Source organism: Papilio machaon, chromosome 6, assembly GCF_912999745.1.
Source record: "Papilio machaon chromosome 6, ilPapMach1.1, whole genome shotgun sequence".
In the NCBI taxonomy this organism is placed as follows: domain Eukaryota; kingdom Metazoa; phylum Arthropoda; class Insecta; order Lepidoptera; family Papilionidae; genus Papilio; species Papilio machaon.
Genome location: NC_059991.1, coordinates 9,573,271 through 9,702,500, shown reverse-complemented (window position 1 = coordinate 9,702,500; position 129,230 = coordinate 9,573,271). Strand labels below are relative to the sequence as shown.

Genomic DNA, 129,230 nt, shown 5'->3' with positions numbered 1-129,230 from the left:
TTTGATGTTATTAATTAAAAAAAAAAAAAGGGAAAGGTATAACATTGGCAACATTGGCAAATAGTTACATAAAGGAATGAGACATCTTTTACTATAAAAATATTTTATTCGTTTAATACAATAACATGTCCTTTTGGACTGCATACAGTCTGCATACATATGATGCATGCATTTTACGTCAACTTGAACTTTCATTGCTACAAATTGCTGTTGGCGATAAAAGGTAGGCCGGCATCCTTGTACAGCTTGTTCCAAAATCGAACGCGACGGCTCTCGGTATCGGCGTCGGTGTCGGTGTCGGTGTCGGTGTCGGTGTCGGTGTCGGTGTCGGTGTCGGTGTCGGCGACTTTGTCGGTGTTGGCGATCACGTACGGACCGCGCGCGAAGTCCGCGCTCAGCGCCGGCCATCTTTTGAGCGGCGAACCGTCCGGTGTGGGCTCACTGCAATAATTACGACATCTAAACATTTTGCATATTTTAGCAAGTAAGCAGCTTGTTGTATCGTTGCGGCATCTACAGTTGCAATAAATACAGTATTTTTCACAAATATTGTCGGCTAGGAACATCGCACTGGTATCTGCGGAGTACACAATGTTATGTATAGAGGACGTAAAGGGACGCGAGGAGGGCACTGCGCACTCCGCCTTGCTCAAGGTCAGCTGTCAAGATATTTGAAAGTAAAGATATATATATATATATACTGTGTTCAGTCTCGAAAGCGCGTTACAATTTACAAACCTGCCTCGAACAAATCTTTGTCACATAGGGTATACGCCATAAGGTTATTTAACATCACAATATGATTATTAGGAGCAGAGCATGTGGAAACGTCTTACCCGAGGAACAGACACCTAATCTTTTTATTACTTCTACTATTTCTATAAGGATATACCGTTATTAAATCTGTGGGTAATAATTTTAAAACAAAACCTCGAGATAGAAAAGATCGAAATGTATGAACCTTCCGTTTTGTAGTCATCTGCCCGTGGAATTACCGATGACATATTTCTTTACATTTACAACTTACCCAGTTTTAGCAAAATCTGTCCATAATTTAGTGATGGTGTAGACCAAAGAACGCGACTCGTTGTCCTCCTCGTAGCTGGTTTCGTTAGCCGCATTGCTGAACAAATAGAAGATGTCGTCGGCGTGGCAAGCGCCGCGCACGGCCGAGAGCCCCAGCAGCCGTTTCATGACGTTTAAGTGCGTGTCACATTCGAAGCGGTACATATAGACGGGGGAACGCGCGGCCGCCAGCCGGCTCAGTCGGTGGCAGTTGTACACGAAGTGCACGTCGGAGAGGATGGCCGCCAGAGTCTCTACGTCGTCCGCTCCCAAGTCGCGCTCGCCCGAATAAAACTTTTTAACTCGATTCCCGAGCGCCGTCGACGTGTTCGCGGGGACTCTCCGAGCTACTTCTCTGGGAAGGAAATAAGATGGATTTTCATTAAGAATATCAATCTTTTTAGCTTGATATTGAACGGATACGAGACCCTCGACCGAGTTGTAGCCCGCTATCAGAGGCACCTTATTGAAGTCGCCCGATAACAGCGAGTCCAGAGGATCTGTCGTCAGGAACGCTTCGGTATCGTGGAACCGTTTCTCAATAACCGGTGCGAAGTGAATCGGCAGGCCGCGGTGCCTCTCGTCGTCTGTCATCGTTTTGATTGTCATTTTGACGAGTTTCTCGACAGGTACATGTTGTAAAAAATCGAGTAGGGCGCTCGAGTCGGCGCCGTTGTGGCCCAGCAACTTGGCCGCCCTCATGGCCCTCTCCTTTCCATCGGTGCCTCTCGCCCAGTCGGCTATGCAGACCCCACTCTGCGCTATCGCCCTGTGGAACAGGCCGGCGGACATGGGCGACAGCATGTGGTACGTCACCGACGCCGCTCCGGCGCTCTCGCCGAACAACGTGATGTTGTCGGGGTCGCCGCCGAAACGATCGATGTTGTCCCGCACCCAGCGTAGCGCGGCGACCTGGTCCTTCATGCCCGCATTGCCCGGGACCTCGGCGCTGTCCAGACACAAGAAGCCGAGCATCTCCAGCCTGTAGTTTATGGTGACGAGGACGACGTCATGCTGCAACAGGAACTGCGGTCCGTACATGTCCGCATCGCCCGACCCTGACATGAATCCACCGCCGTGAATAAACACCATAACGGGCAGTTTGGAATCTTGTAGAAGAGACTTCGTATATACATTGAGAAACAGACAGTCCTCGCTACCCTGTAGGCGCTGGCCGGTGAACATGTCTACCTGTGGGCAGGGCGCTCCGTGCTGGGAGGCGTCGCGCACCCCGTGCCACGGCTCCACCGGCGCCGGGGCCTGCAACAACAAAGCCCTGTCATCGCACATATCATAATTTGATAGATCGTCTTCATTACAAATCTTCACTAATATAATGTACGTGCTTCATTAATAAGCTATACGATATTAATCCAGGTTTTCAACTAATGAGCATTGGAACATGAGCTTCGAGCTTCCATATGTTCCAAAAAAAAAAATAGATCTAGGGCATGCTAAAGCGAGGGCGAAAGTCAGGGCCGCTCTAGTAATCCAGAAAATCAGAGCTGGCTCAGTGGTGAAATTTCGAAGTTATTGAGTTAATTTATTGAATTTAATCGATAGTGTTCGTATGTTTTGTCTTCTTTTCTTCTTCGCGTATTCTCCTCTGTTTGCTACATATTGAGTTACCGTGAACCTGCAACATGGGTCGTTATCGAATTCGTAGAACTGAAAAAACATTAGTAAGTGGTAAGTAGCATTGCTCGAGTCGTTCACATTTCACCAACCTTGAAACGGAGTTTGCCGAGTGGTGGACGCGCGTACGGAATGCCTTTGAAGCTATAGTAGTGCGCGTCGCCGCCGCCGACGTCGCCGTCGCGCGCGTGAAGCGGGCACACCGCACCGCGCAGCGCACCCTGCCGCACCCAAACCGTCGGACCCTAGTCCACAGCACATAATTACTTTTATATAAGGTCAATATTCGGCTAAACAAATGTATTAGTCGTATGTCCTACCATCAAACTCTACTCTGGTGACATTATCTTTAAATCTTAATAATAAGAGTCGCTTCTCTTTACCTCTGTTTGACTCTAATGTTCTGGGTCCAAATACGTTACGTATTCCGGGTGGTTTGTTTATATACTTCATTGTAATTAAACTTTTAAATACAATTATTTAACAAACAGCGTATTTCTGAATCCCTTAAAACGTAGGACCTACATAAAAATGATGTACAAAAGAATTGTAGATCTCAAAAAGTTCTGTAAAAAAAGTCAACGTAGCGTATCGCTGTTTTACAGTTTTGTCACAATAATCACTTTTTCGGTTTAAATGTTAATGCTTATCAAAATAAAAGTTTTCTTTATCAGGAAATATGTAGATTAAAATTGTCTTCGACAGTATATAATTCTGACAAATAATTTAGAAAATATCACGATCATAAATAATAAGCGCTACCGAAAAATCAGGTCGCAGTCCAGCGCGCCCAGCGCCCGTGTTTACAAGGTTTTTTATGGGACGGGACGTCCCCAGGAATGGTACTAATGATATGAAAGAAAAGCGATCAGATCCTTGACCAACCGGGCGTAGCCGGGGCGAGTGGCTAGTTAAATTATAAACGATGGCATGCCCCAATTTAACCACAACTTGGACTACTCACTAAAAACATTAAATTAGTTGATTTGATTAACATTGAAACAGTACAATAAAGACAAGAATCAATTTATTCACATACATAACTCCTATGTTTGCATACGTTTTACATCGCACAAAAAATGCTGATGTTATTTTAAAGATTGACAATGCACGTGTCAGTTATGTCTATCTTATTAAGAAAAACATCATAAGAATTATAATGCAGATGGAAAGACCGTAAGTAAGCCTCTATTCGCAAGAGCGCTTTCTTAACGCGTTCAAATAAAACAAATTCATTTCCATGTATCTGTTCATACGGCAGCGCTTTTAAAACGCGACCCGTTTTTGTTGCACAATGTTGCATTTTAGTGGGCTAAGAAACCAACAGTCACCAACAGTGATTATGAAGACAAAGATTTTCGCTCATGAGCCACCAAAGACGAATATTAAAGCGGCGTTTAAAAAACGCCCGTGCGAATGCGCTCTAAAAGTATGTAGTTTTTTTTTTATCCTTCACTATCAATATACCACATTTTATAGTAAGTGGATTGGTAAAGTAATTGCCATATAATGATGATGCCTGCAAATTTCTGACCATTTCCAAGCTAAACCATGTGACATGAGGTGGGGCACAGTTCATGCATCACAATATCTGTAATTGCTGTACACTACTTGTATCAAATCAAAGTTTCTTCCATTTTCCAAAAAATCAAGTGTATCAAATTGTGAAACTTAATTACCAATTAAAAACCAATTAACTTTAATTATAAATATGTCAATGAAATATAAAGTATCATGGATCTTTAAATTATTAAATTGTTTTGCTTTTTTAAAGACTAATTGAGATACACCACTAAATTCATGTTTGCTGTAAATTGTGCACTGGCCTGCTTGCTAGGGCTGTTGTTGTTGTGCCTGCACAAAGAGCGGCTTGTCCCTTGCACTTGCAAGTTACACTTTCCCCCTATCAACTAATGTTGCTATCAATGTGGGTTACCTATTCGGTATCCCTGCCTGTTGATTTAAAAAAAACTATTGTTGTTTCATTTACTGACTTCATTTCAAGACTTACAAAGACATTGAAGCCATTACCACTTTAAAGTGGAAAACGACCACCAAACAATGCTAAACCAAATACTGCACTACCAAATGAGTTAGTTGACAATACTCGAAAAGTCCTCCTTTATAGGCCTGGGTTTCAAAAAAAATTCTCCTCTGGCAAGGATGATGATTCGACTTGTCAAAAATACAACCAGTACTTTGGTCCTCGAGTGTCCGGTGCATGATTTAGTTTTTTATTGTTTCTTTTAATTTTCTTTGTATTGCCGATGTGCATTGTTTTGTTCATTTGTTCGGCCACACATAGTAAGTTTTTTCTTTTACCTAATTATGTTTTTTCATTGTTTATCATTGTGTTTGATTACGGGGGGAGCATGTTGCCAAGACATTTCACTTCTCTTGTACATACTTATTTCTTATAATTACATTTTTATATTTGGAATTTAGTGGAAATTTTTATGTTTCTATTGAAAAAAAAATTATATATCCTTCTTTGAAACTTGCTAGACTGTTTTGTTCAATTCTTTTGTAATTTAGATATCTTCAGTTTCTTTTTTTGAATAGCTCTTCTTATTGTAACACAAATATTTTTTATAAAATTAAATTAAAATCTAGTAGTATTCAAAATAATGGAGTACCCACAACCAGTGACCATAAATGTGTAATTTAGTATATCAAATAAAAATGCTAAATTTATACAAACATTATTTTACTCTAAAACTTTAAGATTGTAGCACACAGCGCATACATATAGAACATAAAGAATGTATATTGAGACAACAACTATATTTTTGAGTACATACTTATATATACTCAAAGTATAATATATTAAGCACCTAATTCTACATTTAGAAGTACATAGATATAAGAGGTTGTTAAGGGAAAAGTAGACGACAATATTAGTTAAAATGCTTGAAATTTTAAACAATTATATGATTTACATTCTATTTACAAAATTAATGTTTTCTTACCATAGTTTTAGAACTTTGTTTTAATATAAAAAACTTGAATGCTCCTATTGCCTTAGAAGCCAACTTTGACTTTGAACTAAGTATAACCATTGTTTTGTTATACCATAATTTCTATTTACTAAGCGCACTCGAGCCGAGCTCATCTTCGAGATTCCCTTAGCTCATTTTATTAATTATTACTATTCTAACTTTCGTCAACTTATTCTATAACTCGTCTCAACATAAAATAAATTGATAAGTGATAAGTATAAGGACATAGTACATACAGCAGTAGCCATGTGTATATAATATCAGCTCTGAACTGTGAACTGGTTCAAATATCAAAGGCTCAGCTGACATCGTAGGGATGCTAAAAAAATAATCGATTATTTCGATTTTTATGGAACGAATTTTTTTTTACAAAAGTAGATTTATTAAAAATCGATTTTATAATTTAATCGTTTCACGCCCTGCGACACATAATAAGTTAAACAAGTTCATTAAAAATAAACGAGTCGTTTAAATATGTTTTTATATTCTAATCCTTATGCCTTCTAATATTAAATTAAATGAGAAAACAACTCTGTCTTTCTCACTTTCACGCTAAAACTACTGGACCTGTTTAAGATTTGGTACAAAAATTGTCCAGAGCCTGAGAAAGGACAGATCTTGAAACTTATTTTTAGGCTGTTAATTTGAGAGAAATAAATGTGACATTCAAAATTTGTAAAAGTTTTAACCTCAAGGGAGCTAAATAACCATAGGGAATAGGAGATGAAACTTTGTATGGGAATACATAAGGTTTATGCGAATGTTTTGTGAGTTTATTATGTTTCGATGTAATTTTTATAATTTAAATTAAAATAATTAGACTAAATAATTAAAACGCCACCCGAAGACAGTATTTCACGCGGACGAAGTCACAAGCACAGCTAGTTTATGATATTTGTGATTATAAGTATTTAATTTTTTAGTGTTTAAATAAATTTTTAAAAATGATTTGTTTCATATTTTTGTTTTTAAGACCATAACTTTGTCGTTTTGTTTTAATACATTTATTTAATTTCATTTTATATAATGTTTTAGGGCAATTAGTGCTTAGGAAAAATCTATTGTATTTCCTTGATTTCCCTGAAATTTTAAAGATTTATGGAAAAATCGATTATTTTTTCTTTAAAAATCGACTTTTGACTAATTGATTCGATTTTTATCATATAATGTAAAAATTGATTTTCAAATAATCGATTTTTCCACTCAATGTTAACATCCCTATCACATAGTCTTGAACCGTTGAGCTGCAGTTCAACAACAAATTCGCAGCTCACAGCTCATCGCAATCAATATACTATGACAATGTGAGTCGACTAGTAGTTTGCAACTCAAAACGCAAGTAATAAAACTCTTTACAGGTGCAAATTGAACTAAGCTTGATTGAACCGGTTCACTGATGTGGGCTGTGAGCTGTGACTTGCAGGTCAAATTTTAGTTAAGTACATGTCTAGTAGAGATGTAATGGGTGAGTTATAAAAAAGATATATATCTTTTAAAAAGAGATAATTATATATTTAGCTCACTTCATTTGAGAGTATATGTTTATATCTTTAGGAAAAAAGTTTTTTTTTTTCATTACAAATAAAGTTCTTTTCCCTATATACGATACGGAGAGGTAAGCGAGCGACTTGTAACTTTTCGCTCAGTGCCCACTCGCTAAGAGAGCGACAGGTAGAGCATATTCAACGAATGTTCTACAATTGAGGCAAAGGAAAAGGAAAGTGAAAAATACAAAACATTATTTTGTTCTGCTTAGTTTATCAAAAATTTTATGCTAATAATTTATCAAAAGCACAAATACCATGTCTATAATGTGTTTTCTTAGACCTTTAAATTTCAAAAGATATCTCTGTTCTGAAATCCTAATTGCTATTTACCTACTTGTTTCGTTTTGTTCAAAACTTCTAGTGAGCTACTAATATAAAAGAGTGATATATCACCAAGATGAAGAGATATATGTCACTATTTTCTTCAAAGTGACACATTTTTCCTGTTTCTTATGTCATGTTAGAGGTTAAGGGGTAATAACGGTAGTTTTTGACAAGTATTAGTCAAAAATCGCAAAAATTTCCTAAAAAGTTCCGAAATTCTTTCATATGAAACACAGAAAAAATAAACGTTTGGCAACTGATTTGAAACATTGAACATAAACGGGCCGCCTGTAGAAATGTAATAGCTTATGTTTAATTGATGCGCCCACGCAAGTTGATACAGCTTTAGAATTATTCCAGGAAACACAAGAAAAACTTTTATATTTTTATATGTAACTTCATAAATTTATATCTACGAATTTTTTATGTGACTAATTATTCACATGAGAAATATAATTTGTTTTTTATTTGTATTTTAAAAGAAAGAACTTCGGAAGAAGTTAAGATTTTTTTTGTCTACTGGTAACCCTTAACAATCGTTCGCGGTGGAAGTAACAGTATCGGGTTAATTTTGTATAAAGGTTATGTTGTACTTAATGGACGGTAGTTATAATGTCGGACCGTATGGGCATAATGAACAACTATGAACTATCGACCATCGTTCTTGTTATAAAATTAATTGAACAAATAAGTACTATAATTTAGGTGTTTTATTACTTTTTAATTTATATCGTTATTTGGCTATGTAGCTATGTATCGCACAGTTAACTAAAAAAACATTAAATGAATTTATTTTTGTGTGTTAAAACAAAAATTAATTAATTAAAAAAAAATAGTAATTTATGGTTTAATGTTTTATTTCTTTATGTAGTTTTCAAGAATAAAGTGGAAGTAACAATTTTATTTATGATGTAAGTAAAAAAATCAGGAAATTTTCGATTGCTAGTTCTATGAGAAAAAACATTGGAAAGTCGAAAAGATTCATAACAGATTTTACTCAACCCATCTCTAGTGAATAGACAAATGAATTTTAATCAAATCATCCTTAAATAGACACACACAGAGAACCGGAGACGCAAATCGCTGCCATCGTATTGTGCAAGCGAGTGATACTTACAGTAATTTATTCGAGAGTGTGCGATACAGCTACATACATTTTCTGTCTCTTAGCGCGTGCACGTTTTTGGGCCTCATTTGCCTCACAACTTGACCTTGAACCATTGCAATTATTAAATGGATAGGAAAAAAGCCGTAGTATTTTGTGTCTATTTGATTTTTGTCATTTTGGCTTTGATAGTTGCGGTTGTTAGCGGTGCGGTGGTGAGGATTTCAACTAATAAATACAGATAGAATTAACTGGCAAGAATATCAACAGGTACGTTCAAATCGGAACTAAGAAAACCTGTAATTTCCAAACAATCTCCTATCCATGTATACCGATCAGTGCATTGAATTTACTTAACTCTTACGCAATATTTACTTACCCGTCAATTCGAATAAGGCAAACATGTCAAATTTGACATATTATGTTTGTTACAACACTATGGATTTAGGTAGCTTTTTTGATTATTTTGGGGTAATATCCATATGTGTGATGATGATGATGTAATCCCGGCCGATATCGGCCACAGCGACTGTCTTCAACTCCGGTTTTGACGTTGGTATGCTCGCATGCGGCTTATATAGCCAATTTTGCTTGCAAAAATCCTCGCACATTCCTCGGACATGAGAGCACACCGATATACATATATGTGTATACTTATTACATAATAATATGTTCCTATTTGCACGTACCTGTTGATATTTCTGACAGTTAATTCTATCTGTATTAGAAGCTGCTTGGAGCGAGAGCCCGAGAGTCCGAGGCCCCGAGAGCTGCAAGCCACAAGCACTAAGGAGTGCTTGTGGCTTGCAGCTCTCGGCTCCTTAGTGCTTGTGGCTTGTTTTCCATTTAGAAATCACTAGGTACTCAGCAACCGCGCCCATTATAACTAATCAAAAATAATAATAACAGTAACTACAATAAACATTGCTCTGTAATACTATGTGCAAAACAGACAAATTCTCATATAGGTAAATGATAGGTGTCAGTGCCTGGTTCTACTCGTATCTACCAGAGAGCTGACTGAAAAGAATAACATAACAAAAGAATACTGCGTGTGATCTCACAACAAAAAAAAACTTTATTAGTGTTATAGTACTACGTAGGAAGTTGAGTACCTGTAACTTGAGAAAGGTCAGTTTGATGACGAACACTTGGATCAAAATCTTTGTGGCAGACAAAGATCTCAATACCTATCGATTAAGCTTTGTTGTTAGAAATGTTAAAAAGTTCGCGTTACCACTGAAATTGGCCCAAGTATGCAAAATATTGCATTTACACACAATATATTTTTTATTTATCAAATTACATGAGACGGATCGATAATGTGATGTGGTGCTTGCCGAAGCTTGCTAGTTGAGATGCGGTCATTGCGGTTGCCGAGAGCGGTCAGCATCACCACAATGACTACAGTCCTTTAAATAATGCGATGAGAGTTTGTTTGGACAATAAACTATTGGTACGATAATATATCATTTTCCTCAATAAAATAGAGGTATTAAATATAATCACAAACTACACTCTCCGATGAGAACAATTGCGAGCGGCGCAGTACCGCACTGGCCCGCGCCGTGTCGCGTCTGCACCGCGTCTGGTTCGCGCTCGCCGCTAACTGCACTCTACTTTAAAATATTTTTAGTGGCAAGCTTAACTTCATATTTCTATGTTCCAATTTGATGTAAGTCAAACGAGCTAATAAACGATAAAACGTTTATAGTAAGAGTAATGTAGAGGGCGCCGGCGGCGGCGGCGGCGGCGGCCCGCGGGCGATACTGTTGCAACAACGAACCAATAGAAACGTCCGCTTTCGACTACCTGCCACCTTATCTGGGCACCCACTTCACGCACATTCAAAGCAAACAAGGATTAGCCAGATTATCAATTTTATTGCGGCCAGGAGTCATTTTTTAAGGCCATTATTCGCGATATCTGCACTGTACAGGACAATTGTGCAAATAATGCAATGTTTTTTGGTTTTTATGTTTGTTTACAACATTTGGTTGAGTGTGTGCTAGCACGTGCGCCACCACAGCGTAAGTTCGCTGCGGGGCCGCTGGGGCGCAGCGTAGGCCCGCTACGCCGCGCGCTGTCTACGAACAGCTACGTACGTCGTACGACTTTTAGACAACGCATCGTAAAAAATATGTGTTTGTGTTATTCCAGTTATAAATGTGTATCGTGAGATACTTCAATGTCATAATCCTACTAATATTAAAAATATGAAAGTTTAGATGGATGGGTGTTTGTTTGAAGGAATCTCCGGAACTGCTGAACGGATCTTGATGAAATTTAGCACACATGTAGAACATATTAAGTTTTTTTTTAATGCCAGGCGTACGGGGTCAAGGGAAAAAGCTAGCTAAATATAAACCGAGTCTTTGGATGCAAAATTGTGACGGGTGCATTTGCGGCGAGGTGCAGGAGCTGAGAGTCTACTAAGATCAGTGATCACAGTAAGCTAACACCAAATAGAAGCGTGGATTTGGCTTGGCTATCCGGCTGACGAGCTGATAGATAACTGACAGTCTGACGAGAAAATGCAGATGTCTTCGGCGAATTGTGCTAACTCTCTACCGCGTAATTGTCATTGGTGTTTAACTAGAGAGGAATGTCTAACGAGTACACGTGTCTAACCCTTGTGGCACATGGCAATGGATGCACTTGGGAACTCATTCCCTTGATGCGGTAACGAAGGTTCAGTGTCAAGCTCAACTTCCGAGGTAGCTTTACAAAAGTAGAGAATATCTCGGAACATCGGATGCGACAATGCGCCTCGTCCGCGACTCCGCGTCGACTGCGACCCGCTCTCTGCCCTCCGTCCAATAAATGAAACATTATTGCGAAAATATCACTGCATCGATATCAGGCCGCCGCCGCCTGCCTGTCGCTTACATTTTCTCACGGTTTCATTAGTTTCATATTTCATTAAATGAGAACCGCGCCACCGCGCCACCGCGCCGCGCCGACGAGCAAACACGGCACGCTGTTGATTAACATTATCAGACACAACGCAGTAATTATTTTGTTTTATTGTTATGTTTACGATATTGTATTGATAATGTTACATTATCGAGGCATCCAATAATCCGCGATGTAGACTCGCAGTCTGCGGCCGCGAGCCCTGAGGTTGGCTGCAGCGCCCGCGCCGTGTTCCGAGTTCGAGTACCTCGCCTCGCGAAGTTGCCAAACTGTAAGTAATGATTAAGTCCATTAAATATTTATATTCGATTATCTGAAAATGTATCCAAATATGGTCATTGTTATCAAATGTAAAAATAAAAAACGATGCAAAAAGGTTTTGTAATTTTTTAACGATTACCCTTTCAAAGTGGTGCTCTTTAAAGCCCCATCGTGCTTTGTGTGAGCATGTATGAACATTCAGTTCTCTGCAACGTTTAGCTACGTCATTGTTTACAACCCTTCCGCCGCCCTCTGCTGCAGAGCTTTTACCATGACAAAGCACCCCCGGCCGCCGCGCCCCGCGTCCCGCGATGCTCCGCGCCCCGCAACGCGGATTACTTCGCTACTTTAGCCATAAATGTTTAAATGTTTAAAGGATTAGCGTCATGTTTACAACTTGTTTCTGCACACACAACTCCTGCTTATGCAAACATTTTTGAGTTCGTTCTTGTTTGTAGGATTTATACTTAATATTAAAAAAATCAAAGTTGATGTTAGCTGCGAGTGAAAATCTTCGCAGGACAGGTGGACTCCGGGCGACCCCTTTTTTTCGGGGGGGGGGGGGGAATTTTTAAAAGATACCCTGTTTTCTGGGGGAAAGACAACATTATGTGAGAGAGAGTAAGAGACTTGACTCACAAAAACGCCCTCGGTGGCCATCCTCAAGGTCAACTGATGAGAGTCCCAGGATCTCCAAAGGAACACCGGGACTCTCTGCACAAGGCTTCTGCACGACCAAGGAGAGAGTGTCCCCTTTCGTGCCCTCACATAACTACGGTAAATGAGGACCACACCTTGTTGCCGTCTTCCCGATTGTCTAGGCGTCCCCTGCCGGCGAGTATTTAGTTTTATTAGAACGTTCCTCGTTAGAAAACATTTCTTAGAGAATAAATCCTGGAACCTGCAGTGCATTTATGTCTGGATCTAATTCTTTATGTTAGTTTCGATGTTCAAATTCATTTGAGATGTGTTATAGGTAGGTGTTCATTTGCCCTGTAGGACACCTTGTGTTTGCTTACCTCGAGAACATAGATGTCGAGCATGGTGGGACGCTTTAGCACTGTTGATATCGTATTTGGTTTATCATGCATGCGTGCAGTTTTCCAACACCTCAATCAGATGGTAAAAGATCATTTGCCGGTGTCAAATTTGTAAACCAGTTCTTCTATTAGCCGGCTCGTTAAATAAACTTGGTGGATAAGCCTCGGCCTCAGCCTCACAGTTAAACAAGCAAACAATGAGCCGCGCAGGCGGGTGCGCGGTGGAGAGGGGCGGGGGTGGGGGGAGCGTGCCCCTCGCGCCTGTACTTAGTGATGCTCTTGATTTCTCGATAAATCTCTTTCAATACACACTTGGTGTTCTCGTTCACGTAGTCTCAAGTCAGTGATGATATTTTTTATTTGTGTCATAATAAAGTAGAAGCGGCCGGAGTCAGGCGCTGAGATATACATCATGTATACCTGAGGCGCATTATTGAAGTATTAAATTAAAAACAGTCAGCCACCATTGTTTATTTTTTCATTTCTTTTATTTAAAAAACATAGGCTAATTTGACATTTTTATTTCAACTTAATATAGTGAAACGATCAAAATTATTATTAACTACAAGTAGTACGTCGTCGTGTCGCTCGCGAGCCCGTCTGTGCAAAATTATGAAAACCTTATTAGGAGCTTGTGTGTTCTTCCAGAATATATTCGACATCTAAGCCAATTTCAGCAAGGTCCATTTAGCCGTTCTATATATACGAAATTATAAACACCCATCCATACAACCAAACATTCGCTTTTATAATATTAGTAAGATATATAAATATGTCGGCGTATCCGCCAAAGTCAAATGACTGGTTGACTTTTTCAGCCAAGCGAAGCGTCACTGTCGATGGTTGTGAGGGCGGCCATTGAACAGTGTTGTTCGAGACGGCGCCCGCGCACCACGCTTGCGACGAATCGCTTAGCATCTAATTAACAATTAAAATCTAGCGCTTAACTAAGTTGATCTCGCATTGGTTAGACACTACAGTGTTCATTCCACTGTGTATTTTTGGTTACCTAACCCTTATTATACAACTGCGATTGCAACAAGGACTCATGATCTGTTCACGCCCACCTGCCGACATACCCGCTTTTATACTCGCACAATATGATTTCTGATGAAGGCCCTCCTGCCCCTTCATCAGAAGTGGGATAGGCCTTTCAGCCCACTATCTGCTTTCCAAATTACTTCATAAGAGGGTGAAAAAGAAAAAACGGCGGTTAATCAAATCTCTTGCGTTTTTAATTAAAATTTGCTCGGGATGCGTAACCGGTTTAGATCGCGTAGCAGGTCGGAAGGTACTCAACCTCTGCGAACAAACGAGTCTCGCATGAGGAGGCGTTGTACCGGTCGTAATAGGGATACGTCTACGTCTAGTGATAGTGATAGTGAACGATCTTCGGTGCATAGTCGAAAACATTATCCGAGATTAGGTAGTGATAGAACGCGAGGTCGTGATCGTGCTCGTAACCGTTCTTCGCAGCGCCGCCGTCGTGTAGTTTCGTTCTTAGCCAACTATACTAAACCTAATTTAATGTTAAACCTGATAATCGTAAACCATTCATGACAATTAAGAATGAACCGCAAAGTTCTAGTTCAGATAAGAGATGTTTTGGTTGTGGTAAGACGAAAATTGTCGTCCGAGTCAGAGCCATTTATGTTGGATGACTTGTTCTGGATGCCTTCCAGATTGTGGTAAGACGATTATTGTCGTCCGAGTTAGAGCCCTTTAAGTTGGTCGACTTGTTCTGGATGCCTTGCAGATTGTGGTAAGACGATTATTGTCGTCCGAGTTAGAGCCCTTTAAGTTGGTCGACTTGTTCTGGATGCCTTGCAGATTGTGGTAAGACGAATATTGTCGTCCGAGTCAGAGCCCTTTATGTTGGCTGACTTGTTCTGGATGCCTTGCAGATTGTGGTAAGACGATTATTGTCGTCCGAGTTAGAGCCCTTTAAGTTGGTCGACTTGTTCTGGATGCCTTGCAGATTGTGGTAAGACGAATATTGTCGTCCGAGTCAGAGCCCTTTATGTTGGCTGACTTGTTCTGGATGCCTTGCAGATTGTGTTAAGACGAATATTGTCGTCCGGGTCACATCCACCAAAGGATTGACCTGTCCAATAGTACCGATTGGGAACAGTTAACCTACATGCTGTTTAGTGACAAGGCGGTGTCATCTGACTTAATTGTTACGAGACGCTCGCCTTAAGTCTTAAGTATCATATGAGGATTGTAATGAGTAGTCCGTCAGGATGCCGAACGGAATAGGTACAACTGCAGTTCATTGTTTCAGAGAATCGCCCGAGGACGGTCGAATGTCAGTCCGGCCGTGTCGGCGTATCCGCCAAAGTCAAATGACTGGTTGACTTTTTCAGCCAAGCGAAGCGTCACTGTCGATGGTTGTGAGGGCGGCCATTGAACAGTGTTGTTCGAGACGGCGCCCGCGCACCACGCTTGCGACGAATCGCTTAGCATCTAATTAACAATTAAAATCTAGCGCTTAACTAAGTTGATCTCGCATTGGTTAGACACTACAGTGTTCATTCCACTGTGTATTTTTGGTTACCTAACTTTTATTAAACAACTGCGATTGCAACAAGGACTCGTGATCTGTTCACGCCCACCTGCCGACATACCCGCTTTTATACTCGCACAATATGATTTCTGATGAAGGCCCTCCTGCCCCTTCAAATACATAAATAGTAAAAGAAATACAATTAGTAAGAAGTAAGATTATTTTTTTTACTTTGCAATTGCGAGAATTGCAACTGAGCGTAGCTCGTAGCAGGATATTGAATGTGTATATCGATAACTACATTCGTAAGAGAGTGTCTGCTCCGACAACCCTTTGCCCGCTGGCGCTGAGCCGCAATTTAATGCATTCATGGGCCCTCGAGCGTGGCGACTGCAGAGTAACTAAACGACCCCTTTCTACATTCGCTTTTTATTTATTATTTTAAACGGTATAGTTGTAACTTTGAATAGGACCGGGCGGCGTAAGGGGGCCGGCGCGGGGCCGACATCTCCGCACATTGACGCGACACCTGTTAATAAAAACGATTGTAGTTATGTTGTTTAATGGCAAACAAGGAATTTTAATGAACCTTACGTCATATAATGACACTCGCCATTAACCATTTAATTATGTTATTTAATTAATTGTTTATCGCTTGCAAAGTTATGTTTATTTCGAACATTTACTATAATACGCTTGGTGAGAGATAGTGTTTTCATTTTTGTGTTTGAAGAACCGCATCTTGAGATTTATCAAGTAAATGGTGGTAAATGTTTGAAATAAACGTAACTTTTCGGACTTTTACTAATAACCAATACACGTTCTACACATTTGATACGTCATCAAAATTCAGTACCTACTAGTTATTACCAAGTTATGTGAAAGTAACAATTTACTTGCCTATAACATTACTTATTTTTTTTTTATCATATGACTCTAAGGTAAGGCCCTTCCGCACAAGCAACAACAACAGCACAAGGCACCGCAAATCTTCGAAACCCCACGATTTAAGTTTCAAAGCGACTTACGCAATACAACGTTATAGAGGTTCGCACAAAGCGCGCGTCGCTGATATTTCTACTTGTCCGGTGACATGTTGATCCAAACACAGTTGCGCGCAACCTATCTATCTATTTGTCAAGATCGTCGTGAGAAGAGTCGCTGCAATTTTGAAAATGGTGAAGCAAATATATACAGCTGACACATGGCAATGTATCTGAAGTCTTTGGTCGTATTGAATGTGGGCAGCGGCCACTTCGCCATTTTAGCGATATCAAGTGACCGCTTGCTCGTTTGCCAGCTTCTGCTGTAAGATATAATAAAAATCTTTGTTTTCTACGTCTATTTTCTGTCGAAAGTAGGATTGATTTTATTACCAAAATGTTATCGAGAGAAAAAACGATATATTGGCGAGGCGAATCATAAAAAATCCGTCACGTACGCGGCGGCACGGCGGCGTGTCTGATTCAATATTTGTGTTATTTATTACTTGTCGATATCGACAAAGGGTTAAGCATTAACGTCGAATGTTATACATTTTACGCAACATTAAGCCGGCGGGGAGAGGGCGGGCAGCGGGGTAAGAGAGCCGCACGTCTCGCTCTTAGGCTAAGAGCACCTAATGTAAACAAACTAGCTAGCTCCCGCTACTTCAGGAAGAATTTTCAAAATCCCGAAATAGGTTACCCTTTTATTTGTTTTAAAAGGCTTCTTAGTCAATTTTGAAGTAGTCTTGCTAAAGGAAAAACATCTTACCATACAAATTTTCAATTACAAATGAATTTTGTAACATTTGGCTACGACATAATACGACATAGTAATTCATTGAAACCAACGAGATTTCCATTGTATGTATTGTACGTAATAAAACATATTATAGGCGAGGTGTCCGAAGAAGGTGGTTACAACGGCGTACCATAGATTCCTTGGTCGAAAATATGACGATTCAACCCAACGTTTTACCTAATCACCACATATGTATACAAAGTTGCGTAGTTTGATCGGCAGGGTAAAAAATGTAGGTACCAAGAAGGTACTCACTCATTGCACGGAACGTACAAGCGGCTCTCCAACCGCCCGCGCCTTTCAGACACTCTCCGACGGTGCCGGCTCTATAGGTCGACTCGTAATGATGTGCCGGGTACCTGGAGTCGCTTGTCTCTTTAGATTATCGAAGAAGGCGACAAACCAGTTAGCAGGTCGCGAAGTACCTCATAGGCAGGCATTAGACGTAGGCATAGGCATTAGGCATCTGCAACAAGGGACCGTGTAAGAGGTGTGACGTTGTGGGCGTGTCGGCGCGCAGGCCGCCCCCTGAAGGCGCGCTACCGGCGGGCGCGGGTACCAGGCGTGGGCGCGGACGCGGCAGTGCGCAGCCGGCAGCCACACGACCCGCCACACGCTACGCCGCACCGGGACGCGGCCCGAGCGGAGCTGCACACAGCTTTATTATCTAGTACTACGGAGAGTGCGCCGCGAGCTCGGTCGAAACATTAAAGTGATGCCTGACAAAGTGAGTTTACTACATACATTACAATTGTATCTTATTTTAGTGAAAGGTTTACTCGCTGTGGGTACTGTTAAAAGTTTAAAAATATTCATCAAATGTACTTGCGATATTTATATTTAAATTAAAAGTATACAATTACCCATATAATATAATAAGTTGTATGTGACGTTTTAGTTAAAATGAAGACCGAGTGCAAGAAGTTAACCATGAGCGCCACTACTCACGCTACCACTACCACTAGTTTTCACGTAGTAAAGTTAATTCGTCAGTTGGCGCCGCACATTATGATTTCAACATTCTTTCTCAAATAATGTTCATTTTGTTTTGTTGTTAACGATCCTTAATATGTTTTACTGAAACTTTCTGCACGTTTAATTATATATATATATTGACAGCGCAACTTTAATTTTTAAACATCATTAAACTAAACCCCAGTTTTTTATTCCTTTGAAACAAGAAAAAATAGTTGTGGAAATACACAATTTTTTTTAATATTTTTATAAATGAAAGACACACATTAACAAATTGAAAGAAGTTTTTACTGTTTTTAACAGCCACGCTTTTACGAAAAATAAGATTTCAAAGTTTCCTTACTCTTCCTCTTTCTTAATTTTATTTTTGTTCTACTTTAAAACAAACTGAATATTCATATAAATAACCGAGTCCCGAGGACGGCTGAGATGACGTCATTTGATTTAACTGAGAAACGTAGCATATAGTAATACCTACATAGACGTAGCAGTGCGGCCGCGGGGCAAGGCGCGGAGCACAAGTCAGGGCGGGGGCGAGCAGATCTCAGCGCCCCTCGCGGTCTTTTATAGCGGTATGAATGTACAAATGTCGCAGGCCACGTAAAACAATAAGGGCAATAATGTAAAAATCATTTTTTTATTAAATCGCTAAGGCGCTTAATATCCGATAACGCGGCGTTAACTCATTTCTCAAGCGTTAAAGCCTTACTTATGCCATGGCGAGGTGTGGTCGGGGCGACCTTAGAAGAGCAAGGAAATATTTGAGTCCGTTATCAAAAGTGTTCGATAACTCCTACGCTAGAACAGCGTTGCAAGACAAATTATTAATTTAGTCATCCACTGAACTCAATAATAAAACACATCGTGTTCCCCCTTTGACAAACATATGTCGCTCGACCGGAAATCACGGACCGGAAACGGAATGTGATAAAGTTCAATTGACTCGGTGTAACCTGCCGCCGTGCACGTGAGCGTGCCGCGACTGCCCCCGCAATAAGGGCGCCCTTGTTGGCTGAAACCCCCATTAACTACAAGCAAATGAGATATTTAAAATAAATTGTATGCTACATTACAGTTAAATGTTGGCTTCAACTTTCTAGCGTCTTTTACAATTAATCTTTAAAGTACTAGCAAAGACGCAATTTGGACGAACTTTATTTTAAATTCAACAGATTTATACTTTCTATCAGATTGACAAGTATTACTTAGTTACACATATGTTGCAGGTGAGCAGAATGTGCGGCACCGTGCTCGACGAGTACTGCGAGCTGAGCGAGAGTGCGTGCAGCTGCGACTCCGGCTTGGAGCACTCGCCCGCTTTTCACCCCGCGCCACGCATCGATCTCACGCCGCATAAACAGACTAACGCGAGGCGGAGGCTCTTCGACGACGAATTCGGTTACATTTTCCAGGATCCAACAGAACCCATAAAGAGCTTCGGGGACGAGCTCCTCCCAGGTGTCGACACGTCGACTCCCGTCAAGTCGAAAGAGAAAAAACCTAAGGATCGAAACGAACCAAAAAGAAAATATGCAAATGGAAAAAATAGAGTAACGAGATGCAAGAGCCCTTCGCAAATAATGCGAATCAAAAGGAACCGACGTATGAAGGCGAACGACCGCGAGCGCAACAGAATGCACATGCTGAACGAGGCGCTGGATCGGCTGCGCGCTGCACTGCCTGCCTTCCCCGAGGACACCAAACTAACCAAGATAGAGACGCTGCGGTTCGCGCACAACTATATACTCGCCCTCGGCCGCACGCTGCAGGCGCTAGACGGCGGGCCCACCGACCCCGGCCCGGCCCACGTGGAGATGCACAACCGCTCCGCGCCGCCCGATAAAATACATAAAGATGCTTTTAGAGAAATATTTTTTTTAGCCAACAAGAGCGAGGACTACACCGCGGACGGCGACTACAGAAGTTTCCAGGGATTCAGTAAACCTTTCCCTGATGGATCAAATTTTTTACGTACATCGGAAGGCGTACTGATCAACGTGGGTAATGTGACGGTTTCGGTGAATAACGCGGGCGGCAACTGCATCGCCTCCGCAACAGGCAGCGGCTTCTTCTCCGCGCCCGGCGACTCTGCCTGCGGCCACCACGACGACAGCGGATACAACTTCTCTGCACTTAACGAGTCTAATGAATATTTCAATCAGAAACACTACCAAATATTTAAAACGGCGTTTGAGAATGCCGCTAGTAATTCAAATGTAACAAACCTAGAGGCGGACCGTGGCGAAGCCTGGTGGCCGGCGCCGGCGTCAAGTGCACCTCGCCTCGCCAACACTCACACGCACCACGACTGTTACTACAACGAACAGGGTTTTTATGGAAATTATTACAGGAATAATATGATAAACGCTCAAATTTGATGAAATGTCCAAATAGGTTGTGAAATGATCTAGTCACTATGTATTTGTATAAACTATTTTAAGATGTTTACAATTTTAGAATGTATTAAGTACAAAACTTGACAATAAAATAAAACGAAGAGATCGTTACGATTACCAAAGTCTATCTCTAGTCATAAATATTGTGAAACAATTTAAAAATATATTTTTTACTCCGAAACATGACCAGTTTTATTAATTTCGCTACAAAACAATATTATTCCCCACATCCACGTAGCTTTACAAAATTGATAAGAATGTACATATTTATTAATTCGCGACACTCTCACAACTCTCTACATTACCATTTATTTGCACAGAAAATACTACCCATATAAATATGTACGTACATAGCGATAAGTTTTGAGAATCATACGCATCGCATCATTGGGCGCAGCATAGCGCAACTGGTAACGTTTTTCATTCAAATTAACTTATTCAGCTTCCGACATCAATTAAGGCAGTGGCGGAGCGCTCGCACTTGATTTAGCGCCGAGGAATAACAAAAGCAGAGCCATGAATATAAATCAAATTGGAACAAAGCCCGCTAAAGAGCGAAAAGTTGTAAATGCTCGAGCGCACCCCTGCCCCTGGCTGCGCACACGCTTTGTCCCCGAGGCCGGCCCATGCAACTGGCACCGGCCGGGCCGCGACAGGGCGATTGCGACCTTAAAGCAATAGATGAGGGTCGTATGTCGCGGAGCAGAGGGGCGCAGCGCGCGGCAGCCGGCGCGTCGCATTTAATGTTTACTTTGGAAATTCGTTATGGCCTATTTTGTTTGGTGCGTCCGCGGCCGATTCCGACTCTATGATTCTCGTGTTATATTCAATTCTATTGTGTATATTCAATTTTAATCTCCGTAGTTAACCGTTGCGAGTCGAATGACACGGCCCTGAGTTTCTTCATAAATATTTAAATTGATGGTTGGTTTTAGTGTAGAAAGCAATCAATGAAGACATGGAATAGTCGTTCAGAAGGAACAACGCAATCAGCTGGATCTCATCCTTCTTCATACCACATCGGGCGAGACCAGACTTTAGTCCGGAGTGCGAGGTTCCCGCAGTTTCTCGACTCTTTTTTACTCTTACTTTTTACTAATTAGTTCCAATGCGAGTTAATTTAAAAAAGGCACAACATTATAAAATATCGATGAAACATGATAACTATTGCATACAATAATTAGGAGGCACATGACAAATTCAGTCAAAAATCTGATTTTTACAATATTTTGACAAAAAATGAGATAGTTTAGTTCCTACCTAAATAATTACCTAGTAAGATAGAGGCGAGCGCCGCCGCCGGCCGCAGCTAGTTGCTGCACGTCACCCGCCGCCCTCGCCTCTGATAAAATCAATTCTTATTCCGCTAATACCCAAACATGAATTGCCGGCACCGCAAATTAGTCCAACAGCTGACGGGCTGTGTGTTTGCACTAATAGCGTACGCCACTATATCGCTTATTTCATTGCCACCAGGGCATAGTTTCTCGTGCGCTCCACCGTGGCTTCGGGCTACCTGACTTACGAATACACATCGTCATCTGAATCCCCCAGCGCTCGCAGAATCCGCGGGAAAAGGGATCATTATAATGGCTCTCGTTGCACTGGTCGTAAAGGGATGAATTCGGTGCCAAAATTGGGTATTTGGCGGTGTGCAAATATTGTCTATAAATAATTTATGACGGGGATGAGGTCTGCAAACATTCAGCTGCGAGGGAGGCCAGAAATTAGACAAAGAAATGACCGAAAAACTTCTACTGTACAATAAATAGTGACTGACATAGAACGGGGAGCGAGCTGCGGCGCTCGCCAATCGAAGCCACAAATATTGTCTACATGAACAGTAAGAAGTAGTGCACAGTACTGATGTAAAGGTTGTGTGATGATCGAGTTTAAAGTTGAATATAGAACGGTTATTGCTGTATGTGCGGAGCGAGTATTGTGGTGCGCGGTTTAGTAACAATTCCAACAACGAGCGCCCCACAGACACAGCCTCTTCACAGTGATTGATACCGACTGTACCTTTATGTATTTGTTTGTGCAGACAACAGCCCAGTCGAGAGCACATCTGTAGTTTTAATTTTTATGACTAATAAAAACACTTGTTTTTTTAGAAGGGGCGAGTGCGGGACTCGCGTGCGAATGTGTGCACTCGAAACTCGTAGTTGGCTGACATCCAGCTGGTCTGCTTCTGTTCGGCAAGCAAAGTAACATTGTCAGCCAGGCGCATGTTAAATAATTACCTACTTATATAGGTTTATATTAAACGGTATTTAGTATCATGAGTGTCGGCTCGTGTCGGCTCGTGTTGGCGCGTGTCGGCTCGTGTTGGCGCGTGTCGGCGCGTGTCGACGGGCGGGGCTCGCGGTGGCGGCTAGCCCTCAATAAATTAAATAATTAATAAAAAAATTAAATCAACACTTAATGGTGGGATAATATCAGTACCATCACTATACTGCAGCTTTGTCACTTCGTTGAAACATTTACAATATTTATATGCAACAGACGGAGGAGACCGTGTATTTTACTTGATTAAAGCGATATCTTAAAATCTTAGCTTCTATAACAAGCTATAAAAATAAAATGGAGTGTCTGTGTGTAATATCGAAAAAAAATATATCTAGAGATTCATGAACATGATGTACTTTATTTATAACGAAAAACCAGTTTTAAAAATGTCTGTCTGTCCGTCTGCTTGTCCGCAAGTTCGCTTTTGTTCCTGATACAATCTCCGAAACGCGTGGTGGGTTTAAACGGGACTCTTCCTCTGCTACTATAAAAGTGTAAACTGACTGACTGTTCAGTATATATCGAATACTAGATGGCGCTAATCGATATTGCAATGTATTTATATTAATTAAAAACGTTAAAGCACAATTATATTAAAAAGAAATGTATTTAATAAGATAGATAAATGTTAAATAATAAATATTTAGATTGCAATAAATATATAGATGAATAGTCAATCCCGTACTGGCCACCGAGAATGCCGTAGACAAATATAAATAAAAATGTGAACACCGTCAGTTGAAAAAGTGCAAGATGTGAAGCAACAATGTAACAACGTTTTATAGTGATAATGCAATTTTGTGAACGATTATAAATAGTTCATTTGTCAACCACAAAATAAAGAAGAATTTAACAATGATACTAGTTTACATTTAAACATGGTCCAAACGAGCCGGGTTCGGTGAGAGCACTTTTTATTAAATAGTATCATCAGATGAGAAGCATCGTATAATCGGAAGAGTGTCATAACAAATTGCATTTAATAAAACGTCTTGGCTAATCAACCCGACATAATGAAAGAAGTGTCAGGCGCATAGAAACAAATCGCTGCGCCATAATATCAACGGGGTCTCAGCGATCGCGATCGCGAGGCACATCATCGGGGTCTAGAAGGAGGCGAGGGAAGCGGAGGAGTACGGCGACGCACGCCGCGCTGCGTGACGTCATCAAGCGTTCGCGCCGTTTTGTGTCAGAGAATTGTAAACGAATTTGAAAAACGTTAGTGATATAATTTTAGGATAACACATGAAAGTTGATCATCAGTTTTATTTTTTTTGAACTTTAAGATTTCATTGAGTACAGTGTTTTAGTTTGTATTGTTTTGTTTATTGTATAATATATTATTCATAATGTCTTTACCTGCGTTGATAAGAATACAATTAAGCTATAAAGCTAGTATAGAAAAGGCATTTGATAAGTTTAAAAGGTCGCCACAAGAACGTCTATGTAAAGAGTCATTTTTGCTTTGTATGTTAGATTTAATAAATGAAAAATGGCAGACATTTAATGACACACACAAAAAAATAGTAATAGATTTTTCTGATCAATATTTAGAGACCGAATACAATAAAGAAAATATTTTTGACAATGTACAGGACTTATATATTGACTTAAAATCGGATATACGCGAAGCATTATCTCAGGTAAAGAATTCTCATAGTGAAGGGCGTTCACAGTATCGTATAACTCCAAAGGTAGAAGGTAATGTAAAGCTACCAAAGATAAGCATCCCTACGTTTTCAGGGTCCTATGCAGAATGGACCACATTTAGAGAATTATTTGTATCATTGATTCATAAAAATACTTCAATGGACGACGTACAAAAGATGCACTATTTAAAGAGTTATCTTTCGGGAGAAGCAGAACAACTTCTTAGACATGTACCCATAACATCGGATAATTATCAAGAGTCGTGGTTCAAATTAAACAAGAGGTATAACAATAAGAAATATTTAGCAAATAGTCTATTGAAGCGTTTTATGAATCAACCTAGTATAGTTAAGGAGTCGAGCAGAGCAATTCGAAACATGTTGGATGTTACCAATGATACTTTACATGGTTTGGAAAATTTAGAAGTAAATGTCGGTTCATGGGATGCAATAATTATTTATGTAATTACCTCTAAGTTAGATTCGGAATCTAGAAAGGGTTGGGAGTTAAAGATAAGTGCCTCAGATGAACTGCCAACATTAAATGACTTGTGCGAGTTTTTAGAAACACGATCCCGGTCACTTGAGTTTATGGATTTGAAGTTAAAACATGAACATAGCATTTCAAACAAAACGACTAAAGTGTTACATTCTTTAGCTAATAGCTCCAGTGTTGGAAGCAACTCTAATTGTCCATACTGTAAGAACGTTCACAAATTGCCAAATTGTAAAACTTTTTCTTCACTAGATTCCCATTCGCGATATAAGTTTGTACAACATAACAGGCTATGTTTTAATTGCTTAGGTCATAGCCATACTGCCCGTAGATGTCGGTGTACTGTTAGGTGTCGTATCTGCAACCATAAACATCACTCTCTGCTACACCCAAAGGATGACAACAAGTCAGTATCGACAGTGAGTTCTAAGCATAAATCAGTTGCAGCACATTTTTCGAGGCAAACGACAGATGTTAAACAAATTTTGCTGCCAACTGCGCTTGTCGAAGCTGAGGCAAGAAATGGAAAGGGCTACAAGCTCAGAGCATTACTCGATCAGGGTTCAGAGGCATCGTTTATTACTGAATCAACAGTACAATCGCTTGGTCTTAAGAAAGAACGCAATAGTTGCAATGTTTCGGGAGTAGGTAGTGGCAAAGAGGCTTGTGAATATTTAGTTAATTTAAAATTGAAACCACATTGTAATCCCAATGTCCAGATCCAAGTTCGTGCACATGTTTTAGATAGTATTACTAACACTATTCCATCAGAGAAGGTATCGAAGATGGATTGGCTGGAGCATGCTAACATCACCTTTGCCGATCCACAATATAATATTCCGAATAAAATAGATGTTTTGCTTGGTGCAGAGGTTTATGCTCATATTATCAAAGACGGTTTGATCAAAGGTCCCATAGGCACTCCAGCTGCTCAATGTACTGCTTTAGGATGGGTCATATCAGGTTCCATTTGTAAATAAACCGTCTTAGTTTGATTTATGTATGTTGTAAACGTGTTGTACTTCTATGTTTATTTATAAGAACATAATATTTTTAGTTATTTTGAAATGTATACAGTCCACAAAAATTAACAACGAAAACTATTGCTAAGATATCTTTGTATTTTTGAACAAACCCATTTGTATCATGGTGGGCGGATTCATGTCTTATAGTGAAGAACTTTCAATGAAGTTCTTGGTGGGCGGTATGTTCAGTATATATCGAATACTAGATGGCGCTAATCGATATTGCAATGTATTTATATTAATTAAAAACGTTAAAGCACAATTATATTAAAAAGAAATGTATTTAATAAGATAGATAAATGTTAAATAATAAATATTTAGATTGCAATAAATATATAGATGAATAGTCAATCCCGTACTGGCCACCGAGAATGCCGTAGACAAATATAAATAAAAATGTGAACACCGTCAGTTGAAAAAGTGCAAGATGTGAAGCAACAATGTAACAACGTTTTATAGTGATAATGCAATTTTGTGAACGATTATAAATAGTTCATTTGTCAACCACAAAATAAAGAAGAATTTAACAATGATACTAGTTTACATTTAAACACTGACTGACTGCCTGACATGTCAACGCATAGCTGCTGAGCTTGGGGACTTTTGCGTATTCATTTTTATAGTAAAATTATTTTTGCTACCATACAAAATTCATCTCCTAAAAGTCTAAATTGGAGGTTGAAAGTTTAGTATGGAGTAATGTTATACCTTCAACATACCTAATTATACTTGAAAATTGACTCGAACACTTTTCAATATAAACAACGCTTCTATTTTCTTTTTAAATATATCCTGTAAAGGTCTAAAGAGGGGGTGAGAGTTATTAAAAAAAACTTGAGAGGTGTCAAGGGACACCCGGATGGAATGAAGTTCCTTTCAAATTATTAGTGAAGGAACCAATGTTTATTCTATGCATAAAAAACTTAAGTCTTCACAAGAAGTACATTTTATTTCTATGAATTTTCGTTATATATTGTCACGTCGTTGCCATGGTGATATAGCAAAAAGTGTCGTGACAACTTTTCGTAAGAATTTTTTCCGTCTAGCCCCCTTTCACAACGCGCGATAAGGAACTTCGTTCCAATATATATCACAGCTTAGTTACGAAACCTTTTTGGAGGTGCGGTGGGATCATCAAAACCCTTCCTCAGTTCAGTTCAGGAAAATAGTTTTTGACTCAATAAATCCACTCGAGTGTAAAAATGTTGTACGCTTCTCTGTTAACCCATGATAAAGGCTACCCTACTGCCGGATTCGTCACTAAACTCCAATAACAACCAGTGTCGTGTGTGCGTGTATTGATGAACATTTCAATATAAATATGATTATACATTTAAAGTGCCTCTTGTGAACGTCGCACGCTATATCACAAGTACGGCTCTACCAACACTTCAACGCGCTTAATCTTTGTGCGAAAATAAACTGTGTCAACGATCCCCGTCTCGCTCGTATTACAACAACGACAGATTGCCTCGAGGTGGCCGGCTGAGAACCCTTTCGAGTGAGCACCTTCGCCAGCCTCGCCATGCATAGCTGCAGAAAAGGAACATAAAATTATGCAAGTATTTATTTATATTTTACTAGCGACCCGCCCCGGCTTCGCACGGGTGCAATGCAAAATATACCTACTACAGAATAAATGCACAATTTATTTAAGGTACTTAAATGGATAAGGATTAATGCTGTATTGTTTAAAATCACTTCGTAAAAGAATAAAAATGGTTATGCTGGGTTATCCCTAAGAGATAGACATATACCATCGCGGACTTTTTTGTTGAACTTTTTAAGGTGAACAATACTGTAGTACATTATTTTGGTCTATCTCGTAGGGTTCAGCCAGCGTTTGCAATATAAGCGCAAAAAAACGTGCTTATTTACGACATCACATTAGAAAACTTTAAATTTATCAGTGTTTCTCTACTATATTATGCATTTATTATACATACAAACCTTCCTTAAGAATCACTCTATCTATTAAAAAAAACCGCGTCAAAATCCGTTGCGTAGTTTTAAAGATCTAAGCATACATACGGACATACAGCGAAAGCGACTTTGTTTTATACTATGTATGAAGTTGGCAAGCGGGCAAACGACGTCAGACGAAATGCGTAATAACTTCCACTTGACGCCTGTCTTCTGTGTGGTCGTGGTCACATGGCACGTCAGCACCGGGCGAGCCGACACATTCGTGCAATAATTGTAATAATAGTATGATGTGCATAATCAGAAATTCATTTGTGCCGTGATAAGTCACTTTTCCAACAAGGTGTTTTCCCTGTTCCTGTCCGAGCCTCTGTCTCTGTCCTGCAGATATAATTGTTTTTGAATGAAATCAACAAAACGCAGAAGCGAGTCGCCAAACTTTATACTTTAACATTATCTTATAATTAGAAATTAAGTGTGACGTCACCTAAACGTATATAATATTATAATCCCCGGATATTTCTAATTCAAGTATAACAAGCGTTAAATAACCTGCCCCGCCGCCCCGCCGCCCCGCCGCGCCGCCGCCCCGCGCCAATACTCGATTTCACGGCTTTCGATACACTGAATTGCCTCATTGTTGATAACACGGACAGTTTCGAAGTAATATTTGTTAATCGTTAGCGCGGGACTGTGGTAGTGGCGGTACAAGAGCTCAGTGGGCCTAGCACGAATATTTGTTACAATCACCTTCGTATCTTCATCGTCAATAACGTTAAAATTAGTATGAGATATTTTGTGTACTTTACGTCCGAAAGGGAGCGCTGCACAAATTTTAATACAAACAAACATTGTCGATGACGATATGAAGACGATTGTCATAAACATTCGTGATAGGCTCACTGTTTGATGTGGCCAAGTTGTCTTCCGCGAGGATCTCAAATGAGACGAATATCAATGTTTTTATCTACACTTAAATTTTAATTTCGTTAAAAGCCATCTTGCCAGGGACGGACCGACTTGGACCCCTTAGGGTAAAAACCACCATGCCTATTGTAGAAGGCATCTCTTAACATTTTCAACAGCCGTTCATCTCAATCAGAAAGCTCTTGAAAAGATGAAAGATATCGACATGCGTATTAACTAGTGTTAGACAATACTTTTACCGCTTTGTTTATATCTCTCCCGCAAATAGACAAATTAAGACAAATATTTTTATCAGGGAATAACTTTATTATGCAAACGTAACTAACGAGCTTTTATTTCTTTAACAGCTAGTTGCTAGTTGTACAAGTTGCAGCACAATGAGTTTTGTTGTGAGTGCAGTGCGCCCCCCGCGCCCCCCGCGCCCCCCGCGCCCCCCGCGCCCCCCGCGCCCCCCGCGCAGCGCACAGGGCCGGCGGCGGCGGCGCGGCGCTCGACGTTATCGCGGGTCGCGGCGCGGCGCCCTCTGCCGGCCATCTGGCGACGCGGCGCGCACAATGCGGTGCATTCATGCAGACAAACATTTTTTACCCAAAAAATGAATTTTGGCTCAAAAACATCGTTTATCTGAAAAAATGTATTGTACGATACAAGAGAAGGGAGAGGGGTGTCAGCAAACATTTATTACACTTATTTACTTATTTATTTACTTATTTATTTATTTACATGGCAGACTTACAGCTAGAAAACAACAGTATTATAAACAAGATAGTTAACATACAGCTAATTACAAGTCCACACTTATAGCATTGGCTTAGTTAATTTGTCAGTCAGCACAGGAAATATAAAAGTAAGTAATTAAATTTACTGCTCAAGTTATTTGAAAAAAGCTCGGCTAAGGCAACTCCTCGCTGAGGACACACTAGTTGCAAATGGGTCTATATCATGCTTCTTGCACAGTATGTTGAAACTGGAGCTCGCACGCACCACACACGTATTCTGCCTGTAGTTGGTTGACGCATACGGTACGCTTATGATGGGATTGTATCGACGGGATTTGCTAGGTACGCTAAAGTTGATTTTGGATAGTAATTCCGGACAGTCAATATAATTTTTTAATATTTTGTGGACGAACATAAAATCGGCAGTCTCACGACGGTTGATAAGCGGCAATAAATGAAATTTTTTACAAAGTGAGATGTAGTCTTTAGAGTGATAAGGAATTCTTTGGTGAAAGCAAAGGAACTTAATGAATCGTTTCTGAATATTTTCTAACCTGTCGATATATTTATGGTATCGGGGATTCCAAATTTGCGACGCATACTCTAGATGGCTTCTGACGTAGGTACAGTAGAGTATTTTAAGAGTCTTAGCTTCAGTGAAACATTTAGCGAGTCGCATGATAAACCCGAGCGACTTGGAGGCTTTTTTGGCAATAGTATCAACATGCATATTGAAGAGCAAATTGCTGTCATGATGAACGCCTAAATCCCGGGTATTTGTGCATTTAGGCAGGTTTTGACCACCCAGCGTATAGGAAGTATTAAATATCATACGTTTTCGAGTATAGGTAATTACCGAGCACTTCAAAGGGTTAAGATCGAGTTTATTAGTGACGCAATAATTTTCTACTCGACAGAGATCGGCCTGAAGTGCTTTCATGTCATCAAACGATGATATTGTGGTAAATATTTTCATGTCATCGGCAAAACACAATAGGTTTGAAGACTCAAGGCAGGAAGCAATGTCGTTTACATAGATCACAAATAATAAGGGCCCGAGCAAGGAGCCTTGGGGAACACCGCTAGGCACAGTAATCCAACTAGAAATGTAGTTATTTAGTACGACAGCCTGAGATCTATTGTCAATGTACGATGAAAACCACCGAAGTAGGTCACCCCTTATACCTATATTACAGAGCTTATGTAATAGGATGTCATAATTTATACGATCAAATGCCTTGCTGTAGTCGGTATAAACTACATCTACCTGGTCGCCTCTGTCCATAGCTTCGCTAAGGAAATCGTTGAACAGTGTGAGGTTTGTGACTGTTGATCGCCCTCGTAAGAAACCATGCTGAAATGGAGTAAAAGACGAAGCTACGGCCGAATATAATTGCTCATGAACAATTTTTTCAAAGACTTTGGCGATGACGCAAAGCTTTGAGATAGGTCTATAATTACTTATTTCATTTTTAGGACCTTTTTTATGTATAGGCGTGATGTACGCAGATTTCCAGATACTAGGAAATACGCACATTTGAAGGGACTTTTGGAAAAGAAGTGAAATAGGCAAAGATATAGTCGAGGAACAATTTACAAGAAGTTTGGGTGAAATGTTATCTGGCCCAGCTCCTTTCGATAGATCTAAGTTACGAAGAATGTTTTTCACTTTGTCAACTTTAACTTCCACACTACATATATCAGATTGCGGCGATGTTGACTGGGAAAATGAGGGCAAGTTTGAATTATCATTTTGTTTTGCATACACATATTAATATACTTTATTAAATTCCTGCTCAAACTCTCCCATATTAAATTCATTAAAATAATGTCTGTTTTAACGCCTTGGCAATTATTTGTTACTTTTCTCCATGTAGTATTTAATTCGGTGATTAAATTCAATGTTTACTTTTGATCCGGTTTTCTTTCTTTTCTCAGTCGAGCAATTGGAGATGCACAAACAAATTCGAGAGGATTACGTTCTGTTTTGTAATATTGAGTTATTTATTAAATAAATTATAATATTTCGTATCTTTGACTTATATCTCATATCTGTGGTGGGACCTGCTAAGCACGCGCATTCCACTCTGACACATACAAACAGACAATAAGGTTGCTATTCTTGTGTGTTATGCTCATTTTGTGAGTTATGCTAAATTTTGAATCAGTATGGTGTTCATGAAGATATTTCAATTTTACATATCAGTTGATATACTCATGTGTAGATGTCATCTAAACCTCACTGGCTCATGTGTACTTTTTTTGACGGGCGGCAGCTCTTTGCCTAGTCCGTCATTCTATAGCCAAAGTCTCGAGTAATTCTGAAGTATGAGATGTGATGTATGAGATTAAGCCCATCTGCAAGACGCCGTTAAAGATTTTGTAGGTCAAGTTTTTGGGACTCTTTTTAATAATAAATATATTATTTTTTATTAAATAGGTAGGAAATTTTATATTATCGACTTCAAGATTTTTAATTTTTCATTACTCTACACTAATGGAGTGGGGGGTGAGTAGTGCAGGGGGTTCAGGTTGGCGGGGCAGTAGTGTCATGAATATAAAAGGCACAACGCGAGAGCCGAGCGCGAGGGGCCGCCGCGGCTATCTGATCCGGATTACGTCGCAAAAAGCGCTCATTATTCCGCCTCTGTTGCATAAAATGGGATTTTTTATTAGTGCCACACCTCGCGCCGGTAATCCCGACATTCATACAAATACCTGTGGCAGCGGTCGAATTGCCCTTCGACAGTCGATATCGATAAGTGCACGATCTGCACGCAGCCGGCGCGGCGAGCTCGTTCGCCTTCACAGAGAATTGCAACTGCACCGCCTTCTCCTTGACACTTCTCATACAAGTAATGGACGAAGATATGAAATAAAGACTATTACCGAGATAAATAAATCTACACTACTTTTTATGTTTGATTTATTTCCAGATTTAAAGCAAGCTATGAAATTAGCGACTTCTTATTTGCTTAAATTGCAACTCTTAAGCTTAATTAGACTAAGTTTAACTCGTATCAACAAATTATAGTTTCAAATCATTCTGCCGAGGGAGGGGCGGAGGGGCGGAGGGGCGGAGGGGCGGAGGGGCGGAGGGGCGGAGGGGCGGAGGGGCGGAGGGGCGGAGGGGCGGAAGGGTGACCCCGCGCTATCGCGCGATGTTATCGGCCAGTATTAGTGGTAATAGTGTCGATACCATCTCCCGGCGCTCTCCGGCGCAGTCCAGCTGCCGCGAGATCTCCCAGGGACAGTTATTTGTCATAATTGTCAAAATCCCTTTATTATTTGATATTAAGTGTAATCTTTGTTCAATCAAAAACACCGACTGACACTTCGTGGAATCGGGGAAAAATAAGAAAATCGGTTCAGCCGTTTCGGACACAAGAGTTCACAATGGAATAGAAATATACACACAAACCCATATAATAAAGTAATTGTAAATAAAAATCAATAACCCGACTTACTGTATCCATATGACACTCAGGAGTAGAATGGAATGACACCTCACTCGTCAAAATTGGTTCAGGTGATCACAACTGAACATGAAATAAAAGAGAGCTGCGCAGAACTAATGGATTGGACGAAAGGGCCTAGAGAAAAGAATGCAAGAAGGAAAAGCAAAAATTGCTGTCACTACACACACTATATATTTGAGGGTAGTTCCGTGAGGTATAAAAAGTCCATAGAGGGTATTGTTTTAGTCAGAATGTTAGGATAGGTGAACACTGATGACCCTGTAAGCAACAAACTAGACATGTAGCTCGCATGTCTGACGGTGTCCTAAGACACTTCTTTCATCTTAATTACATAGAAACATACATTAACTCAAAACAAAATCATCGAAATCAAAATCAGCCACAAAATATTTAAGATCGTTTTATATATATATGTCTGTCTTTCTATTTATTTTCTATGTAATGGAATCCGGCGACGCGTCGTGTCTGTTGCCCTGTTTTGTGCCAAATCAAATAGAATGTGAATTAGTATAGTATATAATTATCTAAGAGCGCTGCACTGCCCTCGCTGAAGAGATTACGATCCAAACATCACTTTCTCGGAGACATTCTTGTTTTAAAACAATTTTAATTAACTTGCTCGTATTCAAATCTAGTACATATTTGAAATTAGACCCACTTTTTCGTTAATGGATTTTGGCCCGCCGCCGGTGAAGAATAAAGAAACATATATCATAATATATAGATGTGTTTCTTATAATCCCTAGATTCTTGTGATAATATGATTTAATGATTTCTAAGGAGACTGTTTGATGTATTTTTTTGAACGTAAGATATTATTATAAACTGTATACTTACTAAGTTAACAAGTTAATTCCAGTAATGGAACAGGTATAGTTTCAGCCGGGCCCTTCTACGGATGAGTATTAATTCTTCTAAAGATATGTGAGTGTTATCCGTTGTTGACCTTGTTGTGGACAAAGCTGGAACTTTTAATTACCCTTATATGTAAATATATGGAAATTTTATACGAATAAAAATCTATCAAAAATCATCATCGGGCATTAAAATAAATATCAGATAATCATGACTTCAGTTTAAAGAGAAGAATAAACAGAAACATGCAAATCTGTAAGGCGAGGAGGGTGGACGCGGTGCGGCGCGGCGCGGGCGCAATCGATCGTCGCCGAGGGCTGCGCGCCACCCCTCGTTAACGGCTCACCCGCTCGCTCGTTCGACAGACATTCGCCACCCTTACAGTTTCGACGTTTAAATATTTTGCGGATTGACCGCGTCCAATGCAAAGCTATCAAGTGGATCGACCTATCGGCGAGCTACCTGCCCCTACACTAATAATTAATAACTCTGCGAAAATGAAGCGAGTAACATGTTATCAAGTGGAGCGGACATTTTCGCCACACAATAACACATTTGTATGAAGCCGGGCACGGAATTATTGCAACACAAAATGAAACATAACATGCCACGCAATGCAAATAATCCAACACGATCACGGACGGTATTACAATTATGTTATTTTGTGTTAGTTTCACTACGTGCCTATGTGATTTTCGCCATTTTGGCGCTGACGGTAGTGATTGCTGAAGGTCAGTAACATCAACAGGCGCATTTAAATTGGAACAAAGCAAATGTTGTCATGTCCAGGCAACGAGCTATCGATTTATAGAGATCAGAGCATAAAACCTTTTTGTTTGTTAGTTGCGGCGGGCGAATGGGACTGGCTAGCGCGCGAGAGACATTCAAACGCGGAACAGGCGCCGCGACGCAATCGGCCAACTGAAGGCCGCAGATGCGCAGTTTTTTTCTAAATTTCAGTCCGCACCAAATTTTTGTAGCTTTGTATCAATTTACAATTATTTTTTAACATCTTTTTAAAACAGATTTGGATAAATTTTTAGTGTTCAAAATGGTGAGTACATTTCTGTATTGAATTTTACAAAGATTTATATTCTAACATTACGGTAATCTCACATAAGCCGCGCAGCAGTCGCGCCGCAGCCGCGCCGCAGCCGCGCCGCAGCCGCGCCGCAACCGCATCTCGCTATAGTTTAGCTCAATGATTATGTATTCAATTTTTTTTATTAGATTTTTGTCTCAGTTGCAGTATACACGAGTTACACAGTTGTACTTTTATAAGTTATTCGTAGTTGTTGATTGATGCTTTTAAATTATAATGAAAAGTGGAAGGAAACCTGTACATATATTTGAAAGTATTATGATTGTCGGACGTTCCTATTTGTCGGAATGTTTTAAACTCGTAAGGCCCGGTTAGGAAATGAGCTTTGCGGCGATGGCTAGCCCGACCGCGCGGATGGGCAGCTCCTGTCTCTTTATCGAAACTCACGTGAGGTAATCGATTAAAAGCAAACAAAACTTTCTTCTTTATTACAATAGTAGATTACACTAAGTAATAAGTTTTTATTGTGAAGATATATATTTATATTGTGATTAGAAATTTTAGTTAGTCATAAGCAGTGCGCTTATAATGAAGGTTTAAGGGGGGTGTGTCAATGAGGCAGCTCGAGGCAATGTTTGTTGTGGTGCTGGTGTTACAGAGGGAGTGCATCTCGGTGCACGTGGGGCAGGCGGGGGTGCAAATGGGCGTGGCGTGCTGGCAGCTGTACTGCCTGGAGCACGGCATCCGGCCCGACGGCACACTGCCCGCGGCCGAGGCGGACGCCGGTACCGACTCCTGCTTCAATACCTTCTTCTCGGAGGCGGACCGCGGCAAGATGGTGCCGCGGGTCGTGATGGTCGACCTCGAGGCCACGGTCATAGGTATAGTTGTAATGGCTTCACCTTCTGAGCCCACTGCTGTCAATATTATCTATTTATTTATTTATTAATGAGACCCGTCGAAGACAATTGTCTGTTATCGAATATTTAGCTGGGAATTTGGCATGTGATACCTCCATTTGTGGTAGGAACGATGGCCAACTGAGTTGAGGTATAATGTCCCTGTCATCGGTTTATTGTTATGAAATTTGGATAGTACCCTACTGCGGGGTGCTGGTGTTCTACGTCCAAGAAGATTTTTAGCCCAAAATATTTACATATACTAAAATATTTTTTTATGATTATCATAATTATTATTATACATTTTTAATTATTATACAAGCCGGGCCGAGCAGTAAATGTGACGTGGGTCGCGTGTTCGGGGTGCTCCCCGGGTGGTAAACAATGGCAACGTGCGTGTGTTTGTTGCAGACGAGGTGCGCACGGGCGAGTACCGGCAACTGTACCACCCCGAGCAGCTTATCACGGGCAAGGAAGATGCGGCTAACAACTACGCGCGCGGCCACTACTCCACCGGCCGCGACATCCTTGAGCCCGTCATGGAGCGCGTGCGCAAGCTCGCCGACCAGTGCACCGGCCTGCAGGTTAACTCTTCTCCCATAAGCCCTTCAGAAATATCTCTATCCTTCAATTGGCAAGGGTCGGACCCAAAATTAAGTAAAGTGGGTAAAAACCTTCCCGGAAATATTACATTTATAAAAAATGTATAAAGAGAAAACAAATTAGGTCGTATTAGTTTGAAATAAACCTATTTCGCGAACATTATGTAATTGCGTTGCCTTAAAACAAACTAAACTCTAAAAAATTGTCTGTCTCCGCAAATCTGCGTTTGTTCCGGGTTATCTCCGAAACGACTGGACTAATTTTGATGGGATTTTTACTAAAAGGTAAGTGGTCCATGCAGAAATATTATTGGTTACTTTCTTCTGCGTTGAAGTCTCCGGCGGCTGCTAGTCGGAAAATAAATTAAAGAACAGTCCGATGTCGGTTGCCACTTAGTTGAAAAGTAGCCAGCTCCTGGCGGGCACTGACGAGGTAGTCCAGACCAGTCTCTGCATTGAAGGATTTCGTTCATTGCATCTTTTATTGACAAAAACTATCGATCAATAAATTAAAGTGTAAAAGGATAAGTAGCCGTTCCGTAAAAGAAGAGTGATTAACTCGCAATTGTTTACAAGTAGAACAAATATTTATTTGTTATAAAATAGTTATGTAAAAGTGTGTCGTCAGGGCTTCTTCGTGTTCCATTCGTTCGGCGGTGGCACGGGCTCGGGCTTCACGTCACTGCTCATGGAGAAGCTGTCGGACGAGTTTGGGAAGAAGAGCAAGCTGGAGTTCGCAATCTACCCCGCGCCGCAGGTATAGCAACACGCTACACACCATTCAAGATACACGTTACAATATTTATTGCCGAACGGTAAATGGTTGATCGGTTACGAGTAGAGGAAGTAATCGGAGGTGAGAAGTGAAAGGTGAGAGGTGTGCAGGTGTCGACGGCGGTGGTGGAGCCGTACAACGCGGTGCTGACGACGCACGCGACGGTGGCGCACTCGGACTGTGCCTTCATGGTGGACAACGAGGCCATCTACGATATCTGCCGGCGGCGCCTCTCCATCGAGCGCCCCTCCTACGCCAATCTTAACAGGCTCATATCTCAGGTGCATTTCATTACATTTGAAATACATACATATACATGTATATCGCAGCAAGTATGAGTGGCAATGATAGTAATATGTCCTGGACAGTCGACCTTCATATTGTATTAAAAGTGGTAGAGCCCGTAGTATGACGCTGCATACAATACGCCTAGGGCCTACATACTCCCATGTAAGAAAGGAAAGTATCCTTTTGCTGTACATTCCATTAAGAGGCAGGCAACCTTGATTCTTGAAGATATCTAAGGGCAGCGGTAATTACTTTAGCGATTTCAGGTAGCCATAGGTCGAACCTTATACCATAAAAAAATTATAAATACACTAAAGTGAGGCGGTGCAAAAGAACGACGAGCGTGTATCTGCATTGTTTTCGTAGCGCAGACGCAAGTGCGGTTCGCTCGTTTCGCGATGCGTTCGTTATTCACACGTAGATGTGTTTATGACGAGCGGCTGTTGGTAGGTGGTGTCATCGATCACGGCGTCACTGCGTTTCGACGGCGCCCTGAACGTGGACCTGACAGAGTTCCAGACCAACCTAGTGCCGTACCCCCGGATCCACTTCCCGTTGGCCGCATACGCGCCCGTGGTGTCCGCGGACAAGGCTTATCACGAGGGCATGTCAGTGTCGGAGATCACGTCTGAGCTGTTCGAGCCCCAGAACCAGATGGTGAAGTGCGACCCGCGCGAGGGCAAGTACATGGCGTGCTGCTTGCTGTACCGCGGCGATGTCGTTCCCAAGGACGTGAACGCCGCCATCGCCAGCATGAAAGGGCGCGCCGGCATCCGCTTCGTCGACTGGTGCCCCACCGGATTTAAGGTTTTTAATTTGTCTAATAAATCTAGCTCAGATCATTTATTTGATTTCTCTTAACAGTCTGCAACGCATTCAGTTAAAGATTTTGTGCCATAAGTACATTATTCCTCGTTAATTACGAGAACAGTGAAGTAGCACGTGTGGTGGAGAGTCGCAGCGAGTGCAAGGCGGTGTGCCTCTATATTGCAGGTGGGTATCAACTACCAGCCGCCGTCGGTGGTGTGCGGCGGCGATCTGGCGCAGGTGAAGCGCGCCGCCTCCATGTTGAGCAACACGACCGCCATAGCCGAGGCCTGGGGCAAGCTCGACCACAAGTTCGACCTGATGTACGCCAAGCGCGCCTTCGTGCACTGGTACGTCTCGCTCCACCTCATTTGTTGATTGATACTCGCACCACCCACACTCCGCAAGACTACGACAACCACACAATAAATTCTAAATATTACATTATTATCATTTATTATCAGTATTGGCTATTGTTGAAGTTACCTTTTTCTCGTGTCATAAAGAGAAAGAAGAACGATAGCGACGCCTTAATTCTACGGTTGTTTAGATAGTTGTATAATTATCTCTGTTCAAAATAATTTTGTTAGTTCCATTGCTTGCCAGTTCGTCTGCTAATGATATAAAGAAATGAATATTGTATATCAACTTCAAATGTTTGCGCAGGTATGTAGGCGAAGGTATGGAGGAAGGGGAGTTCTCAGAGGCTCGCGAAGATTTGGCGGCGTTGGAGCGCGACTATGACGAGGTCGCCGTCGAGAGCTCCGAGCTGGAGACCGGTGACGACGAGTTGTGACGTGCCGCGTCCGACGACCGCCGCCCGTGCATACTGCGCATCCCACTCTGCACGCGCACCGTACCCAATACCCAGCACCCGTATGCATCTCGCACCTCGCACCCCGCACCCTGCACCCTGCACCCTGCACCCCACACGCGCCCCGCACCCCGCGTCCCGCACCGACGTCTATCTAGCCACTGGTCTTGGGAAACTTGCTCGCTCGCAACGTTGTCCAGTCTAGTTTTTGCAATTTTTCTGTGGACACAAGTTGCTGACACATCGCGCTGTTTGTGTATGTAATGAATTATACTGTGGGAATTCTAGCCCCCAATAATTTAGCTGAAATTATTGTTATTAAAATCGCTCCAGTCGCCGTGCATCCAAAATAAAGATCGGGAACTTTGAATACACAAATAAGTGTGTAAGAAGTGTCGCGGCGAGGGCGACGGTGTCGGTGCGGCGTGGCGCCGCGCGGCTACGAGGAGCGTCGCCGCCCTGGCGGACGCCAGAAAACCGCGGCCGCATTTTGTTAATGTTAAGTATGGCAGAACTACGGGAAATTTATTAAAGGTTCGAAAATGTCCGCCGAAGGTAACGACTCTCCCCGTGCCGCCGCTGCATCATGATGACGCGCTGTCGCCGCACTGTTGCGCTGTTGCCACTCTTCTGACGCCTTGTTCTGACTTCTGTTCCACTGTGTCTTATTCAATAGTCGCAGCGGGTTCGGAGTTAAATTGAAGAGCGTTTAATGTTGTTTGTAAATTGTCGGTGCCCCCTCGCCCCCCGCGCGGGGGCGTCTGTAACGTAAGAGTAATTGTCTTGTGCCGTTTAGTTTTACGTCTGGTGATGTTAAAGTTGTACGTTTTATAAAATATATTTATTTTGTTTTAATTCAGACTAGTTTTACTTTTTCTTGTGAAATAGTCAGCGTATTTACTAAGCGATTAAATGTAGCAGGCGGAAGTGATATAAACAGGCTTGTCGAGAATATTAACTAATGATTACAGTGGATAATAAGCGGCGTTGTGCAATGTCAAGGTATATCATGATCAGCGATATACAAGTTGTCAATGGAAACTACGCTTCATCTAAGTTACGCAACTTCGGCGCTCGGACGCTTCAAATAAGATTTAAAACTGCTTAAGGTTGTATTATGTATTAAGATATATGTACTAGCTGTTGCACACGATCTGCGCTCAAATAAGCAACCTGTGTAACTGTAATTTACCGCGAAGTTTAATATGAAAGAAAATTTCGCGGGTGGGGCCTTTGGCACTTTGAAATTAAAATGATTTAAGATATTGCCGTACTTCACAGATCATTACTTTTATACTTTCTTAGGTCTATTTGCGGTGGATTAATTAATAAAAACAACATTCTTTATTATTTCCTTTTTATTTCGAAATGCTTGTTATAATAGGTATGGTCCATAACTTTCAATTCGTCATTAACATTGTTATTTCTTATTTAGCCACACAAAATCTGATTTATATTACTGTAAATTAGAATGTTTATTGTTGTCTACAAAAAAATCTTAATTTTACAGTTTGAGAAATCCCTTTTTAAGTATGAAACACAAACATTTCTAATTTCTTAGAAATATTTTTTAATGATAAAGGTAGTACAGCCGCTTTATCAGAAAAATATTATTTTGCCTTTATGTATGCGTTACTGGCATGATCACTTCTTGAAATCATGTCATTTCGGCATGTCTCACGTCTTAACAATTCTTTCAAGACATTATTTTTAGGACTCAGCCACACACATATATTTCTTTGTCCATTATCTATTGCGTCTTCTTCAACAACAATAATAAAATCTTCCCTTAACGGAATATTTTTTTCTTTGGCAATATAGGAATTAGACGAAGACCCTTCTTTAAAAATATATTGAAAGTTTTGCAAAACATTCATTATGATCAGCTTCAATTTCATTTCATCATTCAATATGGACAATTGAAATTTTCTTATTGTAGTGTACTTACGTGTCTTTGGAGGACACATTAATGCACAACGCCTTGGCATCGTAAAAAATCTTGTTGAATGTTGCACAAAAAATTGAAAATGCTAGCGTTTATATCACAAATATAAAAAAACGTCTTTTCACAATAAACACTTCCACACAGTATACAAAAAGTTACTGACGAAAAGCGCAGAAGTCAGAAAATAAGGAAAACATACAGAAGAACACAAGATACACAGAAAATCTTAAATTTTCAAAAATAACCGACATGACATGAGATTTAGAGGAATAAATGTTCAAATATTTCATCGGTGTATATCGAGAGATGGCGATATTATATTCGCGTTGAACCAAATGTATGTAAATGTTCTTGGCCTGGTCAAGGTCAACAACTGACTAAGCTTTAAAATCAAGATTTATAACTTTAGTACATTTTTGCTCACCTCACAATGACTTATTAATATGGGTATAATCGCAAAAAAATGCTCTTTCATTTGGTCATACGAGTATATACATTTGCTTAATTTTAAAAATATTTTTTTTTCATACATTTATATCAAGTGTCATATTTGAATAGTGTCCTGTAAAGTAATGAAATTGCATTTATCATATTCTGACCTATGGCCTTTTCTTGTTGCTCGTATCGTGATCGTGGAAGTTTATGTTTATGTTTAATGCACAATAACCCCGAGTTTTAATATCTTGTCCATAATTTTTGTTAGTTTGTAGAACCAGAAAAAAAATATGTTTTCGCATTAAATGAGTTTAAAGTTTAATTAATTGTCACAAGACGCAGAATGAACCGCGTCGTTTTGAAAAGCCGCATTAGTAATTAATCAATTATTGTAATTTCAAATGCGCGAAAATAGTCTGTTTGCGCCGAGCGGACGGCTATAACAAGGCGCGCAGTCCGGGTGCGGCATTCGTCGCCGACATGTGGCCGCTGTTAGCAGTGTTCGCCGCGGCGCTCGCGCTCGCCCTCGCCGTCGGCTTCTACCAGAAGAAGACGAACGCGGTGTGCAGCTCGCGACGCCGGCTAGACGGTCGCACGGCGCTCGTGACGGGGGGCACGGCCGGCATGGGGCTGCGCATCGCTCGAGACCTGGCGGCTCGAGGCGCGCGCGTTATCATCGCGTGCCCGTACCCGCGCGAGGGCGCCGCCGCGGAGCGCGCGCTGCGCGAGCGCACCGGCAGCAAGGTTGTCGTCTACAAGCATCTTGACCTCGGCTCGCTGCAATCTGTGCGCAAGTTCGCTGCCGACGTGTTGGAGTCTGAGGAGAGGCTCGATCTCTTAATAAACAACGCCGGCGTCGGCATCGTCGGCGACTTTCTGACGAAGGACGGCCTGAACTTCATCATGCAAGTGAATTACTTCGGCCATTTTCTGCTCACGCTGCTCCTGATGCCGCTCCTGCGGCGCAGCGGGTGCGCCGCGGACCCGAGCCGCGTCGTCAATACGACCTCCGTGCTGCGCCACATCGGACGCATCGATCTGGACAAAATAAACGCGACCGGCTACTGGTTCAAAGTCCAGATCTACGGCAACAGCAAGCTGGCGTTAGTGGTGTGGGCGCGCGAACTGAGCGCGCGGCTGCGCGGCGTAGGTGCGCCCGTCGTCGTCAACTCGGTGGACCCCGGCGCGGTGGGCACCGCTATCTTTGACTGCATCGGATCCGTGAAGGGCATGTTTGTGACCCTTCTGTTCCGGAGCCTATTTAAAACGCCCTGGCAAGGCGCGCAGACGGCGCTCCACGCATCGCTGGACGAGCGTGCGGGCGAGGTGAGCGGAGAGGTGTTCAAGAACTGCCGGGCGGTGGGCGGCGGCGGGGCGTGCGGGCCCGAGACGGCGCGCCGGCTGTGGCAGTGCTCGGCGCAGCTCGTGCGGCTGGATGACAACGAGCTTGCGCGCTGCCTCGCGGACATGTGACGTCGCCGAGACGCCCGCGTCGTCGTCCACGCCCTCTATTGTAGCGACAAAATACTTGAATATCGCATACATTCTATATCATCATCATTAAGGATTGTTCACCGAATCATTTGTTTAAATAATTCATTAAATAAATACAATATATTTGAAATCTCGACTACGATTCTACTCCGTTTAATTTAGATATTTGAAGGTATGTACATACATTAGTTCGTATAGAGCCGAAAGTTGGTAGGCATGTTCGGAACACGATTCCATATAAACTCGAAAAGACCAAACCAAGAAAACCATCAATGCCGTATTTGGAAAAAATATTCGATATATAGAATAACAGTCAAAGGTCACAAGTGTTGTCGTAGGAAAACTCGTTGGAAAATGTCGTTAATTAAAGTAGCGGTAGTCCATTGTTCGACACTAAACATAATCCCCTTCATACGTAACGCGACGTAAATCTTCGAAACTAAAATGCAAGGACCGGCCGATAATCAAGTTAAGGCAATATTATGATCCATCTCCATCTCTAAGTGTATTGTGTGCAATTTTATAGCACCTCGACTAAATAAATAGCCGTCGCCCGAATGTGACTGATGTCGCCGCTCGTCTTACATGTTTTATTGTTTGATTTATTTTGTTAAATTTCAAATCTGTATTTGTTGCATTTAAAGTTTTATTTTTTATATTTATTGTTATAAAATAACAACGAACGTACGACGTACGAAGTTTAGCTGAATAACAAAGTTTTATTTTTTATATTTATTGTTATAAAATAACAACGAACGTACGACGTACGAAGTTTAGCTGAATAACAAATTAAGATTTAAGATAGTTGTGTATAAATAATAATAAATAATGTTTAAATAAATCAAATGTTGCAATTTATCGACATATTTTTTGTAGTAAATACTTTCGGTTTTGCGTCTTGCCCTCAGAATAGGTACAGTTTTAGGTTGACTTTCAAATGGTCATGTTTTTTTAATTTTATCGCACGTTGATATTAGACAATAGCAGAAATCATGATAACTGAAACATAATTGCGTAGACTTCCGAAATGCGATTTTGACAAATAAATAATAAACTTAATAAATAATACCGGATACAGTTTTGGTAAAACATAAGTAGGTACTCTTTTTAGCCGCGACTTCAAAAAGAAGGAGGTTATCAATTCGACTGTTTTTTTTTATGTGTGTTACTGCGAATCTCCGCCCCTGGTGGTCCGATTTTGATAAAAATTATTTTAATCGAAAGGAAGTGCTTGCAGATGGGTTTTTTTTTTTTTTTAATAACTAGAAGACTAGTACATTTTGAATATAGCTTCAAAATTTGTTGCGAAAATTAGGGACAATTTAGCTTTCAGCGCTTACGTAGGCTAAACTATAGGAACATAAAAATGATGTATGGACGAATTGTAGCTCTTTAAATGTGCTAAATAAAAGTCCGCGATAGCATATATCTATCTTTTATAGTTTTCTCACAATAACCATTTTTTTACAACAATGTTATTTTCCATAACATCAATCACCGGCGGTCAAAGGTTTAAAACATGATTTAACTAATAACGTCTAACTGATGTTTTTGTAATGTTACAGTGAATGTTTACTTCATTTAATTATCATTCAGGAAGTAATGTTCATTTAATTTAAATTATTTCTAATGAATATTGATTTAAAATAGCAATGTTTTCTTCAATGTTAGGTAAATTTGACCGAGTCAAATTCCACGTTCGTCAGTTCCCGTAATTTCCTTAAAATGCTATCCAAACTCGTTGTTTCACTACTTAACCAATTTAATGTTAATTATTCTGAAGGTTAACAAACATTTGTATATTCGCCAATTCCCAACAATGTAGACAAATTCTATAAGGAACTAATTCATTCAGAAAGTGAGTCGCGAAGTTGCGGGCGCTAATGCAATACGACTACGACTGCCAGTGAATTTTATGATATACATAATAGACAACAGTGGGGGCCTAGCACTAATATAGGGTTTTTCTTTGTTTTTCTATTGGGGCCACACCAACAAAATGACAGTTTTGACATTTAGTTTTTTGACCTATTCGTAGTAGATGCTTTGGCAGCGTGGTCGTGCTGGACATTTGCCAGATATCATTTTTCAATAAAAATTTGAATCATCTTCATCTAAACTCTTTGTTTTATTTTGTTTTAGAAAACAAAGGGTTAAAATATACAGTACTAGCTGTGCCCGCGACTTCGTCCGCGTAAAGTACTGTTTTCGGGTAGCATTTTTTAAGGCTTATTATTTTACTTAACATAGAGAGAGGTGTACCAGGACTGCGCCAAATGTAGGTGCTTGATCTCTGTCGACCCCTCTGGGTTACGGTCGTGAATTTAGTTGTTGTTGTTGAGGTATGTTACTTAAACTTATAAAAATTACAACAAAACATATCAAAATTAAAAAATATTCACCAAAACCTCACATATTCCCAAACAAATTTTCATCCCCTATTGTTATTTAGCACCCTTACGGGTAAAATTTCTACAAAAAGTGAATTTCATATTTATTTCTATCAAATTGGCAGCCTTAGAAAGAAGTTTCAAGCTTCTAACTGTTAAAATGACGATACTTCCATACAAATTACCACCCGTGGGGATGGTTTCAACCCCTTCCAACCCTTTTTTCGCGTTAAAATGTAGCCTATGTCCTTCCTCGGGGTCTAGACTATCTGTGTACCAAATTTCATTTAAATCGGTTCAGTAGTTTTGGCGTGAAAGCGAGACAGACAGAGTTACTTTCGCATTTATAATATTAGTAAGGATTGACGATCGAGTTGGCGATTGTAGCTTTCATGGCGAAGACAATTATATCTAAGGACTTACTAGCCAAAGTTAAAAGTTGCGTGCATTTTATTTATTGTAGCAAGTTGTTGTTAAGTTGCATTTAAATTATTGAATAAATAAAATCGTACTTTAGGTTCGTTTTTTCCACTACTTTTGACGTAACTTTGACAGTTTTTTGTTTAATAAGTGGCCAATGGCTTTATTTTAAGTAAGTCATGTATGCTGCTTAAATAAATTAAAAAAAATACTCTATTTAATTCGATTAAAGTTTTTTGAACCAAACATATTATTTATTTTAATTTTTATTGCGAAATGTTATCTTAACTCTCCGCAACTTTTAAATGTCTTCGCAACTTTTAACTTTGGCTAGTAAGTCCTTAGATATAATTGTGTTCGCCATAAAAGCTACAATCGCCAACTCGACCGTCAATAATGTTGTATATTTTAGCCCTTTGTGCCCCTGTCAGGTGTAGAATACAACAAAAATCTTATACTAATTTGAACATAATTAACGTTGAAGATATGAAGGCGATTGTCATAAATATAAGTGCTAGGGCCACAGATTGTGTAGTAGTGTTGTGCCGGCTTGGCACGCGCCGTTGAGCATTACCTCGTTCTATCGTAACATCGTATTCGTAACAAGTTTGAGCGTTTCTTTCGTCATTATAAAGTCAATTTACTTACTACTTACTAATTACTATACTACTTACTAATTTAATGCTGTAATTCTAAATTAGTTTAAAAAAAATGAAAACCGGTTTCAAAACAAAATATTCTCAAACAAAATGCACTAGAAAGTTACAAAATAATATCATGAATACTCTCGAAAGACAGAACACTCTCTTCTTGCTTGTATTATGTTTATTTTTTGTACAATTATTGTTATGTTGGAGAGGGTGACAAGTAATTATATCGTAAAAGAAAATATTTCTTACACATCATGTATTTGCGTTACTGATAATGAAAAACCATTTTTAAAATTTTTGTGTCTGTCTGTAGGTATACGTATGTCTGTCTGTCAGTACTGATTTAAACTTATTATTAAGATGTGAACAGGTACCGGTGTTGACTGCGGAGGCAGGTATACGTTCAGCAGCCTTGGGATGTTGCATGAAGTCGACTTTCACTACCGACACAAACACCACTACGAAAACATATTGCTGTCTCTCCTTGTTGGGAAGAGAAAGAGAGATGACAATACGTCTTGTGTGTGTGGCTGTGCAATGCGGTTTGTATTCATACACAGCCATCATATTCCTACATAAGAAAAATATAAAATAAGCGAGTTCTAAATGTCGATTGTATTTATTTGTTTATTTTTTAATTCAATTTTAGGATATAAAAGTTCAAGTTCGAGTTACGAATGTAAAATGCAACAATGTAATACTTGTATATAATTTTTATCCAAATAAATTCCATTTTTACACTTAACACTGTAATAAATAAATTCGTTCAAAATAATTAAATATTAAACTCTTACTTTTGTCATATATTTTTGTATTTTCGCCAGAAGTAAAGTCTTCCAAAGTAGTCATTTTTTTGACACACTGTATGTAGACGTATAATAATCATATATAATGTAAATATTAAAAAATATGGTATTGCAGTACTTAATTTTCATTTTGTAAAGTTTAAATGCAGTTATGTCATATCATTAATTACTTTGCTTTTCAGTACATTTAGATATTGAAGACAAATGAAAAATGAATGGTAACACAAGTAAATAATATTATTGCTGTAATATAGAAATATAAGAATCTAGTGAGTATAAGAAATACATCGGTATATGTTACTGTTCACAGATGGACACAAATTCCTAACAAAACACATTGTAGAACCAAATAAATAGAGCGAGTCAAATAAATCTTTACTTTTACATGATTTACAAAAAGAGATGTATAAAATATAATGTACTATATACAGTTGTACTTAGACTTTCCAGACAAACACTTATGGTATGTCACAATTATTGTGGTTACCACTATTGCCGCAGACATAACTTTAAATAAGTTAAATTTAAATTTAAGTATAAAATATGTTTATGAGTACAAGATAGTAATTATCTGGCTCGGAGCGGCGCCGGACAAAAGCATTCATTCTTTCTCTTAGTACAAAGTGAAACTGTCTCTTAAATTAGCTTAAAGGTATCCCTTATCAAAGCGTAACAATATTATTTTCGGGCTGTGGAGTTCCGCAAACCTCGGGGCCGATGAGAGTGCCGCCATGAACATGGTTGGTTGTCAGTTTATACGGAAAAAATACCAAGGCATAGATAATGACACTTAAGGCAAGATATGACAAGATGGTTTACGACAAAGGCGAAACCGAATCGGAGACAGAGGTCCGGCTGGCCCCCAGTGGGTTACGGCGTTGTATTCGCGGCCGTGGCGGGCGCGGGCGTCAACGACAGCCGGCGGATGTTGGGCGTGTCGTACTCCTCCATGGAGATGTTGCGCGACATGCGCCGCTCTACGCCGGGCGGGGGCAGCGAGGTCAGCAGGCCCTGGCCCTGGCAGAACAGCAACAGCGACACCGCCACCTTAGCCGGCTGGAACCACCACCAAACAACAAACAGTTATTGAGAAACAAACACAGGCTTGAGCCAGCACGATCGTGGATATACGCTAATAAAAGCACGCCACAAAAACAAAAATAGGAAAAAAAATAGACTGGCGAGGATTACATATTTTTAATTATGTTCTCTTTTTTTTAAGGACGGCAAAGAAAAAGGTTCACCGAATGGTAATTTCCTTTTTATAATTTTATTCTCTCCTTGTTGTCGATTACACCTCTCCTTCTTTTGATTTCTATTATATATAGAAAGGGGTCGAAAGGGAAAAATTACAATTAGTCCACAGGTTCGCGTGTCTTCTGTGTGGTCGTAGTATTGCACCTCTAATCATGCACCCGTCTGCTGCTGTTGCTGACTCTACCACTGACAAAATTGTTTCAATCCATTTTATTTTACTCCAACTATAAAAAGATCGATAGTAGTATTTTTTTTTTGTTTAAAATGTAGTTTTTTTTATATTATAAGGTGACACACGAGAAGGGGGCCACCTGAATCCGAAATAGCTATGCGACCGCTGTGTAATTGCAAATGTGTACCCTCCCTATACAATTGGCGAAGGAGGGTACGCACAGAAAAAGAATATTTCCCCTTCCTATGCATCCCTTCCTCCGTCAAATCGATCCCCTTCCCATCTTTACCCTATCCCTACCCTGCGCGCCGTACGCGGCGGACGCGGAGGAGAAGCAGGAGAGAGGGGAAGAGACTCACGGCCTCGGTGAGCACGTCGCCCGCATTGTCCACCTTGAGAATGGTGACCTTCTCCTTGTCGAGGTCGCGGTACATCTTCTCGACGACGGAGGCGTAGGGGCTGCGCGTGCCTGTTACCAGAAGCAAGTCGGGCCGGCAGCCACGTAGCACCAGGTCCTTGCGGCTGCAACACAGGACAACACTGTTACACAAAACGCGCTACAAGGGCCGCTACGGGTGGGAAGGCGCTGGGCGCAGGATGCGAAACTCACTTGATGAAGGCGCGAACATACTGCTTGAGATTGTGCGGGTTGAGATTGCCGCGAAGCCGCGACCGGTACTCGGACAATGTGCGCTCGCGCTCCCCTTCACCGGGGATTTGCTGCGACAATAAAACAATAACATTGGACGCGATATTTTTCTTTGCTTTTTTGACAATCAAGGAAAAAAGCTGCTAGTACTTAATTAGAACTAAGAAAGGTCTACTTCTAGAAGAAGCCACAACGCAAAGTAGGAGGTAACTTTAGCGAATAAAGTCGATTATGGTCTATCGAGGCAAGGTGGTCGGCGCGAGTGCGGGCCTTGCCTAGATGGGTAACAGCAGTTGATGGCCGCAACAGCCGCGAACGGCGCTGACTGATTGACGACACATGATACGAATGACTGCGTGCGCTAACTTATAATTAGATACTCTTACGTATAATAAGTGTTAAGGTAAAGGATATTATTAGCAAAGTACACTACTAATTAAAAACATACAACGAGTCAACATTCAACGATCTGAACTTTATGAAAATTTGCTTCAATATTGATAGATCACGCCTGCACAGACCAGAGACCAAAAGAAACTCATCTTAAATATGCAGCAAGTAACTCAACAATAAATGTATTTCATTGTTTATTGTCAAAGCAGTAGAAATAAGCAATTATACCGGGTGTCGTAATATAACTTCTCCGGAGCGCAGCAATTAAGCCGCCATCATCGTGAAGGTTAGTTGCAAGGAAGCAAAAAAAAAGCACTCGTTATGCACGAGGTTGATTGTGAAAACAAAAAATAAATAACTTGAGATAAAAACCGGTCTGTCACTGTTCGTATGCACTCTACCGATTTGGTTTATTTAGCTTTATTTCTACCCAAAGGTTGTCTGGCAGAGATCGCTGCTTAGCGATAAGACCGCCTTTTGTGAAAATCCTGTTGTACTTTCTTTTTTTTGTAACTCCATAATAGTGCACAATAAAGTATATTTGTATAAATAACAATACGTAACTAGTTAAAATTATTAATCTAAAATTATTCGTATAGAGCTGAAAAATTTTAATTGGAGAGCTCGAAACATCATTATATGGGAACCCAGAAAAGTCCCCATCGATTCCGTATTTGGAAAAAATATTCAAGGTCTAAGGTCCCAAAATTGGGTTTATCGTGTTTTCGGCGATATGGTAATTTTTAATTCGCATAAAAATGGCTCTACATCACTTGTACATCGTAATCTGAATCTAAATCGGAGGTATTTAACGACAGGTAGGTTTAACTTCAGGACTTCGCTCCGATATTGGATGCACACTGGCATTGAAATCCAAAAAGAGGTCACAAAATCGTCAGTCACTACTCACTACTGATATGGTTAGGTTAGACTATCAATAGCAAACTGATGAGAGTAGGGCGTTTAACTACAAATTGCCATTAGATACAGCGGCCCGCTGTGCAATTATAGTCAATTACTGGTTAACTGCTAGCAATGTGACGGATAAAAAACTTGGAATAGTATGTATTTATGTTTGTACCTTGAGATTACCTAACTGCGTTGTGCTGCATTTTTTAATCTATTTTATGATTATATATAATCGATTTTGATTTATTCATAAACAAAAGAACGATAACAAGGAAACAGATAGTCCCCGGCAAGGCATTATACAACTACTTGCATAATAATCAGTGAAGCAATTGCTGTTAACCCTACTGACTACTGATTTTTACAGCTTTTTCAAACACAGGGCTCTTGGTCTCGGAAATTATACGTATAGTACGTGCAATAAGTTAATAACATCAATGTCGAGTGTTGGATGGAAAGTCGCAGTCAACAACACTCACCAAAGTGAGCTCCGCCGAGGGAAGAAATGTAAGCAAACAAAAGAGAACACACCTGGTAGCCATAGTGAAGGGGCTCTTGCAGAGAACTCACGTGTCCAAACTTATGGTAGATGAGGAAGTCCTCCTCCGAATGTGAGATATCAGCGCCACGCCATCGCGAGAAGCGGCTGCGGAACGCGTCGGCCACAGAGGAGGTGGAGGCGGTGCAGTTGACGAGCACCAGCCCCAACAGGCGCGCCGGGTGCGCCAGCCCGCAGCGCGCCAGCACGTTGGCGCCTGCACCCTCGCCCAGCCCAACCGCGTACCGTACCCGCAGGAAGTCTAGCACCGTCACCAGGTCCTCACCGAGCGTCTGAAGCGACGGGAACGGGTACCTGCCTCACACAGGAATAACTGCTGGAACTGCTCATACATCAATACGCTAATGGCTAAGAGTTCGGACTACGTATATGTCGCGTGAGTGCGAATCCTGCTATCCGATAACTGTCGTAACCATTTCCTAGCACAAAGTTTCAACTTAGTAAAGGCTAAAAGTAGAGGACTATGCTGGCGAGCTATGAGATGTCGTGGCGCATGACATGCATTATGTGACACTCACGATTCGGGCAGGTCGGGCGAGTTCTCCTCGTGGCCCGGCACGTCCACGTGGATGAAGCACGAGCGCTCCTTGATCTCGGCCATCGCGGGACAGTTCACGAAGTCTACCAACGATGAGTCTGCGGAACCGAAAAAGAAACCGATCAGCGAGTCCTCTCTGGAGCTCTTAGTGGAGCTCAGCGCAACCCGCACTCTGATAGAGCTCACGAGCCACGAGCCGAGCGTAGGCGGAAGGACCAGACTGTTATATTACGGGATCCTATGCGAGATTACCGAGCAAATGGAAAGCGATCATTATAAAGTTATCGACATCTTTCCCAAAACAGTCTTCAAGCAATAATGGAGAGTGGGGAAAAAGATGTCTGGATCCCGGATCGTTACTGGGGAAAAGGTGAAAGTCAGACAAAATTCAGATCATAAGTTTTATAAATAATTTAATTGATTATAATGGATCGTGACTCACGGTTTGTGCCTAAATCATGGACTGTGAGGAAGACGCATCTCTTGTCCTGTTGGCTCAAGTCACCCTGCAAAAGAAAAACCGGTCACTTGTCGCCAGACGTCTGTCTCCCTCACCTGACACCTGTCACCGTCGCTGCCTATTAAACTTTGTATAATAATGTATGACAATTTACTCGTCAACCTAACACTAAGCACCCTGGCCGCGTAGGCTGACAGCGAGTTCGCCCCCTCTGAGGCCCCAGGCAGTGGGGGGGCAACAAGATCCTCAACAAAAATAGCTACAGCGTTTTTCCTTTACTCAGGTACAGATTGGATACGATCATAATAACGTTATGATGTTCTTAAAATATGGAATTGGTGTTTGAGTGGAATACGAATCCTTAATAAAAATGTTTTTGTAGTATACATATATCATGTAACACTGTCGCAAATTGCAGCAGTGAGACTGCTGTCGTAACGCACTCAGCCCGGCCGCCCGAGGAGGCACACAGCTCTGCTCTACTCGACTATACCTGCTACATTTTATAACCGTACTTAGGGCCGTCAATCGGGCGAAAACTTGTAAATAGGTATATAAAATTAATTAAATAATTTATGGAAATCGAAAACGATGCGCTCGCAGACAGGCGGACAAGCGGCGAGGCGTGCTCACCCACAGACATTTGGCTATTGCTATTTTGAACAGTCACTCTTTTTCCATGACAATATAGATAAAGTTATTGTTTATAATTTAAGGCGGGGCTGACCTGTACGTGCACGTGAATGTCGCCGCTGCGGTCCGTGCTGACCACATATTTCTGCAACAATAGGAGACATACATCAGTTATAGCGTCGCAGAGTTTAGTTTTTCTTCACATTTAAGTATTTGTTTCGAACATTCATGCCATTTCACACAAAATTGTTATAAACAAAAATAACAAAATTTTTATCCCTGGTGTTGGGTGTTTGATTAACGACTCGAGCGAAAACATATATTCATATTTATGTAGAGAACATAAATCGTACTGCAGCCTAAATATAGTCAACAATGGATTCGTTACGCCGCGCCGCCGCGCCGCAGCCCCGGTACTACGACATCTCGCACGTTTTACACAATAACGGATAATTAGGTATTTTTTTTGCTTACTGTTCATTATCTCCTTATATCACAAAAAAGATTGATATAAGTAATAGTAAGGCAACAAGACTCAAGGAGTCGCCACTTCACGCTTACGATCAATCCATGTTTCAAACTTTACTGAGTATTAACTTTACTAGATATCTTTACAAATTCGTAGAAATTGAAGCAGCTTGTACTCAACTCAACACAATACCTGCGCACAGCAGCCGCGGTCTACCATAGCGCGGATGAAGGCGCTGTCAGTGGTAGTAGGCGATGGTAGGCGATTGCGAGTATTGCTGGCCGGTGAATGGGCAGCACGACGCGTGGCTGCCGGAAGCAAAGTGCCGCCGCCGTCGCCACAGCTCCTCCGTCGCTTTTAATAAACGCACCTAAGGCGTATTCACACTCTCCCGCGTATTCCTTTCAATCAATTTCTGATCTCTTGAATAATTATTTCTACAACCGTCGACTTGTACATGTAGAATTCCAGTGCATCACTTTCTTGTGACACAGAGTAATATCCTTTTTGTATCGTTTCTACATTATTCTGAGAAATTTTGTGACCCGTGATTGTGAGGGTGGTATCGAGGCCCAGAAGGTATAAGATCGCTTCCTGCCATCGCGTCGTACAGACTAGGGGCTATCCATAAATTACGTCATACGAATTCCATGATTTTTTGACCCCATACCCGTGATTGTCACCGTTAGTCACATTTATGAGACCCTTTCCCTAACTAGTGTGAGGACACATATTTGAAAATTTTACATTTAGAAATTTATGAAATTTAAATAATTAGTGTCCCGAAATTATTTTATATTTCAATTTGAATATCAATAATATTTTTCATTTGGTGTGTAGATGATATTTAATGTTGTAATACAACGATATAAAATACTATATTTTGCAAGTGTGATGTCACAAAATTAACCTCGGGACCTCGCCTCGTCCATTCTCACACTAACATGTGACCCTAAACATGTGACGTAATTTATGGATGACCTCCTTTGCGCTACTCACTGCTACCTAATTGATAATTTGTAAGAAAAGGCGGAATTTGTCTCGTTGCAAGGAACAAGGCATTTTTTGTAAATGGGACACCACGTATTTAAGCTAATGTACAAGGACGCTGCAACGGGCACAGTTGGTCGCGGGCGGACGACGCGTTACGTTAGCGGGTTAACAGCCGCCGCCAAACTTTATTGTTTACGGGCCGGTGCCAAGAATTGCGCCGGCGCAACAGAAATGTCTCGGCTGCGGTGCGCCTGCGCTGTGTTGCAATATTTCCTGCGTCACCGGCAAAAATACGTAGCTACATAAAAATATTGTAAGAAAAATAAAAAATACAGATAAACGTTAGGAATCGCCTCGGGAAAGCTCGACCCGAGTTAAGTCGTTTTGAAAGATTGCCGTTGGCAATGTTCCGTCCTTTCTCTGTGAGCTTAAAGATGTAACAAAAACCTACACAACATTGTAGTCTGGTGAAAATTATAGTGAATACGGCCTATGTTGGTCCAGCGACCGGGGATCGAGGGCCGATGAGACGGAGGTAGTAACTGTAGATAGTTTGCGTTTAGAAGTGAACAAGTCAGCAGGGCCACCGTACCCGGGCGTGCAAAGCGTGCACCGCACACGAGTGGCACACTCAGGGGGCGGCAAATCGAGCCTCATTAAAGATAATCACGTAAACGTAATTCAAATAATTCACACAATGCCCCTACATATAAAAATAAATATCATAGCATAAAAAACCGACCAAATGACGTATTGGCATCCGTTAAAACTAGATAGTTTGTAACCAAATTAGGAAACTTTGACTAGTTACTGAAAATTCCGTAATTTTTGTTTTTCAAAGCTAGCGGCGAGCCTGCAAGTCAGTGAAATCTATTTCTCTCGCACTTGCGGCTTATTCCTACATCAGTACTGATTTCAATAACGATCAATCGATGAACATCAATTACTATACCATGCTCTCTTATAATAATATTTAAATTTGTTTATAATAATAGTCTCTCAGTCAGCGAGCAAAAGTATATAAGTACCTATGTAATGAAGCAGTCGGCGGATTCTTGTGCGTGTCTTGTCAATTGCGCGTTAATCGTGCTTGCGTAATGTATAGGTACACATACCTACGTCCGGCCGTCTTGCAGCGCGCAGCTCGCCGCCGCCGGTATAACTGCACCAGCACCTCTCTTATGCGACAGGTCATTTAATGTTACTGCTCTGGAATCCATGAGGTCTCACATGTATTATATTTCAATAATAATTAGTTTAGAATAGATGCATCTACGGTGAGAAAATCTTTGCATAGTGTTATATTTAAAACTTTAAACATACAATATTACATTGACTGTCACCGCTATTGAATATGTTATGACATGTTTTGACCAACATGTCGAAAGAGAGCCGGCGCAGCGTCTAGCAAGTGGCAAGTTGTAAGTGAGCGCCTAACAAGAAAATAACAGCAATACATGTTCCTGCAACAATCGACCGTCATAAGCGGTTCGGCGCAGGCGCATGACGCGGCCGCGACTGTCGTAATCTCGTAAATCAGTTGCCCGCTCGTCCATATCGTAACATCGTAACTCACGCGTACAATATTTTCCGCCGCCGCCGCCGCCGCCATCACCGCCGTGAGTTCTGACATATAATTGCAGATGAATAATTAATCACTGTAAACGTATCGCACCGCAAATACTTGAAAATTTTGCGTTAGCTCGCTTTGAGCTCCGAAATACCGGAGAAGTGTTATAAACAAACGACGAAAAAAATGTTTTATCGATTACAAAACATTTGTAGCGCGGGACTCGGTCATGGTAAAAGTTGATATCACGCGTCTTCTCAAGTTTTTCTTCTACATTCTTTCATTCATTCACTCGTAGTGTAGAGTAGTACATTACATACATTAATCCATGACTTATTCCTTCAAGCTTCAAAATAAAGCTATGAAATAAGTAGTTTGTAGGAGTGGTTTTAAATTAAATTGTAATGATAATGTATAAAATATAATTTGTGGATGTCAAATTCCACATTCATACAAAGCCGCCATTGTGCTATTTCATATTCTCAGTGTGAGCTAGAAGAAGACTTTTCGCGGGTTTTAAACTTTGTTGAGCATGTACATACTGTACAGGTTTACCGCGAGGTTCTGCAGCAGTGAACCTACACGGGCTGGACAATATGTTTTTGTACAAATGTTTAACAGTGGGAACTCCAGGTTAGTAGAACATAGCATACAGTGCTCAGGTTCAGAGTAACAAAAATAATGCTTGTTACTGAAATGCGTCGTGCAAACCATGCAAGGGTTTTGGTACATGTTGTGTGAAAATTGTTAATGATCATGAATTTGTTATATTTAATGACTATGTTTGTGTTCTGTAGCGACGCGACGTAACACTAAACAATAAACAATCAAGTGTTGGACAACGTACAAATCTACATCTACATAAGCAAAAGATGGAAATTCGAAAATTATTTTTAAGGTCTGGAAATAAAATTGAATGCTTTAAAAACCTTTTATATTATAATTTGTCTTTTTTTAACGGCTTTTAATATTGTTATTTATTTTTAATCTGATTTTTGTAAATCGGTTCTTTAATGTATAATTAAAATCCCTCGGGTCTATAAATTCCCCATTTATCTCAGGGAAAAGGGGTCGACTGGACATCAGCTCGGTCAAACTAAGCCATTGGGAAGCCCGTAACATCGTGCGCGCAGAATGAAAAAAAAAAAGAGTGAAAGGTATTTCATGTGTTACTAGAGACTATGTTCTATATGTATGTATGTATTCAGTAATATCCAGTAAATATGTGAATCAAACATATCCTACAGAATCCGTACCCAATTCAGGGATCACAGGTAGCTTATGTGTTCTTACAGACTGTATTCTACATCTTTACATTTCAAAGATATCCGTTTCGCAATTCTGCAGATACCTAGAAACAAACGTACATTCATTCGTCCATCCATCTACACATTTGCAATTATAATAATATTAGTCAGATGTACTTACTTGTATCAAACATTGGTTGGTAAGTAAAGTTACATGTTATGTTAGAGAAAGAGAAGAGATGGTGAGGTGAGACGAGCGGGTAGTGCGGGTAGGCCGGGCAGGCCGGGTAGGGCGGGCAGGCCGGGTAGGGCGGCAGGGGAACAGCAGACACAGACCTGGCGGCAGCAGAGTCGCGGGCAGGGGAGCGAATGGTAAAGGTGGCTCACCGGCGCCGGGTCGGGCGGGAGCGGCGCGCTGGCCGCCCGCAGCAGGCTGAGGCGCCGGCGCTGCTCCGCGCTGAGCGAGGCGCGCCGGCTCCTGGCGAGGTCATAGGCCGAGGGGTCAGCGGACTCCGCGCTCAGGCGGCGCAACTTGCGACGCAGCATCGTCTTATCGAAAGCGTCGGAAGGCGAGAGTCAGAAGCGAGCTAAGCTAGCGGACCGCTCCCTTTAACTCTTTACTAAAACGCCCTAAATGCATACATAGTTTTAGTGCGAAAACAATGACGTTGCTAAAACTACTTTATTATCTATACTTGCATCTAAACAAGTAATATGAGAAACATTTTAAGTCAATTCCAACTTTTAGCATTTCATTTTTAAGTTTTTAGTTAATTATTTAATTTGGATTATACCAGGTTGTACATATGATAATCAAATCCTTTCATTACAGATATACATGTCTGGGTGGTTGTACAAAAACATGTCATCCGCCTTTTGATGACGGCGCGGCGCGGGGCGGACATGTTAATTTTTTTGTACTGTACAACACTCTGTTGGTAACGTCCTTCAACTTGAATTGACGCCTTGATTGATTTAACGGCAGCAATCTTGGATTCTTTATAATGTACTATAATGTTTTCGTGAAGCCCTTTTATTTGATGCACGTGTCGTGTCATGCAAAAATTGTCACAATGACACTAAATATTAAAAAATGCATTGTCTTCAGGACTAAAAGTGTGTGCTAAATTCCAGAAATATGTAACAACGGAAAGATTTGTACAAGATATATAACATATAGTCGATGAGCAAGTTAGTAGTAGGAATTGAAAAATATATAATATAACTAGCAATTAAACGTGAACAGAAGCCGTACGATATGCAGTTCACTATTATTGTTGTTACGAAACAATGCCACTAATCTGGCACTAAAACACGCCATGATTACATGCTTTGCTAACGTTGCGTTTGATCAGTTTTGCTAATCTTAAATATTATGAAATTCTTTAAGCAAAAGCGGGTGTATCTATCTACAGAACGCTTGCCTGATGGCTATTCACTAACACTAACGATGAGTCTCCACTGTGATAACACACATGTTCTACAATAATATCGCCTCTTGTTCTCGACATTTGGAATTTACTGTGGACTTCCACTGCCGTAATATTTGTGCTGACACATATTTGTTGCCTCTGTTTTTGAAAGTAAATGTGAGTGTGAATGATGACAACATGTGATAATAAAAGCGTGACAGCGGTTGACACACTCACAGTAACAGTTAGCGGCTATAGCGATTTGCTCTTGACTTGTCAATGAAGCGGTATTCTAAGTATTTTGCGAAATAAAATTAAGAATAGATAAAAGTACATACATATATATTAGGTCCTTACATATGAAATTGGCGTTTTTCGTACTGGCCACTTTAATCACGAATTTCTCCTCTTTGGTAAGGAATTCCAAATTCAAATTTGTACAGCTATAGACTCATGTATTTGTGGTTCGATGACCGTCATTCATTTGTTTTTTTTCTTCTGTTTTTTTCTGTTTGCGTCGCTCATTTTACAAAATGGAAAACTAAAAATATCGCATTATTTACGAGTACGAGTTCCGCCGTGGCACTAGTGCTGCGGAAACGACTCGAAGGGTGAATGATGTGTATGGCGGTCGTGTTGCAAAAGAAAACACAGTTCGTTTTTGGTTCCAACGTTTTCGTTCTGGAAATTTCGATCTGCACAACAAGCCCCGTGGACGGCCTGAGACTCAAGTTGATAATGAAGAGTTGAAGGCTATTGTGGAAGCGGATCCATCGCAAACCACGTCCGAGTTAGCTGCAGGCTGCGATGTTAGTGATAAAACTGTTTTAATTCACTTGAAGCAAATTGGGAAGATTAAAAAGCTTGAAAGGTGGGTACCTCACGAATTGACTGAAGCAAACCGGCAAACGCGCGTCGACTGTTGCGTTACATTACTAAACCGGCACAATAATGAAGGTATTTTAAACCGAATCATTACTTGTGATGAAAAAGCGGTTCTTTACGATAATCGGAAGCGCTCAGCGCAATGGTTGGATCCTGGCCAGCCAGCCAAATCCTGCCCCAAGCGAAAATTAATCCCAAAAAAGTTACTTGTAAGCGTTTGGTGGACTAGTGCCGGTATTGTTCATTACAGTTTTCTCAAATCTGGCCAGACTATTACGGCTGATGTCTATTGTCAGCAATTGCAAACCATGATGGAAAAGCTAGCGGCTAAACAACCTAGGCTGGTCAATCGCTCCACGCCACTGCTGCTTCACGACAACGCTAGACCACACACTGCGCAACAGACGGCTACTAAATTAGAAGAGCTTCAATTGGAAAGTCTAAGATATCCTCCGTACTCCCCGGACCTTGCTCCAACAGATTACCATTTTTTTCGAAATTTGAATTACTTCTTGCAAGGGAAAAAATTCAACTCCGATGGGGCAGTCCAAATCGCCTTCAAAGATTTTATTGATTCCCGTCCGACTGGTTTTTTTAGTAAAGGGATCAATGAACTACCTATGAGAAGGCAAAAGTGCATAGAAAATAATGGTTCATACTTTGATTAATTAAATATATTATATAAAAAAATATTCGACTTTTTGTTCCTCCCATACAAAACGCCAATTTCATATGTAAGGACCTAATATAATATATAGTACACACGTAAGATAGCTCATATTATGTATGTATGCTGTCACTGTCACCTTTTCCTCTCCATCGCTGGTTTTACTCGGAGCTACGACACATACTTAGTTATTGTTAAATAGTTATAAGGCTTATAGTGTAAGTACACAATTCTGCGACTGGGAGACAGTAGGATGCGCGTGAGGTGCCGCAGGAGGCGGTGCGTGCTGCGACGCGTGAAGTGCTGCGTGGGGCAGCTCGCGAGAGAGAGTGACCGTGCGCGCCGGCCCCGCTCGCACAACTATCGGCTGATATTTAAAATTGGATCAGAGGCGCGGAGAGTAACCGGCAGTCCGCCCGATGACATACCACTTTTCCTTCGTCGCGGCGGTTTGGCACCGGCGCCGGCCGCGCGACCTCCCCGGCCCGCGCACGCAACGCATGACATGATGCTCATCATATAAATGTACTAAGCACCGGATAGTATAAGAGGAATCTGTCAATTGCACAAAACGGTGATAATAATGAAACTTATCATAAAAGAAAGTAGCTTTCCGTGACCTCTTTTTGGCTTGAATATTCTGCTAAGAACGAAACGAATTAAAATACGGTTTTCACCATCATGTAGGTTATTTATTCCGGATGATTTGTATACATATTTCATTATATAATTAAAGTCGGAGAACATGAATAAATAGCATATCTCTGTAATTTAAAATCATACGTTATTTGTGCGCTATTTTTTCGATTTTAATATTAATAATTATTAAAAGAAATTATCAGAAGTACCAAAAATATCAGATGTACATCCTTTGCCACCCGGGTGAAGACGGGACGGGTCGCTAGTTCATCGATAAACGAGCTTTCCGTAGGTCAAAGTTTTAGTTTTAGTTTATCCGGAAACAACTTTTTTTTATAGAAAGGTGACGCCGACTAAGGTAGAACGAGCGGTTTTCCTGGTGCCAGTCCGCTGGCCGCACGTCTCGCAGTATGTATAAATTGTCACGTCGGAGACTTGGACAGGCCGCTGACGCCGCATGCGTCGACCAGCGACCGGTTATACAACACACCATAACACGAGTCTGTGGAAAATTACCTAGTAAAAATATCGTTCTATTATAATGCAGAAAGTTGAGATCGTTCGATACAATCGTCTATTTAGTGAGCGTTGCGTAGTGTCCGGGAGCGGCGCGGGGCAGTGAGGGGCGGCGAGGGCGGGCGGGGAAAACGACTCTGCCACCTGCCAAAGTATTTGTGACCGAAGAAATGTTTTGCGTCCAAATTATGACTTTTAGTTAAGAAACGCAGAAGATGTTGTAAACAATAAGTAATAACCGTTTGAGGACACAGTCTCGGAAAGGCGTCAGTTTTCCCAAAGTCGTGTATTGCGATTACAGTTTTTTAACAATAAAAACTGGCGTGACGTGTGACGTGTGTGTGTGTGTGTGTGTGTGGCCAGGCCGCGCCCGACCCGGACCGATGTCTCTGCTGCTAATGTTTGCCGGGTGTAATTTTATTACAAAGTGACATTAAAAGGAACCAAGATGAGCGCGAAGAGTAAACTTTTCGCTAAAATGTTTAGTCTGTTTGACTCACGGCGCGAGGGCACTTAATGATCTGTTTAGAGAAGTAAACCGATGTGCTAACGTCATGACTCGGCCACGTGGGATACGTAGTAATACGTAGGATAAGTAGGGCTCCAAATCAAATAAATCTCTTTCACAGTTTGCCAAAGCGTCGAAGCGAGGTGTTAGTGATGCGAAGCGTAAAGCGCACTCGATGACAACTACTTTATACCTTGTAACAACAGAGCGTCGGGCAGGCCATGACATGGAAAATGTGGCTCACCGAGGACAGCGGCAACGGCATGCTGGCGGAGCGCAGCACGGCCAGCCTGCGTCGCTGCCCCGCGCTCAGCGACGCGCGCCGCGACCTGCGCACGCAGCATCAGTTCGTGCCCCATCTGGCCGCTCTCCCCTCGCCGCGCCATCGAAGGCCTCTATGTTACTTTATAACGAGGCGAGGGTAGTTACGATATAATTCGGTTCGAGGACCCCAGGTAATCTTCCAATGACAGACGCAAAGTATGCTTAGAAATGACAAAAGACGAAGCCATAGACCGGCAGACCGCCGCGGCGCTCGTGTACACTAATGCCTATTGGTATTGATGTTTTATAAACAGATTAGATGTTAGTGGCATTAAGTGCTTCGACGGCATTTGTATGCATACCATATTGCCCCAATCGCTAACTCAAATATTACCCCAAAGTCATATCCACCTCACACAACAAATAAATATCTAAAAGAATTGTCAAGTGTTGGGCGAGTAAAGAAATAGATAAATAGAAAGTGAAGATGTATGTTTTTTGGCCTAACACGAACGAGTAAATTAGGGAAAGCTTGCAAGTTGCCAATAGCAGCAGTGATAAAGAAATGAATGAGCAATGAGCTAGAAACTTTTAGAATGGTATGATTATGTTATGAGGAGCACAGAAACATTTTCAGCGAGGGATTCGTTCGGTTGTTCGGATACGGTTGCAAGTCTTTGAGAGCACACAATTTGTAGTAATGTACAAACGCGACGTTTTCACCTCTTTCTCTCCATAGCTAAGACTAGCCGCCTGGCCGAGGCGACACGCGGCGCGGCCCGGCCCGGGAATTCGCGGCTCGACTTCTACGGGGACCAACGAGACTCCGATGCGCAGCAACTCGGGCGCGGGCAGAACACTGAGCGGCGCGCCGGCGACGGTTGCGCGCCCTCGCCCCCCTATCCCTCCCCCCGCCTTTGTACATTTGTAACGAGGTGACATTTAAAATTGGATCAGACGCGCGAATATCACCGATGTAGTGACATCTCTTCTCTCTTTTATTTAGTTAGTTCCGGCCGGGTTGTCCCCGCTCGCGACCAGACGCGGCACGACGCAGGTGAGTGCCGCGTCATGAGTATAGTGCGGACAGCTTGGAGCTGGAGTTGTCGGCGATGGTCGATCTGCAATTTCCTTACAAAGCAGTCTTTCGCCATATAATGATGCCATGTAGATTACGGACCCCAGTTTCCTGTCGCCGCCCAAATGTACGGGACCCATTTCATACAAAACGCCGGATCTCCGAATTTACTTAAAAGTTATGTTGAATTTAGCGTTGCAATGAGACGCATCGTAGAGAGATTCAGCGAAGGGTTTTCAAAAGAAGAATAGAAACTTCTGTGAACCGAAATTATAAAGTTAAACTCGTAACAACAGTCATCTGGGTAATAAATTCAATGCTTAAGGTAGTTTTTACACTGATGTTAATTTTGTAGTGCAATTTCTGCAACGTGTGGATAAGTTCAAGTATGTTGTTCAAGAATGCTTTCAAGAAGGCGATTTTGCCGGTGGAGGCGCGGTCAGCTCTCCGCAATTAGCTACGTAAACAGCAAATGCGACCCTGCACATGCTGACCACGATCCTCAGAAATGAGGGACCAACACACAGAGAGATAATTAAAGTGAAAAACGCGCCGTTCTTACAGCACAGCTGCATAAAAAGAATGTCAAATTAACCGTGTCTAGTTTAGGATAAATAAATCTGTGCTACTTGCCTTCTCTAAGATGATTCTCTGACGCCGAAAAAATTGTGATATTCCGCACAGATACATGGTGCGCGGTGCGTGGTGCGCGGTACGTGGTGCGCGGTGCGTGGTGCGCGACGCGAGAACTATTGGCGGGCAGCTGCTGGCCGCGGGGTGTCCTCATCTTTGACTCTGAACTTGTGATTTAAGATGGCCGTCACATCTCCGTTGTTATTGGATGGCGCAGTTATAGTTGATAATTATTACGTATACAGGATGTTCAGCTTTAAGAAATAAAGTTTACTGAGACTTGTAAAAAAACGTATTAGAGGACTATATTTTCTTCTGTATAAGTCGTCTTCTATGAATCTATCTAATAATAAGTGCAGCCGAATGAGCACATGTTGCTATCTGGAGTCGCGGTTTACTGAGTGCAGGTTGCCCTGACGATTGTCAGTTTTCGAAAGACGAACGGTACTATAAAAAGAAAAAACATTACAGTGCTCATCAACTTATATAGAAACGGCTAAAACACTCACGTATATATATAGTCAGTGCTCATCACTGAGATTTGGCATGATTGAGAAGTGAAGACGAATCTGCAGAAACTTGTACACCGTAAGTATATTTTGCAATGTGCAGGCTGGATATATAGTTAAGGCATCCTGTAGATTGGCTGAGCTGGTTAGAACCGCCGCCGTCCTGCGGGATCCGACCGCCGCTTTAATTGTACGCAATACCCGCGCCCGGCACCCCGCACCCAGCACCGCCCCGCGCTGACCTGTGCTGCTCGCAGGCCACAGAATATTTTTTGGGACCGTTAAAAATATGACTGAGTATGGTTTCCAGAATTCCACAACGTGAGCATATTTTGTTTAAAAAATTACATTCTTGGTTCACTTATAAGTTAAACCTTAAGGGCGCAGTGATGTTTGTCGATAACTCGGTCGTTAAACAGCATACGTGCTAACGACTAATGAAAATGATTGGTCGATTTGCGTCGCGTCACGCGTCGTGCGGAGACTCGGTTGAGGATTACAATACGCGGTAAGGAAAAGTAAGGGTTATCGCCCAACGCATGCGAGTCTTAAGGACTAATGAAAACGGTTCTGACACGTCCGGTTCCCTACGACCTTAGCGAGAGGTAGATGTGAACGCACACCTACAATTAGAAATAAAATACCTTATTTGCGACTATTTTTTATCCAAGTTTTCTATCAGTATTTATCCAAGAAAACAGTAATATAATCTGGTCCATTTAATGTAAGACTACAATTGTCTACAATCTGACAAACAGTCGGTCGGTTACTTCCTGGACAGAGGTCGTGCGGCAGGCAAAGTGAAAACGCCCTCAGCGCCCGCTCTCTCCAATTTAGACAGTCAAAAGTAATAACAAAACAGTTTGTTATTGTATTGTGTGGTGCTCTTTGTTGATATGCATGTAAACGTACGATACGAGTATAGTTGCAAGTAAAAGATCGGCTAATAAACCAATAAAACAACAAGATAATGTTCATTATTTAATTATGTATTGTAAACAATAAAGAGTCATTTAACATGAACTTAACATTTATATATTTTTGACATTCGACCTTGAATATTACCCAATTTAAAAACATCACGCTATACAGGATGTTCGTTTTCGGAGTGAAAGGTTTTTCTTGGTTCAAAGCAAAAACAAAGCGGATCTATTTCTGTAGTGACGCCCGACTCTGAGTTACAGGATGTGGAAGTATTCGATGCTGCGCCAGCGTTTGTTGAAATACTGGAAATAGACATTTATATACAAAGAAAAGATTACTTTATTTTTAAATAGATGTGATTTAATTAATTATTTCTTTACAAAGATAGTGTGACGTGTTATATAAGGAATAAAGTAGTCAATGCTCTGTCACCATATAATGTTGCGATAGTACCTAGGTTATAGCGATGTGGTGGCGTTCGGGGGCCCGCGCGCCTCTCACGGGCCCCGGCAGTAGACCTTGAGCGAGCCCCGCAGCGGTACGCCGGCCGGCGCCTTCACCACCGCGCTGAGGTGTCGGTAGCCCGCGCCTCCGCGCAGCAACACCGGCACGCCCCCGCCCCCGCCCCCGCCCGTCTCTATCGCCACGTGCGAGATCTGCAACCGCACCTTGTCCTACACACTGGTCCTGCCTCCCCGCCCCTTCACCACCGCGCTGAGGTGTCGGTAGCCCGCGCCTCCGCGCAGCAACACCGGCACGCCCCCGCCCCCGCCCCCGCCCGTCTCTATCGCCACGTGCGAGATCTGCAACCGCACCTTGTCCTACACACTGGTCCTGCCTCCCCGCCCCTTCACCACCGCGCTGAGGTGTCGGTAGCCCGCGCCTCCGCGCAGCAACACCGGCACGCCCCCGCCCCCGCCCCCGCCCGTCTCTATCGCCACGTGCGAGATCTGCAACCGCACCTTGTCCTACACACTGGTCCTGCCTCCCCGCCCCTTCACCACCGCGCTGAGGTGTCGGTAGCCCGCGCCTCCGCGCAGCAACACCGGCACGCCCCCGCCCCCGCCCCCGCCCGTCTCTATCGCCACGTGCGAGATCTGCAACCGCACCTTGTCCTACACACTAGTCCTACCTCCCCGCCCCTTCACCACCGCGCTGAGGTGTCGGTAGCCCGCGCCTCCGCGCAGCAACACCGGCACGCCCCCGCCCCCGCCCCCGCCCGTCTCTATCGCCACGTGCGAGATCTGCAACCGCACCTTGTCCTACACACTAGTCCTGCTTCACGAACTTTTCTGCACGAATAAGGAAGGAAAGGGAAAAAAACGGATACGAGGAAAGCAGTGGGGATGTGCGGAGACGCACCTCGCAGTCGGTGATGGCCTGGCAGAAGATGCGGTGGCCGGAGGGCTTAGCTGCGTAGTCGAAGCGCTTCATGTACACGCGCCGGTCGCCGCGGCGCCGCGCGCCCTGGTAGATGCTGCGGTAGGGGCCGCGCACGTACCCCGCCCCCGCCGCCCCCACCGGCCCGGTGCCGCCCAGCGGCTCGGGGTACGCGTATCCAACATTCACACGTCTATAGTTTGGACTGAAAAATAAAAAAAACGATTTTGTATTTTAGGTTTAGATAAAGTTCACCGCCCGTCCGGAAATCTCGTACGTTTGATACATACTGGATTTTCGCTCTCAGTCAGGCGGCAATAAACGCAAGCTACCGGTCACCCCGCCTACACCGGTTTTCTTCGAGGACAGAAAATAACAAAGTGACCGTCGCTCGGTCCGATTATGATGTAATCGATTCGTGTGCCATCGTGGTGGACGTAAACACTAAACATATCATGGACGCTTTTTTGCAAACGATGTACTCACATTATACGCTTACCTAGTCCGTAATTTTGTAATTTCTCGTATCTAAAGTTGTGGTCGATGGGCGGGGTCGGTGCACAGACGCAGAGGGCCAGGCCGAGCGCGATAGCGGGGTGCGGCGGGCGCATGCTGACGCCGCGTGCGGCTCGCGCCTTGCCCGGTGCTCGGTGCCCGATGGCGAGGAATGCAGACTGCGGTGCAGCGCAGTTCTACCTCCGCTTATCGGCGACTCGTTACACCTGAGCGCAACCGACGCACTAAAAATCTAATAACTTTTCGATCTTATCGGTATATGTGTGGTGCGTGTAGAGTTTTATTTTTTAATTTTTATAACCATGTATTAACTTGTATTTACTATTATAAATTATAATTAAAATCGATTGGTACGGCCACGACTACTCCGAAAAGTTTCACAACGCGTAGTAATAGCACAAGAATAATATTAAATGCTATATTATGCATACTTTACCATCACTGACCTCTATCCTACTAATATTATAAATGCGAATAAGAAGGTATCTCCAGAATGGCTCAACAGATCTTGACGAAATTTGCCACACATGTAGAACATAGTTTGGAAGAGCACATAGGCTACTTATTAAGTTATTTTCATTCCGTGCGGATGTAGTCCCGAGCGACAGCTAGTAGATATATAAGCATCATCATCATAATAATAAATAATTGAGCGTTCTTTATGCTTAAGCCCAGTTTACATCGCGAATCCCGTGGAAGATAACGACTAGAAAAACATAAACCATACTATAATACCAAGGACCATGTATTCAAACCAGCCCAGTAATTGGATTTACTACTTTTGAACCTCTTACGACCATTTTAATGCTGACAAAACAACTGTACAGAAACCAAGCTTTGTTATGTCAGGGAATTTATTATCTATTCTACCTCTCTCTACCCTGGCACCGGGCCAGATTGTTTTACTACATGTATACCGAAAAATTTATTTGACCCTGTGGGCAAGTCAAATGACAGCTCACTAACGCCCCCCTGTAAGTGTCGAAAAAATGGTGGTAGACATTAACACCAATAACATCTGTTGCACGAATGGGTCTGCTCTCCCGATGCAATACCTTGACCAGACAGAAGACAGACGTAACTGCACCCTCTTATTATAAAGAAAGGATATTTCGGCGCATTCAGGTGGCCGCTTGCTCGCATGCAATCTTGTAGTTTAAAAACACTTTCGCAAGATCCTTGTCGCATTATAGTTATATTATAGTTGTCTTGACATATTTTTCCTTTTATGTTTTAGTTTAATATTATTGTTTTTTTATTGAGGTAAACTATTTACTATGCCTACGTAGGGTTTACACATTTTCTGCCACCGCGATAGCAGCGCCTTTAACCTGTAAAGATATGCTTGTCGCTGCCGCACTATATGTCCAATTACATCCCTATAGTGAATTGTCAAATGAATTATTTGACATATAGTGTCAAAAGACATTGACATTAACTTGATATTGATTGTTGTAGTAGTGTAAATTATTCATTCAATTTTCTTTGAGATTTTTCTTTTAAATAAGATAGTCAATTAAAAGCGATGTATAAGCTAGAAAACAACGTTGCCTAAGTCACAGTTAGCCTTATTAAAACGTCTATTTTATATTGTTCTCTTTTCTTCCGTCATGGATGGTGCGAATTCTAATATTTTTCATTTTTTTATTGTAATTTATATGATTTACGGTTTTTAACATTTTCAGGGACTTTACCAAATAAATCGACTTCTCTGGAAGCTATAAGCATACAAAACATAACTAATGTCTGTGAATTAAAAGAAAAATTAAACGAAATTATTAGCGCTGGAAAAAATTACGAGCATGATATATCCTCATGCCTTAAGTCTCTCTTAAACGGTAGCGACCAAGATATCATGCTGCTGTGCGCGCAGGCCATCTCTGAACTTGCCAAATGTGATATTAAAAGAGAGACGTACGCTCAAAAAGAGTTTGTCGAACCCCTGTTAGAAATTGTTAGCAAGGACATTAGTGCAGGGACCGCGGAACTCGTGAAGCAATGCTGTCGAGCTCTCGGCAACCTGTGCTGTGATTGCGACACCGCTAGAAATATTATTTTAGACAACAATGGGCCAGCAATACTCTTGAAACTGCTGACCAATACATTAGGAGATGACAAGCTGGCAGAGATACGATTGCTCACAAGCAAGACATTGTTAAATTTTGCAATCGGAGGAAAACAATTCTCCGAGTCAATAGTGAATGAAGGTGTGATAGATGTGCAGCATAAAATACTTCTGCGTGAAAGCTTGAAAGAGGTGATGAACGATGAAGAAGTAACAACTGCCCTGCTCATTCTCAGTGTTATAAATGACAATAACCCTGAAGTACTGTTTGAGCCACATATTAATAAGATAGTGTTGGAAGTGCTGCAGGAGACGAGTAGCATTGAAGTGTCTGAGCTCTGCGTAGAGCACTTGCTCATACAGGCCGAGCACGGTGAGGAGATGCCGCAGTAAACATGTATAGTATATCATAATTAGAGTAGTGGAGGGGATGTGGGGATTTTGGGATTTACGGAAGCATGGCAATAAAACATAAGGGGGGAACCTTGCACTCCATTGAGTATAAGTTAAAAAGGGTTGTTATAAATACTCAAGTGTGTCAAGATTAGAGAGAGATTGAGAAGTCTACATTTCAAACTTTATTGCATTCAACAATGTCTAGGTGATGTTTATTTTTGCAACTTTGTGACTCAGATTTTTTTATGTAGCATGAAAATTGTAAGATAACTTAATTGTAGACTTTTCCCCATTTAATAAACTCATCCTGTCTCAAGCTGACATGCTAGAGTTAATTTTAAACTTAGTATCTTAATTGGATTCCAAGATGTGTATAATATGTTATATCGAGAGTTTAATATGTGGTACCAGTACTTAGTTGGGTTCAAGGTTCCTCCCTTATGTTTAACTGCTTGCTCAAGTAAACCCCAAAAGCCCCCTTCGCCTTCCCTACTATAAAGTACAAGCGGCACTGACAAGTCTGGTGTCCAAACATAAGTACCTTATAAAGATATAGTGCTAGGATAATCGTTTGAATTGTATTGATTTCGTTTTCTGCGTACAACAAATTCTACAAGTTGAATTAAAAGCTTCGCACAAGGCCCGTAATGGCGATGTGGTATTTGTGATGCAGAGGAGGTGAAGAGCTTGGTGGCGCGGGAGGGCGGCGTGCAGCTGCTGTGCGCGCGGCTGGAGGGGCTGCGGGCGCGGCGCGCGGCGGGCGAGCTGGCCGCCCCGCACCCCGAGCTGGACGCCCTGGCCAAGCAGGCCTGCGACCTCATCGTCATAGTTCTCACCGGAGGTGGGTGGTGGTCTCAGTGGTGGCTGGCAGTGCAGCGCGGTGGCAAGAGATGACGTGGTATGTCGGCAGACGAGGCGATGCGCGCGCTGTACGGGGCGGGCGCGGGCGAGGTGTACCTGCAGGCGGTGCGCTGGCTGGAGACGGCCGACGACGACCTGCCGCTGCTGTCCACCGCGCTGCTCGCCGTCGGCAACTTCGCGCGCGACGACCGCTACTGCCTACAGATGATGGGCAACAATATATATGATAAATTACTCGGTGAGTGCTTCAATGTCGGTATTCTACTGATTATAATATTCGGCTCTCTGTGACATTGTCAATGTAGATTTCTCATTTATGCCAAGAGTCTTCCTTAGCCAGTAGATTCTTAGAAGTACTTTTAAAATCTTTAAATGTGTTTCAGACATATTCGAGACTTATCACGAGAAGGGCGCGGGCGCGGAGGTGGAGCGGGTGCAGCACGGCGCGCTGGCGGCGCTGCGCAACCTGTCGGTGCCGGCGCAGAACAAGGTGCGTGCGCTGGCGCGGGGGCGCGCGGTGCCGCTGCTGGCGCGGGCGCTGGCCGGCGTGCGACATCACCACGTCGCCTACAAGCTGCTGGCCGCACTGCGCATGTTGCTCGACGGACACGGTACTGCGTCAGCCAACCGGCGAACCTCTCACAATGTCAGTTACATCGATGACGTCTGACGGGGTGGTTGTGGCAGAGGGCGGGGCGGAGGCGGCGGAGGCGGAGGCGGCGGCGCGGCAGGTGGCGGAGGCGGCGGCGCGGCAGGTGGCGGAGGCGGAGGGCGCGCTGCGTGCGGTGGCGCGGTGGGCGAGCGCGGGGCACGCGGGGGCGGCGGGCGAGGCCCCGCGGCTGCTGGCGAGGCTGGTGCGGCTGCTGGGCGAGGAGGCGACGCCCGCACTGCTGCAGGTGAGGGCGGGCGAGGCTGCGGGCGGGTGCGAGGCGAAGGAGAGGACGTACATGTAAATGTGTTGGTTGTCGAAGGCGGAGGGGTGCGTGGCGAGCCTGGTGGGCATGGTGGCGACGAGTCACGCGGTGATGCAGCGCGAGGCGCTGAGGGCGCTGACGGTGCTGGCGGGGAGGGGGGCGCTGGCGGGGCGGCTGGGGGAGCGGCTGGCGGGGCAGCTGGGGGCGGCGGAGCTGGGCCAGCAGGTGTGCGTGCTGGTGGGCGCGCACTGCGGCAAGCTGGGCGAGGGCGAGGCGGAGGCGCTGGCGGCGCTGCTGGAGGCCGTGTGCGGGGCGGGGGCGGGGGCTGGGGCGGGGGATGCTGGGCTGGCGGGGGCGGGGGTGCATCTTGCGCTGAGACGCTTCGTGTCCGTGCGAGAAGACCTGCCGGCGGAGCTGATGCGCCGCTTCGATAAGATTATAGCGACTATTTCTGATCACGCCGAGGGTACTTCTTCTTGAACGTATCTAATATCCTCGTATCTACTTTGTCCTCGAGAACGTATCGACGTGAGGTAGATGTGGCGCTCGCGAGCCGCACTTCGCAGATGGATATCGACAGTAACCGAGAATTTCCCACATTTAATACATGAGTCGTTGAAGTTATGCATAATTATTAATTAATTTCCACGCATTCGATGCCAAAAATGAAGTTTGTAAGAGAATAGCTGCAGCGGAGTTATAACTTGGCGAGTCTCTCTGCGCTTTCAGCAAGATAAGTTAGGCCTAGAAAAGTATGAATGCGACTCCATGGACAGATAAACATTAATTTGTACCTGTATGTAGATAGCAGATCTCAAGTGACGACCGATCACAAAGTAAGAAGTAAGGAGACTGAGTAAACGCGTTCGTTGCGCACAGATGTAGCGCACAACATATTACAGCTACAAGTAACTGACCATTTTTTGAATATTTACATTTTATTTAATATAGTATAATCCATTTGAATGTTTGAATCTGGTCGTGTCGCCTGCACAGCGACCTCCCCTTCCCCCACATTAGACGTCACCACACCTACAGTTGTGTTGTCGGCAGCGAGTCGTGCGAAGTTGCGAGCCGCTAACATCTTTTAACATCAATTTATTACGAGTAAAATAAAAAAAACATTCCAGCTTTTCAACATTTTGGCATTTTGATATATATCTAATGTTTAAATTAATAATACACAAATTAGATAGTCGCAGTTTAATATTCCTTTAAATAAATATTCCATTTCATTAAATTATACCGAAAAAAAAAAGTACTTCTCTCGACACTTGTATTCGCTGCATTGTTTATATGTAAGAAAAAAATACTCTTCTACACAAAACGTATACTAGATCGTCCGACGAGAGCGAGGAGAGCAGCTGAGCCGATACTGGATAGAAGAGAAACTCTGCGCTCGCAATATCAGAGCTTACTGGAAAATATATTTATAACTACATAGAGTTGTTCCAGTGAGAGACGCGACACTGGCGCTGTGTTCATTCCTGTTGTATAAGACATGACAAGATCTATGTTACACTTATATATGTCGGTGGTCGTCCAGCAGACACAGCGCGGCACGTATCTAAACCAGTTTTAAGCCGCGTTCACATTTGTCTGACGTGCTGTGTCGTGATGCTTTCTGTCGTGATGGCTACTGTTCACATCTATGTGACGCGTTATGACGCATTTTTAATCAGTTCCGTTATAGCTCTCAGAGAGTTTACACATTCGCAATGTTTTTTCATGAATCATACGATTCAGATTCAGATTATGAAGAAGATATGCAGTTATTGGCACTGGCAACACTTCTAATAAAACAAAGAAAGAGAAGAAGATATTGGATACATCCAGTAAATAAAAAAGAGAGACTAAAGGCGAGTTTCATTGTCTCGTTAAAGAGCTTGAGAGTGATGCTGAAAAATTTCATCAGTATTTTAGAATGTCTAACTTCTGACGCGTCACAACACAACACGTGCGCGTGCACACTAGTCCGACCCGCTGTGTCGTGTCGCTGCGCCGTCCCCCGCACCTCACCCAACTGACGCGGACCGGGATCGCTACTGACGCGACACGACACAAGCCATCACGACACACTGCGTCAGAGAAGTGTGCACGCAACCATATTAATTGTATGAGACCGATACCTTTCTGACGCATCACGACACAACACGTCAGACAAATGTGAATGCGGCTTTAAGCTTGCGATTGTAATATTGTACTGTGTCGTGTATCGCGTGGAGAGATGTTTGCTGCGTGCACATTGACATGACATCTCCGTCGCCGCGTCGTTTGTGAGCTGGACGAGAACCTATCAGCGTCTGTCGTCAGTTTCTGAACTCCCGGTGCTAAGGAGTAATAGTCGTTGTAATTGTCAATCATTTTCGACTTCGAATAGTTTAACATAAAGTTTTATTCTTGTTATTGCACTTTGAATGTATTTTCATGGACCAAAATTTGTATAAATAACGGCTTACATTGTGATACTGCAACGAGATTCGTGCGCTCGTCGCCGACACGAGTCGCACGGGACTTGTGACATTATATTGTTCTACATCCTGCTGAATAAAATTATATTATATGTAAAGTTCTCTCGTATTATTTCAACGCGCTACAGTTAGTAGCTACTGATTTGTTCTGATCGATTAGTATTCCGACTTTGTCACGAGAACGACACTTGAGACATTTAACTGCACACGCATTTTATAATTCCCAACTTTCAGCGTCGCATGTTCACGAGCTGAGCGCTCGACTTGATCAGCAGGTCCGGGTTCAATCCCCGCCTTGTACAGAATTTCATTGTACATTTATCCGACGTTCTTCCGGTGAATTTCAAGACACGTGTCAATCAAGTCAAAGAATGGGTTTTAGAAACAACAAGTAAATATGAAATGAATTTAAAAAATACAAATGTTATAGGATATTTAATATAATAGAAAATGGTAAAATACAGTTAGTTATGCGAGGATGTCTGGTGGTAGCGGTAGCTGGGGGCCAGCGGGGTGGAGTGGTGTAGCGGCGCGTGCGCAGGCCGAGCTGGCACCAGCTGGTCCGCGCACACCGCCTGCCTACTGCCGCACCCCGCCATGGCTGCGGGCCAGCGGGGTGGAGTGGTGTAGCGGCGCGTGCGCAGGCCGAGCTGGCACCAGCTGGTCCGCGCACACCGCCTGCCTACTGCCGCACCCCGCCATGGCTGCGGGCCAGCGGGGTGGAGTGGTGTAGCGGCGCGTGCGCAGGCCGAGCTGGCACCAGCTGGTCCGCGCACACCGCCTGCCTACTGCCGCACCCCGCCATGGCTGCGGGCCAGCGGGGTGGAGTGGTGTAGCGGCGCGTGCGCAGGCCGAGCTGGCACCAGCTGGTCCGCGCACACCGCCTGCCTACTGCCGCACCCCGCCATGGCTGCGGGCCAGCGGGGTGGAGTGGTGTAGCGGCGCGTGCGCAGGCCGAGCTGGCACCAGCTGGTCCGCGCACACCGCCTGCCTACTGCCGCACCCCGCCATGGCTGCGGGCCAGCGGGGTGGAGTGGTGTAGCGGCGCGTGCGCAGGCCGAGCTGGCACCAGCTGGTCCGCGCACACCGCCTGCCTACTGCCGCACCCCGCCATGGCTGCGGGCCAGCGGGGTGGAGTGGTGTAGCGGCGCGTGCGCAGGCCGAGCTGGCACCAGCTGGTCCGCGCACACCGCCTGCCTACTGCCGCACCCCGCCATGGCTGCGGGCCAGCGGGGTGGAGTGGTGTAGCGGCGCGTGCGCAGGCCGAGCTGGCACCAGCTGGTCCGCGCACACCGCCTGCCTACTGCCGCACCCCGCCATGGCTGCGGGCCAGCGGGGTGGAGTGGTGTAGCGGCGCGTGCGCAGGCCGAGCTGGCACCAGCTGGTCCGCGCACACCGCCTGCCTACTGCCGCACCCCGCCATGGCTGCGGGCCAGCGGGGTGGAGTGGTGTAGCGGCGCGTGCGCAGGCCGAGCTGGCACCAGCTGGTCCGCGCACACCGCCTGCCTACTGCCGCACCCCGCCATGGCTGCGGGCCAGCGGGGTGGAGTGGTGTAGCGGCGCGTGCGCAGGCCGAGCTGGCACCAGCTGGTCCGCGCACACCGCCTGCCTACTGCCGCACCCCGCCATGGCTGCGGGCCAGCGGGGTGGAGTGGTGTAGCGGCGCGTGCGCAGGCCGAGCTGGCACCAGCTGGTCCGCGCACACCGCCTGCCTACTGCCGCACCCCGCCATGGCTGCGGGCCAGCGGGGTGGAGTGGTGTAGCGGCGCGTGCGCAGGCCGAGCTGGCACCAGCTGGTCCGCGCACACCGCCTGCCTACTGGCGCACCCCGCCACTGGACACAACACAACACAACACTCATTAAACCAACCACTTTTGTGTGAATCCACACATATGTGCGGTAGATGTACATATGTAAATCGAAAAACACATGGCGAGATTCGAATCCAGGACCTGCAGTATTTATCACTGAACCACCAACACTCTGACTCGTTTATGTTAGAACACACTGTAGTACTGTACCTGGGCAGATTACTTTCTTTCTTGTATTGATTAATTTCATGATGGACTCCTTATCGTAAACATGGCCACACACACTGTTCTGGACGGGATCTGTTACTGGCCGTTTTGTGATCGGGTCAATCTGAAAATAATCATTAATTTACATTACAATATTATTAAAATATTGAAAGACTGAGTGCCTCAAATGTATTAGCAGATTTGCAACATCTTTTTCTTTCGTTTTTCTTAACTAAAACATCAATCTTATTATCATTTTCTTTCTTTTTATCAATCTTATTAGGAGATAAATATTACCAAGATATATTTTACGAAGAGGTGTTAAAATAATTTTTAATCAAAAAAGTTACAAAATAAAGGTAAGATGGCAGCACTCAAGAGTTTACACTTCCTGTTAGAAGCATAATTACTTAACCAGTTACTTAATGTTATCTTGTACAAAATTTACACTAAGCTACTCATATTGTCAATTGGACTGTAGAAGTTTGCAGGTTATAATAAATAAATAGCACTTACATATCTATCTTGTGTTTCTGTTATAGCTAAGTCAGAATCATCCAAATTTTCTGTAAACAAAATAGTTAACACATCTTAGCAACAAAACAATAAGCTCTACCCCCCCTTTGATGGTTTTCAACAATAGTCACACTTTGCTTGTAAAATTTCAATTAATAATTGCACCTTATTTACTATAGTATTTTTGCCATGGCAGGAGCACACTTTGAGTAAATCTGTTTAGAATATATTAAGACTACAAACAATAAGTGCTACCGAATAATGAACTTGGCAGCAGGGATCATTGATTTTACAAGGTTTCTAAAAGTAGACAACATTACCGAGAGGAGCTTCAGATACAACAGGCATGACAGAAAAGAAATCAGACATATGTTTCATCACCCAGGCAAAGCTAGGAATTATATAAATTAAAGCAAATTAAACTTTATGTGCCCTTCAGTTGGTTTTTGGAATAACAATGAAAAGCAATAATAATTTAGGAATGCACATTGGCAAAGGAGCTAACAATAGAGGTATATTGACCACATAGTAGTTACACATTATAAGTTTAGAATTTCTTAATCTTCATTTTAAAAATCATATGAATTGCTACATCTTTATTAATTTAATCACTTCAACTGTAAATAGGAACACAATATGGTCACAATAACACATTTATGGTTACTGTATAAATAACTTCTAGTAAATAAATAACTTTTGTTACAGAAGTGTAGTTCTGAAACAAATTACTAGCAATGCTATAAGACATTGAGAAATGCAACTTCTTACAGATTAAGATATTGGTTAATTGACTTACGAGTAGCTCTCTGACAACCCATTTCAATTTTTTTATTCAGTTCTACCATGTAAGGATGTAGGTTGTTGTCCGCATGTCTTTGAGTCAGGCTGGTCAAATGTAACTCAAACCTATTCTGCAACGACTCAATGTTCGAGGACTCAGTCTCATTCTGAAAGTCAAGATACACAACTGTTGATCATCAATTTGACGAAAAAGTATGTACATAAAGCGTGGTTCATAGATTGCTAATGAACAACAGTATCAAACCTTGGCTTTTTCTAAAGCTTGATTGGCGACGTCTTGGCGAGCTTCCATCATGCAATATTCATCTATACAAGACTTCAGCTTAAGAAACTCTGTCTCCATTTCTTGTCCATCCAAAAACAATCCAACATTTTCTGCACAAGAGTACAAACTCGCGACACATTGCTTTCTCAAATCACTTATCTCTGCATCTACCATCATTAAAATTGACCTTCAGGTAAAAGTTAATTTAGAATTTGATATTTCTTGCAACAATTTACCCAATTTACCAACCAAATTATTTTAACTTGATAAAAATCCCGCTTCAAAACCAAAGAGTAGTTAATATCAAAGAGTATATTATTAGTTAGTATAGTAAGTATAGTCTGGTATAGTGTGTCATTTAAGGATATTATACATGTTTGACAATTCACTAGTGATGAAAAACGGCTACGAATCTTTTCGATTATTGTTGTTTGTTCTCATAGAACTTGTAATCGAAAAATTCGTGATTATTGTTACTCTGTACTCCTATTTTATTCTTCAAAACTACACAACGAAATAGAACATTAAACCAAAAATTGTGGTGTTGATAAACAAAAAATAAATATGTTTAATGTTCTTTAGTTAATATACATAGCTAAATATCTGTAGTAAATTCAAAAAGTAATAAAATACCTAAATTATAAAACTTATTTGTTCGATTAATTTTATTACAAGCCCGGTGCTCGATAGTTCAGAGGTTCATAGATGTTCATTGACACTATGACGAACATTCATTAATTACATAGGGGTAAAGGTTTGGATTGGAACTTGGAACGAGTGATCATTAGGTGTAAGCGGTCACAAAGAGTAATTTTACCCTATAAAACTTTCCATAAACATCATTGTAGATCCCGTCAGAATAGTCTTAACTAGGGCGGAAGTCGGAGGAAAAGTACATTTCAATATTTTCATAAAAATAATTTATTTAAAAATGTATCTGGGATAAATATGTTAACACGAATAAAATAATATATCCTTAAACAGTAGATATACTTGATTGTATAAACTAATGACAGACGATTAACACATTTTCGCACCACACCGGATATTAATATTATACAAGTGCAAAATAACGACGCCCACGTGTCCGGCGTGGCCGCGAGGTCACACGGTGACGCCCACGTGTCCGGCGTGGCCGCGAGGTCACACGGTGACGCCCACGTGTCCGGCGTGGCCGCGAGGTCACGCGGTGACGCCCACGTGTCCGGCGTGGCCGCGAGGTCACACGGTGACGCCCACGTGTCCGGCGTGGCCGCGAGGTCACACGGTGACGCCCACGTGTCCGGCGTGGCCGCGAGGTCACACGGTGACGCCCACGTGTCCGGCGTGGCCGCGAGGTCACACGGTGACGCCCACGTGTCCGGCGTGGCCGCGAGGTCACACGGTGACGCCCACGTGTCCGGCGTGGACGCGAGGTCACACGGTGACGCCCACGTGTCCGGCGTGGCCGCGAGGTCACACGGTGACGCCCACGTGTCCGGCGTGGCCGCGAGGTCACACGGTGACGCCCACGTGTCCGGCGTGGCCGCGAGGTCACACGGTGACGCCCACGTGTCCGGCGTGGCCGCGAGGTCACACGGTGACGCCCACGTGTCCGGCGTGGCCGCGAGGTCACACGGTGACGCCCACGTGTCCGGCGTGGCCGCGAGGTCACACGGTGACGCCCACGTGTCCGGCGTGGCCGCGAGGTCACACGGTGACGCCCACGTGTCCGGCGTGGCCGCGAGGTCACACGGTGACGCCCACGTGTCCGGCGTGGCCGCGAGGTCACACGGTGACGCCCACGTGTCCGGCGTGGCCGCGAGGTCACACGGTGACGCCCACGTGTCCGGCGTGGCCGCGAGGTCACACGGTGACGCCCACGTGTCCGGCGTGGCCGCGAGGTCACACGGTGACGCCCACGTGTCCGGCGTGGCCGAGTGCGGCGGCGAGGCGAGCGAGGTGAGCGCGCATGTCGGCGGCGCTGACGCCACGCCGCGCGCCGATCACCTTCAGCGCGTTCAGGTACTCCAGCTCCGAGAACTGCGCTCCTCTCTCGCGGATCGATGTTATTATCTCCTACGGAGAACGAACGCGACCTCAACGTTTGACGTCCACATCGTACGATACCTTCCCCGGCCGAATGACTGACCTCCGGCGTGCAGGCCAGCAGGTGGAGGTAGGCGTGCGCGGCGTGCAGCCCGGCGTGCGGCAGCTGCAGCGCCGCCAGGCAGTGCCGCAGCGCCGCCAGCCGCGCGCCCGCAGCGCCCGCCGGAGCCCCGCCCGCGCCCGCCGTCTGCCAGCGCCACACCACAGCCGCAGACATCATCTCGCCCAGGCCGTTCATCACGTACTGCAACAGGACAGGGGGGGGTGCTGCAGGGCGAGTGCCTAGAGCTAGGCGCGGCGGTGGGCGCCCACGTACCGCAAGGCGCGCGGGCGCCAGCACGGCGACGGCGCGCTCGTGGAAGGCGAGCAGCGCGGCGGCCAGCTGAGCCGCACCTCCCGCACCCCCGGCGCCTTCCTCCTCCTCCTCGCGCTCCTCCTGGCCCAGGTAGTGGAAGCACTCGATGCGCAACTGAAACCGAACGACGTATTATACATTTAAATATTTTAATGAGAATATGAAAAATCATCCGTCGCAGGACATCCAAGTCGGGTGGAGACGATCCGGGGGAGGTGACTCTCACCTCCAGGTGCAAGAAGAGTAGACACTTGTGGCAGATGTCGTCGAAGGCGGCGGCCGCGGCGGCGAGCTCGGCCGCGAACGCGTCGGGCGGTCGCAGCGCGCCCCCCGCGCCCCCCGCACCACCCGGCGCCGACAGGTACGCCCCCAGCGACCGCACGTTGCCGCTCAGCCAGTCCTGCACGCGCAAACGTTACACCGACTTCGCACCACTCTAACGACTCAAACGATACCACATGATGAACGTGGAGGTGGAGGCCCTCGCATGGCACCGACCGCGGACTCCGCGAGCAGCGCGAGGTGCACCAGCGGCGCGGCGTCGGGCACCACCTCGCGGCGCGTCACCTCGCCGTCGCCCAGACTGGCGCCCAGGATCTCCGCCTCGCGCTCGTACGCCTGCTGCAGCTCCTGCGACACGTCTCACACGGTTAGGTGTCGCAGTCTATGTAAGCCGCGCGATGTCGCCCGACGCGGACCGACCTGCGCGCCGTAGACCGCGTGCGCGACCGCCGCGCGGTAGTTGGGCAGCGACTGCAGGAAGCGCACGATGTCGTCGTCGGCCAGCCAGCGCGCGGCGCGGGCGGGCGCGCCCGGCTGCAGGCGGGGCAGGGCGGCGCGCGCGGCCCCCGTCAGCGCCCCCAGCGCCGCCGACACCGCGCGCAGCGCCGCCGCGCCCCCGCAGCCCCCGCAGCGCCGCGCCGCCGCCGCACAGCGCCGCACCGCCGCCCAGCCCCGCGCCGCGCACTCCGCCACCGCCGCCGCCCGCTCCCCGCTGACGACATGCGCACGGTTATATAGCACGCGGTGCACTCCACCGAGTGAGTCGACTTCCTCGTTGAAGACATGGCGGCTACCTCGGTGCGGGCGCGGCGGGCGAGGCGGGCTCGCGCCACGCGTTGGGCGCGCGCACCGCGGCCTCGATGGCGGCGCGCGCCTCCTGCGCCAGCCGCTCGCTCTCGCCCCAGCGCACGTAGTCCGAGATGAAGGCGCGCAGCGAGCACTCGCCCGCCGCGCCCCCCGCGCCCGCCGCGCCCCTGTCACACACAGAGAGAGAGGCGAGGTCAGAGCACGCCGCGGGCAGTGTCGTGTGGGGGGAGGGGGGGAGGGAGGGGGTACGCACGGGGCGGCGGCGAGCGCCTCGATGTGGGCGCAGAGCGGGTGCAGGGCGGGCAGCGCGGCGTGCAGCAGCGCGGCGCTCGGCCGACACACCAGGGGGTAGCGCTGGCGACGCGCGCCGGCGCCCGGGCTGGCCGGCGTCGCCGCTGTCGAACATATCGCACCCTTGAATCGCTTATTCCTTATTCCCCTGAGAAGCAGTAGCGTGGGGGGGAGGGGGGAGCGGACACGGACCCGCGAGACGGAAGAGCTTGGTGCGGCGACGCGGCGGCCGCTTCTTGGCGAAGTAGTCGGCGAGGCGCAGGTCTGGGTGCGGCTCGGGGTGGGGCTCGGGGTGGCGCTCGCCGCCCGCGCGCTGCGCCGCCAGCGCCACGCTCTCTATCTCCAGGTACTCAGTCAGCAGCAGCTGCATCTGTCGCACGCAACTCGCGCATCAGTCGCCGCGGTGGAGGCACGCCGCTTCCGATCAGACGAGGGCGATGTCCACTGACCAGCTGCTGGACGGCGCTCCAGTAGTGGTGGTCGGTGTGCAGCGCGACGTCCGGCAGCCGGCGCCGGCGCAGCGCCGCACGCCACAGCTGCACCAACCTGCGCACCACACGCACCGTGTACGACGACGATATGATAGAAACGAATACTGTGATCCTATCGATTTCCCGATCATGTCGGAGGAGGTGATCACCTCTCGTTCCTGGCGCCGCAGGAGCGGAACTCGTCGGTGAGGCAGGCCAGCAGGCGCGCCAGCATGCGGCCCGCCTCCCCGCCCTCCTGGTCCTCCTCCGCCTCTCCCTCGCCCTCCGGCTCGCCCTCGGCGCCCGCCTCGCCCTCGCCCTCCGCCTCGCCCTCGCCCTCCTCCAGCACGCGCCGCGACACGGCCTCGATCACCTCGAGCAGCTCCGTCTGGATCTGCACTTTAAACTTCTGCAACGCGAGCGACGCAATTCGTGAGTGAAACTTATGTGACGACGGAACGCGCGCGGGGTGCGGGCGGGGTGCGGGCGGGGTGTGGGCGAGGTGCGGGTGGGGAGCGGGCGGGGTGCGGGCGGGGTGCGGGCGGGGTGCGGGCGGGGTGCGGGCGGGGTGCGGGTGGGGTGCGGGCGGGGTGCGGCTGGTGTGCGGGCGGGGTGCGGGCGGTGTGCGGGCGGGGTGCGGGCGGGGTGCGGGCGGGGTGCGGGTGGGGTGCGGGCGGGGTGCGGCTGGTGTGCGGGCGGGGTGCGGGCGGGGTGCGGGCGGGGTGCGGGTGGGGTGCGGGCGGTGTGCGGGCGGGGTGCGGGCGGGGTGCGGGCGGGGTGCGGGCAGGTAGTGGGAGCGCACCTCGGTGGCCTCCTGCAGCTCGCCGAGCACGGCCAGCGCCTCTAGCGCCACCACCACCGTCGTCTCGAAGGTGCGGTCCTCCTCGGCCAGCGCCGCCTCGTACTCCGGCGTCACCTCCTCCAGGTACGCCGCCGTCGCCTCCTCGCTCTTGGTCAGCTCTGCACAGGGACATTAGTTGAGTGCTACGCGGGCGGTGGCGGGCGCTGGGCGGGGGCGGGCACGCACCGGCCAGCAGCAGGGCGGTGCGGCGGCGCGCGGAGGGGCGGCGGGCGAGCGGGGCGCGCTCCCCGCGGTACACGGCCTCGCTCAGGCGGCGCACTATCTGCTCCACCAGGTCGCGCTGCATGCCCTGCGGGAGCGGCGGCCGCACGTCATTCCTCTGTCTCATTGTTGCTTTTTTATTGAAATCCCCGTTTGAAACGTATCGTCATCCCGCTCATCGCTTGTGACAAAACAGAGATAGCAATATTTTTTATACAAGGATTTCGGTTTCAGGAAGGAGTACCTGCAGGTTGTGTGCGGTGGCGGCGAGGGCCTGCACGTGCTGCAGACGCGTGCGCTGCGTGTGGCGCGCGGCGTGCAGCGCGTGCGCCGCGGCCAGCACGCGTCCCGCCGCCGCCAGCTCGCGACATGCGCGCTCCGACACCACCACGCGCTCGCTGCAACACGCGCCACACATCGCACATCCCACATCGCACCTCACACAGCAATGTCTACACCGACATAACACAACGCCGCTGTCTCCACACCGTTGCTGCCTGTTAACATTTACTCACGAAGACTTTAATGTTGAAAATAGAAGACGGTTGAATTTTCATTTTGTGCCGACTCAAGCTATACTTAATCTCGAGTTCAAAATTGTAACAATAAGTAGAATACTAGTCCTCAAAGCGGACGGTAATGTGTCAGTGTGTTACATGTCGGCCAGCATCTGCAGCGCGTGGTGGTGCGCGCGCGCATCTGCCCACAGACGGCGCAGGTCCTCGCGGCGCAGACGCAGCAGCGCGCGGCACGCCGCCAGCCGCGCCACCGCCGCCGCGCCGTGGGCGCCCCACGCGCCCAGCGCCGCGCCCACGCTGCTGAACTTCTGTAACATTTACTACTATCACTACCTTTCAATACATATTCTACGCGTTCAGGTACCAAGAGTTTTATTTTAAGATAATTGACATTATTTGAACACAATTGCTGCGAATTTTTTTTCTCATGCGGATCTAACATCTATATATATAAAAGAAAGTCGTGTTAGTTACACCATTTATAACATAAGAACGGCTGAATCGATTTGACTGAAAATTGGTGGGCAGGTAGCTTAGAACCAGGAAAAGGACATAGGATAATTTTTACCCCGTTTTATATTTTTTATTCCGCGCGGACGGAGTCGCGGGTAAAAGCTAGTTAATAATAAAGGTATGTTCCCAAGTGTTTGGTGTAAAATGTGGCTCGTTACTTCAATCTGGTATCCACATTTGATTTTTTTAATGTTTATTTGATTAAGAAAGCCTGCCATTTTTCATGATCATATTTGGTTGCAGGTACCGCATCAAGTAAACTATGTAAGACAATCTTGGAATGCTGGAGTGCTACGGGTTACATGCAGAGTTGTGATGACTTTTGCACCTGCATGACTTGAGTTATTTCTTGTGAGTGAGCTGCAACCAGCTCGTCCAATCTTGCATCACTCTTTTTGTATTCCTTCTCCAACTTGGCTCTCTCCTTCTCTCGCTGCTCGTTTGTCTCACTCGCTGACAATGTACGAATCACTGACATAAGCAGTCCACTCTGAAAAATAACAATATATTTTCTAAACTATACTATTGTCATAATATTTTATATAAATGAATAAATGTTTTTATTTATTCCGTCACAAACGACAGCTAATTCATGGTATATCCAACCTTAACACCAACTGTAGTTTTATTATTCCTAAAAAGAAAATGGATAAAGATTTTTTAGAACACTACCGTTTCTTTCCCTTGTTTGACACCTCTAGGTGGTTTTGTTGGCGGTGGAGACGACATGTCCAATGTATTTGATATATTTGTTATTTAGCATAAACACCCCCTAGTTATTTCGAACCTCTGCAAATTGCAAAACGTCAAACAAATGTCAAACAGTTAGGTTCAAAACAGGGCGTGAGCGTCAAAGAGTATGTAACTAATTCTTAGGAAGTGGTGAGCGTGAGTTGTTGGCCGTCTAAGATAAAGAATAGTTATATATTTAGTCCTAGTTGGCCGTCAACCGTCTTAGTCTTAGTCAAAACCAATGGGGAGAAAAGAGAAAAACTGAAAGCACTAAGAAGGTGGCGCCAGCAGTTTCTTTCTGTCATCTCTCAATTTTTTCCAATTTACTAAAAAAGTCCGGATGACTTTTTAGTAAAATAAAATTTTCGTCAAACTGATGGTCGTTTTTCGTAACTTATATTCATTAATATGAATGAGCAAAAATTGTAATTTTCCTAGCAATCTGGGCGGAGAATACTTTTTGAAGCAGATTTAATTTATATTTATACAAGTATACACTTAATACATATTAATATAATGAGAAGAGACGATATAGGCGAAGAAACAAAATACATATATGGAAGAACAACAAGGCCGGCAATATAAATTATCACAATTGTAATATTGCAAAAAAGTTGGAAATTACCCCAAAATTATCAAAAAAGTAATTATTATAGTTTACTCTTTTGTGCAAAGACAAGCATAGACATCGACATGCTCTTTGTAATATCTCATTTTGAACTTTCGAAGTTTTGAACGTTTAAGTTAACGTCTATTTACTATTTGATTTGAAATGTTTGTATATAAAGCAATAAAAGTTTAAAGTCGTTTAAAAGTGTTAAGTATTTTTTACTAATTGGTTAATAAATTTAAGAAATAGTAAATAAAATATAGTTTAGACATGAATTATTCAACAGTAAGTAACAAAACTAATTTAACAGAGATGGAAGAATTGAGTGATGGAGAGATCAGTGAGAAATATTACTTGCTTCGAAAACAATATGATAACTTATCCAGCAACTACGAAGCGACTAAACAGGAACTTCACGAAGCCAAACGTAACTACCAAACTGCCTTAGACGTGCAAAGTCACTTGAACGCCGAGCTGGAAAGCGTGCAGGCGGGTGAAGAGAAACGCCGCGCCGAACTCGGTTCTCGTATATCGATGCTGCAAGACCAGATACTGACTTTACGCGAGGAACATTCAGAAACTGCGGAGCGGCATGCGAACGAAGTGAAGGAATTAGAAACTGAGATTCGTCGTTTAAAAGAAGCAAACGCCACCGTAGTCAATAGAGTATCTCCGGAAAGAGATACAGGGGAGTTAGATGAAATTCGCCTCGCATTATCTTCGACTGCCTCTGAAGCGGCGTCTGCAAAGTTGGCCCTCGAAGAAGCGCGAAACGAAATTGTATCGTGGCGTCTTAAAGTGGAAGAATTAGTTACAGAAATGGGTGAACTGAGAGTGGCAGCGGAGGTCCGCCGCGAAGAGTTGAGAGCCGCCGCGGAGCGCGAGGCCGTGGCGCTGGCCGACCTGGCAGAAGCCCGGGCCGCGTTACAACAGCTCGACGCGCAGGTCTCGCAGCCACACGGTCAGTACCGTCCTGCACCTTATATGGCAGCTCAACTCCAAAACCACTATGGTTTTATAACAGACTAGCTGTTGCCCGCGACTCCATCCGCGTGGAATTAAAATAAAAACTTAACTATTAGCCTATGTGTTTATCTGGGCTATGCAGCGAGATCCATACAGCCGTTCTGGAGATACAAACATCCATCTAAACATACATTTTGCATCATTTGCATTTATAATATTAGTAAGAAGTAAGATTTGAGTAAATAACAATTTGAAGTAAATTTGAATTTCAGCGGCTAAGGGCAACTCAATATTTGCGGAGGTGGAGGACAAAAGACAGGAGATGGCCAAGAACTTGATACAAATGAAGCAAACCAACTCAAGGGTTAGTAAAATATCTTCTTTGTCAATTGTTCCGAATTCTCAGTGATGAATATGTGCACCATTATTATCTTATGTTAGAACAATGTATGACATTTTGCAACCTCCATTATAATTGCATTACTGCATCATTATTGCAATCTGCACCCTTATGTGAAGGAATTCAAAGATATGTGTGAAGTCAACCAACCCGCTTTGGGCCAGCGTGGTTGACTAAGGCCTAGTCCCAGCTCTAACTCGAGGGGGGCTCCGAACTCCTCAGCGGGGATGTACAGTGAGCTGATGATGATGATATTGCATTACCTGTTAGTATTGTATGTACAATATCACTTCACCTTACCTCACAATTGAAAAATGTAATATATCGAATTTAGTGTTTCTTTTTAATACAAAGTGTTCACTTGGAATGAGATATAGTATATTATTTTGTACTATTTGCAGCTAAGAAGAGAGGTGGCAAGCAAGCAGGCGGAGGTGGAGGCGCTGCTGCAGGAGAAGCAGGCGCTGTGGGAGGCGCAGGCCGGCGCAGCTGCGCACCACGACCGCGAACTGCTCGGTGAGCGTAGACCACTTGCTGATGTACCTTATTGCTAACAGTAATCGCCGCTATTTTATTCTGGTTCGTAATAAAAGATTCTAATATTAACTAGCCACCAGTTTATATGCAGTTGTAGGGTGAGCCTTAGTTTTCAAATGAATATGTTAAGAGTTAAGAGAGTCTGCTCTTTGTTTGACAAGAGTAAATTGTATAGATTTGTAAAGGGGTGTGATGAGAGATAATGTAAGGTAATGTGTGACATGTGGTATGTGCGGGACACAGAGGGGTACTGCGAGCGCATCACGCAGCTGGAGGGCGTGTGCGAGAGACAGCGGCGCGAGCTGGCCCGCTGGGGCCGCCAGCTGGACCCCGCACACCCCGCACACCCCGCACACCCCGCCTGGCTGCCCGCAGTCCTGCAACATCTCAAGTACTCTCTCTGCCCTATACTACTACTATTTTATATTCACTTCATCATATTTAGAGATAGACATGTGGCGAGGAAAATATATAACGAAAGCGCCGGCTCCATCTGAGAAATACCACCATCACACAGGAGACAGGCGTCGAGTGAAGTCATTCCCTTTCATTCGTGTTTTCTTATAACGAAAGGATGGGAAGGGAAATTAGATTTGACTGACGAGGGAACGCATAGAAAGGGGAAATATTATCTTTCTGTGTCCCCCTCCGTCGATGAAAAGGGGGCTACGCTAAATGTGGATGTCTATGGGCAGCGGTCGTTTCGCTATTTCGGCGAATGACGGGGGGTCTCTTGCTCCTCTGCCACCTTATTATATAAAAAAGAACAGCGGGGATTAGAGCCCGTTGCCTTTATACAATAGTCCTCGTCGTTCTGTTGCAAGTTGTTACAAGTTATGTGAACAGTGGTTTTGTGTGCGCGTGATGAGGAGCGAGTGTGAGCAGCTGCGCACGGAGGTGGTGTCTCGCGGCGCGGCGCAGTTGGCGAGCGCGGCGCAGGTGCGCGACCTGCGCCGTCGTCTGGCGCAGCTCGGCGCCGCGCACAAACACATGCTCTCTCCGCCCGCCCCCGCCCCCGCCCCCGCTCCTGCCCCCGCCCCCACCTCCGCCCCACACTCGCCGCAGGCTCCGGCCCCGCTCGCCCCCGCCCCCGCCCCCGCCCCCGCCCCCGTCAGGAGAGTCGCCGTCGATGATGTTAAGAAAAAAGTGACTTTTGATTGATTTACTTTAAGTATTGTTTAAGTAAAAGTGTTTGAGCAGTTGTTTGTTGTTGTAATGGCATTGAATTTAAGAGATATTCTTGTAAATGTGACTTTTATCATTGAATACATATATTTTAAATTCTGATGTTTTTAATATTCGCAAAAATATATTCCACTTCGAACAAACTTCATCTTAACAACAAGAACTATTGAGATGACGATTTTTAAAGATTAAATTTAAATGCAGATAATTATTAATGATAAATACTGATGTGTCCGCGTGTTGTGTTGCACGACACCTCGGCGCACTGACATTGGATAGAATGTTAGAAGTGACATCGGCAATTAATTAATTGGCGTAGGTACATATGTGAAGTTAGCGCGCAGTGAAGAGAGGCGGGCGACCGCGCATGCGCTTGCGACGAGCTTTTATTTATTTAACATCAACATCAATACATCGGTTAGAGTTCATCGGATAACGTGAAAAATAAAATCTGACTAAGTCTGACAGGAAGTAATGGATTTGTAAAAAATCTATATTCACAAAAATAGTATGAGTGGATTTGTGCAATGGTATTCAGCGGGTCGCGCTAGGCGGGCACTTCCTGCGGTTGCGGCTGCGGCTGCGGCTGCGGCTGCGGCTGCGGCGGGGCGAGATCGCGTAGCGCGTGCTCGCGAGCATGCGCGACGTGCCGCTCGCGCCGCGCGTGCTCGCGCGCATCCCTCTGCGTGCGCGCTCGCAGCCGCTGTGCCGCCGCCGCCTTCACGCAGCTCGCGAACGCGCCTGGCGTCAAAACGCATACCACATGATACTAATATTTCTATATTCGAATCTTCAATAAGATCCAGCTCCAATTTTAAGTCCACTAACATAAAATTATTTGCGGTTACAATTCGGCCGTCTCGAGCGGCATATTTTTCATAGCAGAAGGGGGTAAACGAGCACCGCACCTATCGCCTAATAATATTAGAAGAGAAGAGGCGCTGCAGATGCGTTGCCGTCGTGTACATGACGTGCGGAAGGTACAGGTGCTCACCGACGGCGTCTGCGCAGTGGAGGTGGTGTGCTCGAGGGTCGTCTGCGCGCGCGTAGCACTCGATGACGGCCTGGTTGCAGTGCGCGCAGACCGGCGCCACGCTCACCATGTTGCCGGTGCGCAGCTCGATGCGCGCCGCCGTCGCGTTCAGGTCCTCCACCGTGATCCTGCGGGCGCGCACACCTCGCGTTACATTAGGACAGGCTCACTGCGCAGTCCCCCGGGGGAGGGGAGTACGTTTCCGACTCGCCTGTATCTCTGCGAGTGGTTGTCGTCGAGGTAGATGAGCTTCTCCATGAACATCTTCTCCTTGTAGTGTCCGCGCGGGGCTCCGGCCGCCGCGCCCCCCGCGCCCGCCGCGCGCCCCGCCAACGTCGCGTCCTCCACCAGCCGCTCCACCTGCACACATGTATAGCACTACATACTGACATTTATCTTTTATGTTCTGGATGTTACATATCAACAAAGCGGCCGCGAACCATTTTGTTAGAGATGCTGATGTGGTGGTCGGCGGGGTCCGCGTCCTGCGCCGGCTGGCCGGGCTGGCCGGGCTGCGCCGCCTCGCGCTTGAAGTGACTCTCGCGCACCGACTGGCCGCTGCCCATTGCCCTCTCCGATGTACCTATTCAAATACATAACTGTATATTATATAATACTAGCTGTCACCCGCGACTCCGTCTGGGTGGAACGAGAAAAAAATTATTAGTAGTAGCAGCCTTTGTTATTTAAGACTATGTTCTACATCTATACCAAATTTCAGCGAGATCCGTAGATCCGTTCTGGATAAATACGTAATAAATACTAAACTGCCAATAAATGCCAAACTGTAATGCCCGCTTTACACGTTGGCCGAATCTTGCCGAGTGAAAGCATGCGATTTCGTTTGGCGTCTGATTTAGAGATTTTAATATTTTTTGTATCAAAATATAGCAAACTACCACCAAAATTCACCGAAATAGTGAGGCGACCCTTGTCCATAGACATCCGCAAATGCAGATGCGTTGTTTACCTTTAATCAACAGAGAAGGGGACGCACAGAAAGAGGATATTTCCCCGTCCTTTGCGTTCCCTTTCGCCAAATCAATTTCAAAACTCCGCCCAAAGGCGGAAAGGGAAAGAAAACTAAACTAATTTTAGTCTGGCACCACACTCATCAGATTGTACGTGGAATTGCTTCCACTTGCCGCGTGTCTTCTGTGAGGTCGTGGTATTTCACCGGGCGAGGCACATTCGTGCACCCAACAAATATTGTTGTTGCGGGATCTACCACTGTAGAAGTTAATAAGTTAATAAATTTATTATAAAAACAAACTTTAAAAATAATTTTATAGAAAAAAAACTGAATAAAACACCAAGACAACTGGTACATGAGGAACATTTTTAAAAATAGATTTGTAATAGGAGTTCGTTAAAGGTTTCCATATTTATAAAAGTTTTATATTTTGTACAAATGTAAGTAGCACATATAAAATATAAAGCAAATAATAGATAAGTAGAGTATTATTTGTACACTGACATATATACACATATATGTCCTCGTCACGCCGCCGCGCTGTCGCTGGCTGCCGCTGGCTGCCGCTGGCTGCCGCTGGCTGCCGCTGGCTGCCGCTGGCTGCCGCTGGCTGCCGGCTGCTACAAGGGCAAGACACTAGCTCGTCCCAGGCGTACTGTTCACTGCTGTTTGTGCAGATAGATCTGCTATAAATGGCCGACGAGTCCTTCCATATCTAATTCAAAGGCAGTATACCTTATACTTCCGTATCGGTTCCGCTTCAGTTCCTCCGTCAGAACTCAAACGACATCGCACATCGCCGAGCAGCACTTAACTAATATTTTGTCCGTTTTATCGTTTGCATCGTTTGCATTGCATTCGTAAAAACGAATCGGATAAAATTGTAAAAATCATCTCTAATTTATGGTTAAAGAGAGTAGAATTATGTTTTATTTAATGTAAACGGAAAATCGATAGGATCAAATTTATTGCCGATTCACTGTTTAAATGGGACAATAAATTATACTTAACTACCAATGTTTTATTTTTTGTCGAGATTCAGATTTTATGACTGTTAAAACACAATATAATTTTCAATATTTCAAAATATAATTTATACGGTCGGTTATATTGTACGACAGGATTAAAACGTCCATTCTTATGAGGTTCATGAATCGTTAGAAGTCCTCGTTACACCTCGGTAAAGCAAACATACTTAGTTCGATTTAATGTTCAAAGCCGTCTCATTACATGTCAATCGTGATGCAGTTGTGAGGCGACATGTTGTGTGACAGGCGACAGGCGACAGGCCAAACCCGGGCGGATGAGTCAACTCGGCGCGACCGGGCTCTCGGAAACGCGCAGGCACCGCATTCACACAAAATTGCTAGAGTTTGTATTTCACCAGGGCGAAGGCAGCGAGCGCTATGCTTACAGCCTCGTCTTCATTAATCGTTGAATAAAAAACTATAATCATATTTGTGACGAAATAAGATTGTTTAAAGATTCGGCATGTGTGTCTATGCAAAATTTATAAGGATATAAATAAGTCGTTCATCATTTGTCCTTTCCAACGATTTCGTCCATCGCAAAATATATTGCGTATTAATAATAGTTTTTTTGTAATAAAAGATCAAACAAGCAACAACGTATGAGTCAATATAGATAGAACTGATAAACAAGTCAGACATACTTAATACTGCGTGTTAAGCTTATATTGTAATTAAAACGAAACATTTTTATACGAAGGTAATTGTAAGTAATATTTTAAACAATAACCATCAGCTTTCTTTGAGCCCATTGATGCACTGATGCACTGATGACACTGCGTCTGCGCAGAAAGCCGCGGCGCGGATTGCAAACTGTATGCACCACCTCAGTTGTTGTAGATACGATGTTGAGAAATTTCAAAATTTTTATTAACTGGTAATGGGAATAAAACTTGTCCGTAAAATATACTTTATCTTTGTAAATGAACCTAAATAGAATCCCAGTTAAAATGAAATAATAAAAAATGAATAAAACGGGTATTTATCAGGAATTGCAAGGAATTGTTTGTGATAAATGGATCGCTGCCTCATATAGTTTGATCATTTAGCTGTTCATTAAAAGTAAAGCTTCTTTTAGCACTATACCTGAGAGACACCAGGAAACGTGCTCCATGTTTTCCTGGCGACACCACTGCAGTGTCCCCCTCACTTGTGTAGTGTAGCCCCCCAGTGGTAGCCGGTTACGTGTGACGCAAACGATACGCGCGTTTCACTGCTCGCTACCGCTACCATTCTAATTTTAAAAACTATGGCGTTTTTGAATGTTATCAATTGCCGCTAATTCCACTAAAACGACTAATTCATATATGTTTAGGCATTTGACGTGCGCCACTCGTTATAATACCTTGGCGATGGACAAGACAAACATCCGATCGACGAGCGAAGGAGATCGCCGTCCATCGCGCGCGCCACGCGACATTGACCATCATTCGGGTGTCGACGCGTCAGTGTATGACGAATGGAGGCCAGGAATCGTGAAGATGAGCCTAGGAACGTGTTCCTGGGCGTGCGGGGCGGGGGCGGGGCGGTGTACGGTGACGTCATCGCCGACGGAGGCTGTATATAGCCGAGCGCGCGCATCGCTCCGCTAAGATAATATCTTGCGGGAGTAGAGACGCGTGCTACTGACACACAGATATGTTACGACTCGCGACTTTGTTTGCGGCGGCGGTGAGTACCATCTCACATATTTTAAGGGATTTTATATGCACAACTACATCTAAAAATCGCTCTTAGCTCTTATTTGAACAATTGCTTCTTTCATAACAAAACATCATCAGGTTTTTTAAATAAAATTTCAATGATATATTAACAAGTTATAAACTTGATCACATTAATCATAATGAAATTGGTCAGTAATAATAATGTGAGTTTATTAAGATTTCTTTGGGGGAGTGAAGCTGCTGATTTTAGAGATCGAAAGATAGAAAATAAAACGTTTTTTATATATTAAACTTGTAATGTCATAACTGACTAAATTATTGTGTGACATGAGGAACGATGATAGTGTGAAATAATACGTTTAAAAAACATAAAAGAGCTTCATAAGTGTGACGACGTCAGTATTGTATTTAAATAATATAACAATGTAATTATAAAAGTAATTACGTCGTGATCAAAATCCGCGCTCCGTCTTAATTACTGCTCATTACATTTTTGTCCTGTTTTTTTCATGTTAAGCAGCTTAACTTTAATTAAATCAAGTAATCAAGTTATGCTGAAGTATAAACATGTCGCGTTTCGATCTGCTGCGTCCGTTGGTAGGTCCCTCGCACTACGCACTACCGACTGGGGGAAGGACAGACGTACATACATAATTATATTTTTATATATGTAGAAATATTTTAATATGTCATATATAACACTCTGGTATGTTGTTAGCCTTACAAAATATGACTCTGAGTTGGAAGCAGAGTGATGGCGCGCGGCGGGCGGCGCGGCGGGCGGGTATTAGTCAAGGTAGTTTCCGTTTTGAGAATTTTTTAATAAGAAAACTTGCTAAATTTGAGAGTGTCGCAACAATTGACTCACCAGTTGGAGATACAGAAAAAATATCGTTATCCTGTAGACCGCAAAATGACTAAAACATACGAACAAACATCATACCAGTAAAAATTTTCAAGCAGTGTATTGAAGCCAGCAACAAAACTTAGAATAAGTGACATTCCAATCCGCGTGCATTAGAACGCTTGGATTGGTCGTGTAGTTAAATTAATTTATTGACTTATAATTTTATCCTCAAAGTATTTGTATTGTTCAAAGAAAATTCGCGTGAATCAGAGGAGTCAGATGTAAATTAGGCGATTTGCGGTCAGATGTCAGATAAGTTGGGAGACATTCGATACGACGCGACGGCGATGCAGAGGGTCCGAGAAGCGCGACAGTGTGACCTGTTTGATGCGCCTTACATTATACGAATATCATTCAAGGAATAAAACTCAATTATAGCTTACCTGGTGTCTTTCTTGCAATAATTTAAATTTACGTAGTTTAATTACCTATCTCTAGTCTATATCGACTTCATTAGCCATCTTTTCTTTGTGCTAAGCCGTAAAATATCAATTACAAAGATTTTACAAACATTCGGTGCTTTTTCATTAAATTCTCATTTACACGTCTCGATAAATATGCTTAATAATAATTAAATAAAATAAGTACTAGGAATCATGTTTGCACCTATATTTGATCACTCCTCTATAACTTGTTACTTGTTCGATTTACTTGATTCCTTTCCTATACTATACTTGATTCCTTTACGACAACTTTATGTTGCTATGTCTATAATTAATTTCGTATTTATAATTTGTCTCTGTTCAAGATGTAACAGGTTCAATGATCACATTTAATGATAACATGATAGCCTGTATCTAAGCGCGCAGATCTAAACGGATTTTTTTATGTTTTACAATTTGTATGTAATTTATTTATATTTATTAAATACTAGCTGTCGCCCGCGATTCCGGCCGCGCGGAATTAAAAGAAACTTAATAAGTAGCCTATGTGTTCTTCCAGACTATGTTCTACATGTGTGCCAAATTTCATCAAAATCAAATCAAAAATCAAAATCAAGAACTGTTGAGCAGTTCCGGAGATGCCTTCTAACAAACATCCATCTAAACTTTCGCGTTCATAATATTAGTAAGACTAGCTGTTGCCTACGGCTTAGCGCGTGTTTTTAAAAAGGTAAAGGTGAAGACAATTCCAAAAATTAATAGCCTTTGTAATTCAAGGTCGTTTCTACGAAATTGACCGACTAAAAATTCATTTCTCTTTCATTATATTCGTACATAGAGCGATCACTTTTCCATTTGTTAACCAGTTGTTGTGCGCATTGTATCATAAAGTATAATTAAATATTACATACATTATATATGAAACATGTACACTGCGGGACGGTTAAAATGATGTTGAGGCGCTGTGCTACGAGGTAAGCCGTTTTACTCTCGTTATTCAAAAACGTGAAAGATTAAAATATGTTAATAATCAAAAGCGACGAACTTTACTCGAAAACAAATATTAATGAGCCCCAGAGCCGGCGTTACCTCATCACTAATTATAGTATGATCAACATTATGAGTCGCTTCTACGAATATGTTTTTTTTAATAAATCAATAAACGTACCTTCTAAAATCCGCATAAAATCAAATCACTTTAAATTTACTATAATTTGTTCCACAGTAACATATTTGTGTTAATTTTGTAGTTGACAGCTTGACGTATTTCACTATAATATTGTCATCTGTCCAAATATCCGTGGAGGTCGCCATCTCATAGACAAAATTGGGTTTTTCCTCCAAGGTTGCGTAGCCCGATAGCTCTGAGCTATCTCATTGGAAGGAAAGGATAAATCAATTAACTTTAGGTGTAAAGTCTGTAAAAGATGAAGTCTTGTTAAAGATACCGAAACTATATCTGATGTGCATCGTCTGAGCTCCTGCCTTATGTTTGTTGGTTTTTTTGAGAAAATTTTTAATTTTATTCATTTGCTGTCTTTTGACACATTAGTAGTAGTTTTAGGACAATAGATAAAGCTTAAAATCGAAGTTAAGTAATATTAGTTATTATCAATACTATCCAAGTTTAAGGATTTTGTCGCGTTTAAGATAGTGAGATTTAAAACAAAAGTATGATCACAAGTTATTTAAAGAATAAAGCAAGCTATTGTTCGCTCATCAAAAAGAATTAAAACGACGATGAATTAAAAAACAACAGCTAGTTATGTTTACCATTCCTTGTGGAAGCACATCCTGTTTGACAACGTTTTACTCGAGTGCAGAAGATGAGGCATCTTTACGGTGGAATTTTTTAGTTTTGTGAGCGTAACACACAGGTGTTGTTATTTACGAACAACTGTTGGACAACAACAAGACGAAGTTTCTCGGGCCTCAGTCACGTGTAATTACAACGTTTTAGTTAGTAATTGTTACTAAATATAACTATGACGCATCAGTGTTTGTTGAACAATTTTGAAAAAAAATATTAATATTTTTTTTTATAATTGTTCAGACTGACGCCTGCTCAATATTGCGTCGGGGCACAGTGACGCGAAAATTGCCGTCGCCCGCATCAGGCGCTTGGGCATTTTTTAATACAAATCGGTCGCGGGTGTGCCACTTGTCCCGAGATCACCGTAACGTTCACATGTATTTTTTCAATTATATTATTTTAAAGTATCCGGTTGTTTAACTTAAGGCACCATTCTATTTACTAAAGATAGAACAATAATTGAATGTTTTTTTTTGTCTGTAATACATTGATTGAACAGTTTAAACTTTACCTTTTAACTTATTTGCGATTATTTTATTGTTAAAAATAAAATATAATTTTAAATTTTATGACTGTTCTAAATATTTTATTGCATTATAATAAACTGAAAATATGATTTTACATATAAATACGAGTACAGTTTATGATCTCTGGTCGGAGAAGTAAATCTCTTCGCAGGTGCGTTTTATTATAATTAATATTTAAATTTTTAACGACTGTCAATATAATTGAAGTGTTTCTTCATCTATAGTAAAAAGTAAAGGACGTGACACCACATTAGCAGCAGCTAAATGTGTTAAATGTTCAAACCTAAGAATCACATCGACAATGTTTGATGAGGAACCTTCGAAAAAATAATAAATTCCGCATGGATTCCAAAAAACAGCTAAAAAATAAAAAAATATATAATGACATTATTTATCTCGTCTATATTCATCTTTGTGGAAGAGCAAGGTCACGAATACATGTAATAAATATCAAATTAATATTTTTACAGTATACAATTACATTGCAATCAATCAAAATTAGATTTTTTGTCTTTTTATGATTTAAAAGTGATACATCAGTAATTTAAACTTTGATCCACGTTATAATAATAATAATTTTTAACTGCGTTACTTGGAGTTGGAGAATTCTAACTTGTGAATATTTGAAGCGGCTCTAGAACATGATCGTAACTCAATGTTGACTCAGGGGCGGTGGCGAGGCTCAGCAAATTAATTTGTTTATTTATGTGGTACTTAATTATCTGAGCTCGATTCATACCACAATCGTAGTAAGCCATAGGCTGGTTTTACAGTCACGCGTTTTGGCAGCGCCGTCGGAGCGCGCGCGCTCGGTTATGTATTGGGGTATTAGTAGCGTTTCAAATTCGCGCGCTTGAGCAGCGCCGTTCGTTGAACGCGTCCTATTCGCGCGGCGCGGTCGAAGCGAAGCTGTCCAACAGCGCGCTGTCCAACGGCGCGTCTAGCGGCGTGACTGTAAAACCAGCCTTAGGTTCTGAGTTTAATTTATTTTTTACTCCAGTCTGGTTGTTTGAGCGAGTGTTGTGCTAGAAACGAGCCGGCCTAAAAGATGTGAACTTTTGTGCCGTATTTACGGAACGTAGACCGTTGCTCCAACAGGCATGTAGTAATACTAAAAAGCATCAATAATCGATTTAAAAGCAGGCCGCGGTGCGCGACACAATGGGCACTAGATCTAGGCGTAGAAAGGCTTACAGTTGCCGAATTACATTAGCTGCGCCTGCGCACTAGAATTTTGTCATTAGGGCGTGAGCCGCGAGACTCGAGCGAGTCACAGTCAAGGCCGGCGAAGGAATTAGCACATTTCGGGCGCGGCCGCCGAGCTAATATATGCTTAAGGATGAGACACACAGAACGCTAGATTATTTGGTTAAAATAAATAACAAAACAAGTTTAAGTAAACAAGTAATAAAATCTTTTAGTTCAAAATATGCGTCTTAAATTCATACCAATTAATATTTACTACTACTCTCATTCATATTTACATCTCACGGATATTTATTAATAGCCAGTACTGTGTACATACGTTAACTAGGCAAATAACGTGAGTGGAGGGGGGTCACAGTGTCACCGCTACCGTTAAGTCTCATTCTGAACATTTTCGTCATAAAACGTCGAGCTTCGTTTCGTCGTTCTTTCATATTGTGCTCCGTTTACACAATTAATTTAGTTAGTACGTGTAAAGTGTACTGTAATGTACTCACATGTCATACCTACGTACATATTTGTAGTTCATTTACTTTGACTGCGGATTAGTTAAAATGATACATTTTATTAAACTAGTACTATTCATAACATATTCTTGGATGTGTTTGTATCCTTGAAGTAGTGACAGCGCTCCGCACTGTGCCGCGGACAAACAACGCGCAGCTGTGCTGCTGTGCGGTCCGCTGAACTTTATACGAATGCACAAAAACCCAGCAAAACATCGCAAAATCGTGCAATTAGTCAGCTAATATAATCAGAGTCGACCTCAGACTCCGCAGACGAGTCACTCGCTATTATGATATACCGCCAAGTTGTTGGATGACACACATTACGTAACTGTTTACGCTTTTTATGTATAATATGTATTATTTGAAATATACACTTATTAAGATTCACATCCGTTTTCGATTTAACTAAGGAACGTAGTAGAGTAGTGGAACATGTTTGTCTGCGCGGCTGTCCGCCGCGTGCTATGTCGTCGTATTACAAATTTTTTATTATTTGATTCTAAACAAATCCAACAAATCCTCAAAACGTATCTTGCAATAATTTTTAGGCAACTTGTCTTCAAGTAAGGGTTTATCGCTGACATTAAGAAGTTTAAGTCCATTCTAACAATGTGTGAGCACACGCGAGCCCGTCACAGCAGATTTGCGAGATTTAATTATTTGATAAAGCAGCGGACATAATTTAGTTTATCGTTTTGTTGTTATTTTACAGTATCGCTACAAGAGGTGTAGAGTACGTTAGCTTTAAAAGATAAATTCATCTCTCTCTCTCTCTAGGTGCCTCTCCATTAATGGAGGTTGGCCGTCAGCTCAGTAAACTTTTGCCGGTCTTGTGCCAAGCGAAATAAATGTTCAACGCTGGCAATTAAATAAATTTAATTAATTAATTAATAATTAATAAACAAATAAATTCATCGTATAAAGTAAATCTCAAAATAATTGTAGCTATGCTTTGATTACATTTATTTATAATCGATTGATTGATGTTTCGGAAGCGAAATAATATTTTGTATAAATTTAAATTTTAAGTTCATTTTGAGAATAGTGTGAGTAGTTGTGATTGCGGTGTTGACGTCCACGTGACCCAAAACCTCGCAGACATTCCCGCCTCTAAAAAGTGAACAAACAATGACAACTAATGATATGTCAGTTGTTGCTTGTTGCTGTTGTTGCACTCGTCACTCGACAGACATTCGACACATGGATGATAACTAACAACACAACAAATACTCAAGTACATAATAATTTAGACCTTATTATGTATGTTGCGTCATTCGTTATGTAATAAAGGTCGCTTATTTTAAGGAGTACATAATTGAAGTATGTTAAATCATTATCCAGAAGACTCTTATAAGATCATACATGTAATTGCTAAAAAATGTAAAAAAATTATTTACTCGTACTATGTGTCGGAAACAGTTTAGGACGGGACGCGATAGCGTGCAATAATATGTCTAAAATACTCGTATATATACGAGCGCATGTGTTTGATATTTTATGTCACTAAAACCTTTACTGGCGAGTATTCATTTGTTATCAGCTATTAGTATTTAAACTGCTGTTATTATACTCAATAGTTAGTGCCGACATTAATAATGCATATTACTATGGCCGAGGTGACGTTGTGAACACGACAGACGAGCCACACTTAAAGAGATAAAAAAATTAAATGAATAATTTAAGAGCTTTACACAAACAGCAGATTATTGTTTTTTTTTGTTTTGTTTTATTTATTGTTTCTTAATAGTCGTTGATGTCTTTTATACTAAAGTACGGATAGTGAAGACAGCCGACGGATTTTTACTTGTAAATAACTGAAAACCTATTTAGTCATCTTTTGAAATGAGATAAAAATGGGATAAATATTTAAATACTTCACTGGCGTAAGCTTGTTTTTTGTGAAATTAGGTACCTCCTCCGAGCCTGTCCGGTAGAGTAGCGCAGCGGGGTTCACATCGCTGTTCAATATCACATATATGTATAAAATAAATAGTAACGATAGTCAGTAGAACTAAAATTACATTTAACGAGCAACTGTATTAGAAGAGGTGCTGTTTGAATTAGTGGTTATTTAAGCAGATAACAGTAATGTTTTTCTCGGTTAGTACTCTATGACATACAATGTCCCGGACGATGTGACGCGCATGACGTCAGCCGACTGTTGTGACATAAAAAATATGACTTATAGTAGTCATAGTGTCACACAGCTATTGTTGTTTGTAATTTTGTATATGTATATATTGATTTCACAATTATAATAATTTCTACTATATGTTAATGTTTCCATAATATGTTCCACTCGGACGCAGACGTTTTAACCTTTTGTCAAAAACCGGTTCAATTAATAACTTGTTAATGGCGATTTTTAAGCGTTTGGTTTTCCCTTTTATTAATCATTATTAATCATCGATTATTTATAAGTATGACTACAATTCGAACATCGATTATTTTTTTTAATTATCACGATTTGTTTCATTATTTGGTAATGATTAAATGAAGATATGTGTAATAATTGTAGGTGTGTAAAGGCATTGTTTTTAATGTTGTTTACCTCGATATCTTTCTTACAAGTGTTATTGTAGATTTGTCTGTTAATTGTTGTGAATGTGATGAGGAAACAACTCTCCATACTTTACGAGCTGTAACACGACGTTATTCATTCCTCCTCATACACATATTTATGTTTGGAACTCGCTAATTTATTTCGTATTGAATGTTCATTCGTTTACAAAACGACAATAATTCGCAAGGTAAAAAGTCAGACGTCGACTTATTTTTATCTTCCTTATTTACTTTTTATACAACTTTATACATATTTACTTATTACTTTTGTACATATTACAGCAAAACGTTAATTATAATAAGTAAATGAGTAAACATCGCAGTCTCTGATTTACCTTCATATTAATTACCTTCAAAAATTCCAAATTGCATAGTAATATAATGCAGTAGTTGTACGCTATGATAACGAAGTATGTATTTACTTTGGATGTCGATAAGATTTAGCTTGTATTATATAACAGAATGACGTCACTCGGTTAGATAAATAATAATTCAATCACAACAGAAGTCAATAAGTCGCGGTAAGTTTGTAACCGGTCGTGAATGAGTCGCATCTCTAAAACGTAACCCTGACTCCGATGTTTACATCGTTTGTTTAACGGAAATATTTGCTGCGATAATTTAGTAGGTCGTTGTAATTTAATAATATTGAAGACTTAATGTAGTTTGTTTGTTGTGCGCAGGCGGTGGCCGCGGTGAGCGCGCAGCCCGTTTCCAACGTGCTGCAGCTGGACCTGGAGCCCGAGGAGGCGCAGCAGTACATCAACAACCCGCCCTTCGCCGAGCCCGAGTTGGCCGGCCGCACCAACATTCTACCCCTCGTATGTTTACATCACTTATTAATTTTAGATAAATAAATATCACTAACCTGTGTTTTTGCTCGAGTGAACAACAATTTAAACAAAACTATCGTTTGGGAAGATTTGTTATCGAAATCCAAGTTTTTATAGATAAAATTAATTTGCATTTTATTATAGTTTGTGATTAATTAATAACAAGCATAATATGAAGTACTTATTATGATTGTTAAGTAATGTTGTATTGTGTGAACGTTGCAGATCCGTTACGACGACCCGCGGTTCCGCAGCGCGGAGGCGGGCCCCACGCTGGGTCACTACTGGCGCAACGGTGAGGAGATACAGGACCCTGAGAACTACCAGGAGGAGGTGCGCTCTGCTCACACACAACACATTACTTATATATTTCACATCTTGTGTGATGATCCCAGACGAGTGTTGCTACTGCACTACTGTTCTATGACGTAGTGATTTTCTTTTCGCTGGTTTGTCTACTTTTAAAGTAAACATGGCGATCAGCCGATGTCTGATGTGAAACTAAGCAAATTTTTAAATTGAAACATTCGCATGTTTATATAAAATATGAATATCGACATCATGGCTTCCTCGAAAACCTAGCAGCGAAGATATTTAAATCTAATTTCGCCAAGGTCAGGTTTAATTAAAAACTTAGATATAAAATGATTAACGGACAATAAGAAGTTATTAAATATAATTGTCCTTTATTTATTTAAAAATAAAAACTTGTCAGGTTCAATTATTTCAATTATGTTCATAGGTCATCGCAATCCTGTTTCACTTTAGTTTATTTTTTTAATTATATTTTTGAAACCTGTCCCATTTGCTCATGTTTTATTTCGAAGACGCTATTTTCCTTCTCATTTTCTGAAATTTTCTCATATTTTTGTATCGCTGATACTCGTAAACATTTCCTAGGTGACCTAAACCGGTCTAGGAGAGCTACTCAAATGTGGACCTCAAGAGCTGTTTATAAAAGTTCAAAAGTGGTTCGACGCGAAGGCAGTTTACTGTCACTGTGATACTAAAGTGTACGGGGACGTGTGTCAGGTGTACGAGGCGGCGCAGTTCCACGGCCAGAGCGGGCGCGGAGACTACGCGTACGGATATCGCACGCCCGAGTCCGCCAAAGTGGAGGACCGCGCCGGCTCCGGCGACGTGCAGGGCTCATACGTGTACAAGAACAACAACGACCAACTCGTCAAGGTATCGCAGCGAGGGCGCCACTGTCGATACCGCACTTGCGCTCCGGCAAATAGATCGTCTCATTTTCATCATTACCAGCTAATTCTTCCGGCTCATCCTCCGCAGATACTTCCTATTTAGTCTACGCCCTTTCTACAGCTAACTGCGATATTTTAAAAATTATTTTGTGAATATATCGTAATGTCGTCAGGTGCGCTACTGGGCCGACAGCCAGGGCTTCCACCAGGAGGACAACCTGCCCAAGGTTGAGCTGAAGCCGGCGGAGGAGACTCCGGAGGTTCGCGCGGCGCGGCTGGAGCACGAGCGCGCCTGGCAGCTGGCCCGCGCAGCCTCGCTCCTCGCCCCCCTCCCCCAGTACGTCCCCGTAGCGAACTCCCTTCACTCACAGTGCTTACGCGAAGTTTAAACTCTCGTTAACGATTTGTTCGCGTCGCAGAGAGTACCAGCCGGCGGCGTCCGAGCTGCAGGGCGCGGTGGTAGCGGCGCCGGCGCAGTACCCGGTTGTAGCGGCGCCGGCACAGGACCCAGTTGTAGCGGCGCCGGCGCAGTACCCGGTTGTAGCGGCGCGGGCGCAGGACCCGGTTGTAGCGGCGAGGGCGCAGGTCCCGGTTGTAGCGGCGCCGGCACAGAACCCAGTTGTAGCGGCGCCGGCGCAGTACCCAGTTGTAGCGGCGCCGGCACAGAACCCAGTTGTAGCGGCGCCGGCGCAGGACCCGGTTGTGGCGGCGCTGGCGCAGGACCCGCAGACGCGCAAAGGCAAGGCCTACCAGCAGCAGTACTACACCACCACCACCACCACCACCACCGAGGAACCGGAACCCACCGTCAGTTATATTGCCTTCTTTTGACCAAAGACCTAGATAAAGTTATGTAAATGTAACTAATAAACATCTCGTTTTGGTGACCAACAGGGTCCTCCCCGCGGCTTCTTCTACAGCTTCACGTACCCGGTGTCCGTCATAGTGCCGAAGGAGGGCGCGGCCTCCGGCCAGGACCCCGCCAACCTCGCCAACCTCGCCGCCCGGACATCTTAGACTCGCTAATCAACAACATACAAACTAGTAATATATAGTTTGTAATTATTAGAACTATGTTTTCTATGTTTCTATGTTTTTTTTATGTTTTTTTGTGACAATTTCAACTGTCAGTTGTTCGTTCTCCCCAATAATTTTATCGCAGACTCAAATTTACGGGCAAATTGATACCTATTTAGTTTAATTAGTAGATAAGATATGGAAGTGTGATCACTTCGTATGTAAAAGTGCAAGTTCGGCAGAAGCCGGCCGCGAACTCACGGATCAGGGTCGATCGAATTGTAACTGTACTGTTGTACGAATAGGATAGCTCGAGTTGCCATTTTAGTCGCCAGTAGGTTAAGTTAGCCGTTATTAAGATTACCATTCATGTGATTATATTATAACAAATAAATACCAACCATATACCTACATTGTTGTTTAATTCGTCCCACACTTTTAGTTATATTTAGTGATTGTTCTTCAAGCGCACATTACATATCCTAAAGATATGATCTAAGAATACTGAACGAAAGAAATTAAGGATCTGTAATAAATAAAGTATCCGTCAAATAAAATAACATGTGTCAGTTATCGTGTATTAAATCACACTTGTATGGGTAGATGTATGGGTATGAGTTGTGTCAGGGGCAGCAGGAGGAGCTGCGTGCTCCCTGCCGGCAGCGGCCCGGCCTGCTGGACCCTGGTCTGCGCCCCGCCGCCAGCGCCGCCAGCACCGCCACCACCGACCGGCTGCCGGCCGAAGATCGATATGATGCTGGTGATGCCACTGGCTATGCCGTTGTAGGCCCACCCTATGGTATCCGGCACGTTGATCTCTATGGGCAGGAAGGGAATGACGGAGATGACGTCGCCTATGGACAGCCTGGCGCGGCTCGGCAGCAGTACCACCCTTTGCGGTCTCGACTCCTCCTCTTCGGGATCCGCTTCGATAATCACCGAATCCAAATCTTCGTCAACTTTTCCTTTATTAGCGTTTGTTTTTGCGTTGTTTTGTTTCGTTCGTTGGCTGATTGACTTGTCTGTCGTCTTTGTGTGATCGTTTTGAATGAGGATTATTATCGGAGGTATTGATCTGGAAAATGGATAAATAAAATTCCTTTAAATTGCTATAGACAGCTGAGCGGAATTCGCCGATAGCCGAGGTATGTGAACGTTGCGCCCATTAGAGTTAACGACCTAACTGTATTTTTTAAACATCTTCCCTTATACGCTATTTGATAAATATTTCACTATCACCGTTTGTACCTAAAAATTATCAAGCAATAAAGAACTAGTGAATTTCGATTTTTTAGGTATTTATTTATTTTTTGTAGTACAAAAATCACTATAGTATGTTTATAAAATGTTGAGCGGATAAATACAAATATTTAAGCAAATTGTCAGCTGTCACAGATTAGTGACGTCTTCACGCACGCTGTTACATATTCTATACTCACAATTGCGGCGGCCAGGTGTTCCTCTGCAGCGATTCAAGCTGCTGCAGCTGCTGCAGGTCTAGCAGCTGCTGACCTTGTTGGTTCCGATGGCCGGGGAGCAGCAGTAAAGGCGCCGGCGCACACTGAGATGTCAGTACTTGCAGTAATAGCACTGTCACCACAACAGTACAACACATTTTTAGCACTTTGAATTAAATTCTTCAAGAATTTATATACAAGGACTGAAGGATAGCTTTGCTATTCACGTTGTTCGTTGTTTGTGACAAAATGTAAATAGAATTTTTAAAGTTGTATTGTATTGTAGTTGGTCGGTCGCTAGCTGTGCGGCTACTGGTGCGGTGGCGGCGGCGGCGGCGGCGGACTCGGGCCCGCCGTCATTGTCATGCGAGCTGATGCGCCTATCGCGCCCACTGGCCCACTGCACCAGCACCTGACCTTGCCCGCTTTCTTTTTAGGGGTACGTTTTTACTACGTCGCCATAAACGGCTTCTCATTCATCATTACGTTGATATCTTGCGTGATATGAATTCAGTTAATATCAAACTTTCTTCGGTTTAATTCTGTGACATATTTTAGTGTGGGTCTGCCGACGTTGTTATGTTCGTTTGACAATGAATAATTGTTTAATTACTCTCAACAGTCAAAAAAGTAATCCAGACGTTAGTGACCTCTGATAGAATTCTAAACGTAAGAGAAATGATTACAACTCAGGCGCATTTTCGACCGCAAAGATCTCTAATTAAGTTCGTGTAAATGGGGTTACACTGAGCACGCTAGAGAGTGAGCCTTGGATGAGTACGTTCTGGTGTTTACATTTTGTCTCAGGTCGGTAAGACTAAAAATGTCAGGCAAATTGTGACTGAAACACAACAAAGTAGCAACATAATGAAAGGGTCAAGAAAAGCATAAAATGTCCGATCTGTTTATTTCTCTTAGAATTTCTCAGCAGTTAGATAAAAAAATAACTGGTTGCTTTTTTACAATCTTTGTTTTAAAAAACTGGATAATTAAATTCTAAGAATATTATAGCAGTAAAGATGTGACAGGCTCCGACAGTTGTTAATATTCCTGCTCCCGGGAAAAACCGGTGCAAGTAGTGTAGTGTGTAGTAAACGAGGTCTGCTGATATGATCCGACTCGGAAATGAGATGCTTGTTTTACATCAACATTACCTTACTTTGGTTGTTTTCATTTTAAATTGACCTAGTTAGACAGTATTTTTAAGCCAAAATTAGAGTAAAAAAAACATCAACTTCTTACTTTTTAATACGACACCATATGCTCTGTGATGTCACGTGGTTACGTTGACAACAAGGATTTCCAGTGACAACATTGTTGTTTGACGTTAAGGTCTAATCTAAACAGCTACACGTAGTTATACCAATGTTACGACTAAGTTGTTTTAAATAAAATTGTCATAACGACCCGCATTAATTTATTAACCGGCCTCACAATATGAGGAGGTCATCATACGTTTTTATCAACTGTTAATAAATATACCTACGAAGGTACCATTTATTCACATATGAATAAGTATACGAGAAAAATATTATTTATTATTACACAAACATTTTTTAAACAGGTACAGCTCCTAGTGATTTTAACATATCAAACTTGTTTAGGTGTCTTTTGCTATTATGTTTTTTCAGATCAAAAACATGTTCATTCTTTCAGTGTAACAATAAGCGTAGTTTTCTTTAAAGTTTTTTCATAATAGTTTTAGGATATTTTGAAGCAAGCAATGATCCAATTAATGTTAAATTTGACAATTTGACAAAATTACTCTAGATGGCGTTCTTTAGTGTAAAGAAGATATTGTCTTTGGGGCTCAACTGTCAGGAAATAATCTTGTATATTTAATACTAGCTTTTACCCGCGACTCCGTCCGCGCGGAATAAAAAAAAAAAAAAAAAACGGGGTAAACATTATCCTATGTCCTATTCCTGGTTCTAAGCTACCTGCCCACCAATTTTCAGTCAAATCGATTCAGCCGTTCTTGAGTTATAAATGGCGTAACTAACACAACTTTCTTTTATATATATAGATTTACATGTTTTTGAATGTAATGGATGCATAATATTTTTTAAATAACAAATTTATTGCTGTGTAAGTTAGAAAAGCGATCGAATTATCTCTTTAAATAAATCTTTGTTCCGAGTAGCTCAGTATCCTATTTATATGTACGATATGTGATATTATGTGATCATATATCGACACATATCGCTCTTACCGTGGGTTTCTGAGACCAAAATCTTCATTTAAAACATATTGTTATTTCTGTTTTGTCAAAGATAATGACAAGGATGACAATATTATTTGCATAGACATTTTGGTCTCAGAAACCCACGGTTAATTAAACAAATGGTATGATGTACCTAATTGCTTATTCATTAGTAAATTTAAGATAGCAAACAAGCAAGAGGTCGTCTTTCGCTGAATAGAGAAGCGACTGCTGCCTATTGACATCTTGCACAAGTTGACGATGCGCTGCCTACCTTAAATGGAAAGAGGAGAGGACGTACATAAAGAGATATTTCCCCTTCCTATACGTGTTGCCCCCGACGAGTTTAATACCTCTTTCCTGGCCTTATAAGGAAAGGATGGGAAAAGGAAAACGACTGAAATTTGGTCTCCGGCACGCAACTTAACGGACGAAATGCGGATTTCATCCACTTCACGCCTCCCGTTCGGCAAGAAGATAGCATAAAGTTCTCTTAATGTTAACATTATTCAAGATCTGATATCAGAAATGATAACCAAAAAGTCAACATAAAGTTAACATAAAGTTAACATAAAGCTCTCTTATGAGCCATCTAGCGCCATCTTTTAGAGATCATTAAAAAGATATCAGAAAGATAACATTTTCTAGAGATCATAAAGTTAACGTTTTTATGTTAAAATTAAGAGGCTAGTGTAAAATTAAAATCGACATGGTAAATAGGTTTAATTATTGTTTATTTGATAACACAATGAATAATAACGATATGACATACCAATATAAATAATCTTATTATTAAAATTATAAATACTTTTACGGCTCAAGTAATGATATAGGTTTTAAATGTTGGTGGTGGTTGCTGATCCTTTTGGCTCACGTACGTGGCAGGTGGCATTGGTATATTATTTATTCCGCTATCTGAAAATAAAGTGTTTTATTAATAAGGAACAAAATAATTATATATAATTGAACAACTTTATTTGTTACATACCCTCATTATCAGAAGAATTTGACGATATTATCCTCTTTCTACTTTTAGTTTCTTACTTTTACATCTTGTGTTGAATCCTAAAAAAATATCAAATTAGAAATTGAAAATATTCATTAAATTTTAGCGCATTCTAAATTTTATCAGACACTTTTACAAAGACGATGCTGATAAGTTTTTTTTTTATTATGTATGAATGTATGAATTAAATGAACAAAATTGTATACAAATGTTTAAAGTTAGAAATATTTTAAAAAGTAAAATATTTAAACTGCATTTAATTAAAATAGCGACGAGCATCGTCTTACAACAATTTTAAATAATTTAATTAGTTATAAAATATAAAAAAATGTGTTTATAACCTATATTCATACTTACAAGTTTATTTGTTCGGCAATTAAATTCTTGATAACTAACTGAATAATAAGAATCACAAATACTATTAATTATAGTTTCAACCAGTATGTTAAGTCAAAAATATTACGTTTATGTTGTAATAATTGAATAAAAACACTTAGCAATGCCGAACGAATTACGATGCAATTCACGCTTGTCAACAATCACACTTTAATGGATGAGTGAGAGGTCCGTATAGAACAAAATGGCCGCTGTTGTCGCGAAAAGTACTAACAATTCAATTTTTCGTATATTTCAATTTCGAATTATTTTTGAATTGAACACCAAATTTATTTTTGAAAAAGTAACTAGAATTGTTTTTTAAAAATGATTATTAAGGAAATTCAATAAATCTGAAAATTTTTTAAAGTTTTATTAACAAAAAAATATGATCTCGAAAAGTCATCATTTAGTTATCATTGAGATTGCTTTAAAATGACATCGACAAAAAGTTATCGAAAAGACAACATTTTGCTGAGCTCTAAAAGTCAACATGTTTCAGACAACATTATGTCATCTTTCTGACTTTTATGCCGAACGGGCTGTCTTCTGTCTGATCGTGGTATTACAGCAGTCAAGCCGCGTCATTCGTGCAAATAATGTTGTTGCAGCTGACTCTACCACTGTTTAAAGTTGCCATAAGTGGCTAAGTAGTTTAAGTATTAAGTTTTTTCCAAATACGAGATACATAGGGAGGGACTGTTCAGGTTTCACGTGTGATGGTGTCCCGAATTCCTAACTGTTTTCAGCTCTATGCAAATTATTGTACCTTTGAATATCAAGTTTGTTCGGACTAATAGTAAATAAGACAACTTTCAACTTAGACTGGTTATGAAAGCCTAAAGCAAAAAGCAGCTCGTGAAAACTTGAAAGTCATACGTGAAAATTGGTGTTCAACATTTTGAGTACATGTATTTTGATGTGTACCATCTAACACAGGTTTATAAAAATATAGCAGCAAGGTTCAAAAAGCAAATTCAATATTGGAAGGAAATAAGCAGAATTTTAGAACTAATACCTCTTCATCTGATTATAAAAATATGAAAATATTAAAGTAAAAATAAATAATTTATTAAAATTAACTCTATGGCAAGAATAAGTACATTATGATAATAAACATATATCTATAACTATAGACAAACATATAAACTACATTATATCACGAGATTGTGTTCGACGGCGGTCGGAGGAGGTCAGCGGCGAACGCGGTCAGCGGGCTGGCCGTCGTCGACCAGCACGTCAATCTCCACCTCGTAGGTGCCTGGTCTAGTGGCCGAGGGCCGCACCACGACGCCGGGTAGCCGCGACTCCTGTGCCGAGTCCACCTCGTTTTCTGCCGAATTGGCCACTGTAGGCTCTAGGCCGCCGAGCTGCTCCGGGCTATTCCTGACCGACAGAAGGCCTTGCACGCGCTGTACTAGGTACTCGATGACGGGGCCGAACCGAGACACTCCATCGGTCGTGAGGATGGTGCGCTCCGGACTGCCCTCCTTGGGCTTGAGCACGAACATGTTAAAATTAAGCGTGCGTCGCACGGGGCGCGCCACCGCTCGGCTGGCGCACGCCACGGCGAGCAGGAGCAGCAGGGCGCGGGGCGACATGGTACGTGCTGCGCGGTGCCTGGCGGGCGGGCTACGTGCGGAGCGGCAGCGTGCGGCCGGCGCGGCGAATGCGTCGACACTGCGCCCGCTGCGTTTTTGCTCCGCATCTAAGTCGAGATAACGGGTCTTCGGCAAAAAGATAGTAATTGCGCTGCGTTACTACGGCCGCCGGATAATTGCAGCGATCTCTCGACACCTTTCGTTTGGAAAGCACTTCCATCTTTATTTGTGTGAGTCATATCTGCGTCGTGTACCGGCGTAGCGTGACCCGCGGCCGTTGGGGTCACGCGGCGGTTGTGGGAACACAGCGCGGGATCTAACGGATCTCCTCCGACTGGTCTTTATATCGTTATTATTGTATTAACTAGAGACACGCCTGCAACCGAAGCGCTTGCTGCTCTGAAACTCTCTATGAGGTAGTGATAGACTCGTTGTTGATTCAACTATTGGTTTTTAATGATGCATTTAAATGTGTAATTATATTTATAATTATGATAGAGGTGATGCAGGTGTAAAGTGTCAGTAGGCCCTAGGTATATGTGGGCTCTGACAGAAGCTTAGAGGCGCGACGCATATCACGGTGCAAAATGATGCTAGTAAATATACCCCATGTTCAATGCATTATTTCGGTTGCTTTTTCTTTTCCCTGTGTTCAATATCGACAATTAGAGGAGGAAATCGCGACAATAATAGGAAAATACAGGTCATTGTTTTCAGTAATATTCATAATGTTATGCTGGTCTTTGAAACTCTCGTACAACATTAAATACATTTTTGAATATAACGTTTTTTCAATAAAATGACAAACAAAAACACCGTTCTTCCAACAACATAAGCAGGCAGGTCATCGCCGGCTAGTGGTCGATAATCGGATGTTTTAAAAAAAGAAGACAATCATACGCATTGTTTCGAGGTCACCAGTCTCCGGTCGCCCGTCGCTATGGCAGCGGTGTGGTGGCACCACTACCTTGCCAATTGTCTGGAACGAATCGAAACACTCATGTCTTGCTTTCCTGAGCCTCATCCGACTAGACTAATGACCTCATCTTTTGCATACAAATTGAATTTTAAAATTCTATTTTAGTTTAAAAGTAACAGAGTTTAAAAGTAACAGAGATTTGGCTATTAGCTTATAATAATAATTTTGCTTTATAGTAGTAGTAGAAGATAAAGTAAATTTGCAAAATTTGTGACCAGACATGTGACGGTGAATATTACCATATTGATACATATATGAAACGTTGCAAATCCTGCTTACGAAGAAGAAATGAAATGCTAATAAATATAATTATCGGTGCAGGAGTACTACGATTTTCTCCTGTCATGTTTCACTGCGGTTAGCGCAAGGGTCAGACGTTTACAACTCTCTCCTGTCTTACTCTGATAATATACTTGCAGTTCATAAGATTTCCTTTACGTAGTTGTAACAGATTATCAATTAATGTAGTCACTTGTTTATCTCAATGTTAATCAATAGCAATTACTCAGCATGTCTGTTATCCGTAACGTTTATTTAGTATCACCTATTTACCCTTTCGCGGTAACTCATAAATCTTTTAATTTGCAGATTATAACAAACTAGTAATTGCTAGCAACATTCCTAAGCTTGCGGTTGGTGGTGTTGCAGCGATGTCTATGTTGCGACGATTAAAGTCCAAGGTTCCGAGCTCTCGGGGCATATACAAGATTGTCAGGTCAGCGGATATTTTATCGCGCACCGATCGTACAGGAAAGGGGCCCGTTAGCGACGGTCTATCAGATTCGATGGTAACGGTAAGACATGCAGGCCGCGCCACTGCGCTGCGCTTTGCCGCTGAATGCGCCCTGCAATGGACTACATGTACTTGTACCATCATAATTACGTCGTTGACACTTTAAACTACACTTGAGTAAAGAAAGAGAAAGTGAGCGATTTATAGTTTTTTTTTTGTTGAATAAGATATTGTTTACGTCCGCTGCGTGGCTGCTTGTGCGCTGCGACGCGTCGCCGGCTCGAGGTGAAAGGCGAGGACGTCTCGCGGCGTAGTTTATTGAGTATAATTGCATGTGCAGTTTTGACGAGGCTCGCGGTCAATCTGCCGATTATAGAGTTCAATGGGACATAACTAAATTAACGGTTCATAATAGTATGTGCTGTATTTTTATTATATGTGCAAAAAAACTTCCACAATATTTTAACCGTGAAATATTTGCTAACGTAGCTGAGTGTAGCTGGCAGACTGGAATTGCCTGGTATAAATTTTCTATCTAAGTCTGTCCAAGATAAAATTCTGTACTTATTAAGAATTATAAAATGCTTTGTAAAAGTTCTGTCATAAACAATGCAATGAAACAAAATTAGCTCTTTAAAGCTCGTTGCGTAGATTTCTTTCTTCATACTTCTCAGGACCAGAAACACTAGGAAGCAATGTTTACCAGTTTTCCTTAAGCATGATTGCGAAGCGAACCGAAGTAAAAACAGGACAGTGCCGTTTGCAAAGGGGCGTGGGGCGCGGGGCGTGGGGCGCGGGGCGTGGGACGCGGGGCGTGGGAGCGGTACGCGACTGGATGTAGTCTCGTGCTTAGTGTCTCTGTTCCTATGTGTCGATATTTTTTGCTAACAGGTATTACAGTTAGCGCCTGCTGATATCGCATTCCGCGTTACGTTTGATATCATTTGTACGTCCATCACGTAACAAAGCCCCGCTTTTCTAAGTAGGTAATGTAAAAACGGTTCAATCCACTTTGACGTAAATCAGTCAAATGAAAAAACTGTCCTTTATGACGGAGGTCAAGGTGAAGTTGTTTTAATCCATTCGTTATTGAATACAATTTTTTCATACTAACATTTTTGAAAAGATATAGAGGCTGTTGTGATTGCTTCGCTTGTGGTTTAAAAAGCTTACAGACTTTAACACAGCGAGATGTATACAAAAACATGATGTTCTTACTTGTAAGTCAAATATTTTTTAAGCGGAAAACAGAATCAACTTTTAAGGAAAATAACGTAAAAAAAACAAAAAGTCTTTCGAATTCTTTTATTAACATCCATCATCGTGATTTTATTTCATACATGGCACCAAAACTACTGTATTCTATTTAACTTCACTTTTATACAGGACATAAAATGCATAAGACACCTCTCTGGGCAGCAGACACGTAAAGCCGAAAGTCTTTTTACACCTACCGGCCCTGAGCTGCAAACACACAGGCTTCGCAGTGGTCACAGTGGTCAAGTGTGATATGTCAGCGCGGCAGATTTGACAAATGTAACCGGAATGTAAGATAAAAATAGTTTTACGACAAAGTCAGCGCAAACAGCAAAAACAGCACCAAAGTATCTTAATAACATATTTTTGTTTGCGCAACATTGGTAAAGTAATGCAAGAATATTTGAATATATTTCATAGCGACAGATTAGATCTTGCAACCGGCCATAGCCTAACATTGTCCTAACAATTTACTGAACTTTCTAGGGAGTGAAATGGTCGATTAAAATTTGTAAGATGAATCTTAAAACTCAATTTGTGAGTTATGAGAATTAAAGCAGATTGCTTGATGAAAGTAGGATTATTAAGGAGGAATGGTCTTTAGCAGGGACCTCAGTGTTGTGCGTTTCCCGTTGAGCCGATCGGACTACCGATAAATCGGTCCAATGGGATTTTTTTCAGATGTACTAGACCACACTATCAAAAGATTGTAAAGAAGTAAAAACGATTGTGATGATTGAAACCTTCAAAGAAAAAGTTAAAAGTGAGTAAGGAATTATGCTAGGTGGAGGTTGCGCAACGTTTCCAAGTCAGTTGTGTTATAGGTCAGACCGGCGGGGAGGGCGAGGAGACCGAGGAGGGCGAGGCGGGCTCCACTACCCAGAGTAGAAATGTGCGAGGCTGGCGTCGGGCTGCAGGTGCGCGGCGTGGTGGCGCGTGCAGGGCGCGGGGTCCTGGCGCCGCCGCCCCGGCCGTGCCGTCCGTTCGCCGCCCTTGGCCACGCGCCGCCTCTTGCCGCCGCCGTGGCCGCTCTCATCGCCTCTACGCTGGACTCGTTGCTGTTCTTAGGAAAGGATTGAAATAATTTCTTAAAGAATTATTAAATTGTATTTTTATACAAGTCTGTAATGTGACATTAGTGAAAGCGTTGCGCAATCAATATTCCGGCGTGCGCATTAAATCGTCCAAATAATTTTTCGAACTATCCTTATTCGAACCAGTTGCCGGTTGCAAGTTATTAGCAATGTCATTTATACATTTTCAGTCCCACTGTTTCGTCCGTTGCGTTGTAGTTTAGTTAGATCTCTAGTTACTATCTGGCAGCGTACCTCTGATCCGATCGATCATGTCCCGCAGCTGTTGGCGCAGCACTTCTCGCTGGGCCTCTAGATCCTCGCCCGACAGCAACCTCGCCGCCTCTCTGCAAACCAAATAAATCATAAATGAAACGTAGGACCTGTACTAACGTCATGTTCGTATTAAAAGGCAAGCATCACAATGATCTTACGCCGAGTTGTCGGTGGAGCTGTGCGCGGTGGTAGCTTCAGGACTGGATTCATCCTCGGTGCTCTCGGCGGTCTCCTCGCTCTCGGTCTGGTTCGTCTGCGCGTCCTGCTCGTCAGGGAGCAGTGGCTTGCCCGGTTTTACTGCAATCAATGCAGTCATCGACGGGGCTGAGGTCGACGGCGCCACCGGGTGCATCAGCTGGACTGGTTGCATCAATTGCACCGGCTGCATGGGATGCACCAGTTGCACCGGCTGCACTAGCTGCACCGTCTGCACCGGCTGAACTGATTCTGCTCGTGGATTTTAGATTTTTTATTTCAGATAGTAAATACTTAGATCTTGTTTTGTTTCTCATTTGTTTTGCAGTTTGTTTTAATAAGTATTATATGTAATGTAAGTGGGAAGCTATTAAACCAAACCGATGTAAGTATTTCGAAACTTAAGTAGCATTAAGCACAGCTAATTATTAGAACTGATAGCCAATAGAGCTAAAATTTTTGTGAATAGCAAGTAGCAAGTAATATTATTGTATAGATCTGAATGCTCTAAATAAAAACCGTGTCAATAGCTGGCCATGTCTGACTATGGACAGTCATTGTCTGTGGCCACCGCTTACATCGACGGTGCTGCACTCACGTTCGCTGGAGTTGCGCGCGGAGCCGTCGGCGCCGGGCCGCGGCTGCGTCAACAGGTACAGCTGCACCGCGTCACCGCCGCCGCGACTGCCTTCTCTGAATACATCGCATCGTACATGCTTGATAACAACTGAACATTAAGTAGTAACAACAACTGTAGTAACAACGTAAATAATGAACATATTATTTAAATGACACGACTATATAAAAAGCTCGTTGAAAACACTTTTGACTATTATACCAAATATCCATTGCGGGCAATATGTAGAATCAGATAAATTTACGTAACCTTGAATAAGATATAATACGCGGACACGTACGCTATGATTTTGCTGCCTTCATACCGGACGGTGCTCGCGTTAATGGTCTTTGTCACTTCGATACTTGTATCTCCGGTCTCCTCACTGTCAGCGACCGGCTTGGGTTGCTGGTGTCGCAGCTTCTTTGGTGTGACATCTGAAACGTTAGTATTACATTTTTGGAAGACAAAAAGCTGTTACATCGATTTCAAAATAGATTAGACTAGTAGGTATGATGAAAATGACCATTCTTTTAATTTCCATTGCAATAAATTAATGTTTTGATTTTCGGATGGGTCAATAGAAGAGTAAATGTACCTTCATGCAGTAGAGCCTCGTCGGAGGACTGGTGCCGCTCGTGCGCTCTGGGAAAGTCACACATTAGTACTGTACAGAGTACATATTTGCTTTTTATTTTTGGTCAGGCGCCTTAATCAATCAGGAATATTATAACAACTAAAATGAAATGTAAATATTGTATTAAATTTGCACCTCACCTTTCGAACAAAAATAACTAACTTTTTCTTACAACATGATAACATGTTATTAATAGTGCATGTTCTGCTTTTGTTATATTTGCGTGGGGCCACGTCTGACCACTACAGGATAGGGTGTCATGAGTTTGTATATTCTGAGCCGCCATCAAGTTTGTATGATTCAGTACACATATATATTTTTATACACACAATAAATACGTAGTTATATTTTTGATAAGATGTTAGTCCTCAAAACATATTTTTGACTAAGCATAACTACATAGTGTCAGGTTAAGGTAGATTTATTATGAAACTTTAATAATAATCAAAGTAAAGTTATTTGATCATAATTATTACTTAAATAGTTTTTCTAATATCGTGCATGAGACCCATAGTGAGAGAAGGTGACAGCGCTACTGGTGGTGACATAGAGTGTACAGTGCAGGGAAGGTGGGAGATACAGGGGGCGTTAAATCACAACAAAACAACAAACGACATCAGATAAATATTATTTAAATAGCTACAGTAACAATGGTTACGGTACACAAACAAAATTGCTGTTACAAATCAATTAGTCTATATTCTACATCGTGGAATATATCAATCCCTGTCATATTATTGCACCATTCTGTGACACCCTGTATAATAGTACCTTTTTAAATACCTATAAAAGTATAATTATTCTACAAAGTACAATAATATTTTACTATTTTTTACAAACAACATGAATTACAAAAGTTGGCAAACTATTGCGATTAAACCCAAAACAATTACATACGTATACAGGTTATTTATATTTTTACTACGGATTTTATTTACAACACTAGCCTTTTAACGAATATTTTCGTCATTATCTTAGTTATAAACAATTGTAAAGAACATTCGAGAATTAGAAGATCAGAAACAACATATATGAAAATTAATTAGGTCCAGAATAGATAACGACGAAGGCCATATGAAGCAGTAGAGCAATGAAGAAGCTACATGCTGGCGTCTTCTGCTCTGTGGGTGGTGTCCTCGAAGCTCTCTCTTGTCTCCTCGCTGCCCGACTGACCCGTCTCTTGCACTGCCTCATGAGCCTCCTTGAGCACTCCCTTGTGCCCCGCCCGCCTCGTCTCCGACCCCGTCGCTGTGTATTATTTTAAAACACTATAACTAGATCCGTCAATAATTGCAATAATTGTAAAAAGTGATATACTCTAGTTAATGTAGTGACGTTACCTTTGTCCGGGGCGTTGTCTACAGACGTCGGCAGGCTGGATGGCGAGCGCGCCTGCTCCGCTGGGCCTTGCGAGCTGCCCGCGCCCCTGACAACCACACAACATATTCATTTTGTTTGACACGTGCTTGTGCGTAACGTGCTTGTTAGAATAGCAGTCCGCCTCAAAGTACGATTTACAATTTGTTACCTATAATTTTTGACCTACCTATGATTGTAGACTAAGTTGACGGCGTTGTATCCGAGGGGCGTGCCGAGCAGCACGGGGGGCTGAGGCTGTGCGGCGGGCGCGACGGGTGCGACGGGTGCGACGGGTGCGACAGGCGCGACGGGCGCGGGGGGCGCTGCTCGCAGCTGCAGCGGGGACACCACCTGCACCGAAGGATCCACCAGCAGCGTGTTCTGGTAGCCTGCGACGTCACAGTGCGGAACCGGTCATTATGCGTTACATTTTTGTTTTTTAATACAACGACATCATTGAAATAGTGTATGGCAGAGAATACGTACCTCCGGCGTAGTGCCCCTGCGGCGCGGCAGCCACGATGTACACGGGCTGATAGCCTCCGATGGTGCCCGGCCTGACAACAATTCAAGACATAAGAACATATATCAGTTGCGTGCCGGTCTAGCTGCATGTTCTGCATCTGGTGCTGTGCGGTGTGAACGCTCACCTGTAGCCCGGGACCGGCATGTGCACTATGAACACCCGCTGCCCCGGGACCAGGCCGGGAATGTTGCCCGCCACGGGAGGCTGTCGGTCATAAATTCGCTTATAATTGAGTATTAGTTATGTGAAGTCATCTTTATTTATTGCTTTTATAAATAATATTTTATAGACAAAGGTATTGTTTTACTTTAATAAATTAAAATATATTTTCGTGATGAATGCGTATTGCGAACCTGCGGCGGCTGCAGAGGCTGCTGCGGGGGTTGCACGCCGGGAACCAGCTCCACCTCGCTGTCGGGGTCCAAGGTCTCCAGCCGCGCCGCCCGCGACGGCACTGTGTCAACCACATAATTGTATACTCACTTTACTAACGATATGCTTCCAAAGCAATGAGATCATGGGATGCTATGAGGTCAAAGACTAGTCGCCGGTGCGCGGTCAGTCGTTCAGTGTGTCGACCTCAAAAGTATGAACTAGAACATGTTTTTGTTTACTAAACTACGACGTGGAGACGTGGCATTTAGAAAATCGTAATAATCTACTTAAATGACGTAAGATCTAGTGCAAGTAAAAAGTTTCATTACAACTGAAAACAATTTTAATCTTAGGTAAGAGTTTTCAATTTTTGTATAGTTTTCTCTGGTGTCCTCGAAACATCTACCAAAGTTTCATCTGAATCTGTCAAGTTATTAAAGAACAGAAATGTACAAACTAAATAAGTAATCTTAAAAAAATTATATTTACCGTTTTTCTGTTGTGCCAAGGTGTAGTAATTTACCATTTCTGGACTATCCATGTAATAATCTAATCTGAAATGGAAAATAAAATTAGTCGTTCGAATCAAATCCAGTTGAAATCGAACTCGTATCTTCTTAGTGATACTATAACGAGCGACAGTGACGGTACAAGTCGTCGAGACAACCTCGTAACTGTATTTTTATTACTCTAATAGAGTCGAGTACTTATTTGGTGGCATAGATGTAAGAATTTAGACGAAACGAGGAGAGGCCGTGACTGTAGCCGACTTGCCGTCCTCCGCTGCTGTTACCATTGGTAACGTGTACAGGTTACTCACGGACTGATGAGGCGGCGATGCGTGGCGGAGAAGAAGTGCGGCGAGGATGGGGGCGCGGCTTGCGCAGTCACGCACAGCGCCGCCGTCGCTAGTTGCAGCTGGAACACGTTAAGCAACAATAACGATAGAATAAGTGCGGGTGAACATACACATTGGGCGTTGCTATCCGTAAGAACATCGGATACTGTGCATCTACGTAGATCTATATATATATATTATACATGTATGCTGACGCTTAATCTGTATGGAAACTGACGGTAGCGAGCTCGTACTGAATGGTGGAAAAACCGGTAGCAACAGGCCTGTACGATTGGGTACTAAAGTATACCGCTACTGCATCACACAGAGTCAATTTTATGTGATATAAACGATTCAATGTCTAGGTACGATGATTCTATACTTCTTGTCTTGTAAGTGCAGCGTAATATGAACTCCTAATAGCACTTAACAGTGACAGTGACAACAAAAGCCTTAGATCTTGATAACTTCAGAGTTAGGTTCTTTTCTAGTCATTTTGTTCACATGACCTTAGCGAGTTACTCGGTTACTCGGCGTTTTAGTGCGTTATGCAATGACAGTTCGGACAGTACACTGACGTGTCGTAATAAAATGAAACGCGATATATTTTCCTCGGCGCGGGCTGAAGGATGGCCGGCTGCTCGGCGCTGGCCGGCGCTGCGCACTCGCTGAATTACAATGAACCGTAGGAGATTGCTGTCGCTGTTATGGCAACATCGGAGTAATAGCAAATAATTGGACTAATAATTCGCGTCTTAGAAAACGATCCTGTGAATTAACATGCCAACAATAATACTCTTTGACGAGCGTACATTTAATTTGTGAGTAGGTAAGTGTTCCATATCGATATATACTCGTATGTATATTTTATCTCCATTTAAGACCTCTATTAATAGATTATCTAATATTTCTCTTAGATGTTGATTGAATCTATGGGTATATTTTGTATCGATATGTTCATTGGATTGAAACGAATGCGGAATAAAATGCCATTACTTATTTAGATAGCGCGATGTGATGGCTCGTCATATTAAACTATATCTATACTAGTCTATACTAACATTTTAAAGAGGGAATATTTCTATTTTTGTATGTTATGAATAAACTCAAAAACTAATTGGTAGATTTCAAATTCCTTTGCCATTAGAAAGACATCAGTGAGCAACATAGGCTATATATTATATTAACTAAAGTTTAGGAAACATGAATAAGCAGCGCATTTTTGGACACTTTAAAGTTATATAAAATGATGTATGAGAGAATTGTAGATCTTCAGGAAAATGAAATGAAAATTAAAATTGTCTTACTGTATATCCAATATAAAAATATAGGTATATGTAATTTGATAATGAAATATTATTACAAAGTGATTAATAAATAAAGGTTGGTAAAATATTTGTGATGAGCAATATCATTTTTATCGCAAATTCGTTATAATTTCATGCATTGAAACAATATTGTGATGCATCTCTGCGGTGTTTTGGACTCGCCGAGTGGAAAGTAAGATGACAAAGTTCATGTCTCAAATTGAATCCAGTACTTGCAATCTTCTCTAACTAGGTAATTAGAAAAGGTAAAGACATATACCGTTAGCATTTTTTATGATTTAGACGGAATATTTGCAGATAAAGTCCCTTAAACTAACAACCATTAGCTGCAAGTTTCCCGCGTTCTCGTTAACAAAGCAATACTTATCAAGGATCAAGCAGACGAAGGTAACTATTATGTCAACAAAATAGTTGGAGTGCGGCGGCTGCCAGCATTCTCGCGAATAAATTACAATAAATGAATGTTAGATGTGTTTGTTTGTGTGTTTACATCATCTGCGTCTATCATCAGATGGTAGTGCGCGATAGATCGCGACACACGAGTTGTGGCAGGAACAGCAATTATTTTTCTTACTATTAATGTTTATTTATAACGAGTACAATTCAAGCTCAAGATGTAAATAACATGTAGTCTGCTACCAAATGAATCAGTCTTTTTATTAACATAAGTTCTAAATGAAATAGTATTTAAGGTAAAGTGATGAGTACGGCCAATTAATATAAACCAAAGTAACGAGGAAGTGCAGACGCAAAAAGGGGAGCTCTGTTTTAGGACGTTATGTTAAAGTTAGAAGACGTTTAGATTGCTACTTCAAGTATCCATCGTTAAAATTTCCGTATCTGTTACAATATCGTTCAATGACTTAGCACCAGGTGTAGGTCGGTGGTGGGCAGGTCCTCGACATGTCGACCGCGCGTGCGACGTGTCTCAGATATTCACTGGCTACTCGCCTCTCGCCACTCGTTCCATTACACTTTCAGATCACGTACACTAAAGGTTTTATCTTGCGTGCCATCAAGGGCTTTTTGTCTTTTTCGTTGATTTTAATCCGTTATCATATTATTGCATCACGTCAAAAAAAATATCGCATTTTATCACGTTTCACGAGTACAAAAATATTTCTTTATATTGTAAGTATTGTACACTAAATGAGAAAACCTAATCCGTGAAAAGGGCAAGGAGAAAAAATAAACACTTAGCTATTCGGAAATTATAGAAACTCACCCGTCTGTTTGACTGAGTGACTTGCAGAAAGCTCAGTTTATTGATAACTATTTCATTTTTCTAGAAGTCTCCGAAGTGTTACGTGAGTAGCTCGCGTGTCTAAGATGCGCAGCGGTACGGTATGGGTGCGGGAGGTGCGAGCTGCGAGCTGTGAGCCCATCGGACCTCGTGCTCACCGCGCGCTGTACCGTCGGAAGGAAACATCGGACATTAGTATGTGCAGCGTGCATCCACGCGGGCCTTCACCCACTTACGCTCCCACAAGCACCTACGTCCAAAGTCTCTGGAGATTTATGACGAGCCTCCCAAAGTGCACAATACTGTACCACATAGATTTCTCGAGGGCCAAATAGCTTAGAGGACCAGATAGCGAAAAAAACGATCAAGTTTAGGTACACTTGATCGTTCAGGAGGTCTTGATATTACCTACAAATTGCAAACAATCGACATCCGCAACATTTACGAGAGTTACGGGTGCGTAATGCGTACAATGGGACAAGTGCGACCTCGCGCATCACACTACACGTAGATGTACTTCCCATCTCTATTTTATTTGTTAAATTTGTAAGTACTTGGTACTATAATGCAAGTTTTGAATACGGTTTCCTTTCAAGTTCAAGCCCAATAAACGTTTTAGACTTTTTCTTTAAATAAAGAAAATGTGATTATAAAGAATGTGAATAATTTTGCAAGCATAGACATTACGGTTCCCTAGATATATCGCGATAGCCTCACTTGCAAAGTCGTTCACCTGGTAGAGTCCTCGTAGCTGTATGTGTTACTGCCGGCCACAGACAAAGTGGCTGAAATGTAACAGCTTCGTGCGATACTGGACACAATCTGCGCGGTTCATTGGCCACTTTGCGCGTAAATTGTCAAAATAAGGAGTATTTCTAAGTAACGTAGATTCTGTCGAGAAAAAACATAAAGACGGAGTGAAGATTATTTGGAAGTTAAAAAACCTCTTTTATGTAGTATTACGTGTTTTAGTTTTATCTGATACATCTCGTTGGGTATTTTAGGGTTTTCGAGTTTTATTACGTGATATCAAATGCTCTATGTAATTGGAAGTTAGAGATCGGCATTATATTTAAAATGGTCTGAAAGAAGCACGGTAAAATATAATATATCACAAAGTGTACTCAAATCAAAGAGAGTACTGAGTGGCGACACATAACGTAATGCACTTCATTTTGTGTTGCATTACTTAAATATAGATATTTAAATGTTAAGAAATGGCAGTAACGAGGTGACAGGTAACAGTGGTCACATGGCGTAAGCAGCGCTGCGGTACTTCCCGTAATTGTGGAGCTGGGCGGCAGCGGGATGCGCCTCGCCGCGCTGACTCCACTGCCCTACTTCTAGTATCTTTGTCTTACGCAATTGTAATGGTGACATTCTACCATGAGTTAATTTTATGAATTTTATCACATGATGACGACATGAAGACGAAAGAATTGCTTTGTAATTAGCAAGTTTTTAATGAATTATTTGATTTAAAGTTTATACTCAAGGTGAAAAAATGTTGATTATTTATAGTTTTACAATGAGTATTCAAATCGAATTGAATTTGTGTAATTACATCGGTGGTGAGATAGATATCAGTCTCGTGATGACGTCACAACTAAATAACAAATTCTTTAGATCGAACAATATAATGAGTGGTTCCCATTCAAAGAATTAATAAACGCCTCGTAAATCCTCAGCTGGATTAGATTTACAATCCTGTATAAGTACATGGATACCGCATTCGAGAAGTTACATTAAAATAAAATCATGACAATTATTTTGTTTTTCAAATATTTTCGGTGAATTCTTAAAAAAATTTATTACATTCCCGGAAATTGTAATACAGATCAATAAAAGCTTTCGATTGGACAATTTTAAAAGTCTGACGTTTTGCAATTTTTCATCTATATATATAAAAGAAAGTCGTGTTAGTTACACCATTTATAACTCAAGAACGGCTGAATCGATTTGACTGAAAATTGGTGGGCAGGTAGCTTAAACCCAGGAAACGGACAAAGGATAATTTTTACCCCGTTTTCTATTTTTTATTCCGCGCGGACGGAGTCGCGGGTAAAAGCTTGTGTATAATATTTTAGTAATGTTACGTTGCAAATGAGATCATGTTTTATAGTTTTCTTGTATATATTATGATAGTCATTAACAAGAGCCGCAATCGGATTGTATATTTTAAATATTAGTAATAATGAAATAAACACTTAGGTGGCTAACTAGATGTTATGGTACAATATGCAATAAATATTTTGCAAATTATAGTAACTAACAATAAGTCGTTAAAGTAAACAGAGCTTAAATATTTACAAAAACTTGTGTAATTTATATAATAGTGTTATTTATTCGTAATGTTTTTTTTTTCAGGTAAGTTAAATAAAATTAATTGATTTGCTGTAAAAAAATACTTGATAAAAGATTACTTGATTATAAGTAGGTACATAACCTAACCTTACTTGTGAAACACAATGTACCAGGTACATTCCTTCATCACTTTAACTTTAGGTAGCTATCCTCCCGATTTATAGACAAATTTAATTATTTTAACACTTACTACCACTAAAAATCTTCAGTAAAAATAAATAAAGTATTTATCAAAACAAACAATTAATCAAAATTCAATAGAAAGTGTATATAACACATTTAATTAAACCTCTTAAAAAGTATTTCTCCATCCTTTTAGAGCCTTTTCTGACGTCCTTCTAAGGAGGATAAACTCTTATACTAATAATGTACCAAAATTTAATTAAAAAATGTTCAATGGTTAAGTAACGCATAGGAATCAAACTGTTGTTATAATTTTTCATTTATATAAGATTAACTTAATTTTTATGTAAAATGGAAATTAATGTATATTAATTTTGGTAAATTCGATTACTATATTTTATTAATTGGAAAAATTATTTGCTTATCAAAATAGAGTAGGTACTCACAATAGCGGTGAGCGACATGTCGGACGTCAGGTAACGAGGTAACGAGCACTACAATACAGCACGAGAGACGGTGCGGACAGTGGAGCCGCCCCGCCGCCACCCGCCGGCTTTATAGCGCGTCGCGGCGGGTTGCGCACGCGCAGCGCCCGCCGCCCTCCGTCTGCAGTTCAATGCTCGGTGTAGCTCAAATTGACATAAACAAGTACTTTTGTTAAAAACAATCAAATTTTCTAGCTAATCCTATTTAAACAAAACAGTTAACACTTAACAATGTGTTATGGAGGCCTAAGCTTACTTTCCTACAGTGGCGCTATGTCCCGACCGACAAGCAACAATGAGTGACAGTTCAAAGCAAGGATACTTCTGACGCTTTCTCAAACGTTCTGATCTTACTGACGGATGGATGGATGTTTGTTAGAAGATATCTTCTGAACGGCTAAATAGATCTCGCTGGAATTGGAACATAATCCGGAAGATCACATAGGCTACGTTTGGATGACTCCGTCATTGCAAAAATAACATCATATTATGACCAGCAACCTGCTATCGTTAACATCTAGATTTCAGAAGATGAAAAAAATTCAACGGAATGTTTTATTTCGTATTCAGTTCCCAACTCAATATCAAGTCGTTACTCATGGGTTAATTGAAGTACTATATTCTTTCTCCTTTTTCCATGTTTGAGACACGATGACATGGCAGTGTTTTCAATGCGTCTAATGTGGTTTTGCTGGTGAACAACTTTGTAAGTAGAAGAATTCACAAAAACATGAATAAACAAGTTCATTAGAATCAAGCAGACGCTATGACGCATAATACTACAGGAACAAGTGCACAAAAATCTTGTATTCAATATAAATGTAAAATATTGTATGTTTGTTAGCTAAGTGTTTTTCCTAAAGACAAATTTCGATGAAATTTAGGTAGTAATGGAAATTTTTGATCTTATTGTGGGAATTTACTTAGATTTTGTAGTCAATTAAAAACAAATTATACAATAAGTAAGCATTAGTTCATTTAGATTAGATTATTTGGCGCGTGGCCAGCCGCTGTGTGCTGCGCTGCGCCGGGGCGACAACGCGGAACACTCCCGGTGATGCCGATGCAGTGATTTATTGTTACTTTGTTCACAACACCTGACTCAGCTTGGGGAAATGCTGTTTTCCAATATCCGGCTAGGATAATAATAAAGAGGCATTGTTTTTACATTTTAGTTTTGGTGCATATTTACAGAAAAGTTGTTACTTGTTACAAACATCCTAAGTTGACGCGTAATAACTTGTAAAGGTCAGCTCACTCTGCGGCATGTGGCCAACATTTTGCCCACTGAACTAATGTACACGTTTTTGCCGAGCTTTTTATTTTGTTTACTTGTTAAACGTGAAAAGAATCAGACGGAGGTAAGACTAATGTTGGGTTCTACGACTTGACTTATTTTAGATTTCAATGACCTATTGTAGGCCAACTATCTTATTGACATCTTAAAATTACTCAGGTTATGGTCACGATTATTAAACATTGTCGGTCAAGTCGTCATTTTTATTTAGAAAAATTCACGATAACAACTTCTTTCAATTCCTAGCAATGCGAGCGAATTTCCTTTGTCGAAGCACACGTAAAACATAGTGTTATCTCAGCTTTATTCAATGAGAATGAGAGGGATGACAATAGATTTTTGTATAAGTATTTAGCAAATAGCTCGCCATAAGAAAAACAAAGACCCAGATGTTTCTCAATTATTATTATTTCCTTTCATACGTAAAGAGTTCCAAAGCTTCTCGTAGATTTGCTACTTCAATAAAAACGTAACACATAATATTATATTAGTATATCATAATCGTAAAAAGAAAATAAGAGTGAAAAAAATATTTATAATTAAGTACCGGTTCCCACGTAACATAGAATCTTGAAAAGTAAATTTTATTGAGAAAGTTTGTTATTGCAGCGCACAGCAGTTCACAAGTGTGTGCATTATTAGCATTCCGAGCGGAAAGCTGCACAAAGATAATGGAAATCATAAGATTCATTCTAAATTAAAGATTGCATTTAAAGTTCATTCAGAACGTATACAATTGCAAAAATATAATATGTTGTATGTAACTATATGTAAATAGAAATTAATTTACTATCACCCAAAAATATATCAAAGTTATGCTAAATTTGATATTAAAAAAAATATTGTATTACAAATATAACTTTTCCTCGGTGGGAATTGAAATTACTGGCGAGACGATTTGTTATTTTTTGATTAATTAATTTACATGTAATATTTTCTTTAAAGTGACGGCTCTTTGTGTTTACAAACAAAGGAAGTGAAGATGCTGTGAAGGAGCATTTCTCATTAGCAGCCGGTGAATGTGTGCTGAATGTTTGGCAAATGTTCCCTTGAACCAGAGTCGCCGTTGCGCCTGCGCAAGGTTAAGTTTCGATCACCTTGAGAGGATGTCCGCCGATAGCGTTTTATGACGTTGTTAACTTTTCCTTAACACTCCAACAGTAAACAATTAATGTTGAAGTCCAAAAATTTGTGACGTTATTTATTACCTTATTTTGATGTGATGTATGCCATTCATCAAATTGTCAATAGTTCATAACATGCATAGTCCGATTATAAACGAGCTAAGTTCACGGTTTATCGGTGACATAAGGTAACACGTGGATGGTGTAAGGTTAATCAGTAAACGCGTAGTAATCCAGTTAAACGTGTCAATTAAAAGGCGCGCCACGTGGCGGGTTATTTACCATTTTGTTTATAATATGTTCTAAATACGCAAAAGTTGAGTCATAGGTAAGTGGTTAAGTTAAAATGTAACTTTGCGCGTGGTGTTTATAACATACAGGTTGACATGCGTGTAACTGAGACACGCCCACTGCTGCTGCGCAGTTACATTTTAAAGGATCTCTTACTGAGTTAAAAGATGAACCACTTTGCATCATCTATATAAAGATATATAGGACGAATACAGAATAAAGCTGTCAGTATTTCTATTCTAGGAAATTCAAGAATGTAGTATTAAGCAAAATAATGTCTATCGCTTTTGGTGACTTCCATTTTGTTCAAAGCTATCCTTATTAAACTTGACATTAATAAAGCTAAGGATTTCGACTAGAATTTACATATATGTATATTTATCACTCACTTATAATTTTACATGAATATCGTAACATTCAAAAGAAAACTACTAGTGAAATTTCGAAACTGCATACCTAAAACTTTAAGCCTTGTTTAAGAGCAACTCAGTTTTAGTAGATGGCGCCACTAATGATAATACATAGAACTGGCACATATTGGCGCCGCGACTTATTTATGAAAAAATGTATCGAATAGAGTTGTCTTTTGTTTTATTTTCATTACTTTTTGTGTGTGTGTACGGTGTAACAAGTTTGTTTTGTATAAAGTTTTTTTTTACGTTTCGTAGTGTATTGTTATAATATATTAAAAAGTTGTGTATCAAAAATAAACAGTCTCTTTTATCAAAGTAAAGTGTCGTGTCATTGAACAAAGTTGAAACAAAATTCATGAAAACATTGGCAAATATGTGTTACAAAAATGTGATATAAAGAGTGGTCGTTTACCATTGTTACATATTTACATATAAAATATATAAATATAGTTAAATTTGTAGTAAAAGGAAGACTTGATGAATATGCAAGTGGGATTTTTACTGCCACATGTCCGCGAGACGATGACGCTGATTCACAACCGAATAATTCTGTCCACTTCACCTTTGTTCAAAGTAGAAGCGTTGTTTAGAACATCGCAGAACTTAACAATTTAACGTTATTTTCCTGACTGTTTATTATGATGTTTATATTTATTGCTTGTAACCTGTAAGTTTATGTTAACGACTTTTTTGAATCATTCAATGTTGAGGTAAATAAAATACACGTATAATTTAGATAAGTGCAAGTTAAACAAAGTTATATCTATTATTTAAATCAAAATTGCCTACTGAAATATCTAAATGTCACTATTTTTTTTCTAATTTTGTGTTATAACTGGATAGATTTCACAAAAGTTTATGGAAATGTAAATTTTTGCTTAGTTTCGACTTAAAAGCGCCTTTTAATTTGACAGTTAATTTTATATCTATTTTCAATAAGTGTCTCATGTAGGTATGTCATTTCAAAGACATCGTATTATTAAAATGAAGTACGATCACTATATTACCTAACACTTGGGATGATGCATTAACTATTGAGTATCAATGTTTATACATACTAAGTTTATGTGGATACCGCGTAAGAGTGGGCTGGCCGTTCGAGATAACATCTTTCCGGTAACTGGCGACAAGTGACAAGTGACAGGCTACGTGATGTGACCTGTTGATGTGATGTACTGTTAGGTCGAGAACAACTCTCCGCCCTCTCC

At 42.3% G+C, this 129,230-nt stretch overlaps 15 protein-coding genes and 1 long non-coding RNA gene across 29 annotated transcripts; 6 read left to right on the top strand and 10 right to left on the bottom strand.

The window, feature by feature from the left end:
- Positions 1-158: 158 nt before the first annotated feature.
- On the bottom strand, positions 159-2,250 carry LOC106709890 (esterase B1). Its single transcript, XM_045678476.1, has 2 exons — positions 1,028-2,250; positions 159-441 (listed from the first exon to the last, which is right to left on the bottom strand). Exons 1-2 carry the CDS (start codon positions 2,248-2,250, stop codon positions 198-200), a joined length of 1,467 nt encoding a protein of 488 aa, XP_045534432.1. The 3' UTR covers positions 159-197.
- A 6,488-nt stretch (positions 2,251-8,738) lies between these two features.
- On the top strand, positions 8,739-20,536 carry LOC106709894. 2 transcript variants are annotated; one of them, XM_014501813.2, is made up of 2 exons: positions 8,739-8,945; positions 19,385-20,536. In XM_014501813.2, the coding sequence occupies exon 2, from the start codon at positions 19,394-19,396 to the stop codon at positions 20,534-20,536; it is 1,143 nt and encodes a 380-aa protein (XP_014357299.2). In that variant the 5' UTR covers positions 8,739-8,945; positions 19,385-19,393. The 2 variants fall into 2 exon arrangements, with proteins under 2 accessions (XP_014357299.2, XP_014357298.2); XM_014501812.2 differs by lacking the exon at positions 8,739-8,945 and adding an exon at positions 17,833-17,910.
- A 14,270-nt stretch (positions 20,537-34,806) lies between these two features.
- Positions 34,807-39,410, top strand: LOC106709892 (tubulin alpha chain). Its single transcript, XM_014501800.2, has 8 exons — positions 34,807-34,970; positions 35,617-35,839; positions 36,269-36,441; positions 37,088-37,216; positions 37,345-37,515; positions 37,973-38,329; positions 38,516-38,679; positions 38,996-39,410. Exons 1-8 carry the CDS (start codon positions 34,968-34,970, stop codon positions 39,123-39,125), a joined length of 1,350 nt encoding a protein of 449 aa, XP_014357286.1. The 5' UTR covers positions 34,807-34,967; the 3' UTR covers positions 39,126-39,410.
- A 2,116-nt stretch (positions 39,411-41,526) lies between these two features.
- On the top strand, positions 41,527-43,266 carry LOC106709896 (retinol dehydrogenase 11). Its single transcript, XM_014501814.2, has one exon. It carries the CDS (start codon positions 42,004-42,006, stop codon positions 42,994-42,996), a length of 993 nt encoding a protein of 330 aa, XP_014357300.2. The 5' UTR covers positions 41,527-42,003; the 3' UTR covers positions 42,997-43,266.
- A 4,221-nt stretch (positions 43,267-47,487) lies between these two features.
- LOC106709893 (uncharacterized protein ZK1073.1) lies at positions 47,488-63,951 on the bottom strand. 9 transcript variants are annotated; one of them, XM_014501804.2, is made up of 9 exons: positions 60,236-60,667; positions 57,469-57,610; positions 52,948-52,998; positions 52,203-52,266; positions 51,741-51,858; positions 51,195-51,516; positions 49,323-49,432; positions 49,072-49,234; positions 47,488-48,339 (listed from the first exon to the last, which is right to left on the bottom strand). In XM_014501804.2, the coding sequence occupies exons 1-9, from the start codon at positions 60,247-60,249 to the stop codon at positions 48,154-48,156; spliced, it is 1,170 nt and encodes a 389-aa protein (XP_014357290.2). In that variant the 5' UTR covers positions 60,250-60,667; the 3' UTR covers positions 47,488-48,153. The 9 variants fall into 9 exon arrangements, with proteins under 9 accessions (XP_014357290.2, XP_014357291.2, XP_014357293.2 ...); XM_014501805.2 differs by lacking the exons at positions 57,469-57,610; positions 60,236-60,667 and adding exons at positions 61,953-62,088; positions 62,747-62,852 and having other exon boundaries at positions 47,492-48,339; XM_014501807.2 differs by lacking the exons at positions 57,469-57,610; positions 60,236-60,667 and adding exons at positions 62,004-62,088; positions 62,747-62,852 and having other exon boundaries at positions 47,492-48,339.
- A 2,326-nt stretch (positions 63,952-66,277) lies between these two features.
- On the bottom strand, positions 66,278-67,382 carry LOC123721069. Of its 2 annotated transcripts, XM_045678351.1 has the most exons (3): positions 67,034-67,382; positions 66,530-66,752; positions 66,278-66,411 (listed from the first exon to the last, which is right to left on the bottom strand). In XM_045678351.1, the coding sequence occupies exons 1-3, from the start codon at positions 67,156-67,158 to the stop codon at positions 66,283-66,285; spliced, it is 477 nt and encodes a 158-aa protein (XP_045534307.1). In that variant the 5' UTR covers positions 67,159-67,382; the 3' UTR covers positions 66,278-66,282. The 2 variants fall into 2 exon arrangements, 1 of the variants encoding a protein (XP_045534307.1); XR_006756142.1 differs by lacking the exon at positions 66,278-66,411 and having other exon boundaries at positions 66,670-66,752; positions 67,047-67,123.
- A 1,119-nt stretch (positions 67,383-68,501) lies between these two features.
- Positions 68,502-71,779, top strand: LOC106709801 (rap1 GTPase-GDP dissociation stimulator 1-B). Its single transcript, XM_045678450.1, has 7 exons — positions 68,502-68,680; positions 68,749-69,501; positions 70,198-70,365; positions 70,435-70,623; positions 70,769-70,994; positions 71,122-71,281; positions 71,357-71,779. Exons 1-7 carry the CDS (start codon positions 68,674-68,676, stop codon positions 71,777-71,779), a joined length of 1,926 nt encoding a protein of 641 aa, XP_045534406.1. The 5' UTR covers positions 68,502-68,673.
- A 3,703-nt stretch (positions 71,780-75,482) lies between these two features.
- On the bottom strand, positions 75,483-77,666 carry LOC106709944 (E3 SUMO-protein ligase NSE2). Its single transcript, XM_014501876.2, has 5 exons — positions 77,351-77,666; positions 77,102-77,252; positions 76,306-76,355; positions 75,793-75,913; positions 75,483-75,604 (listed from the first exon to the last, which is right to left on the bottom strand). The coding sequence occupies exons 1-5, from the start codon at positions 77,546-77,548 to the stop codon at positions 75,483-75,485; spliced, it is 642 nt and encodes a 213-aa protein (XP_014357362.2). The 5' UTR covers positions 77,549-77,666.
- Positions 77,667-78,064: 398 nt separating this feature from the next.
- On the bottom strand, positions 78,065-84,657 carry LOC106709802 (exocyst complex component 4). Its single transcript, XM_045678309.1, has 17 exons — positions 84,431-84,657; positions 84,087-84,248; positions 83,384-83,553; positions 82,972-83,125; positions 82,692-82,815; positions 82,467-82,624; positions 81,835-82,073; positions 81,644-81,740; positions 81,387-81,564; positions 81,170-81,298; positions 80,891-81,056; positions 80,517-80,808; positions 80,313-80,444; positions 80,041-80,214; positions 79,776-79,928; positions 79,503-79,703; positions 78,065-79,429 (listed from the first exon to the last, which is right to left on the bottom strand). Exons 1-17 carry the CDS (start codon positions 84,485-84,487, stop codon positions 79,256-79,258), a joined length of 2,760 nt encoding a protein of 919 aa, XP_045534265.1. The 5' UTR covers positions 84,488-84,657; the 3' UTR covers positions 78,065-79,255.
- A 646-nt stretch (positions 84,658-85,303) lies between these two features.
- On the top strand, positions 85,304-88,164 carry LOC106709887 (protein Spindly). The gene is made up of 5 exons (XM_045678449.1): positions 85,304-86,061; positions 86,339-86,430; positions 86,868-86,982; positions 87,247-87,394; positions 87,873-88,164. Exons 1-5 carry the CDS (start codon positions 85,371-85,373, stop codon positions 88,162-88,164), a joined length of 1,338 nt encoding a protein of 445 aa, XP_045534405.1. The 5' UTR covers positions 85,304-85,370.
- Positions 88,165-88,735: 571 nt separating this feature from the next.
- LOC123721099 lies at positions 88,736-92,704 on the bottom strand. Its single transcript, XM_045678448.1, has 5 exons — positions 92,309-92,704; positions 89,662-89,804; positions 89,433-89,581; positions 89,183-89,349; positions 88,736-88,929 (listed from the first exon to the last, which is right to left on the bottom strand). Exons 1-5 carry the CDS (start codon positions 92,334-92,336, stop codon positions 88,736-88,738), a joined length of 681 nt encoding a protein of 226 aa, XP_045534404.1. The 5' UTR covers positions 92,337-92,704.
- Positions 92,705-92,800: 96 nt separating this feature from the next.
- On the top strand, positions 92,801-104,259 carry LOC106709933. 2 transcript variants are annotated; one of them, XM_045678319.1, is made up of 8 exons: positions 92,801-92,893; positions 101,477-101,614; positions 101,852-101,959; positions 102,659-102,814; positions 103,005-103,168; positions 103,251-103,290; positions 103,345-103,638; positions 103,726-104,259. In XM_045678319.1, exons 1-8 carry the CDS (start codon positions 92,861-92,863, stop codon positions 103,846-103,848), a joined length of 1,056 nt encoding a protein of 351 aa, XP_045534275.1. In that variant the 5' UTR covers positions 92,801-92,860; the 3' UTR covers positions 103,849-104,259. The 2 variants fall into 2 exon arrangements, with proteins under 2 accessions (XP_045534275.1, XP_014357343.2); XM_014501857.2 differs by having other exon boundaries at positions 103,251-103,638.
- Positions 104,260-104,433: 174 nt separating this feature from the next.
- LOC106709803 lies at positions 104,434-105,666 on the bottom strand. Its single transcript, XM_014501687.2, has 2 exons — positions 105,288-105,666; positions 104,434-104,923 (listed from the first exon to the last, which is right to left on the bottom strand). The coding sequence occupies exons 1-2, from the start codon at positions 105,461-105,463 to the stop codon at positions 104,434-104,436; spliced, it is 666 nt and encodes a 221-aa protein (XP_014357173.2). The 5' UTR covers positions 105,464-105,666.
- A 2,676-nt stretch (positions 105,667-108,342) lies between these two features.
- Positions 108,343-108,907, bottom strand: LOC123721103. The gene is made up of 3 exons (XR_006756146.1): positions 108,872-108,907; positions 108,497-108,573; positions 108,343-108,423 (listed from the first exon to the last, which is right to left on the bottom strand). It is a non-coding gene; the product is annotated as an uncharacterized LOC123721103 (long non-coding RNA).
- A 4,871-nt stretch (positions 108,908-113,778) lies between these two features.
- LOC106709939 (eisosome protein sle1-like) lies at positions 113,779-116,409 on the bottom strand. 3 transcript variants are annotated; one of them, XM_014501869.2, is made up of 6 exons: positions 116,218-116,409; positions 115,921-116,056; positions 115,602-115,696; positions 114,967-115,255; positions 114,788-114,879; positions 113,779-114,522 (listed from the first exon to the last, which is right to left on the bottom strand). In XM_014501869.2, exons 1-6 carry the CDS (start codon positions 116,279-116,281, stop codon positions 114,335-114,337), a joined length of 864 nt encoding a protein of 287 aa, XP_014357355.2. In that variant the 5' UTR covers positions 116,282-116,409; the 3' UTR covers positions 113,779-114,334. The 3 variants fall into 3 exon arrangements, with proteins under 3 accessions (XP_014357355.2, XP_014357356.2, XP_014357357.2); XM_014501870.2 differs by having other exon boundaries at positions 114,967-115,105; XM_014501871.2 differs by having other exon boundaries at positions 114,432-114,517.
- A 194-nt stretch (positions 116,410-116,603) lies between these two features.
- LOC106709938 (A-kinase anchor protein 14-like) lies at positions 116,604-124,955 on the bottom strand. Its single transcript, XM_014501868.2, has 9 exons — positions 124,859-124,955; positions 119,337-119,434; positions 119,006-119,070; positions 118,495-118,595; positions 118,266-118,345; positions 118,102-118,172; positions 117,803-118,004; positions 117,597-117,682; positions 116,604-117,504 (listed from the first exon to the last, which is right to left on the bottom strand). Exons 1-9 carry the CDS (start codon positions 124,874-124,876, stop codon positions 117,356-117,358), a joined length of 870 nt encoding a protein of 289 aa, XP_014357354.2. The 5' UTR covers positions 124,877-124,955; the 3' UTR covers positions 116,604-117,355.
- Between the last annotated feature and the right edge of the window lie 4,275 nt (positions 124,956-129,230).

Excerpts from the sequence above, each read along its gene's own strand:
- LOC106709890 (XM_045678476.1), bottom strand. The coding sequence starts at position 2,250 with ATGTTCACCGGCCAGCGCCTACAGGGTAGCGAGGACTGTCTGTTTCTC. Across the intron at positions 442-1,027 it reads ACAGATTTTGCTAAAACTGG|TGAGCCCACACCGGACGGTT; the intron begins GTAAGTTGTAAA and ends TAATTATTGCAG.
- LOC106709892 (XM_014501800.2), top strand. Across the intron at positions 35,840-36,268 it reads CCTCGAGGCCACGGTCATAG|ACGAGGTGCGCACGGGCGAG; the intron begins GTATAGTTGTAA and ends TGTTTGTTGCAG. Across the intron at positions 36,442-37,087 it reads ACCAGTGCACCGGCCTGCAG|GGCTTCTTCGTGTTCCATTC; the intron begins GTTAACTCTTCT and ends GTGTGTCGTCAG.
- LOC106709896 (XM_014501814.2), top strand. The coding sequence starts at position 42,004 with ATGTGGCCGCTGTTAGCAGTGTTCGCCGCGGCGCTCGCGCTCGCCCTC.
- LOC106709893 (XM_014501801.2), bottom strand. The coding sequence starts at position 62,965 with ATGTCACCTCGTTACAAATGTACAAAGGCGGGGGGAGGGATAGGGGGG. Across the intron at positions 49,433-51,194 it reads CCCTTCACTATGGCTACCAG|CAAATCCCCGGTGAAGGGGA; the intron begins GTGTGTTCTCTT and ends TTATTGTCGCAG. Across the intron at positions 49,235-49,322 it reads TATGTTCGCGCCTTCATCAA|CCGCAAGGACCTGGTGCTAC; the intron begins GTGAGTTTCGCA and ends CCTGTGTTGCAG.
- LOC123721069 (XM_045678351.1), bottom strand. The coding sequence starts at position 67,158 with ATGCGCCCGCCGCACCCCGCTATCGCGCTCGGCCTGGCCCTCTGCGTC. Across the intron at positions 66,753-67,033 it reads GGACTAGGTAAGCGTATAAT|TCCAAACTATAGACGTGTGA; the intron begins GTGAGTACATCG and ends TTTATTTTTCAG. Across the intron at positions 66,412-66,529 it reads AGGCCATCACCGACTGCGAG|ATCTCGCACGTGGCGATAGA; the intron begins GTGCGTCTCCGC and ends GTGCGGTTGCAG.
- LOC106709801 (XM_045678450.1), top strand. Across the intron at positions 69,502-70,197 it reads GCTCATACAGGCCGAGCACG|AGGAGGTGAAGAGCTTGGTG; the intron begins GTGAGGAGATGC and ends TTTGTGATGCAG. Across the intron at positions 70,624-70,768 it reads TATATATGATAAATTACTCG|ACATATTCGAGACTTATCAC; the intron begins GTGAGTGCTTCA and ends AATGTGTTTCAG.
- LOC106709944 (XM_014501876.2), bottom strand. The coding sequence starts at position 77,548 with ATGATGGTAGATGCAGAGATAAGTGATTTGAGAAAGCAATGTGTCGCG. Across the intron at positions 76,356-77,101 it reads GGGTTGTCAGAGAGCTACTC|AAAATTTGGATGATTCTGAC; the intron begins GTAAGTCAATTA and ends TTTTGTTTACAG. Across the intron at positions 75,914-76,305 it reads CAGAAACACAAGATAGATAT|ATTGACCCGATCACAAAACG; the intron begins GTAAGTGCTATT and ends GATTATTTTCAG.
- LOC106709802 (XM_045678309.1), bottom strand. The coding sequence starts at position 84,487 with ATGTCGTCTCCACCGCCAACAAAACCACCTAGAGGTGTCAAACAAGGG. Across the intron at positions 83,554-84,086 it reads AAATAACTCAAGTCATGCAG|AAGTTCAGCAGCGTGGGCGC; the intron begins GTGCAAAAGTCA and ends TAAATGTTACAG. Across the intron at positions 81,299-81,386 it reads CAAGCTCTTCCGTCTCGCGG|CGGCGACGCCGGCCAGCCCG; the intron begins GTCCGTGTCCGC and ends TATGTTCGACAG.
- LOC106709887 (XM_045678449.1), top strand. The coding sequence starts at position 85,371 with ATGAATTATTCAACAGTAAGTAACAAAACTAATTTAACAGAGATGGAA. Across the intron at positions 86,431-86,867 it reads TGAAGCAAACCAACTCAAGG|CTAAGAAGAGAGGTGGCAAG; the intron begins GTTAGTAAAATA and ends TACTATTTGCAG. Across the intron at positions 86,983-87,246 it reads CCACGACCGCGAACTGCTCG|AGGGGTACTGCGAGCGCATC; the intron begins GTGAGCGTAGAC and ends TGCGGGACACAG.
- LOC123721099 (XM_045678448.1), bottom strand. The coding sequence starts at position 92,336 with ATGGAGCACGTTTCCTGGTGTCTCTCAG. Across the intron at positions 89,805-92,308 it reads CGTTTCCTGGTGTCTCTCAG|GTACATCGGAGAGGGCAATG; the intron begins GTATAGTGCTAA and ends GTATTTGAATAG. Across the intron at positions 89,582-89,661 it reads TCAGCATCTCTAACAAAATG|GTGGAGCGGCTGGTGGAGGA; the intron begins GTTCGCGGCCGC and ends ACATGTGTGCAG.
- LOC106709933 (XM_014501857.2), top strand. The coding sequence starts at position 92,861 with ATGTTACGACTCGCGACTTTGTTTGCGGCGGCG. Across the intron at positions 101,615-101,851 it reads GCACCAACATTCTACCCCTC|ATCCGTTACGACGACCCGCG; the intron begins GTATGTTTACAT and ends TGAACGTTGCAG. Across the intron at positions 101,960-102,658 it reads CTGAGAACTACCAGGAGGAG|GTGTACGAGGCGGCGCAGTT; the intron begins GTGCGCTCTGCT and ends GACGTGTGTCAG.
- LOC106709803 (XM_014501687.2), bottom strand. The coding sequence starts at position 105,463 with ATGTGTTGTACTGTTGTGGTGACAGTGCTATTACTGCAAGTACTGACA. Across the intron at positions 104,924-105,287 it reads AACACCTGGCCGCCGCAATT|ATCAATACCTCCGATAATAA; the intron begins GTGAGTATAGAA and ends TCCATTTTCCAG.
- LOC106709939 (XM_014501869.2), bottom strand. The coding sequence starts at position 116,281 with ATGTGTGACTTTCCCAGAGCGCACGAGCGGCACCAGTCCTCCGACGAG. Across the intron at positions 116,057-116,217 it reads CGAGGCTCTACTGCATGAAG|ATGTCACACCAAAGAAGCTG; the intron begins GTACATTTACTC and ends CTAACGTTTCAG. Across the intron at positions 115,256-115,601 it reads CGCGCGCAACTCCAGCGAAC|AATCAGTTCAGCCGGTGCAG; the intron begins GTGAGTGCAGCA and ends ATCCACGAGCAG.
- LOC106709938 (XM_014501868.2), bottom strand. Across the intron at positions 118,346-118,494 it reads AGCCTCTGCAGCCGCCGCAG|CCTCCCGTGGCGGGCAACAT; the intron begins GTTCGCAATACG and ends TATGACCGACAG. Across the intron at positions 118,005-118,101 it reads GCAGGGGCACTACGCCGGAG|GCTACCAGAACACGCTGCTG; the intron begins GTACGTATTCTC and ends GTGACGTCGCAG.